Here is a 144,179-nt window from a genome sequence, read left to right as displayed (position 1 = left end):
TCTAAATTTGCCTGGGTCGTGCCATTGACTTCCAAATCGAGCAGTGAGTTAGTGCGAGCCCTCAAACTGGTGTTGAAACAAAGTGGTTGTCAACCTCTTCAATGGCAAACCGCAAAGGTACCGAATTTATGAACCAAGCTTTCCAAAAAGAAATAAAGAAAAGTGACATTCCTTTCATGGTGAAAAAGAAAGGTCAATTGGCCGGATTGGAATCATACAATGGTCGTCCGAGAGTTATGCGTTGGTACGTCACTGTCTTTTGAATGTGTATGTGTGGTTTTTCAGTCTTCTTGAGATTCTGAAGCGATAAAAGACGCGTGAGAAAAGTCGAATCTTGCGGACGGTTGTGGTCACCGTTGCACTCCTTGTGTTCATTTATATTACCGATAAGGTGATTTCGTGTTATCAGAGATTTCGCCTTTACTGATACAACGTCAGATTTGGTGACCGGGGATGTTTTCCTTCACGTCCGCATTTGACAAATATAAAGCGAAAGCATTCGTCAGTCTGTCTACCCAAGTTGACTTATCAAATTTGATAATATGAAAAGAAAAGCGAAATTGTTGGAACTCCAAATGCACATGGAGTATGCCAGGCGCATTTTAGATGAACTGGCTACGGAGGCCATAGCCGAAGCATCTAGGGTTGAAGAAGCGGAGGAGAACAGGAAAAAGAAAGAAGAGGAGGAAAAGAAGAGAGGGATTCTGCCTCACTTCATACTGAGACCTCTGTGTGAGGTCTAACCTAAGGTGAAGGCATCTCCACAACCAGTACCAGCACCACAGCCACTACCAGTACCACAGCCTCTACCAGAACCACAACCGCTACTAGCACTACGACCTCATCATCCACGGGTGTGGCATAGGAGAAGAAGGGAAGTATTCACAATCCCAGAAACGGAAGATTGGGGTCCTGCAGCCAATCAAGCAGCCTCTCAGGCCCCACGAACAGGAGCAGGACTGGATCCGGCGATGTGTCTATGGCGCAAGACCAGGGATGTGCCACCATTAAGAAAGGTGCATTTGGAGTTCGACAAAAAAAAACAGCCCTTCTCAGGGCTATTCAGATCTCTAGAACAGAGAATATTCAAGTTGCCAATTGGTGTGTATGTGGAGTAGTTTGATTATAAACACTCACTCCTTTCCTGATGTGTGTGTGTGTGTGTGTGTGTGTGTGTGTGTGTGTGTGTGTGTGTGTGTGTGTAGTTTGTATGCGTACGTGTACGTGTAAATATATGTGTGAATTTGTGTTTGTACGAGTCCATGTACGTTGTGTGGATAGTAGATTTTGGATTTGTTTTTTCCTCTTTCTGCGTGTGGATAGTAGATTTGGTGTTTGTTTTTTCCTCTTCCCGTGAGTGGATAGTATATTTTTTTTTCCTCTTCCCGTGTGTGGATAGTATATTTTGGGCTTGTTTTTTTCTCCCTCTCTTTTGTGTTGATAGTAGATATTGGTGTGGATATTATATAATGGTTTTTTTCTTCCATTTTGTGTGGATATTAGATAATATGTGAAGTGAGTGTAAGGGATGTCTTCGTTCACATCTGTACTTGACAAATATAAAGTAGAGTGTTCGTCATTCGCACCATTTAACATTGAATACAAAATGGCTTCGAACCACCTTTATAAAATGAAGAGGTTGCAGGATTTTATGGACAATTTAGGAATGATAGAGACAATACTAGTGAAACTAATGATGATTTTTATTACAGTTCTCATCGAGTGAAGATGGAGACAAACAATCCGAGAAAATCAAAGGATATGTTGAGGGAAATGATGAAAGAAGAAAAGGAGGATGAAGAGGTCAAACAGAGGAGGAGGGAATAGAATAAGAAAATAGAAAAGGAAGAAGAAAATTAAAAGAGGAAGAAAGAATAGAAGGAGGAAAATGAGAAACATGAGGAGGAAAAGAATGAGAAGAAGACAAAATGTGTAGGACAGAAAATAAGAAGCTGATGGAGAAAAATACGGAATTATAAGAAAAACAGAAGAAGAAAGTCATCGGCCGTTTTTAATGCCAATTGTTTTAGTCGGATGTTTTAGTCGATTTTATATTTTAGGTGTGATAGATTTATGTTCATCAATGTATGTATGTATGTATGTATGTATGTATGTATGTATGTATGTATGTATGTATGTATGTATGTATGACTCCTATTGTCCCTATATACAAAAAACAATCTATCTCCCACTTTCCCATGACGCTAAAGTGGCCCGAGGTCAATTTTGATGCCAAAGTACCGGACACTTTTTAAAAATCTTGACCGCAAAGTGCCGAGACACTTTTTTGCCTGGATTTTCCATTGACGCTAAACAGCCACCCTTCACTACCCTCGTGTGCCTTCTTCCCCCAATCGTCGTCGTCCTCCTCAGGGATTCAATCGTTATGTACCAGCTGTCAGAATTTTCCGGGATCGTCATCGAGTTTTCATTCAGCTATGGGACTTCTCTCGATCGATTGATCGATCGACTGTGCTTAGTTTTCCCAATTTGGAGTGTTCTGGCATTCTTCTTGTACACAAGTTAGACGTCGAATGGCACAACCATGAATCAATCAATCATAAATTATAGTTGTTAATTTCTGCACAGTTGACGTCTTAATTAACCGTCGAATGGGAAACAAGAGCCACCATTCGACGGATCTGCAATTTCTTGCATGCTGAGCATTCATTCAGTGATTGGAGGTGGGGGTGCACAGCACACACCTTTTTAATTTACTGTAACAAGAACATTCAGCGTAACGAGTTGGAAACAGGAACCACCATTCGATGTATTACTACATACACCGCGTGCATCTTAATTGTGAGGAAAGTGAAAAATCCGACCGGAGTCCCCAAAGATAAAAAGGAACCTCTCTGGAATGCCATGGATGTACTCAAATTCTGCACAGTTGTTTATTTTGGGCAATCCCCATACAATCAATTGCGAGTAAGCCAGATATTGCAATTGTATCACACCTACCAGTTGTTTAATTTTCCTATTCTATATGATTTTACAATTTCTGTACTTGGCGTACATAAATTGTCCCCCCCCCCAAAAAAAAAGCACAATGCAGAAAAAAACCGGGTCTGATTGACCCATTTGCTATTTCTATTCATAATGAGATAAGGAAACGAATTCTTTCTTTGAGCGGTGGATGAATTGATGCTATCAGTATATTAAATTGCGTTATTTCCGAAATGGTTTTTCAAGTCAACATGAAAACCCTTATAAGAGACAATTCAGATATGTAGCCATTAAAAGGGCTAAGGGTTGACCTCTGCAGGCGGGAACAGGAAGGGTTTCGGGTGTTCGGACAACATAAATGTCACTCTGATCTACCCTCTGAGAGTTGTTTGGATTGATCAGGTCAGCTATGACGAAGTTGTTCATCGATGGTCAAAACCGGATAGGTTGGGCAGGAATAGCGTGTACACGAATCAGCTCGTTCGTGATCAGTAACACTAGGGGTACTGGACTGCTGCTATACCCCCCCCCCCCATGGAACTTATACTCCCCTCTGCATGGAAGAAACTAGTCTTGGCTTTTTTATTTAAAGGCCCTCGCTTTTGAGTTTCTTGTACGCTGAGATCCTAATGTCCTCAGAGTGCTGTTGTGCTGCCATCCTATCCTCTAGTAACACTCCCATTTGCCATTTCTCAACCTGGTCACAGAAGTACTCTGCCACGGAATGATTTTATGTTAGTGGGTCTGCTGCTTCCGTTGGGTTTTCTTCGTCACTGCTCTCTTTTCCTTCTGTACTGACGGTGGTTCTTGCATTTATTACCAGGCTGTGATGGTCTTGTTACTGATGCTTATGTAGTCTGCGCCTTTAATGTCCGTTTTCTGCCTTCTGGCTGACTCTTGCACCTCTTTTTCCTTAGGTTGGGGTTTCCTCACATCCTATTCCCCGTGCCTAGCCCCTGTTGAGTTGTGATCAATGTCGTTGGCAATGGAGGTCATTACCCAGCTTCAGACGTCGAAGCTGGATGGTGAGTTGCTCTCGGAAATGGAGAGATTGATGACTGAGCTTCCGTTACAGGAGCACTAGATGACGACAGGGTCTGCGTATCTCACTCCCTTTGCCTTTCTCGGTCTTTTCTGGGTGCTGCGAATAGAGTTAACGTTGTTGGAATTTTCCTTCCAGATTAGTAACAGCGTCATTCTGTTTGCCCGATCCCTTAAGCTCCATCCTGAAGCAACACTAAGGCATAATCCGTTGATTACATTCAGGACCTGGTCGGGAACCATCATTTCCAGTTATTCTTATGCGTGCTACTTGCTGCTCTCTTGGTCGACGACTGAATGAAGCACGACTGGCGAACGTGCTGAATTATAGACTATAAGCACGGTCGTGAAGGAAAAACATCCGTATGTGTAATATATAATACAAACTGAACAGATATTGTGCGCACATAAAAGAAACTATATGTATTGACAAACTACATGCAGTAGGATATGCTTTAAGGGGATTTTATTATTTCACTCCAGACCAAGTCAGCCCTAAAACGTATTTCCACCCCTTAAAATCGTGCCAGCTTAAAGTAGAACTTCAGTTTGTGCTAGCTCTTGCAAGCACAGAGAACGTCATATTTTATGCAGAATTCAATACTACTCCTGAAATCAACAGTTTGAAACACGTAATCCTGTTGTTTGTTTTAATGGATATAGAGATATGACAACAACAGCAACACACCACAAGCGAGCAAAACAAAATGACACATTGGCCAGCAGAAGAATAGCACTTGCTTGTTTTCCTCGTTACGTGGCTGAAAGAGTCACAGTCGTAACCATAGAACATTGTCCTGGTTGTCAGATCGACCATCCTAGTCAGAAACAACACGACATATGCTTGAGGATAAGTCCAGGAGACAAGTTGGAAGGGTATCCTGAAGTAGTTTGAATACATAGTTTCAGAAAAGGAAAAAATCGTTAAAGAGTGGCGTCAAAAACCTAAGTTACCATTCCTTACCTCCACTGACTTCTTTGGTAACGAAACGCATCGAAGCTCTTCTCTTGCAACAAGACCCGAAGACTTTCCAATCATCGACTTATCTGACAAATATTTTCAAGGAAAAAGTCAGAAGTGAACTCGTGACTTAGAATGAATACCCGGTAACTTAATTACTATCTGACTTACGGTACTTATTCAGCTTCTCGGAAACCTGTGGTGAATGATGAACAGCCTCATCAAAACCCTAAAGACGTGATAGATTATATCATTAGCACAGACGACAGTCATCGACCAGGAACCCATTGGGTAGATTTCCCCGTGATTATAGTGTGGAATATTTCGATTCCTATGGATTACCTCCTCTATCATCGAATTAATAAGAAGAATGTCATATCTATTCAATTCAGTTATTTGAAATTGCAGTCATCATATTCAACTATGTGTGGAAAATACTGTCCTTATTTTCCTCAACAACGCAGTCTTGGAACATGTACTGACTAATTTGGCTGTTTCAAGTCTCAGCCATAGTCTGTGAAATTTTCTGAATTTCAAATGTACTTTATGTCTCGACCAAAAGTGTATATTTTGTTTCCGTATTCTTTTTCATTCTCCGCTAATGTCCGGGACAATGTTGGAATTTTAGTTTTACTATTACTCACGTAAATTATGTGTTAATTCCCTTGATTTTAACTATTCATAATATCAGTACAATATATAGAAATTAACTGAAACCGCCAAAATATAGAGTCATAGGTAATGCTCTATATAAATCTCGGATATATGCATATAGCCACTTGGGAGAAGGTCACGACACACGGCATGTTGATGGTATAGCGTGGGGTACTGGACAGAAGATGACTCAGTATTGTCAATACACAGCATATTAATAGAATAGTTAGGGCTGCTGAACAGTAACTTCGGTGTGTTTGTCACAAAACATTGTTTGTGGATGTTATAGTGTGTGTACTGCGTATTGGATGGTAATAGTGGCATACTGGTCACTACACTGGACTTGTTGATGGCATAGTGTGGGGTTTTGATTGTAGGAGATAACTCAGTGTTGAAACTTAGTGTAGGGTACTGATCACATCGCATGGTGTGTTAGATATAAAGTGTGAGGTAATGGTTATTGAACACGTTCTGTTCGATATTAAGTATGGGGTGATGGTCACCACTAACCCTGTATTGGTGGCATAGAGTGGGATGCTGTATAGTAGATGACTGAGTATTAGTCAATAACAATGGCGTGTTAATGGCATAATGTGGGATGCTGTACAGTAGATGACTGAGTAGTAGTCAATAACAATGGCGTGTTAATGGCATAATGTGGGATGCTGTACAGTAGATGACTGAGTAGTAGTCAATAACAATGGCGTGTTAATGGCATAATGTGGGATGCTGTATAGTAGATTACTGAGTAGTAGTTAATAACAATGGCGTATTAATGGCATAGTGTGGAGTGTTCGATAGCAGATGAGTAAGTCTTGGATACTAAAATCACAATTCGTTGAAAACAGGACCACACTGATAAACCCATGGACTAACGGTATCGTGTTAGTCCCCGCAGTGTCCACATATATAAAACAACCTACAGTCCTGTTTAGTGCTACATATTGCTACTATACAGTCTTTTTAAATTTTCATATCTGATGCAGAAATTATCGTTTTTGAATTATACGTCAATTTTAACGTCAGACTTTTATTAGAGCAATATTTATTCGCCTTCGACTTTACTGAGGCTGAATAACTCTTGGCAAATATAAATTCTACACTAGCCAAGGTTATCTGTCTCCGTATTATTTAGCTATGCTAGTCCGTTATCAAATTAAACAGGTTTAGTTCAACCTTTTCAGTGTTTGGACTAGTATAGTTCATTATGGTGTAAGTTAAGTTTGGTGACCAAATGCCCATTCTTAATTTCTTGAAATGTTTGACAGTAAAATTACTACATGTCAACGGCTGTGGAAAAATAGTCACATAAAGAAGTTTTTGTCTTAAGTTGACCAAATATCAAAACACCGGGACCAATAATCTGAATTACCCGAATCGGTTCTCTATAATTAATTTTAACATGTCAAATGAAAATTACATAGTAACAAGCAACTTCGATTTTCACGACTCAAGTTTGATTGGTTTAATTTTTTGTCACGATTCAATCGGCCGAAAGAAAAACACGTTAATAGACGACTTTTATGATCGTTTCAACTGCCATACAAAATAAGAACTTCTTTTTATGTGTCCTCTTGTCTTTGTGCTATTGCTGCACCCATGCAAATCAGGCGCAACGACGTGATTCCTATTCCATGCGACACACGTGAAGTAAATGTATTAAAGCACCAATACCGTCGTTTTTCATAAATTTCACCATTCCACCAATGTAATTAAAGTTTGAAAAGAAGAAAATTATTTATTAAAAACTATCTAACATTAACTGTTCTTTGAAACAATCGAGATATAAGGTTTAAACTACCTTCAAATATTCACTTTAGAATTGAGAGATGCCACGTCTTAATGCAGTCACAGAAGTCGCTCTTAATTCCGTTTGGTTTCGGGAGTGCTCCAAAAGTAGTGACGTTATGCATTCTAGAAATACCGCCAGTGATTAATCTAATAATAACATTTACACATGGTTTAAAAAAAAAAAAAATATTTGTGAGGGAAGGAACTGAGGTAGGCCTTCGTTTTTTAAGCGCATATGAGAAGTTTTAAATTATGTAAGTTTGTACACATATCATAAAGACCAGTTGTGAAGGGGCAAATTTCTGGCGATCTATGAAGTTCACGTTAACTTGGGCCAGAACACAATTAATTAGATTTATGGGGACAGGCGCGTATCAAATCGCCATACTGCCATGATCGGTAATGTCTTTTCGAGGGGAGAATTGTATTCTTAATTAAGCATTCGTTTATTTTGCCAACAGAAGACTGGTGGAGACAAAAGCTAACTTCGATTCCATAGTGTAAATGTCAGAATTGAAAGATTCCAGAACACTATTACTGAGACTACAAGATCAAGCTGACCACGACTTCGGTGCCTCGGGAAAAAGGCGTCAGATATATTTGATTCTGACTGGTTACGCTAAGTTAAGGGCGCTTCTTTCACACGAAACTCTTTGGGCATTAAATAGTGTCTTCATCGAAATTCACATCAGTCTAAGCTTTTCTGCAATATAAAACAAGTGTAAGAAGACTCCGTGAGTAAATTTGGGAGAAATTCTCTCGTAAAACTGTTGTCCAAAAGGATTGTTGTCGAGGAAAACCGACGAACAAATTTAGCGATAGAAGCGAGGAACGCTTGAAAGCTCAAAGGTATTTGTGACAATTCCATGTAATTTGTTGAATCCCATATATAACGATTTGCTGAATTTATTTACTTATATTTGCATGATTCTATTTGCTACATTCGTATATCAATTTGCTTTATGAAGTATAACTGTGTTGAGTTTATGCATAACAAGTCGTACATTAATCTTCTTTGGATAAGTTTGACGAATTGTTTTAATTCGTCGTCTTGTTTGCATAAGAATTAGGTTCTAATAATTTCATACATTACATTAGTTTATATGAGTTACGAGAATCCGTGTGAATTTAGAAGATTTCACGTATGATTAAGGTTGAGTGTGTATTGACTGAAATTAACGTTGTTAAGCCATGAAGCGTGATTTCATATATGTATAGACTTGAATGTGTGTATTCGCTGAACATGACGTAGTAATTTATTAATGTATTTCATTTATTCACTTGTGTAAATTGAGGCTGGCTCAGAACCACTATGTCTCGTGTAGTGTTAATGCATGATGAATTAACCATTAAACTAACTAGGGTCGTTATAGGACATGTGGGGCTGACTGATAACCTTGGCATCTGTTAAGCACCGATAGTAAGATCCGATAACGAGAGGGGATAATACAAACCCCTGTATCATAAACAACAGAAAATTTAGGTGTCTCTATTTATTTATTTTTAAAGGGAGAAAATAGCTCTTGTGGCTTATTATCTATTTGCATACCAGGGCCCAGCAACGTGGAATGAATTGCCCACTGAACTTAGACACAAAGACACTGATCACATTCAAGAAGGCTCTCAAAATTCACTTATTTCGACTGCAAGAACAAACTTGAAGACGTAATAATGTTTCCTACCTGAAAGATTCTCAGCATGTTTTTTTTTTTGTTGTTGTTTTTTTTGATGTTTTTCTAATTTGATGTTTGTTTTTGTAATAATATTATTATGTTTCTTATCTTATAGGTGTTGCCTAATGTTGTAAAGCGCTTAGAGCTTCTAAAGATTAGGCGCTATACAAAGTCCTCATTATTATTATTATTATTATTATTATTATTATCTCTAAGCCGTATTCTGAGACGTATCCTCTCTGAGACATATCCTGTGACGTATTATCTCTGAGACGTATTCTGAGACGTATCCTGTGACGTATTAACACTGAGACGTATCCTGAAACGTATATTGAGACGTATTATCCTGAGATCCAGGTATCTGTGAATCTACGTGCTACGCACATAGTTGAGGGCCGAAAGTGGCAAGATAGAGGGAAGTCGAAGGAACAGCTACAGGGGAAGTGGAATGAACCGCTCACACCATTCTTTACCTTTTTTCTTTATTTCGTATATAATTTTTGTATATTTGGAACATAGTAATCTATAATAATACCACCTAAGGATCACCTACCATATTCGACATTGCGTAGTGTTGCCTTCTTCTGTTTACAACGGTAACGTATCAAGTCGAATGTGCGCGGAGATATTCAATATTGGACTGATATCTAACATTGATTTTCTTCGCGTATCACAAGATACCTCACAAAGGAACTTGCACCGTTCGGGTTTTAATACGGATGGAAAATTTGTGGTCCTTTGCGGATTCTGCACGAACTATGTCGGGTGATGTCGCGGACGAGAAAGCTAAAACGAACTACAAATACATTGTCGATTTGCGTAAAAGACAATGAGCTCATGAAGTTGGATCATACGCATGCAAAATAATACAACCGTGAAACACAAGACAGGAGTTTAGACGTAGGTGATTGAGTGTTGGTGATTTTCCTAATAGTAGGAGCAATCTGTTGGTCTATATTAAACGGCGCTATGAACATTAAGCATACCAGGGGCGATATGGGCTATACATTAGAAATAGGAAGTAGGCTGAGAATTGTGTATGCAAATATATTAAAATTATATGCAGAGAGGCCTGATGGAACTGTAGAAACGGGCTGTTGAACGTAGTTTTACTGTGGTCATCGAAGAAGAGTCTTGTGGCAAACTAAAAGAAGACCTCAACACAGAAATTCCAGTAGAATGCCCTTAAGGGTAGGAAAAATAGCAGAGATGGTCCACGTATATCTGTTACCTGCGTGTCATCGTCGACAAATCGCGGAGAATTTAAATAGGTACCCATGAATGAAGGCGAGGGGTGGGGGTAGCACCATAACATTGTCAATGTTTATGGCCATAGAAGGTCTTAATCAGGCACTGGTTTGTGAGATATTTTGAAATCGGTCTTCGGTACTATAACACCCGTCTTGAAACCTGGTGACTCGAGGAATGCGTGGTTTAAAAGATGCCGTCCTGACATAAGGAAAACAATTTCAAAAGGCATTCACTGAAAAGCAAAGCACAAACGTTACTGAATACCTAAAAATGTGTCGATCCAGACAGGAAAAGAACTCTTGAGACCCAAAGACATGCCTTTAATAACTTCACCTCGCACTCCTGACGAAACCGTTCATTCATCCTCCATCACACAACAAGGATAATGCAGAAAGAAATTTCCAAAACTATTCAGACATCATGGACTCTAGTAGGCAAGGAATAAGTCAGACTTACTTAACAGATCTTTTGAACAAAAAATAAGGTGCAAAAATATTTATGACAATGGTCTTATGTACATTTCCAGGAAATCTACATCCGATTCATCCCCACACATTTGGTTATAACTGATAGACTAGAACCTCACCTTTCGACAGTATATACATATACCAGACATGTAAGAGATACTCTAACATCGATAAAACTGACATTTTTCCATAAGTTCCTTAGAAAAGGTCCAGCGTTTACCCGCTACACCACAGATTACACTTAACTGTCGTATTTATTCTTATAGTATCCCTCTAATGAGGACTTCGAAATTTTCATTCATAAGCAAGACATGAAAGTTACAATTCTTTGAGCAGTATGAAACACGTGTTTACATTAACTGCAAAGATATTCTTGCATTTTCTTCAGAGAAATTAATCTGTTTTAGGCGACTCTTACTTGAAGGGAACAAAAGCATGACAACCAAGTCACCAGCAGTAACAAGATGCAGACTATAAATTATTTGAAGATCAAGGAAGGCACCTTTTCCCCAGACAAAGATCTCAAATCCAGTCTTACAGAGTTGTGCATTTTAGATGCTTCTTTTTTCTTTCTTTTCTTTTATTAACGATTGCATTCAAAACTAATCTCGTCCTGCTGTATACTATACAATCTAAACAGGAGTGCAAATTCTATACATGAATTTATGGATCTTTTCTTTCATAGGCAAGATACGAAAGTTAAAATTCTTTGAGCAGCATGAAACACATAGCTACATAAACTGCAAAGATATCCTTGCATTTTCTTCAGAGAAATTAATCTGTTTTAGGTAAATCTTATTTGAAGAGAACTAAAACAAGACAACCCAGTCACCAGTCACGAGATGCAGACTATAAATTATTTGAAGATCAAAAACACTTTTTTTCCCAGACAAAGATCTCAGTTCTAGCCTTACACTTACAGAGGTGTGCATTTTAGATAATTTTTAATTATTTAAAATGCCGTATTCCTGGTAAAAGAAGAATCTTTTGATAAAAAATGAAGGCATTTCTGTATATATTGTTTCATCCCATCAATAGTAATCCCTAAATTGTGCATCTGAAGTGCTTAGCAAATAAGCATTGACTAAAACGAGATGTAAGTTTATGAAACATAAACTGACAGAGATGTATGATTAATAAATGGCCAAAACAAAAATCTAAAACGTTTCATATTTTTATTACATGTACTACATTAAATAATGACAGGTAATAATATGCACAACAAACAGAAAATGCAGATGGAGTTAGGGAAATATGGATAGACTGGAGACAATCAACATCTCTCTCTCTCTCTCTCTCTCTCTCTCTCTCTCTCAATGAAATAGAAGTCTTATACACAAGAAAATTTCGTCATGTTTTGTAGAAAAAAGAATATTATTAACAATGAAAGTTACATGTTGTCTATAAAAAAAATATTTAATGTCGGGGGCATGTTGCAGTTGGGTTGTCGTTTCGTATCCTCCAATTGCTTTTATTCGTGTTTGCAATATGGAATTAACAAGTTTTATATAGCAACCCTATCACCTATTCCTTGACCATCATGTCAGGGTAATAGACTCACAGTACAGTTTGACTTTCAATGATGCGTTATATGGGAAATGGTGTTTATCAATGCCTGTGTCTTGTCGTACTTCATTCGGTCATTTAAAAATGAATGTGTACTATGTTATATACGACATACAAATATCTGATGAATCACAAGCTGTCTTGTGTAACTAAACACTCCTTGTCAATGTCCTTGAACAGAAGAAAGAAATTTCAATATCCACGAATGAACACTGGTAGAATATATTTGTAAAATTTCTTGCCACTGAAATAAATTGACTATTATTTTCTTTTTCCCCCAAAGTGTTCTTGTAAATGTTCAGTTTTGCAAATGAACTACTTTCTTGATTGTTTATAACATTTGTGTTGTAATGATTTGCAATCACACTGAATGAAAAGATTACAGCTCATATTCTATCATCTGACTACTTGTTTTGTCTTCACACCCATAACACTGGCATACACAAATTATATATTATTTCCACAACCATAACACTGACATACACAAATCAGACATTCTTTCCGTGCCAATGTGCATATGTGAGAAAGCTTGCCAGTAGCTTCTCGAGGGTCGGTGGTTCTTTCCGGGGATTTTCCGGGTTCTTCCTCCACCATTAATACTGGCCGCCATGTATAGCCTATCGTGTGCTGAAAAATGGCGTTAAACCCTACAACAACAAACAACAACAACAACAACATTCTTTCCACGCCATAACACTGACATACACAAATCATATATTATTTCCACGACCATAACACTGACATACACAAATCTGACATTCTTTACGCGCCATAACACTGACATACACAAATCATATATTATTTCCACAACCATAACACTGACATACACAAATCATATATTATTTCCACAACCATAACACTGACATACACAAATCAGACATTCTTTCCACAACAATAACACTATACACAAATCAGACATTCTTTTCACAACCATAACACTGACATATACAAATCAGACATTCTTTCCACAACCATAACACTGATATACAAAAACTCAGACATTCATTCCACAACTATAACACTGACATATACAAATCAGACATTCTTTCCACAACCATAAAACTGACATACACAAATCAAACATTCTTTCCACAACCATAACACTGACATACACAACTCAGACATTTTTTACACAACCATAACACTGACATACACAAATCAAACATTCTTTCCACGCCATAACACTGACATACACAAATCAGACATTCTTTCCATGTCTTAACACTGACATACACAAATCAGACATTCTTTCCACAACCATAACACTGATATACAAAAACTCAGACATTCATTCCACAGCTATAACACTGACATACACAAATCAAACATTCTTTCCACAACAATAACACTATACACAAATCAGACATTCTTTCCACAACCATAACACTGACATATACAAATCAGACATTCTTTCCACGCCATAACACTGACATACACAAATCAGACATTCTTTCCATGTCTTAACACTGACATACACAAATCAGACATTCTTTCCACAACCATAACACTGATATACAAAAACTCAGACATTCATTCCACAACTATAACACTAACATACACAAATCAAACATTCTTTCCACAACCATAACACTGACATACACAACTCAGACATTCTTTACACAACCATAACACTGACATACACAAATCAGACATTCTCTCCGCGCCATAACACTGACATACACAAATCAGACATTCTTTCCATGTCTTAACACTGACATACACAAATCAGACATTCTTTCCACAACAATAACACTATACACAAATCAGACATTCTTTTCACAACCATAACACTGACATATACAAATCAGACATTCTTTCCACAACCATAACACTGATATACAAAAACTCAGACATTCATTCCACAACTATAACACTGACATACACAAATCAGACATTCTTTCCACAACCATAAAACTGACATACACAAATCAAACATTCTTTCCACAACCATAACACTGACATACACAAATCAGACACTTTTTACACAACCATAACACTGACATACACAAATCAAACATTCTTTCCACGCCATAACACTGACATACACAAATCAGACATTCTTTCCATGTCTTAACACTGACATACACAAATCAGACATTCTTTCCACAACCACAACACTGATATACAAAAACTCAGACATTCATTCCACAACTATAACACTAACATACACAAATCAAACATTCTTTCCACAACCATAACACTGACATACACAACTCAGACATTCTTTACACAACCATAACACTGACATACACAAATCAAACATTCTTTCCATGCCAGAACACTGACATACACAAATCAGACATTCTTTCCATGTCTTAACACTGACATACACAAATCAGACATTCTTTCCACAACAATAACACTATACACAAATCAGACATTCTTTCCACAACCATAACACTGACATATACAAATCAGACATTCTTTCCACGCCATAACACAGACATACACAAATCAGACATTCTTTCCATGTCTTAACACTGACATACACAAATCAGACATTCTTTCCACAACCATAACACTGATATACACAAATCAAACATTCTTTCCACAACCATAGCACTGACATACACAACTCAGACATTCTTTACACAACCATAACACTGACATACACAAATCAAACATTCTTTCCACGCCATAACACTGACATACACAAATCAGACATTCTTTCCATGTCTTAACACTGACATACACAAATCAGACATTCTTTCCACAACCATAACACTGATATACAAAAACTCAGACATTCATTCCACAACTATAACACTAACATACACAAATCAAACATTCTTTCCACAACCATAACACTGACATACACAACTCAGACATTCTTTACACAACCATAACACTGACATACACAAATCAGACATTCTTTCTGCGCCATAACACTGACATACACAAATCAGACATTCTTTCCATGTCTTAACACTGACATACACAAATCAGACATTCTTTCCACAACCATAACACTGATATACACAAATCAAACATTCTTTCCACAACCATAGCACTGACATACACAACTCAGACATTCTTTACACAACCATAACACTGACATACACAAATCAAACATTCTTTCCATGCCATAACACTGACATACACAAATCAGACATTCTTTCCATGTCTTAACACTGACATACGCAAATCAGACATTCTTTCCACAACCACAACACTGATATACAAAAACTCAGACATTCATTCCACAACTATAACACTAACATACACAAATCAAACATTCTTTCCACAACCATAACACTGACATACACAACTCAGACATTCTTTACACAACCATAACACTGACATACACAAATCTAACATTCTTTCCATGCCAGAACACTGACATACACAAATCAGACATTCTTTCCATGTCTTAACACTGACATACACAAATCAGACATTCTTTCCACAACAATAACACTATACACAAATCAGACATTCTTTCCACAACCATAACACTGACATACACAAATCAGACATTCTTTCCATGTCTTAACACTGACATACACAAATCAGACATTCTTTCCACAACAATAACACTATACACAAATCAGACATTCTTTCCACAACCATAACACTGACATATACAAATCAGACATTCTTTCCACGCCATAACACTGACATACACCAATCAGACATTCTTTCCACAACCATAACACTGACATACACAAATCAGACATTCTTTCCACTCCATAACACTGACATACACCAATCAGACATTCTTTCCACGCCATAACACTGACATACACAAATCAGACATTCTTTCCACAACCATAACACTGACATACACAAATCAGATATTCTTTCAACGCCATAACCATAACACTGACATACAAAATCTCAGACATTCTTACCACAACTATAACACTGACATACACAAATCAGACATTCGTTCCACGCCATAACACTGACATACTCAAATCAGATATTCTTTCCACAACTATAACACTGACATACACAAATCAGTCATTCTTTGCACGCCATAACACTGACATGCTCAAATCAGACATTCTTTCCACAACCATAACACTGACATACACAAATCAGACATTCTTTCCACAACATAACACTGACATACACAAATCAGACATTCTTTCCACAACCATAACACGGACATACACAAATCAGACATTCTTTCCACAATCATAACACTGACATACACAAATATGACATTCTTTCCACAACCATAACACGGACATACACAAATCAGACATTCTTTCCACAACCATAACACGGACGTACACAAATCAGACATTCTTTCCACAATCATAACACTGACATACACAAATATGACATTCTTTCCACAACCATAACACGGACATACACAAATCAGACATTCTTTCCACAACCATAACACGGACATACACAAATCAGACATTCTTTCCACAATCATAACACTGACATACACAAATATGACATTCTATCCACGCCATAACACTGACATACACAAATATGACAATCTATCCACGCCATAACACTGACATACATAGTACAGGTATTCTTTTCACAGACATAACACTGACATACACAGATCAGGTATTCTTTTCATAGACATAACACTAACGCATACAAAACTGTGTGAGCATTTTTATGCACAGACGTAAGTCGATTGAACTTCATAAGGCAAATTCTGTGGTGTTCTGGCATGGATTTTGCATTCCCAAAATGCGATAGAAGATTATAATAACCCTAATAAAATATTACATTTTACATTTGAACATTGACATGTTTCCACACTCTTTATATATGCAGCCCAAACACAAGTACAAAACCGATTATTAAAATTACTGATAATATGTAAAATAACTGGTAAGTAAAATGATTGATAATAAGAAAATGTTTTGAATGTCTTTCACGCGTATAATATACAAGCTAACAGTTACATTGTACATGATACAAATGCAAACTCAGTTAAAATTATTTGGTTATCTGTTCTATACGTTTTCTCTTTTGAAAAAAGGACATTGCTTCCTTTTACAATTGCTCTTTCTCTCTCTCTCTGATATCATATGCAGCTTGATGTGATGTGCAGTTATAAAAGACATTAACTTGAAATATTCTTACGTAGAGATATATTTTGCACAGCTCTGAGAAGACTGATGAAACAGGAATGTTTATGAAATTTCGTTGAATGGACCCTTGTTTTCTGGCTAAACATAAAGCCCAACTTAATTACCATTTTTGCCATTATTCATGGAATATAACTTTGTAGGAAGTGTCAGTGGAAAAGACAAAGTTTCCTTGGTAATGTCTGATATTATAAATCATCTTTCTATCGATTTCATGCAGGTATATCTAGATGTAGGGTTGTTTAAGCTTGCTAGTTCATCTAGCAAGCAGCTACCGTACGCAGCCATAGCTGCGTGTAAGAAAGGCTGACTATGGGGTTTTCCATTCAGTTTTGAAAACCCCGACCTGTTTAAAATCAGATCTCCATAGTCCTACAGAGAGATCTGACATATATCGATAAAGGTTCTTGTTTTTATGACCTTTGGAATTCCTAGTCTACTTTTTTTTTTAAAAAGTAGCCTAGCAGATAAAGCACTACAAATTCTTGTTAGCGAGAGTTATTGTTAGTAACGATATGTTCCAATTGACGTTTATCACTTTCAACACTTTGAAAGTTGTGATATGATTGGTGATGATCTGATTTTAATCAGGTTGTGAAAGCCTCTTTCGATCGCAACTCCATAAAATTACAAATTAGATCTTTTCGACCCACAGTCTAAAGACAGAACAATAATTTCGTCATTCAAGTGGGAAAATAAGAATGCTCACTAAATGAATGAAGGATTGCTCATGCCTCTTATTGACTGAAATTTTTGGGGAACATTATCTACACTCTGTACACAACACAATCAAAATTTTAACAAGAATAAGAGTGGTTTGGTGTCGGCATGGGGTAGCCGCTTACTAGCTATACTTGAGAAAATAAATCATATTCCTATCAATTTCATGCAGATATATCTCGATGAAAGGTCGTTCAAGTTTGCTGGTCCGGCTAGTAAGGGGCTACCACATGTCGACACCACATGGTGTCGGCGAATTCAAACGTTTCGATAGGAAATGGACTCTGACCCTACACCCCAACATAAATATCCAAGTATCAAAAGTGGGGTGGCAAGGGTCAGAGGAAACTCTGACTAATATGAAATGTGTGAAAAGGAAGGAATTCAGTTTGTTTGTTGCATATAATTTTCGGTTGCATGGTTTGTTTCTAATTGTATTTTAACACATTCTTTGCAATTGAAAAATGATGGCGCTGTTTGGTAAGATGCAGAAAAATCCTATATTTCTTGGCACATACGAGAAAGTTTTATCATCGCTAAAAATGAGTATGATAGAAGCAGAAGCAACACGAAAAGTAATTACAAAAGGGATAGGTAACTATTACGTTCGATGCCTTGCAAGTTTATACAAATTCCATAATTAATAAAGTCATGAAATATAAAGCTGAATGGAAACACTTAACATCTGTACATAACCATAAAAAACTGTTTGGCGAAGATGAAGTGTAAGTATGTCTAATTAGTATGAAGAACATAACTGGAGAGTAGGATATCAGCTGTCATAATGTTATCATAATTCAATACTAAATTAGTTAACTTTGTTAAAAGTTTAAAAGTCGTGATTCATCAACTAAACAAAATAGATCCAGGTGTTCTTTCGTTAATCAAAGACTTATTTCAGTAGCAGTAATATCAAAGAAACATTTTAGATGCGTTAAGATACCAACTGTACAACATCTAATGTTATTTATTTGATAACTTGCAAAAAGAAGTATTTTGGACAATTACGTCAGCAAGCATATAAGTAGTTAAGTGGGCCACCATAGGGACAATGGGAATTAGCATTGCAGACCCCCCTGGGCCACTATAGGGACAATGGAAATTTAACATGGAGAAAAACGCTGGGCCACTCTAGGGACAATGGGAATTTAACATAGAGTTTGGGCTTGTCTAGGGACAAGGGAAATTAACATGAGGAATAGAGTTTGGGCTTGTCTAGGGACAAGGGGAATGGAACAGGGGACTATAGTGTGGGTCTGTCTAGGGACAATGGGAATTTAACATGGGGAATAGATCGTGGGACTGTCTAGGGACAATGGGAAATTTAACATGGGGAATAGATCGTGGGACTGTCTAGGGACAATGGGAAATTTAACATTACGGAAACCCCTGGGGGATATAGCCTCAAGGGAATTTAACATATGGAAATTGAACATGGTGGATCTGTATAGCGTCAAGGGGAATTGAACATGGTGGGACTATCTAGGGACAATGATGGTAGAGGGTCAAACACAACAGAGACAGAAACATACATACACTAGTACAAGCGTGGGATTTATATATAAAGCATTACGAAGACCTGAAATCTTGCTGGGGTGTTCAAAAATTTGCATAATTGTAATGATGCTATAAATAGCTATAATCAAGGAAATGCTCAACGACAAAATGGATGTGACTAAAAGTAACGTTAAAATGACGAAATTGTCCCAGAATTTAAAGGAAAATAAACATATCCCCGAAAATTAAGTTACAATGGTTTAGACTAAAATGGATAAAATTAGTAACTACTTACAATATCAACTTCTGTGACGATCGTGAATAAATACCTATGTATCTATAATCAGCTGAAATTCCTATGAAATCCCACTATCTATTTATAGCTCCAACTTGTGGGTTTTTCCTTTGGAAAATCCCACTATCTTTTTATAGCCTCAGCTTGAGTGACGTTCCTGTTTATGAATTCTAGTATATATGTATAGCTACAAAATGTGGAAATCCCCAAGTCGATATTTATAGTCTCAAAATTTCCAGCGTGAGTGACGTCACTGTACTGAACACTAGGGGATAAATGTCAACAGTGTTGCAAGTGGCTGACCTGAATACACGCTACTGCAGGTAGGTAGGTAGAGTGTATCTGATAGCGATAAAGTGAGTTTTTATAGGGACAAACAGAGACCAATACACACACACACACACACACACACACACACACACACACACACACAGAGGGAAGAGGAAAAAACAAACCCCAAATATACTATCAACACAGAAGGGAGATAATACAAACCCCAAATAAACAATCCACACAAACGTACGCGAACGCATACAAACCACAAATATACTATCAACACAGAAGGGAGATAATACAAACCCCAAATAAACTATCCACACAAACGTACGCGAACGCATACAAACCCCAAATATGCTATCCACACTCGGGAGGAAGAAGAAAAAAACAACCAAATATACGATCTACACAACGTACGCGAACAAACACACACACACACACATACACACACACAGAGAGGGAAGAGTCAAAAACAAACCCCAAATATACTATCAACACAGAAGGGAGATAATACAAACCCCAAATAAACTATCCATACAAACGTACGCGAACGCATACAAACCCCAAATATACTATTCACACAACGTCGCTAACGCATACAAACCCCAAATATGCTATCCACACTCGGAAGGAAGAAGAAAAAAACAACCAAATATACGATCTACACAACGTACGCGAACAAACACAAACACACACACACACACACACACACACACACACACACGCACACACAGAGGGAAGAGGAAAAAACAAATCCCAAATATACTATCAACACAGAAGGGAGATAATACAAACCCCAAATAAACTATCCACGCAAACGTACGCGAACGCATACAAACCCCAAATATACTATCAACACAGAAGGGAGATAATACAAACCCCAAATAAACTATCCACACAAACGTACGCGAACACATACAAACCCCAAATATACTATCAACACAGAAGGGAGATAAAACAAACCCCAAATAAACTATCCACACAAACGTACGCGAACGCATACAAACCCCAAATATACTATTCACACAACGTCGCTAACGCATACAAACCCCAAATATGCTATCCACACTCGGGAGGAAGAAGAAAAAAACAACCAAATATACGATCTACACAACGTACGCGAACACACACACACACACACACACGCACACACACAGAGGGAAGAGGAAAAAACAAATCCCAAATATACTATCAACACAGAAGGGAGATAATACAAACCCCAAATAAACTATCCACGCAAACGTACGCGAACGCATACAAACCCCAAATATACTATCAACATTGAAGGGAGATAATACAAACCCCAAATAAACTATCCACACAAACGTACGCGAACGCATACAAACCCCAAATATGCTATCCACACTCGGGAGGAAGAAGAAAAAAACAACCAAATATACGATCTACACAACGTACGCGAACACACACACACACACACACACACACACACACACACACACACACATATACACACAGAGGGAAGAGGAAAAAACAAACCCCAAATATACTATCAACACAGAAGGGAGATAATACAAACCCCAAATAAACTATCCACACAAACGTACGCGAACGCATACAAACCCCAAATATACTATTCACACAACGTCGCTAACGCATACAAACCCCAAATATGCTATCCACACTCGGGAGGAAGAAGAAAAAAACAACCAAATATACGATCTACACAACGTACGCGAACAAACACAAACACACACATACACACACACAGAGGGAAGAGGCAAAAACAAACCCCAAATATACTATCAACACAGAAGGGAGATAATACAAACCCCAAATAAACTATCCACACAAACGTACGCGAACGCATACAAACCCGAAATATACTATCAACACAGAGTGAAGAAGAAAAAGTTTTTTGAAAGCACCTAAGCCCTCACCTGCAATGACCAACTCTGCCAAACACCTACACCCCACTCCCCACTCCCAACACTACAAAACCCATTTAACCCGTTATTTTATGGCATCAGTGTGTGATTTAGGAAACATCAAGACACAAAATGATGGATGAATAGACTGACTATTGTTTACCGACTTGCATGCCTAAAGAGCGTGCGTGAAGGAAAACATCCTTCCATTTCAATTCTAACTAAAACATGATCCAGAGGGATAGAGAGAGGTGAAAGAGCACAATTTCATAAAGTGTGAGTAAAAACAAAACACGCCATCCTTATTATACAATGTCAAGACCAAGAGACACCTACGTTTTCTTTCTGGTCTATTCTCTTTTAGAAGGTAGTATGAAATTTCACATCAGGGCCAACGCATCGGCTCACATTGTCAATTTTTCCATTTCCATGTCTTTACTGGCACAAGTTCTTCATCATCTTCAATTTCTTCTTCTTCTGAATCCCTCTTCTCTGTTTCGTCTTGTTTTTGTTTCTTCTCTTTTCTCGTAGGGCACTCTGAATTCCAGTGTCCTTTCTCCTGACAACGATATTAGGTATCTTGACTTTTGTCTCTCTTTCTTAGACGAAGCAGGTATTCTGGAGACAAATACCCATTTACCTTTGCAGATATAGCAAACTTCATTAGCACTTACACACTTTCGTATGACTCTCATCAAATCAACGATCAAAAGAGTAAGTTTTGTTGCCGCTTTCGCATGTGAATTATGCTTTCGTATGACTTTTAGCAAATATTTGACCAGCAGGTCGATCTGTGCTGACTCTTCCATCTTCTTGATCGTTTGAGAGCGGAATGAATACTCTGACGCTAAGACACTCTCCTTATATACAGGGACCTGCTGCGTATGAAACCTAGTCAAATGTAATTTTGCAATAAGATGAAACGATTTCATTGAGGAAGTAAAAAGCAATGATGTACCGTATCGCCTCACACAAAACCTGAAGTGTTAGTTCAAATCCGTGTCAGCGATTTCGAAGACGACATAACTGAACTTTAATCAATGCTCGCCAATTATGCCACAAAACCACGAGTCCTGATTCACGCCAAAAGAAATTTCGTTCGGTCCATAAAAAATAGTATCATATCTGAGAAACGCAAAAAGGAACTTCCAGAAAACTGAGAAAGACGGCTTACACCTACAACGTAAATGTATGAGTTCAAGTAGTGCGTAAAACTTAGTCAAATTAAATTTTTATAGTCAAGACGAAACGATCTCTTTTCAAACAAGAAAGCAGACACCAAGCGACAATGGCGATCCGTGTCACACAACACTTTTCAAAATGTATATTATCAGAGGTTTGTTCTAGCGATCTGCACGGTTAAATTAAATGTTGATGTATTTTGCAATAAGACGGACACAATTTCCATGGGATCGCCCATGGTACGAATGTTCGTGCATTAGTTTAATTTTTAAAAATATTTTTTTATATAAATCGCCTATAGGATAGACCCAGTAAAGCATGGCCATTCTCGTCACTGTCTGAATAGCTACTCAAGTCAATTCGAAGCGAACGCGGTAAGAAAATAAGTATAGCCAATGAAATGGCTTACAACGGGTGATGCATTGTTTTGTTCTAGGACTGTGTGGCATAATAATCCCTATGTTCTTGCGTTGTTACCATTACAGTGCAGACAGACTGAAATGTGAACTTACAAGCCCTCTTTGTGTGTGTTGTACCATTTCCTCTTACCACATCAAAATACTGAGCGTCACAGTATTGGTTCGCGTTTTCAAACTGACCATTTTTTTTATATCTCACTTAAACATTTCGACATAAACACTCACACTCACATCGGTAGAGTCAGAACAGACGTGTTACAGTATTGAGGGGCATGTTATCTTTTAGTTTTCAAACTAATAAATTTGGGGCTTGTATGAAGTAAAGAACCGAAAGTACAGTGAAACTCAAGGATGATGACCCAATCTGTCTGTCTATTGATGCGTGTATTTACTTAAGAAGAAATATGACCTCTAAAACACAAAGAGATACGGCAAGCATGATTAGATCAAACACAACGATGTTTTCCTTCACGCCCGTGTAATTTAGAGTTTCAATCGTCTTTGAAGACAAACTTGGTCTCCTTTTGTAGGGCTTGAAATAATAAAAGAAACTGAAAAATCTTAAGCACTTTGCTATAGATAATTTCATCAACAGACTAAACAACATAAATACCGTTACAACAATAGAAAGCCTTAAATCTTCTATCAAAAAGAAATGCATGAAAAAAATTAAAGATTAACGATAACTAACCAATGAAACCGAATTTAACAAAGGCAATGACATGTGAAGAAATGCCTCTCACTTTGGAAAGGTAGGCGAATGTACTCTGTCATGCACCATCAACTTGAAAAAAATTATAAACGGAGAGAAACCTGAATTCAAAATTCAGTTGTTTCTTTTTCTTCAAAATTGTTTCGTTTCTTTTTTCTTTTTTTTTGGAACAAATCTAAGCACTAATATAGAGTGGAAAAGGGAAAATGCACATACAAGCTTTGATATTTCTGAAAAAATGAGGGGATATTCCTAACGTTCATAACCACCTATATATGCTTGGACTTGTCTGTGACTTATCCACAAAACAAGATGTACATATTTCTGGTCAAGCTGCAAGTGTGTGCGTGTTTTTGAAAATGGTAAAAATGGGATATACAATTTTCTCGTGACACTTATAAAGAGAAGAGTCTGTGCAAGTGTCAAAAGCCAAAGTCATATAAGTTTTGTATTTTGTACGGCTTGTAAAGATTTCCACTTTAGAAAATGTGAAGTATCACAAGTTATTATCACAAACAGAAGTGGAACATAGGGGCTTGCAAGAAAGAAAATAACCCAGACAGTTGGTGTCATCAAGAGTGCTAGAGACGGTACCCGAACTTGCTTGCTTGCTTACTTGAATTAAAGTGATTTTCGCTCTAATGGAGCATGTATCACTGGTTTAATAACGCACCGCGTGATTTTTAGTTACTCCTGGGGAAGGAAAGAGAGCCTCATCCCCCCAGGCTTTTATGTACTCACAGACTACTTTTAAATTTAGCCAATCAGGTGTAGGACTAACTAGTCCTTAACAACCTGACTGAAAGGCTTTAAGCATGAGTGGGAATTGTCTCACCACACACTCATTTTTCTGTCCGAGCGTGGTAAAGGAGGAAAAAGGTGCTCAGCAAGACAGCCATGGATGTTAAGTACTCACCAAAATGCTAGCCCGTACTTATTTCAAATCAAGTCGTGTCACCAAAAAAGACGACGTGTACGACATCAAAGGCATTGTCAAACGCAGAATGCCTCAGTGCTAACTGGCTAGGTCTGCATTTCTTGCTCCCGCTGCTGTTGCGTATATTTCTTCCCTCCACACCGAGTTCTGGGCCTAATTCTTTAAATTTCGTTGTACCCGAACTTACATTATCCATATTATCACCAACAAAAAAAACAAAAAACGCACAGACCTAAAAGAAACACTCACTCACTTTTTACAGAACATTACTATTTTTAAAATTTTGATAAGCGACGGAAACGAACAACTTAGAGTCACACTTTCTAACCAAGATAAAGAAATCATGTGCTGATAGACTCACTTCTGTATTTTTTCTTCTAACTGACTAACATATCATAGGCAATGGAATGTTATTTCTTTTCGAGAGTATGGGGTAGCCCTGAAATTTTTTTTGGGAACTTGAAGCGATCGCCATATGCTATCGATTGATAAATCGAGGAAGCTGACCAATGTTACGACTGTATGTCTTAAACAATGCAACAGAAGGGAAGTGAATCCAATAATTTTAGTAAAATTCAACAAACAATGTATTTCCCTAAAATCTAGAAATAAAGTGTTAATCCAGTCAATGAACACTTTAGTAACTCCAGTGAAAGGTTTAAATACTTCTTCTAAAAGAATATCTGAACACAACTACAAAACTCTGGTCTTAGATTCCCAAAGACTAAAATGAAACAGGAATGAAGACTTTGTTTACAAAACGTCAATTATATACAAACTGTCACCTGACCTATGACGTAACATAATGTTTTTTAAACTGACCATTTCTAATGGTAAAATCAATGTCTGATCTTGAACTTAAATTCCAGTAAACAAATTTGTTACTTCTTAGAATCATGACAAAAGTCAGGTACACATTATAAATTAAGTACAAATAACACCAATGATATATTGTCTCTTGTTGTTGATTCCAATACCAATTTAAAGGTTCTCATTCATGTTTCTGTGCAGCTTTTATCTGTCCCTCGCTATAAATGAAAGCATTCACAGACAAAACATTGGCACTTTGAAGTTAATCATCATCATTATCATCATCATCATCATCATCATCATCACCAATGAGCGATCTGAAACTTCATTAACAAATTTTTTTAAAGCATACTTTTAAATTTTAATATTAATAAATGGATTGTAATAAATCTTCCCTTGAACACTTTTTATTAACTATCATGTAGGTTCCTGAAAATGATTATATTAACCGTCCAACAACTGTCATATGAATCTTGATGTGTGTGTGTGACTTTATTTAAACCTTCAGTGCGAAATGTTTATGTTGAGACATGTTACGCACAGTTCAGAAAATACCGACAAATAAAGGAATAATACTCATGAAATTTAATTTGTATGGGCCCTTGTTTTCTGGCGAAACTTAAAGCCCAACTTCATGGCTGTTTTGCGATTATTCGTGATATACAACCTTATAGAGAGTGTCATTGTAAAAGACATAGGTTTCCAAAGTACAAAAGTGTGATGGAAAAGTTGCTGTTATGATCGTAGGAAATATGTTTAACTCGTGGTGGTTTGCACGTACTTGTTGTTGCCATATTGCCAGTGAAGGGTAGCTATCATGTGGCCTAACAATTTGTCTAAACACTGAAAAAAAAAGAAGAAATTAATGGTTACAACAAGAAAATTTTATTTTCTGTATTAAAAAAAAAATCACCATTCTGCGCAAAGAGTGCTAGACTACCCATTAAGCACACTAAACCTATGCTTAGGGCACCAGCCCAACAGTGGCACCAGAACAAAAATTCGAATTAACTGTTGATCATAAAATTAAATGAATTATATATGACCATTTCGATCTACGTGTTTGAGTATTTTTTATTTGGAATGATGTTCACACTGGTATTTTCCCACCTTTTTTAGCTGTTAATATTTTTTTAAAGTTTCACATTTCGTAGAGGGGAGTGCATCTCAGCTAGTTGGTAACATTTGCATAGGGCTAGTGTTTTTTTTATCGACAATGGAGGGTACCCGGATGATGTTCAACAAGCAGAGAGTACGTGTAATTGAAGTCCAAATTAATTTGGGGACATCGGGGGAGGCATAAGGCCCGGGCCTCAGACTATAAACGGCTTCGATTTTTATATAATAATAATAATAATAATAATAATAATAATAATAATAAATATACTTTGTTGTGTACTTAGTTTCTTTTAAGTCTTTATATACTAAATTGCTTGTTTTGGCATTCGATTCATTTCCAAACTGCAATTTAACCAGGGCCTAAGCGCCTCAAATTCTCGAAGTAATCCGGTATTCCCTCAACCTCTGAAGAGGCCTGGTCAAAGATGCCATTGTTGGTATAGCATGCGCTCTCTGATCGATGAATTCTAGCTTTCTGACTGTTCACTGCGCATGATCAATACGTACATTGCAGGTAGTGCTTCCTCGCGTGCTGAATCCCAATACTAGAGTATCGTGATCTTACGCTACCTCGTACCAATCTGGGAAAACTGCAGGCAATCCTATCCCCTCCTCATCTAGAACGGCTCTGCTCCACGGTATTTTAATCTCAGACAGCTATTTGCAGACTGTGGGATGTGGGTAATGTGAGTTGGACGTGGGCCCACTGATAATTGATTGACTGAGTTCTTAATTAAAATCGTGTGGGGCAATTCGACTACGTACGACTATTGAACAAATGTGCACACACCGCACTATATAATTATTTGTTTGGTTTCAAAATATCCTCTGTTGCCCTCCTATGAATGAAGATATCTGACTTTACTGAAGACACCCTGATATTAAATTTCTCTGTCTTAAGCACATCTGGTAGCGGAATATGCGTCTCCTACGTTAGACTAAACCTTTCGTTTCTCGGTAATGATTTGTCCCGTAGTAGATTCATTAATCTGCAAGTGATTATTAGATTTCTAATCATAGTCACATTCAATCTCTGCAACAGGATGTAAATGTGAAATAAATTCAAAAAAGATATTGTTAATGTGTAAAGGGCTCGCAAATATTATCAAAGTTTAAGTCTGAAATATTTTTTCTTTATAAATCTATAAATAATTGATCTGAATTAAGCAAGTTAGTCACCTGCCTTTTCTGAAAGATCATCACTAGTTTATAAGGCATATGCTAAATACCGTAAATAGCTATTTCATTATTATATGAATAAACAGATATGCATGCTCTTGCTGTTTGCACTAACTACTAGACTAGAGCGCAGCCTGTATACAAAGGAGCCTTTATAGCAATATGTTAAGGGAGGCTGGGAGATGAGTGTACTATAAAAATTCTATAGGCATGTTTTAGATTGCATCACATTTCTTGAATTTGTTGATTTTTATCAAAGTGACTTGTACAACACTGGAAAAAATCAGAAAAAGTTAAATCACATATTGACCCCACAACAAACAACTCAAGATTGCGACCTATCAGTGGATAGCAAACAGACTACACGTTGGAAGCATAATACGCTGGTGAAACACGTGTTCATCATCTCCTACGATGTTTACGTGTTGACATGCGCGTTGATTAATTTATTATCGCAACTTGAATCTTGACCTCCGTTCCTACTGCCGAGAAAATGTTATTGCGGATAAAGAGGTATGTAGACTTATGGACGGACAATGATGACTTGATATATAACTGTTTTATCGGCTATTTTTATTTTTTGTTTCTTATGTCTTATGTATGTCTAATTTAACATTTAGATTACTAGTTTGAGAACAGAGTTGAAAAATAACACGCATGTCTATTGTCATTAATTAGCGACTTTTTGAAGACTTGAAGATGGCACTATCATGTATGTTTTTTACTTTCTCATACGTTTAATTTTCCAGTTCATTTCAGACCTCGTTAATGTTATCAACCAATACAAAGGTCATTATTATTATTATTAGTAGTAGTAGTAGTAGTAGTGGTTGCTGTTGTTGTTATAGCAGTGTTATTATTATTATTAGTTGCAGTAGTAGTAGCGGTGGTAGTAGTAGTAGTAGCAGCAGTTGCAGTTTATTGTTCTTCTTGTTGCTGTTTGTGATGGTCACATTATGATAATTACTACTAGTGCTGCTGCTACTACTACTACTACTACTACTTTTCCTAAGTGAATATTGCTGCTGATTCCCATTTCCCCAGTTCTCTTCCAATCTGGTTTTTCTTTCAAGAAAGATAGATCAAGTTGCATGTGCATGCACTGACAGTCTGATTTTCCTTCAGGATAGACAGTTAAGACTGCATGTGCTGACTATGGTTTTTCTGGGTTTTTCGTTCATAATAGATAGTTAAGACTGCATGTACAGACTATGGGGGTTTCCTTCAGAAAATATCGTAAAGACTGCACGTGCTGACCATGTTTTTGTGTGTTCAGAAAAGACAGAAATATATGCATATATCCATTATTTACTCGTTTCGAGCAAATATCCTCCATTTAACCGATGATTATCAGCTTCGATTTCGAACTTTAATATTTATACTGTTTTAACGTAACCTTATTTATTTGTTAAATTAGTCATTGTTGGTTTTTTTTACATATGCGAATAAATGAATATTTCTGAATTATTATTATTATTATTATTATTATTGCTCTTAAAGTAAATAACAGTAAAAAGTGAAAAGCAACAAGATTTGTAAAATTCAATAAATAATTTATTTCCTTAGAATACAACGTGAAAATGAAAAAAGAACTTACGGTATTGCGAATTAAATCCCAAAATAATCATAGAATTACAGACACAAGTCCTAATAATTTCAAGTTCTGAATAAACTTTAGTAGAAATCCAAATTAAGTCCAATGCTGAAGTGTTGATGTGGCTGTTATGACCTGTATAGTGATGATGTGTCAACAGTCTTTATTTGAAACATAGTAATATAATTCAAGGTTTGAATTCACTATAAATCCAAGTGAATGTCTCTTTCCAATAATATTATATTTTTTTATGAGTACTCTTTATTTCCAGAGAAAATTCACTTGAATCGAACAATTGGAAGAAACAAAGTCCAACCCAAATGAGTAGTGAACACAACAAGAATACAACTTGACTCTGCTAGATCTTAAGCAAGAATGAATAATCTTTCCAGTGACAAGATTATATAGTCCTACTTGACCTCAGGTCACAATAAACATTTTCTATAAAACAAATTACCTAATGGAAAATAACCTTCTAGAAAGTTCTTAATGTTTTCAAAATAAAATGTGAATTATTATTAGAAAGTATGTTACTTAAATTAAAATATATAACCTGGATAATGTCGGGTCCACGGGTGAATTGTAGGGGAATCCCAATAATCTAGACACATACCAAACAAAAAACATATTTACTTCTATTAATAATAATCCTGATATTAAACCCATACACATAGAGACTTTTTCAGCTATGTATTATTTGTTTACATAATAAAATAATTTTAAAAAAAAAAAAACAATAATTCAGGTCAAGTATGAAATAAACTTGATTTTGTACAAGGTTAAGTCCAACATACAATGTCACATTACAATAGCACATAATGAAATTTAAAAAAAAAACAACTAAAAATGCAAATTAAATATACCAAACAATTATTATTATTATTATTATTATTATTATTATTATTATTTTGTTGATGTTGTTGCTGCTGCTGCTGGTATCTGTACAGGTGAGGACTAAACGTAACACCCTTGCAAACTCCTTTATCACTGCAAAGTGCACAATATTGTACCGTGTAGTTTATACTGAAGTGCATTGCAGTTCACTGTTTAGTTTCATCTCTTAATTAGATCAATGCGTGTGCTTCTGTCTAGTTACGAACCGTTTTAGACTTGCACCAAATTCCATTCAAATGTATTTGCTTAAAGTGCAATTTCAATAAAATACATGTACCCGTATTGAACCTTGAATGCTTCGGCAATAATAAAATGATGTTGACATAATATATAATTACTGTCAAACTTTTGTGTGTGTGTGTGTGTGTGTGTGTGTGTGCTGAATTTTTAACGTAGCTTTAACATTTTTTGTTCATATCGCTACGATGCCTGCAGTTTATAGTGATGTCTAGCACCGGGGATCATGCCGCAGACACGCAACATCATGTCCAACCCAGTCACAGTATCCTGACACCAGGCCGACTAGTCCTAACACTAACCTATGGAACGCTAGAGCTGTCTTAAGATGAGAACATTTATTATATGTTGTGCTTTTGTACTTATATGATGTGCAAACTTCATTATATGCTGTACATTTGTACTAATATAATGTGCAAACTTCATTATATGCTGTGCATTTGTACTTATATGATGTGCAAACTCCATTATATGCTGTGCATTTGTACTTATATGATGTGCAAACTTCATTATATGCTGTGCATTTGTACTTATATGATGTGCAAACTTCATTATATGCTGTGCATTTGTACTTATATGATGTGCAAACTTCTTTATATGATGTGCTTTTGTACTTATATGATGTGCAAACTTCATTATATGCTGTGCATTTGTACTTATATGATGTGCAAACTTCATTATATGCTGTGCAAACTTCATTATATGCTGTGCTTTCTTCCTTATATGATGTGCAAACTTCTTTATATGAAACTTCATTATAATGAGATGGCCGATAGCTTCCGCCAGAATACGACATCAAAGTAACATGAATCTGTCATCAACTTGTTATTAGCAAGTGTGAATTTCATTCATGTCAAAATTAATTGCTTTTAGACTCTATATTGTATCGTGCATAATAGATTGTAGGTGATATTTTGTACCAAAAGAAGATTAGCTGACTGTTATTGTGATGTGTTTGATTGACAGGCACTCCAAATGCATTTTCTGAATAGTGTTGTGATTTTTTTTATATACAAGAATACTTAGCTTCATATTGAAGACACGGAGTATGTAATATAATCAAGAATTCCAAGAGGAAGAAATGATAAGAATTCTATATTATTTGTATTCAGTATTTTGTAATATCACATATTCAGTGTATCACATACCTACACATACTAATGTGAGCCTCAGTTTGATATATATATATATATATATATATATATATATATATATATATATATATATATTGTAGAGATTACATAGCTTTATACCACAGTAATTTTTTTTTCTGTTTATAGTATCAGTTAAGTTTAATAACAGTTCAATAGCAATAAGTTCAATAACAATGCTCTCTTCAAAATCAATTTTGACAATTTGTTTTATTTACATATCATCAATAGGAAAATGAATATCAAGTTCGTTAATTGGATGGGGAGGTAACATTTAATATCACCGTGGTATATTATGTTACACATTTGTATTAGGGACTATAGTTCATGAATCAGGCAGCCAGTCACATCATGGTTATTGGTTTGGACGTTTTTTGTGGATTTATCACAAGTTGTCAGCACACGACAGGCTATACATGGCAGCTAGTATGGCAATCGTTTTAGACCACTAGGTCTCTCTTGTTCCCTGGTTTCGATGTCCCAGCCTTAAAGGAGACCATAAACCAATGGAAATATAGAATAATAATAAAAGTACTATAGCAGAAAACCTTATTCTGAAGTATCATCTGCGACCGTAATGCCAATATTTAAATATTGGCATATCTTCTAGGAGCTGAATTTCCGTGAACTCGTATGCAAAATTTCCGCGCCTATTCGGTTACTTTCGGGATGTGACGTCATAGAAGTGACTCCAGCAGCCCAAGTGGGAGTTGCCAGGGTAAAAGACAATACCGTTTTGCGTTGCTTACGGGTGTAATAGAACATAAAGAAAAGCCTGTTGACATATATAAAAAATTCTTTTCCGAAAGATAAAGGCATAATGAAAGAATGGGTATATTATTACAAACGAGTCGATTTCAAAGCAACACCATACAGCACTATGTGCTCGTTACATTTCTCAAAGGATTGTTACGAGAGGGATCATAAAAGATAGCAGCTCAAAGATACGCAAATGCTAGGCCTAGACTAAAAGTTGGCGCTGTTCCAGACATACCTTTGGACATTTTAAATCCTGGGAAAAGTGTTAAATGTGTGAGTTACGAAAATAGGCAGAAGGACGAGTAAGTGACCACAAAATGCAACAATCAATCCACATATCTTTCATCTAAAAACAGCAGTGCTAAAAACAAATCTGATAGCCCGACACCCTGGGCCCCTTCTGGTTTTAGTTCCGGCCCATCCTGTATTCAAAGTGAGGTGCCCGTCAGGCTTGTCGAAACAAAAATTGTTTGTCCGAGGAAACTTTGATTGCGCTGGTGAAATGAGTAAATGTATTTTCAAGATGTTGACATACATGCCTCAACACGGCACAATCTAAATCAAATCACCACTGTCCTAGGTGAAATTTAGATTTGATTTTAATCAAATGGAAGCTTTGCTAAAAATATCATTCTAAACCTGTCGTGCTTCGAGAAAACACAGTTTTCAGTAATCTTATAAAAATTTAAAATTTAAAAAAAAAAATGCATTGTATACATGTAGTATGCATAAACGGTAATCTGTAATAATTGGAACTGATATAAAACTAATCCTTGGGTAGTTTAAAAAGCAGCGATTTAAAAAAAAAAGAGGTCAAAGTTTCACATTAACTGTCTGACAATAGAACGGGGGGGGGGGCTATTGACCCACCCTTTGCCCCAATGTGCGACCGCCCATTTGACGTGCCTTTTCTCCCTGTGATATGCCTTATTATTCCCTCATGACAAGCCCCTTTTGCACATTCGGTCAGTTCTGGCTAAATTGCAAAAGAGCTAAAGTTTTGATTTAAGTACGCAAACGATAAAGCCGGTGTGACTAATGAACATAATCCTTATCTTTGCATTGATCTTGTGAAAAGGACTGCACTTCGGACATATTTCAAAGAAACCATGTTCGACAGTGTGTTTATGCATAAGCACCAGCAATTGATTACCAAATAAACGATGCCTATTTTGTTTGTTACTTACGATGCCATGGACTTCATTTTAACAGTTCAAATCTGCAGTCACAAGTTACCCTACTTGTGGCAAGTGTTTTTCTCACGTTTTATGCCCCACCTTATTTCCTTAGGTTTAAGTCTTAATGCATGTAACACTGTTTGCTGAATAAAATATTTGTTCAGAATTAGTTCTTTAGGGCCACATATACTGCATGGTATATTTTGTTTTATTTCTTGTAATTTAATCATGATAATTAAACTTTTCATATACGGCAGAGGAATGTCGGGTGTTAACTGGCCGAGTTTCTTTGGCGGAAATGGAGATGCGATTTTGTTTGCAGAGAAAATTTCAAAGTGATCATTAATTTAAGCTAAATGGTGACAATTTTATTCTTTTAATTTTTTTTAAATACTATAGTACTGTTGTAGTTGTTTAAAAAATCTGAAATTTACTTGAATATTGTTTGATCTTCACGCTCTATTTACTGAAGAAGAAAAAAAGAAGAAGAAAAAACTTGTATGATATTAATTATTTCGTCCAGTGCCGGTTTAGACGTGTGTGCGTGTGATTTGAATTTTTAACGTAGCTTTAACAATTTTTCAGTCATATCGCTACGATGTCTGCAGGGTGGCAGTTTAGACTGTGGATTGCATACGTTATATTTAAAAATGGTTTGGGGTTGGGGTTTTTTCTTCTGACAAATGAACATTGACAGACATACTGTAATAATTGGGACTTCGCTGCGCAAAATTGAGAGATATTACGAGATCGGGAGGTAGATGAGGAAATACCCCAAAATCGGGAGGTTTTTCTCCCGGCTTGAGAGTTGACAGGTATGAACTGCCCGGGCTTGTGGAATTTCATTCAGGACTTTAGTTTATTTAAGTCACCAGCCCGGGGCCTGTGCCTAACAAATTTATTTTAGCACTTACCAGTACAGTACATAAAATATTATATCAGAGTGCAGATTCAACTTTTGAATGTGCAACCCAAATGTGGTCTCCTGTCTGCCTCGCTCGCCAATGTTTATGTTTGTATTCGAGGACTAGCTAGTATTGCGTCACGGTACCACGTGATCTGTCGTCTCATCAAAACTCGGAAAAACTCGGCAATTTACGGAATCGTGGTATCTTCCACGCAATATAATCACTACCCGCTTACGATATTTAATTTATAAACATTGCATTCGAATTAAAATCTGTAGAGAATTACATACGTAACAGGAAAATTTTGATTTCTAGTCTCCTTTAAGTACTGGATGTTTGTAAATTTGTAGTGGTATAATCATTTAAAGTTTCTTTATCGTCAACAATTAAGTACAATGTTTCTTGGTATTTCTGATATCCAGGGAGTGATATGAATAGGTAAGAATTTTAGAGTTTAGAATATAATTGTTTTGCCTTACTGAGTGAAGAGAGATGTGTTAAGATATAGGCAAGTCCACAAATGTAATATTTGTATAATCATAAATGGGGTAAGAGCGAGAGGGAATTCTATCAAATCAGAAATACTACTATTTTTATTTGCATTACAGAAGGAAATAATGTTTCAAACAAAATTTATTTTAACAGCATACTTTTTTTTTTACTTGTCATGCGTACACACAAATCATTATATATCATACACACACACACACACACACACACACACAGAGGACCGGATTATCCATATTGCAAAATGGGCAACATGGCCAGGGCCCCCGAGGCTCAAGCTCAAAGGGCCCCGTATATTATCTGATTTGACAGGCAGTACCCCTGTGGCTCAAGGGGCCATGTATAGCATCGTCTGATTTCACAGGCAGTATAGTTAATATACTGTAACCATATATATGGACAGGCAGGATAGCTATGTGCCCCTATGTTGGCTGTGCCCAGGGCCCCCAAAGGCCTTAATCCGGGCCGGTAGTAGTAAATGGGGCCACCCTAGGGACAATGGGACTTAGCATTAAAAACACCCCTGGGCCACTCTAGGGACAATGGAAATTTAACATGGAGAAAAATCGTGGGTCACTCTAGGGACAATGGGAATTTAACATAGAGTTTGGGCTTGTCTAGGGACAAGGGGAATTGAACATGGGAATAGAGTTTGGGTTTGTCTAGGGACAAGGGGAATTGAATATGGGATTTTGTTTGTTTTTTTTAAAAAGTTTTTTTAAATTTAAATTTAAATTTAAATTTAAAAAAGGGTAGGCAATGGAAAGGCTATCTCTTTTCGAGAAATATGGCTGGCCCTGAAAAGGGCCTTTGGGTTTATGTTAATGTATCCATTAACATAAAGGGTACCGCATTCGTCTTCTTCTTGTCCTTAGGCTACGTTTCACTGTAGGACCGTAAATCAGGACTCTTTTCAGGCATCCTTGTCTTTCTACGTAGATCCTACGCATCCACAGACTGGTGTTTGTCCTGTGGACAACGGTCCACTTGGATCGGACATACATGGGTATGTCCGTCCGGAACATCATGGAAGACACAAGCGTAGAAGATTGCACATCGGTCCACATCTTGAAGCGACGAGAACAGGTGAATCAATGCACTGAACTGCGCTTATTTATAGGTAGAGGTAGGATTGAAACGGATTGAGTTCATTCTCCAATCCAAACACGCGTTACAAAATTCAGTCAGCCCGCATCCAATCCGAAGAGATTAGTCTGTGACGTCAGTTGGTCTATATAGATTCGCTAGCGCTTGTGTGCAGTCAATCTATGCGACAGTGATTCAACATGACGGAAATTCAGAAAACGATCCATTGGGGTGCACCAGCAGGGGAGACCGCCCAAGAGAACCCGGACTTACTTTCAGAAGAGGTACATTGGGATTTTGTGGATTTTCTTACCTCGCAAGAATTTGTTCCGGAACCTTCGTCATTACCGCAAGTGGAGAATTTTAGACAGAGACAGAAAGAAGAATTGGAGAAATTTATGCAACGACAAAAGGAAGCGGAACAAGCTTTTCTCCTACAGCAACAGCAACAGCAACAAGAAGAGGTAAGAAAAAAACAACAGCAACAACAGCAAGAAGAAGTAGCAGCAAAGAAACAAGAGGGTGAAAATCAAACGGCTACGGTACTGTTGGACATTTTAGCGGAGTTAAGAAGTCTGAAACAAATGTATCAGACTTCTTTATCACGACCGAAGAGAATACGACCTTCCCGAGCTAAGCACGCCAACCCAATCATCAGAAGTAGGCCTTGGCCGTGGCAAAGGCTTAAGGCAGTTAAAGTTGATTGGTTAAACTCACTCCTACACCATAAAGAAAAAAGGCCCTTTTCAGGGCCACCCACATTTCTCGAAAAGAAATACAATTTCAATTTGCCAATAACTCAAAAAAAAAAACAAAAAAAAAAAAACAAACCCACCCATTTTACCCTTATAGTACGTGTCTGTGTATGAGTGCGTGAGTGTAGCTTCTTATTTTAAAATCAAAACTCAAAGACACTTACCTTATATCATTCATGTATTCTTTTATCCATTTTTTACAATCCAATTCACAATTCACCACAGAACACTTTAAAAAGTTCGTACACTTCTTCTTTCTCATTATTTAGTCTCTCTGTTTTTTGAATTTCTTCACCGTTTTTTCCTCATTTTCTTCCCTTCTTCTTTTCTTCTCCTGTTTCTTTGCCTCTTTTAAATAGAATTGTCTTCTTTCTTCCTCTTCTTCCTCTGAAGAATCCCTCTCTTCTTTCGAAGAATCCCTCTCTTCTTCCGAAGAATCCCTCTCTTCTTCTGAAGAATCCTTCTTTTCTTCTGACTCCTCTTGTTTCTTTTTTGGGCAATCTGGAAACCAATGTCCTTTTTCTTTACAATAATCACAGGTATCTTGACTTTTGTCTTTTTTAGCCCCTGTTTTTTTTTTCTTTTTTGACGGTCAGGACACTCTGAAGACCAATGCCCTTTCTTCTGACAGATATAGCAAGTATCCTGACTTTTATCTCGAAAGGAAGGAGAGTAGTCCATAGGCTGGTCTGAAGAGAATTTTCTAATGACCCCTCGCAAAGCTCTGACGAAACGTTCCATCTGGGTAGTCTCTTCCATCGTTGTGCTCGGTTTGAGAGTGAAATGAATAGTGAAAGTACAAGACACACACCCTTTTATATACGCTGGTTTGTCATGACTATAAATTAGTCTATGGTGTTTAAACTTGAGTCATTTGACGTTTTGCACTCAAGATGAAACGATCCTATTCATTCGAGAAGAAAGAAGAAGAAGAAGAAAATAAGAGGCAGAAACGTGATCTATCGCCTCGTACCAGGGCTGAAATCTTGGCACAAATTCATGCCAGTGATTTTGAAGAGGACATGAGTGAACCAGAATCCGAACCCTCTAAACCAAGTTCACCACCCTTAGTCAACCCTGAAAAGTACTATTCCATTCGAGAGACGGAAAAGCGCTCCTCTAGAAAATTTAGAACCACGGCTTACACCTACACGGTGAAGTTTAAAGATTTCAAGGCCGACGTACCCTTGGAGAAAGCAGAAGGGTTTATCACCGAGATGTGGGATTCTTTGCTCACCTCACTCAAGCGACAATGTCAAGCCAAAGAAGACGATCGCTTGACACTATCCATAGATCACGACGGTTTGAAATCCCCTGTTTGGATCGAGTTTAGCAGACCCGCAGAACTAACCCCTTCCAAAGTCATGGACAAGATTCAACACGTACAACAATCTAATGACCAGTTTGACATCACCGATGATAAAGCCACACTGAAAACGGCTCACGTCTCTCTTCCTCAAGGGACAGGACTCAAAAAGATGTTATTGGTGGACGACCTTCGCAACACCAAAACAAGTCTCGTCCGAATTAACAACCCTCAAGACCAGATGTGCTTAGCCCGTGCCATCGTGGTGGGACGAACCTATGCCAACAAGAACGATACGGTAGAATGGAAAAGAACCTGGGAGAACATTCGAAAATCGAACCGAACCAAACAACGAAACGAAGCAGAACTCCTGTTGCAACAAGCTGGCCTGTCCAAAGACAACCTGTGGCATTCCTGAGATGCAAAAATTGCAAGATGCCCTAGCTCCACGCTACACCTTGAAAGTGCACCCTCAAGAAATGCGCGGACCTCTGTTGTTTCGAGGCCAAGACTTTAAGGACGGAAAATACATTCATGTTTATCATCACGATGACCATTTCGATACCATTACCAGTATCACCGGATTCCTGGGATACAGATATTACTGTGAGAAATGTGATTATGGTTATAATAATCGAGAACAACACAAGCATTGTGGATGGAAATGCCCAGGATGTTTGGCCTCTCCACCCTGTCTGAGCGAAGAACCAGTGCCTTGTTCGACTTGTCTGCGCACGTTTGTCAGCCCTACCTGTTACCAACAACATTTGAAAACACAAGGTTCACAGAAGAAATGTGCTTGTCAACTCCTGAGATTGTGCCCTACGTGTAGACAAGGCATACGTACCAACAGTACCAAGGCACACGTATGTCGAGGAAAGAAAAAATGTCACATTTGTCACCACATCGTGGACTTGGAACACGAATGCTATGTGCAAAAATACCAACCCCCACCAGAGAAAGAGGACGGTCACAAGAAGAAAGGCAATTTCATCTTTTTCGATTTCGAATGCATGCAAGAGACCGGCATTCACATTCCTAATTTCTGCGTGGCTCATCGAGCGTGCGAGAAGTGCATTCAAGAACCTATCTTCAGTCATTGCCCTCAATGCAGCAAGATTCCTGGAGGGCGTGAAAAAATCTTTCGAGGACCGAACACATTAGCCGATTTTGCCCAATGGGTCTTAGATCCCATCGACAAGACGTGGAGCCAAGAGGACATCGAACGTTACGGAGATTGTCATCGTCATGCCACAGTGATGGCTCACAATTTCTCCGGATACGATGGACAGTTTCTTCTCAGATACTATACGGAACAAGGCACCGAGCGTCCTAAAGTGACTTTGAACGGAGCCAAAATCATTTTCATGCAAGTGGGACATGTGCAGTTTAAAGATTCGATGAGTTACTTGGCCATGCCTTTGAGTCGAATGCCTAAAACGTTTGGAATGACAGAAATGGCTAAAGGGTACTTTCCTCACTTTTTCAATACGGAAGCCAATCAACATGCCGTTCTACCCCATTTACCTGAGGCTCACTATTACGACCCCGACAACATGCGTACCGAACAACGAGAAGCTTTCTACGCTTGGTACCAAGCTCACGCCTCGGACCCTTTCGACTTTCAGGAAGAAATGCTAAAGTATTGTCGTTCCGACGTGGACATTTTACGGCGTTGCTGTGGAAAATTTCGAGAACTGTTCATGGAACACGGAGGGGTCGATCCTTTGAAAGAAGCCTGCACCATTGCCAAAGCGTGTTCCTTAGTGTATCGACAACGATTCATGCCTGAAAACACCGTAGCTGTCATCAGTCCTCAAACGACCCACTTTGTCAAACGTCAATACTCGGTCAAAGCCCTACGTTGGTTACATTACTTGTGCGACAAGGAAGACAAGTGGATTCAGCATGCCCGCAACGGAGGGGGCGAAAAGACCATCGGAACGTATTCGGTCGATGGCTGGGACTTAGAAAACCCCAAGATCGTGTACGAGTTTAACGGTTGCTTATTTCACGGATGTCCCGTCTGTTACCCTGACCGTAGCACTAAAAATCAGTTTTTACAACGAACCATGGAAGACTTGTACCAGGACACTTGTCAGCGGCGCCTAAAGTTAGAACAGCAAGGATGCCAAGTGGTGGAAATGTGGGAACACGAGTACGATCACCGTATGAAAACCGATCCCGAGTTTAAACGCCTCGTGGAAAGTTACCAGTTCATGGACCCGCTGAACCCGAGGGATAGTTTGTACGGAGGAAGGACCAATGCCACCTGTTTGCTGTACCAAGCCGACGAAGAGAAAGGAGAAGAAATCAAATACTTGGATGTGTGTTCGCTGTATCCCTACGTGTGCAAATATTGTTGCTTTCCTGTAGGGCACCCGCGATTGCTGACGGAACACATCGACCTGAAAAACATTCGACAATACGAAGGCTTGATCAAGTGTAAAGTTTTGCCTCCCATGAACCTATACCATCCCGTCTTACCTCACCATTGTCAAGGCAAACTGATGTTTCCCTTGTGCCGTACTTGTGCCGAAACGTGCAACCAGGACCAACCTTGCCATCACAGCCAGGAAGAACGTGCCTTGGCGGGAACCTGGGTCAGCGTGGAATTGTTCAAAGCTCTGGACATGGGATACTAACTGTTAGAAGTGTACGAAATTTGCCACTTTCCCAAGACACAACAGTACCACAAGGGTGACCCTACTCAGAAAGACATTTTCGCCGACTACGTGGATGCCTTTTTGAAACTGAAACAAGAAGCCAGCGGCTATCCTTCCTGGTGTCACACTCCCCAAGACCAAATACAATTCAAAGAGAAATACTACGAACAAGAAGGCATCTCTTTAGACCACATCGAAAAAAACGAAGGCAGGCGACCGTTTGCCAGAACCTTCCCGCTACTTCCAGATGATTCACGACAAAACCAAATACATGAAACACGTGGACGTCGTTCGAGAGGATTTGATCTTGGTCAATTACGAAGAAGATCTGGACTTTGTACAAGACGACCCTTTTGGAAATGTCATCATTGCGGCTTACGTGACAGCTCATGCTCGCTTAAAATTGTACGAAGCTTTAGAACTGTTAGGGGATCGCGTCCTGTACTTTGACACGGACAGTTGCATTTACATCCATCACCCGAGTCAACAGCACCCTGACATCGAAGGAGACCGTTTAGGAGCCTGGACAGACGAGCATCCCGACGACAAGATTCTAAGTTTCGTCAGTGGCGGCCCCAAAAATTACGGCTACGAATACCGGGACGAACAAGGAGAAGTGCACACGACGTGCAAAGTGAAAGGACTGACTCTGAATCATCGTACCAGTCGTGTGGTCAACTTTGGGGTATTGAAAGAAGCCTTGCAATCGGGAGAGGATGGAAACTTTAAAGTGACCACCTATCAACCGAACAAGATTGTACGTTTACCCACTCGCCACATCGTCAGTCGACCCTTGGAAAAAGTCTATCAAATTGTATACCAGAAGCGAGTGCGACTTCCCAATCACTTTACGTTGCCGTACGGTCACGTCGGTATTGGTCTGTATATAAAAAGGAACATTAGGCAAGATCGATAGTTCATTGTTCATTGAAGTAACTTACCATGTCGTTGACGAAGAAGAAACCAGACTGGTTAGGAGTCAAATGTTGGACATCACCGAGACCAGGGTTTTGAGGCTTGGACAAAAGAGGTGGCCCAGTATGCACGAGAGTTATTCAAGGAAAAAAGTTACTTTTCAACCCGTGTTAGTGACGGTGCCAGAAGAACCCGTCACCCAGGACAGGACTGTCGTGGACAGGCCTGAAAGACCGTTTCGGGAGGACACTTGTGTGACCTTACCCCTACTATAGAACTGGTTACAACTTTACCCAAAACATGTGGTTGTTGTACAGACACTTGTTTTTATTCCACGTTCATGGTTATCATGTGCCTTTTATTCTTGTACATAAGCCTATGGCTTTTATGTATTTTTGTCTTTCGTATTCATGTTTGAAAAAAAACATTCAATAAACGTGTTCTGAAAAAGTATATAAACTCTTGTCTTGTTTGTTTTTCGTGTCACAAGTGACATTTCTCACACCATGGCTACCTCTGCTGTCTCTGCTCTCTCTTCCTCTACTGTCAAAGTCATCGACGAACACTTAGATCGTGCCAGTTGGGAGGCTTTGTATCTTCGCCATCCCTTTAACATGCTCATTGCTGGACCTAGCGGTTCAGGCAAAACCGAATTCGTCAAACGTTTGATCGAACATAAACATCATTTGATCGATCGGCCACCTCAACGGATCGTGTGGTGTTACAAAGAGTGGCAATCGGCGTACAACCTCTTGCGAGAAAGTCAAGGCGATTCCATCGTGTTTGTGGAAGGCATTCCTAAAGAAGACGACGGCATCGTCTCTGACTCCCGTCAAACCCATTTGGTCATTTTCGACGACATGTTAGGAGAAGACGAAGAAGAAATTAAACTGTGGTTTACGCGCAAAGGGCATCACCGTAATGCCAGTGTCGTTTACATCACCCAAAATTTGTTTCAACAAAGTAAAGCCCATCGTACCATCAGTCTCAATGCGCATTACGTGGTCTTGTTTAAAAGCCCTCGAGATAAATCGCAAGTGCAAGTCTTAGCCAAACAGTTAGGAACGCCTTGGCTGACTCAGGCGTACGACGATGCCACTCAAACGCCACACGCCTATTTACTCGTCGATTTGAAACCTACGACTCCCGAGTATTTGCGATTTCGTACCCACTTGTTTCACCACTGGTGCCAAGACGGAGGGCCTGTCCTGTACACGTCTCCGTCCTCGACTTCATTTCACTCCCCATAAAAAAATCTATAAAAAACATCAGACCCTTTTCGTCTGTCTCACACAGTGTGAACATAACGTCCCTTCAGTCGCATCTTCCCGTCAAATTGATTCGTGCCTTGTATGGCATCAGTCGAGAAAAAGATCCACAAACACGAGCTCGTGTCTTAGAAGATAGTCTCAAAGAAGTCTTACGATGGTTCACGGTGACGGCACGTCAATTACTCCAAGGAATCATTCAGATTCCTCATCAAACCAAACGCTTTTTTGATCGAAACAAAGTCGCTTTGGTCCAACTGGCCGATCTCCGCATCGACACTCAAACCAAAAAACAAATCATTTTCAAACCTGGAGGGAGCGGTACTCTAGGAGGGGTCATCATTCGCTCACTCTTAAGATGGGATCCTAATGCCCCCAAAGTTATACCCAAGACAAAAGTCCAACGAAGCCCCAAGAAGAAAAAGACCAGGTCCCCAAGGAGAACTTCTCCAGTGGCAGGACCCTCCTCTGACCAGACACCACCACCCCGGAAAAAGAAAAGAAGCCCCCAGAAAAAGAAACAGAGAAAAAGTCCCCAGAAAAAGAAAAGTCCACAGAAGAAAACTAGTCGCAAGAGAGGCACTTCGGCCAGGACGCAACCTTACACTCGCAAACCACGATCTGCCACGGCAGTGACTGCGTCTCCGGCATCCTCACGTTTATCCACTTCTCCGTTGATGACACCAGGAACTGAAGAGTACTTGGAGACGTTGATCACACCAAGAACTTCTCCGTTAATGACCCCCAAAAAAACTTCCCCAGTGGCAGGACCTTCCAATTTAGTGGCAGTGGCTGCTGCTCACAAAGTACCTTCTCCCAAAATCAAAGTTCAAGAAAGATCGGGCATGTTACAAGGTTTACTGGATTTGTCCAAGCAAGAACTGGCTCGATTTAGTCCGTTACGTACCCCTGCACGACGTGTCATGCCTGTCCTCAAACTAATACGACGTCAAGACAATCAGTGGCGACGCGTTCCAGTATAAAAAAGGCCTGTGACCAAGTCGGGTATCAGGGTTTTTTGGTGCTCCTGAAGACTCAAAGATGTCACCCTCCAGAAAACCCCAAGGAAAGAAAAGGAAAGGACTGCCACCACGTTTAGCCAAACATGGGGACATGTTATCTGTCCTGTCCAAAGCTTCTCCACCCCTACGAAAAAAACTCATTCAAACGGCCTCCAAAGAGGTCATCGATACCGTGTGCGAATGTTGTTTGAACGTTTTGAAAGGCACGATCCCTTTGTCCAAACACCAGAAACAGTGCTTAGGCAAACATCGTCACGTTCTTCGCCAAATGGTTCAAAAGAAAATTCCCATTCGTCAAAAAAAGAAGATGTTAGTGCAACGTGGAGGTATTTTACCTCTCTTGTTAGGCCCCATACTGAAAGGAGTCTTGGGAACCATGTTGGGAGGACTGGTGGGAGCAAGATAAAAAGGCCTCGGAAGTTCCAAGATCTCAGAATCGACCCCTGACAACCCCATGGAAGGACGAAAACTAGCTTTAGTGCCTTACAAACGATGGATGGAATACCATCGGTGGCAAGAACAACACACCCCGCATTTACTTCCCAATCCCCATTTGAGCGAGATGTCCCAGTTACAACACGAATTGCAGTCCTTGATGGATCGCCAAGATTTGTCCTAAACAGAAAAATCGCAAAAGTACGGTCAACTCTTGCAACGACTGCAACTCTTTCACCAGAAAGCTTTAGACGAAACAGCTCTACCCACTCTGAAAGATTTTAAGACCTTGATGAAAAGTCCAGCACCATCACCAGTACCAGTACCAGTACCACCAGTACCAGTGACCAAGACAGAAAAAGGAAAAGAAGAAGAAGAAGAAGGATTTCAAACTCCACCAGAAAAAGTACGCAAGTTAACAACACCACCTACCTCCAGAATTGGATGGATTAAAAAGATGATGGTCACCCCTTCTTCATCACAAGAGAAAAAGAAAGTGAAGACAGAAGTGAAGACAGAAGTGAAACAAGAACCGATATCCCCCGCTCAGACATCCTCCTCCTCTTCAACACCTATTGCCGGTCGCACACGCAAAGCATTGCAATCCAAGAAAATACCCCAAGAGAAAAAGAGTAGCCTCCTCCAAGAGTGGGTGCCTTATGAACACACCAACCGACACAAAAAAATGGAAAAAGTCTTAGCCAGCATTTACTACGATCCCTCCCATCCTGCAGGTTACGCAGGAGTTCAAAAATTGTATCGTGCTGCCAAAACGCAACTGAAAAGTCTCCGTTTACCTCAAGTGCAACGATGGTTACAAGAACAAGCTACCTACACTTTACACAAACCCATTCGACGCAAGTTTGCCAGAAGTCGCACCCGAGTGGAAGGCATCGATCATCAATGGCAAGCCGATTTAGCCGATGTCTCTCATTTGGCCAGCTACAATCGTGGCTACAAATATTTGTTTTGTGTCATCGACGTCTTTTCCAAATTTGCTTGGGTCGTACCCTTGACTTCCAAATCGAGCAGCGAGTTAGTGCGAGCCCTGCAACGGGTGTTGAAACAAAGCGGTCGTCACCCTCTTCGATGGCAAACGGACAAAGGTACCGAATTTCTGAACCAAGCTTTCCAAAAAGAATTAAAGAAACGTGACATTCATTTTTTTACCACCGAGAATCCCGAAACCAAAGCCAGCATCGTGGAACGTTTTCAACGCACTTTGAAAGAACGCATGTGGAAATATTTTACGCATCACCACACTCTGAAGTACATCGACATCTTACCGCACCTGGTGCAAGCGTACAACCAATCTTACCATCGAAGCATCGGACGTGCCCCGCAAGACGTGACTCCCGACAACGAAGTGCTGGTGTTTGAGCGCCTGTTTGGTACGTCCCCGACGAGGGCTGTCCCCAAGAAAAGTGGAGAGTTGGCCGTAGGAGATTGGGTGCGCATTGGCAAAACCAAACGCACTTTTGACAAAGGTTACTTACCTAACTGGACGACCGAACTGTTTCGCGTCACTGGACGAGTGCATGGCCGTCATCCTGCCGTCTATAAATTGGAAGACATGAACGGAGAAGTGCTCAAAGGAACGTTTTATTTGCCCGAGTTACAACGTGTCACCAAAAAAGAAGACGACGTGTACGACATCGAAAGCATTCTCGAACGCAGAACCCGTAAAGTGGGCAAACGACGTGTCAAAGAAGTCAAAGTACGTTGGAAAGGATATCCGCCCAGTTTTGATTCTTGGATCGACGCTTCGCAAGTCATCGACTATAAAAAGAAGTGACCATCATGCCTTTTCACACAGACGCAGCTACGTCCACCACTCCTCCTTCACCCAGTTCTTCTGTGCAAGATTTACAAAAACAACCCTTGTGGGTGTGGTGTGGAGAACGTGTGCCTAAAACGCAAATCGTCTTTTTCTGCCAAATCTTCGTGGTGTATTGTGTCATCGGGGCAGCCATCGCCAATTTGAGTTTGCAACAAGGAGACAAACAATTGTGGACCATTTTATTGAGCAGTTGCATCGGTTACCTGCTTCCTAATCTCTCCCTGAAATTCACCTCGAACGGGAACCACGGGAACCTTGTGTCCAGTGCCAGTGCCAGTCACCACTCCAACCACAACCAGAACCCCATTTTGGGCGGAGACACGCCTCTGACGTCCACTAACCCCTCGGACAGCCACAGAACTCTGGAATTATGAGTCACCAGAACCAATTTTACTTAACCTTACCCAGTGACAGTTCCATGGAGGTGTTTCCCAAGAACACGTTGTGCTGTTACACGGCCAAATTACCTCAAGCCATCCCCTTAGATCACGAAGCCCATTGGGAAGTGGCTTTAGTAGAAATGATTCACCCGACCCAAGTCCTCAATGTCCTTCCCAATCAAAATTTTTTTGATGTGGAAGTTCATGACGAACAATTGCAACAGTGGATGGATAGCAATGTCAAATATGACAAGAAAACCCGTACTCAAAAGTACACCACCTATCACTTGTTCATTTCCCCAGGCTATTATTTTAGTGGTCAATATTTGGTCAGCACCATAGCCTCCAGGTTTAATGCCGTGTTTCTGAAAGCTTTGGAGCACGTTAACAAAAGTGTCACCATGGAGTACCACAAAACAGCTCGTCGCTTCTTGATGAAATTTGAACGGAGTAAAATCCTGTCCATTTTATTTTGTCCTGAATTGTATGACATGTTGGGCGGAGACATGAATCTGAGAATGAGCATGATGAAGAAAAGCGAATTACCCATCGTTTACGACAACGAGTCTTTTAGCAAGTTATTTCGTGCCCCGGTAGAACTGAACAAAGGACTGAATTTGATGTTTGTGTACTCCGATGTGGTGGAGTATAACGTGGTGGGACACACCTCCGTACCGTTACTGCGTGTCATTCCTTTCAAAGTGGATTCTGCCACGAACACTGACGAGGAAGGTGGAAACACTTACCACGTCCACCGCGAATTTGTACATCCTCACTATTTGCCTGTCAGTAAGTCGTATTTGGACACGGTCAACATTACTATAAAAGGAGATTTGGGACAAAATATTCCATTCACCAAAGGAAAAGTCACGGTGAAACTCCATTTTCGAAAACGGTTTTCTCACGATTCATAAGTCATGTATCCAGTGTACCGAGGGGTTGCTCGACAGCGAGGACACGGTTTAGGAGATATGTTAAAATCGGCCTTTCGTTCGGTGGCCCCGGTGTTGAAACCGATGGTGACACGCGGATTGCACGCCTTGAAAGATGCGACACTGACGCAAGGCAAAGAATTTCTCCAAAATGTCATCATCGACAAACAAAACCCTAAAGAAGCCTTCATGAGGGCAGGCAAAAATGTCTTGCTGCAAACGGGCAAAGACATTTTGGGTCACCGAGAAACACCTATAAATGCCCTGCACGCTACCGAGTCAGGCATTCAGCAAGGACAAGGCAGAAAGAGACGACGAAGAAAACACCCTTTCACCAGACTTCAAGCTAGAAAGGCCAAGAAAAGAAGAACCGTTCGAGACTTAGACGTTTTCGATTATTGAGAAAAGAGACAAAAAAATGATGCACCGAGAATCTTGCGCTTGTTCCAAGACGGAACTGGATCTGTTTGCCATGCCCCCCACGATGATGACGATGCAAGAATCCCAGTGGGTGGAATTTCACCCCGTCTCCTCACTGACCGATTCCGCTCCCATCGAGTTTGAAATCAAAGGACAGCCCGAAGATTACATCGATCTGAATAGCAGTTACTTGTACCTGAAAGTCAAAATTCTAGATAAGACTGGAGGTCCTATAGACGATGAAGCAGTAGCTCCCGTCAACAATTTCATGCATTCCTTGTTCAGTGGAGTGGACTTGTACTTGAATAACAAACTGGTCAGTAGCAGCATGGATACTTACCCTTATCGTGCCTACCTGGAAAATCTCTTGACGTACGGAATAGATGCCAAGAACACTCATCTCAATGCCTGTGTGGTATGGGAAGCTGACGAACCTACCAAGTTTGAAATATTGGAAACTGATGAAAAGAAAGACAACAATGATGGATTTCTAGAACGAAGAAAGAGAATCACGGGAGCCGACACAAGTTTAGAACTGATGGATCGTTTGCATTTGGACATGTGGTTGCAAGAAAAGTATTTGCTGAACGGGGTGGATGTCCGCCTGAGACTGAATTGTAGCAGTGCCGCTTTCCATTTGATGGCTGATAGTGACGGTTACAAAACCAAAATCCTAGAAGCCAGACTCTACGTACGCCGTGTGGAAGTGTTACCTAAAGTGGGAAACGACATCAGTCAGACGTTGAGCAGAACGACTGCCAAGTATCCCATACGACGCGTGGAAGTGAAAACCTTCACCATTCCCAAGGGACAGCGATCCATGATCGAAGATCATCTGTTCCAAGGACAGTTACCCAAACGTTTGATCGTTGGTATCGTCGAGAATACAGCCTTCAACGGAGCTGCCGAAAAAAATCCTTTCTACTTTCAACACTTTGGCGTGTCCAAAATCGAAGTCAGTCGCGATGGCAAGACCTTGTGTACCCGACCTTTCGAACCTGACTTTACCAAGAAGAATTACTTGAGATCGTACTTGTCCCTGTACGAAGCCACCGGACAGTTAGGAACCAATACCAGTCACGGTATTACGTACGAGGATTATGCAGGAGGCTACGCTTTGTGGGCTTTCGATTTCACTCCAGACCAAGGCAGCGACGAGGGACATTTCCACCCTATAAAATCCGGCCAGATTCGTGTGGAAATTCAGTTTAAAGACCGAGACCCTGATGAAACGGTGAACGTCATCCTGTATGCAGAATTCGATAATACCATAGAAATCAACAGTTTGAGAGAAGTCATCCTAGATTACTAGAAACCATGGAAAACTGTTATCCCTCTTTACCTAGTGGAGAAACTTTTAGTGTTGGATTATTGTTAAAAAATGTTAGAGTTGTTGTTGTTTAGTGTTAAGTGATTTTTGAATAAAAAATGTTGTGTTTTGAAAAAATTGTTTGATGTTATATTGTTGGATTATTGTTAAAAATGTTAGAGTTGTTGTTTAGTGTTAAGTGATTTTTGAATAAAAAATGTTGTGTTTTGAAAAAAATGCCTTTGTCTTTTGTTTAGCTATAAGAATGTTGGATTGATGCTCTTTCATTTCTTACTATCCCTCTCATGACACTCACTAAACGTTGTGACTCAAAAACCGTGTGGGGGATGTTTTCCTTCACGTCCGCGCTTTGACTTTAAGAACCGGGTTGTTTCCAGTCTAACCATCCATTGTCGACTCATCCTCCTACGAAGATGTGCTCCAAACTAGCTAAGCTCAACGAAGCCTACGTGAATTTGCATAGGGTCAGACACAGTCTGATACCGAAGCCAGAAGAGATAGAGAATGTGAGAATGTTAAAAGTCACTGAAGACCTGATAGAAGAGCTCTTCAGAGAAGAAATGAACAGGGAGAAAGAAGAATGGACAGAGAAGTACAGACTTCAGAAACAGCAGAGAGAGCAGCAACAGCAGCAACAGCAGCAGCAGCAGCAACCTGAACCTGACAGAGGCTTTGTCGACTGTCGTATCGACACCAAAGAGTTCTTCTTCTCTTTTCGAAGAAGCAGACCTATCGCCAGAAAGTCTATCCTCAGAGGACATCGCATTTTTAGAAACTAAAAAAGAATGCCATAGCAAACAAAAAAACAGCCCTTTTCAGGGCTACCCAATACTCTAGAAAAGAAATAACAATCCATTTGCCAATGTGTGTAGGTAGAGTAGTGTGAAAATAAACACTAACTCTTTTTTAAAAAAATGTGAGGGTATGTGTTTGTGTGTTTGTGTTTGTAAGTGGTTAAGTAAGTTGGTATGGATAGTAGATTAAAATGATGTCTTTTTTTTGGTGTTTGAGGTGTAAATTTGGGGTTAGATTGGATTGCTTTGTGTATGTGGATAGTCTATTGAAGTGATTTATAAAAAATTTTAAAATAGTGATGGGTAACATAAAAAAGTGAGTGAGTGTTTCTTTTAGGTCCGCGCGTTGTTGTTTTTTTGGTTATGATCCAGGTAAGATCAATTTTATGTTTTTAGGGGAATGTTTTCCATCAGGTCCGCGCTTTCACTATAAATTGAAACTCGCTGGGCAGTCTAGCTACCCTTGTTGATTGATGAACACAAGAATGAATAGCAGAATAAGCAAACTTCTTGAACTCCAGATACATCTGGAATATGTCAGGCGCCTGTTAAATGAACTGGCCGCGGAGGCTATAGTAGAAGAGGAAAGAATGAAGAACGAAGAGGAGGAGAGAAGACAGAGGGAAGAGGAGGAAAAGAAACTAGAAGAGAGGATGTCGTACAATATTCCCGAGACAGAGGATTGGGGTGTTGAAGCGAATCATCCTCCCTCTGCGCTCCCCAGAAGAAAGGTGAAAGGAGACTGGGGAAGAAGATGCGTGTGTGGCGCCAGGCCAGGAAGGTGCAACCATTAGATAGGTGCATCTGGAGTTCAAAAAAAAAACAGCCCTTTTAAGGGCTACCCAATACTCTAGAAAAGAAATAACTATCGATTTGCCAATGTGTGTGTGTGTGTGTGTGTGTGTGTGTGTGTGTGTGTGTGTGTGTGTGTGTGTGTGTAGGTAGAGTAGTGTGATTATAAACACTAACTCTTTTTTCATAGTGCGAGGGTATGTGTTTGTGCGTTTGTGTTTGTAACTGCTCACGTAAGTTTGTGTGAATAGTAGATTATGGGTTTCTTTATTGTTTCTTAGCGTATGTGAAGAGTATTGTTTGGGTTTTGTAAGCGCTCACGTACGATTGTGTGGATAGTAGATTATGGATTTTGTTTATTGTTTCTTAGCGTATGTGAAGAGTATAGTTTGGGTTTTGTAAGCGCTCACGTACGATTGTGTGGATAGTAGATTATGGATTTTGTTTATTGTTTCTTAGCGTATGTGGAGAGTATAGTTTGGGTTTTGTAAGCGCTCACGTACGATTGTGTGGATAGTAGATTATGGATTTTGTTTTAATGATTTGCGTGTGTAAATAGTAGATCTGGGGTTTGTTTATTGTTGCTTCACTTATGTGGATAGTATATTATATGAAATGAGAAAAGTAGGGATGTTTTCTTTCACGTCTGCACGATGTTAGGTCATGATCTAGGTAATATCAATTTTATGTTTTAAGGGGGATGTTTTCCATCACGTCCGCGCTTTCACTATAAGAACCCACAGTATTCGTCGTTCAAACCATTCTACAAAGAAGATGGCTTCGAACCAAATTGACAAGATGCAAACATTGCAAGACGTTTTAGACAATTTAGGAATGATGGAGCAGATGTTAATAAGACTCGTTGAAGACCACTATTCCTATAGTCCCCATCGTGTAAAGATGGAAATTAATAACTTGAGAAAGGTAAAGGACAAGATAAGTGGTGTCATGAAAGAGATAAAGGAGGAGAAGGAGGATGAAGAGGAAAGGATAAGGATGAGAGCATGGAATGAAAAAATTGAAAAAGAAGAAGAAAATGAAAAGAGGAAGAAAGAAGAGGAGGAAGAGAAGAAGAAAGAAGAGGAGGAGAAAAAAAAGAAAGAAAAGAAGAGAAAGAGTGTTGGAGATAAAATAAGAAGTTGGTGGAGAAAAAGAAGAAATTAGAAGCAGAAGAAGAAGAAAACCCAAAGGCCCTTTTCAGGGCCAGCCATATTTCTCGAAAAGAGATAGCCTTTCCATTGCCTACCCTTTTTTAAATTTAAATTTAAATTTAAATTTAAAAATGTTTTAAAAAAAAAAAATCCCATATTCAATTCCCCTTGTCCCTAGACAAACCCAAACTCTATTCCCATGTTCAATTCCCCTTGTCCCTAGACAAGCCCAAACTCTATGTTAAATTCCCATTGTCCCTAGAGTGACCCACGATTTTTCTCCATGTTAAATTTCCATTGTCCCTAGAGTGGCCCAGGGGTGTTTTTAATGCTAAGTCCCATTGTCCCTAGGGTGGCCCCATTTACTACTGCCGGTATATATAAATTACAATACAAAATAACAGATACTGATTATGCACCCACGTATACTGCAGTAGCATAAAATAGTTATTACATGGTTGGTAGAGTGCTATACTTTACATTTCAACCTGTTCTCATTTCTTAGGCATTTATGAGAACTTGGCTGAGAACACTGACAGGGGTCTCCTTTCTCTTCTATTCACCTACTGGCCATCATTATTTTAGCTTGTATTTTAAATAAAGCAATGATTGTTTACACATCTGAAACAGAATGCTACTTCTGCCCACTTGGAAATAAAAATCAGAAAATACATTTAAAAAAGTCTCATCATTTCAAATTATTTGATTCATGACGTTCATTTGAAATGAGCAACATACATGCTTAGAATTGGAAACAAATTTCTTTGTAGACATAAGGACTAGTAGAGTGAGACATTTACTTGTCCTGCTGATCTTTCATTATTTCACTAGTCCTTCACACAATATACTGTCAGACAGGTATCAAAAGAACTAGCCATTGAACTCTCTCTCTGTCTCTCTGTATATATATATATATATATATATATATATATATATATATATATATATATATATATATATATATATATATATATATATATATATATATAATATGTAATGTCATCTTGGTGCTGAACTGCAATCAAACTAGTAAATGAATACTACTTATGCATATTTTCAAAACCTTTAATTGAGAGCAATGATTTTTTTTTGTCTTCAAAAGGTTTATTTTATGTGCATAATTTCCTTTCTTATCTTAAGTTATTAAAGAAAAGATGAGCTTTTGGGATGGCATGTTGTCTGTCCATTAGTATATTTCTTATTACTACTTATCGTAATCTAATTTGGAGGATTATCATGACACTTTATGCACACATGTTCATTCTATGGTCTACTCGGTTGTAAACGAAAATGGTGTTACTCCGACATTTAATATGGCTACCGCAGCAGGCATCTTGAAATCTTGTTATTACTGCTAGTATTGGAATTGAATGAATGATAAAAAAAAATTAAAGTCGCCTATGCATCGGGTGCTTTTGCGACTGGTTAAGTCTCGAATGTCAAGATTCTGAACTGTATAAATGGTACCACTTCAGTTCCGTGTTTATGTTTGAGTGTCACACTTCTTAATTGGTCTGTCTGGACGAGGCAAAAGTGGAAAGAAATTTAGGATAGACCCTCAACACCAAACAAACAATTTCCAATCTGCCAACTAATAAGAGCGTTTTATTAAATTCAATTAGCATTTCCAATAATAGTTAACACCAAATATTCCAAGCTAAAAGAATTAAGTTATTGAGAATTCAGTCCTCAATTACATTTATTCAATCTTGCTTGCATGTTACAAGTTAAATTTCTACAAGAGTATTAAACTACCAATCAAATTTGAGTTAATATATCGAACCTTGCAAGTTGCAAATCCAGCCAAAGAAATCAACCTCCAATCAGATGCAGCCTTACATATTTAGTATGTTTGAGTTAGCTCAAGGTCTCACTGGATAGTTTCGTATTTTGACACCCCCTAATTTTTAAGGTAGAAAGCATGATCCTAATTATCACAAGCCTAGCATTTATAAATTCATACATAAGCTAAATCTATAATGTGGTTTAGATTTACTTTGAGTTAGACTTGAAAACAGGTTGGCATGTTGGTAACTGCCCGTCACAGTTAGATGGGCATTGGAGATCAAATGCGTAACTTGGGCTCCAAATGAGCTGCCGACTTGGCTTACGTATTTATGTTACCTGCCCATCCAATTAACGAACTTGATATTTATTTTCCTATTGATGATATGTAAATAAAACAAATTGTCAAAATTGAATTTGAAGAGAGCATTGTTATTGAACTTATTGCTATTGAACTGTTATTGAACTTAACTGATACTATAAACATATTTTTTTTTACTGTGGCATAAAGCTATGCAATTTCTACAATTTTATATATATATATATATATATATATATATATATATATATATATATATATATATATATATATATATATATATATATCAAACTGAGGCTCACATTAGTATGTGTAGGTATGTGATACACTGAATATGTGATATTACAAAATACTGAATACAAATAATATAGAATTCTTATCATTTCTTCCTCTTGGAATTCTTGATTATACTACATACATCAAGATAAAGCTAAGTATTCTTGTTATAAAAAAATGACAACACTATTCAGACAGTGTATTTGGAGTGCCTATCAATCAAACACATCACAATAACAGTCAGCTAATCTTATTTTGGTACAAAATATCACCTACAATCTATTATGCACGATACAATATAGAAATCCCATATTTAAAGCTAGCTTTCAAACATAGTGGCATTCTAGCTGGTCAGTCAGCTGGGAGTCTAAAAGCAATTAATTTTGACATGAATGAAATTCACACTTGCTAATAACAAGTTGATGACAGATTCATGTTACTTTGATGTTGTATTCTGGCGGCAGCTATCGGCCATCTCATTATAATGAAGTTTCATATAAAGAAGTTTGCACATCATATAAGGAAGAAAGCACAGCATATAATGAAGTTTGCACATCATATAAGTACAAAAGCACAGCATATAATGAAGTTTGCACATCATATAAGTACAAAAGCAGAGCATATAAAGAAGTTTGCACATCATATAAGTACAAATGCACAGCATATAATGAAGTTTGCACATCATGTAAGTACAAAAGCACAGCATATAATAAATATTCTCATCTTAAGACCGGTCTGGCGTTCCATACTAACCTCTTAATGCTGAATGCCACGCGAAGCAGCTTTTGGTGCCATTTTTTAACTCTCTGGTATGACCGGCTGGGTTTCAAACCCTCGATTTGCCGTATCCGAGGTGGACGCTCTAATCATTTATGCCACCAGAGCGGTCCGTGAAAAATACAGTCTTATTAGTAACACAAAGAAAACCAAAGTTATGAGTTTTGGTTAAATTTTAAACATAGACAAAATGTGAAGATAAAAGCTGTAGATTCAAAACTTGAAATTGTAATTCTCAGAAATTATAAATATTTAGAATTAATCTTTGCGAAGGATGATAAATATTTATTGGGAATTAAAAACCTAATTAGTCAGGCAGGGAAAGTTGTCTACCTTATTGAGAAAATAATGTTAAATCTAAATTAACCTGCTGACTGAATGAGAATAACACAAATTCTTACATAAGCAACTGAGATCTGGGTTTTTATAAAATTGGTGGAAAAGGCTCATTCAGACTTTCTAGGACACGTGATATAAGTTAAACAATCCACTCATATGTATATCATTTATGAATTTGTTAAAACTCCTCTACCTTTACAACTAAAAAGAAAGTGGTTGGCTGTTAGGTGAATTTATATAATGGCAACCAAACCAAAGTCAACGTACATCACGTACTTAAAGGAGACCAGAAACCAATGGAAATATAGCATAATAATAAAAGTACTGTAGCAGAAAACCTTATTCTGAAGTATCATCTGCGGCCGTAATGCCAATATTAAAATATTGGCCTATCTTCTAGGAGCTGAATGTCCGTGACCTCGTATGCAAAATTTCCGCACCTATTCGGTTACTTTCGGGATGTGACGTCATAGTAGCCACTCCAGCAGCCCAAATGGGAGTTGCCAGAGTAAAAGACAATACCCTTTAGCGTTGCTTACTGGTGTAATAGAACATTAAGAAAAGCCTGTGGACAATTTTTTTTTTTCTTTTCCGAAAGATAAAGGCATAATGAAAGAATGGATAAATTATTACAAACAAGTCGATTTCAAAGCAACACCATACAGCACTCTGTGCTCGTTACATTTCTCAAAGGACTGTTACGAGAGGGATTCTGAAAAAATGGCAGCTCAAGGATACCCAAATGCTAGGCCTAGACTAAAAGTTGGCGCTGTTCCAGACATAACGTTGAATATTTTAAATCCTGGAAAAAGTGTTAAACGTGCGAGTTACGAAAATAGGCAGAAGGCCGAGTAAGTGACCACAAAATACAACAATCAATTCACAGATCTTTTATCTACACCAGCAGTGCTAAAAATAAATCTGATAGCCCGACACCCTGGGCCCCTCTGGTTTAAATTCCGACCCATCCTGTATTCAAAGTGAGGTGTCCGTCAGGCTTGTCGAAACAAAAATTGTTTGCCTGAGGAAACTTTGATCGCCCGGGTGAAATGAGTAATTGTATTTTCAAGATGTTGACATACATGCCTTAACACGGCACAATCTAAATCAAATCATTACTGTCCAAGGTGAAATTTAGAACTGATTTTAATCAAATGGAGGCTTTGCCAAAAGTAAGATTCTAAACCTGTCGTGTTTCGAGAAAACACAATTTTCAGTAATCTTATAAAAATTACAAATTTTAAAAAAAATCATTTGATACATGAAGTATGTATAAACGGTAATCTGTAATGATTGGAACTGACATAAAACTATTCCTTGGGCAGTTTAAATAGCAGCGATTAAATGAAAAGAGGTCAAAGTTTCACATTAAATGGCTGACAATAAACACGGGGGGGGGGAGACTATTGACCCAACCCCCAACCCCTTGCCCCAATGTGCGAGCGCCCATGGGACGTACCTTTTCTCCATGTGATACGCCTTATTATTCCCCCAGGACAAGCCCATTTTGCATATTCTGGTCAGCTCTGGCTAAATTGCAAAATAGCTAAAGTTTTGATTTAAGTACGCAAACAATAAAGCCGGTGTGATTAATGAACATACTCCTTATCCTTGCATTGATTTTGTGAAAAGGACTGCCCTTGGGACATACTTCAAAGAAACCATGTTCGACAGTGTGTGTATGTGTAAGCACCAGCAATTGCTTGCCAAATAAACGATGCCTATTTTGTTGTTACTTACGATGCCATGGACTTTAGGTTTAAGTCTTAATGCATGTAACACTGTTTGCTGAACAAAATATTTATTCAGAATTAGTTCTTTAGGGCCACATATACTGCATGGTATATTTTGTTTTATTCCTTGTAATTTAATCATGGTTATTAAACTTTACATATACGGTAGAGGAATGTCAGGTGTTAACTGGCCGAGTTTCTTTGGCGGAAATGGAGACCCGATTTTGTTTGCAGAGAAAATTTCAAAGTGATCATTCATTTAAGCTAATTGGTGACTATTTTATTCTTTTAATTTTTGTATACTATAGTACTGTTGTAGTTGTTTAAAAACATCTGAAATTTACTTGAATAATGTTTAATTTTCACGTTCTATTTACTGAAGAAGAAAAAAAAAAGAAACAAAACTGTTGTGTGATATTAATTATTTCGTCCAGTGCCGGATTTAGACGTGTGTGTGTGTGATTTGAATTTTTAACTTAGCTTTAACAATTTTTCAGTCATATCACTACGATGTCTGCAGTGTGGCAGTTTAGACTGTGGATTGCATACGTTAAATCTATTTATAAATGTTTTGGGGTTGGGTTTTTTTCTTCTGACAAATGAAAATTGACAGACATAATGTAATAATCGGGACATCGCTGCGAAAAATTTAGAGATATTACGAGATCGGGATGTAGATGAGGAAATACCCCCAAAATCGGGAGGTTTTTCTCCCGGCTTGAGAGTTGACAGGTATGAACTGTCCGGGCTTGTGGAATTTCAGTCAGGGCTTGAGTTTATTTAAGTCACCAGCCCGGGGCCTGTCCCTAAAACATTTCTTTTAGCACTGACCAGTACAGTACATAAACTATTATATCAGACTGCAGATTCAAGTTTTGAATGTGCAACCCAAATGTGGTCTCCTTCCGTCTGCCTCGCTCGCCAATGTTTATGTTTGTATTCGAGGACTGGCTAGTATTGCGTCACGGTACCACGTGATCTGTCGTCTCATCAAAACTCGGAAAAACTGGGCAATTTACGGAATCTTGGTATCTTCCGTGCAATAAAATCACTACCCGCTTAAGATATTTAATTTACAAACATGACAGTCAAATTAAAATCTGTAAAGAATTACATACGTAAAAGGAAAATTTTGATTTCTAGTCTCCTTTAAGGATATTACAGAATTATAGTGATGGTGCAGGCAGAAGCAAATGGATCAAGATCAGTCATAATTTATCTGAAAATGGAGTTCAATTTTTATGCATCAATCAAAATATTCCAAATAAAACCTACTTAAAAACGAGCTTGAAGCAAGTACTACTTATAAGTCCATACAGACACGAGGATCGTCCATTTCTAACTCGGTTAAACCAAGAGGGCAGAGGAAGAGAATTATTAAATGGAATTAAAATTAGAAAACTAATTATTATTAAGCTTTTGCAACAACAAAAATGTAGGCAAATATCCAATTTCAAACATGCAGTAATTGTTTACCAGGAGAGAAGGGCCGATAAAAATTATATAGAAATTTTAACTTTTAAGCTTTCTCCACTACCTCTCGTCATTGTGAACTGCTCCACTCCCACTCCCCCACCCCCACTAGGTACCTGCAAGATTTTGGACTGGCCCAAGTTGCATTTATTATTCCTCAATTTTCACCACGTTTACTCTGTAGAGTTTTTGGAAATAATTACGTTATGCTAAGTTAATTTTGGGCTCTAAATATCATTAACATTATTACCGTTGAATGCAAAGTCACGAAAGTGGTCAGCATATAATGATCTGGTGGGTGAACATTCTGTTTACGTTCTATCTCTCTCCCTTAGAAGTTTTTGATGTAAAGAGTATGAATGTGCGTGCAATTTTCTTCTCGCTATCTCATCGTATATAATAGAGCTCATCTGTACTGGCACTCCCTTTCCTTCTTTCTACATTTGAAATTTGACTGTCTCTGTTTCTGCCTTAAATGTTTCTTTAATAACAGTTTCAAGGGCGATTGTCCTTACTACACATAAAAGCAACTTCAATAACATCTTCGCTAGCCATTGTTCCGCTATGATAACCCTATCTACAGATCGGAAGCTTGGTTAGCGAAATGCTTCAATAACAGCTTAGAAGGAGTGTTGCTTATATTGCTTGCTACTGACCTTCGGTTATTTTTAGTTCTGCCTTTGAAGCGTAAGTTATTCTTGGCTGCACCCTCGGGAAGCCTGCTCCTCCGAGTTAATCGATTTTATATGGGTCATTTGCTCAGCTCCCGATGCTAATTTAAAACAAATACCACAAAGTACATATACAAAGAAAGGTCGGTAAACACAGTCGTTTGTATCAAAAGCCTTGAAAAAATGTAGAAAATAAGACCAAGCCAAATAGCCCGAAATGATATATTGTTGTTTTCACAAAATGGCAATTGAAAATCATTGATGTTTGAAGTGGCTCCATCTGCACTTCAGTACATGTCACTTACTGTTTCACTCTGCGTAGCCATTGCAGTTTCTGCCTTAAATTTCCATTTGACTTTGCAAGTACAAAATTTGCAGATTAAAAGAGTAAATGTGGTTTATTTGGGGGATTCCAATATCTTTCTGAGCCTTATGATGAGAGTTTAGAAAAAGCCGGCAGAAGGTTTAAAAATAACAGATTTGTGAATTTCTTATGATAATTATGCCACAAAAATGATTTCCAAAATTATAAAAGACTCCAATAATTATTCTTCGTTAAATGGTCAATAATCACATAGTGTCCCTCGTTATCAGCCATTGGTTTTGTTCATATATTCAAAATAGATAAATATCTCATAGTTTCAAAAACAATTAAAACTTATTTTAGAAAATGAAACTCAATTCAATTGTTGAAGTTAAATTTGTTTTCATATATATTTGTGTATTCTTGTGTATTTCTCCCCCCCCCCCCCGTCTCTCTCTCTCTCTCTCTCTCTCTCTCTCTCTCTCTCTCAATATTTTACGATATCATATTGCGCGAGTGTTTTATTATTCCCATAATAGAATCCCAAACTATGTTACACGGTGTGTATCACTCAGTATCAAGACTTCCGTACTGACAGCACGTAACCCTTAGGGTCCTCATTGACTTCAGCTCAGGACAAGTGTTTGACAATATCAGATTTTATAAAAGGTTATTAAGCTTTATAACTCTCACGCCCTAAGGCATTAGAAAATATACAACCACGACATAATTATCTTTGAACCGTAATGGAGACTTTGATTCGATGGAAATGAATCGGAACTCGATTTGTTAATGTGTATATCGAGTTATCCACTGCAAAATGAGAATGTGTTAGTGTAAACTGACACACGTGGAACTAGTTGTGTCTTGAACCTTTCACCTAATGTACATTCCAAAGATATAAAAGGGTGTTTATTATATCGGGATAAACTACAAGTCAAGTGTTCTATGTGTTGTGGCTGCACCCCGTGAGGTCGGATAATGGAGTCAGACGGGCGTGCATACAAACCCTGATACCTTTCGGGGAAAATGTATATTTTTATCATTTTTCAAAAATGAACGAAAGAAAACTTGGCCATGCAAAAATAATTAAATTTTTGCAAATATCAGGAAGATTAATAAAGGGAAGAGAGGTTGTTAAAAATGTGAAACCAGGTAATGGAGAGAGAATTAAATGGAGGCAGAATTAATTGGGTTGATGATGTCTGATTATCCAAGTGGATGTTTCCTTCATCACCACAATTATAAATACAACGTGTGTGTGTGTGTGTGTGTGTGTGTGTGTATGTTGGAGAGACGATTTGAAGGCGGTGAGAAGAGGGGATAAATGGATGAATGGTTTTCAGTTTTTCCACATATACATTTAAAACTGTATCTGCCGATCATTTCTTAATGACGTTTGCATTTGTTGTGATTATTGTGTGTTCGAATTCGATAATTAGTACACTCTATGTAATAAATTCAAGGATTAAGCATTATTATACTTCTCTATTTATTATGTGTCCAGTCTTCTTTTTTTTCAGATTCCCACTTGCTTATATAGACAAATGAATAAATGAATGCATGATTCATGATAAAAAATATATGTGATGACAAAATGACAGAAACAAATGATCGAATCAGATCATAATGTGCTTTAAAGTGATCCAATAAATGTTAGTGAATGGATAGAAATATAAACTTATAAACGAATGAATAAACATGAAATATAAATCAAAATGAAACTGAATTGATAATTTAAATGTCATTATCGATTAAGTTAACAATTAAAATATTTAAAAAATGAATCGGTGATCTAAGGATCGAGATTAGTTATTTCCCCTGAATCTGAAGAGCAAAAGCACTAAAGGACTCACGGTACTGATTCAGTTCCGATAGTAAACCTATGCAAACCCCATGCTATTAAAAATTCAATTACTTAAAATTTTTGAGTGCTCATGATCAAACCTATATTTATCAGTATAGATGAAATCTGGATGTCAGCTTCTATGTAGAGGAAAGGATATGAGCCGCGGCATTTTCTGGACCTGCATGTGTTTGAAACACGTGCTTTCAATTCCGCACCAAATAGGTGCTAATTTTAGTAATGAGTGTTCCAAACTCAAGACTGTTAAAAAACTGAAACTCCGTCAGTAAAACAATGTCTCTATTTTTTTTCACTTACGACTAGGATAAGCTCTCAAAAGGTTCTTTTTCCTACAATATAACTTACATTATTAACCAATCCTGGTCAGCCAAACACATATATACTCTATTTTAGGTTCACCCATTTCCAGGCTGGTTCCCATTTTTCCTTACCATTAGTGCCGTGTGTCCTATATTCACCCTTGATTTTCTTGACAGCCCTATGAATAGTAGTTCAATATATAAGTAAGCAATGTGCATAGTCCTGCTTGTCAAAGATTACATTTGTGAATATTACATTATATTGCAAGTTCATCTTCAACTCAAGACCAATGGTGCATTTTAGGCAACATTTAAATATTTGAGCTTTATTTATGGAAAAAAGAAAAAAGATTAAAATAAAGCTGTCATATAAGAATCATCTTTTTTACTATCACCATGTATCGCTCTTCAATTTAATGCTGAAATATATTACCAGCCTTGCCATATTATGTAATTAATTAGTAAAAGGTAAAGGTAATCATCTATATGTACATGTATTATTGAGAAAAAAAAGAGATTTAAATCACAAATATTATATAACCCCCCCCCCAGAAGACATATAATTAAAAACTAAAGTAAAGTAGACATAAGTCCATTAAAATGCAAAATATGAACTTTCAAAACATTCACTGAAAGAAATTAGAGGAATGCAATTTTATGAGAGGTCTTCACCATTAAGCATGGTGGAAAAGAGCTCAGTGATCATATCTGAATCATTATGTTTCAAAACACAACTCGGAAAAATCATATTGCTTACTGTAATTACTCTATAAATGGTAAATTGTATAAATTTTATATGTGCATCACTTAGATATAAACCAAAGTGCTAAACACTCCACCTAACATAGTAAAATCTACACACTGTCCCCCCCCCCATTCTTGGCAGCAGTTGATATATCGGAATAGGCATTTAATATCCTACCTAAATTTACTCTGTGGTTTACAAAATGTATCAATTTTGCGTGTTATCTACAAATAGAACCATGTGTTTGCATTTATAGTAAAGTAAATTGCACTTGCATATGTGGAGACACTGTGTATTGCTGTGGCTGTCTATAGGAATCACGGTACTAATTCAGTTCCCATAGTAAACCTATGCAAACCCCATGCTATTAAAAATTCAATAACTTTAAATTTTTGAGTGCTCATGATCAAACCTATATTTATCAGTATAGATGAAACCTGGATGTCAGCTTCTGTGTAGAGGCAAGAATATGAGCCGCGGCATTTTCTGGACCTGCATGTATTTGAAACATGTGCTTTCAATTCCGCACCAAAGAGTCAGGTGCTTCTTTTAGTAATGAGTGTTCCAAACTCAAGACTGTTAAAGGTCTGAAATTCCATTAATAAAACAATGTCTCTATTTTTTCCACTTACAACTAGGATAAGCTCTCAAAAAGTTATTTTTCCTACAACATAACTTACATTATTAACCAATCCTGGTCAGCCAAACACACACACACACACACACACACACACACACACACACACACAGTTTTACAGTAATTATATACTATGTCAACAAAATTTTATTATTACCGAAGCATTTAAGATTCAATACGGATACATGTTGTATTTTGATAGAAATTGCACGTGAAGAAAATTCATTGGAAATGGAACTTGGTACAAGTCTAAAACAGTTAGTGACTAGACAGAAACACACGCATTGTTAGAATTAAGAGATGAAACTAATCCGTGAACTGCAATGCACTTCAATATAAGCTACACGGTACAATACTGTACACTTTGCTGCGAACTATCCACAATAAGTTTAAACTTAGTGAAAAAGGAGTTCGCAAGTGTCTCAAGTTTAGTCGTAACATGTGCAGATACCACCTGTTATGTATATTTGATTTACTTGTATCTGATTTAACAAATATTTATTTCAATTTAATTGTTTGTCAGTTTTAAATATTTTTATTTTTTATTACATGCTATTGTAACGTAAATTTATTCTCTAGAGATGATACTTTTTTTTCCCGAAAATAGTTTATTACTGACTGTTTATTTTATTAACACTAGGTGTTGATCTAGATCCTGACCTTGATTTAAAATTTGTAGCAACCACGTAAACAAGTCCTATTTTATTTTAATCTGATTGGTTGTTGTCAAGGTCATGATGGGACTTCGTTTTTAATATGTAAACAATTTTTATATTTTTTTTATTTCTTAGAGTAAAATAATTGGTTTTCGTCAGGGTCACACTGGGTGAACGTGACTTTTGACAAGTACTTTATTTCTATGAGCTTCCAGAACATGATCACGTGACCCCCTTCTTTACGTTTTAGAAGACCATTTAACCTCTGTTTTGGAATATTATTCTCAGTAGGAGCTGGATTGTTAAACTGGAAGTTGTATGTTGTGCTGTTTGGAGTTATTTCAAACTACTTGGATTGGAGTTATTTCAAATTACTTGGACTCAAAAGGATTAATTCTGTTATTTTTTCTGGAAAATACGTGCTCATGTAAAATTATTGAACAAGGACAGTTTAATTTTTTTTTTTATTCAGCTATCCAAATCCGGAGTGATAATTCTTGCTACTACAAGGAACTGTAGACTTCAACACTACAGATTGCAGCATACGTCATCGTCTTCCATCTTGGATTCTTCGTCGGGATTCGAACTTGAAATTATTAGAACATTTTGTTATTAGGACTACTAAAATTGTCTTCTTGGATTATTTTTGGATTTGATTCTATAAAATTGTAAGTTCATATTTTTTCATTTGTACAGAATATTTTCCAGGGAAATAAATTATTGTATTTTTTTCAGAGCTTTTTGTTTTCACTCTTTCTTGTGTTACTGTTTATTCGAGCCTAAACACGTGACATAAGACACCAGCAGCAGTAGGAGCAGCAGCATAAACAACAAAGATAAAACTGCCACTACTACTACTACTACTACTACTACTACTAATAATAATAATAATAATAATAATTGTTTTATATATTTAATTTGCATTGCTTGTTAGTCATTTTTTAAATTTCATTATATGCTATTGTAATTTACCATCTTATGTTGGGCCTAACCTTGTCAAAATTCAAGTTTAGTTTCTACCTGACCTGAATTATTGATTGTTTCATTATTTTATTTTGTAAACAACTAATTCATAGCCGAAATATTCTCTATGTGTGTCAGGTTGTGTAAAAAACTTTTTTAACAATTCCTGCTCATGTTTATAAATGTCTTCTGATAGAATTCGTAATTCAAAGTACTTTGGGTAATGTCAATACGTGTTATATAATATTACAACTTTAGACCGATTCTGAAGCAAAGAAAATACCTGCCCGTGAATTAGACATTTCGTTAACTTCAGTTCGAGGTTACTTCCTTTGAAGATCTTCCCGCGGGGCAAGAAAATCTGCAATTACAGTGATGTCACCGGTCGGCTTAGGCTTAGAGGACCGAAACCCGACAATGTAACACCTCAGTGATGCCACTGACGGTTTTCAAAGAGACCACCAGTATCCAATCAGAACTAAGGTAATCGAATTTTGGGTGGGTTTCTCACGCAGCCAGACATTATTCTGTTTAGTCCATTGTGGAGGAGTCAGTGCACGTCTGTACATTGGCGAGAGCAGATCATAGGGAAATTGGAGAGACTTGAAAGCGCTCCGAGTGCCGAAGTTTTGCGCTCGTTAAAAAGGGCGGGAAGTTAGTTCTTTGGAACTTCGGACGATATTGAAAAAAAGTCCGCTGAGGAAGCTTTCCGGGTGAGAACAGACGCCGCCAGAATATCAGAGACAGGAGACAATTTGGAGAGCACGTATAAATAGGCGGTTGTGCGAGGAAGGAGGGCCGAAGACGGAAACGAGGTTACTGGAAGTGCCGACAACGAGGGTCGGGAGAACGGAAACGAGGTTACCGGAAGTACCAACAAGAAGGCCGAAAGAACGGAAACGATGTTACCGGAAGTACTGACAAGGACAGCCAGGAAAGGAATACAAAGCGGATGTTACAGATTAGTAACATAGAAGGGACACGGGAATTAAATCCTCTCACCTTTAATTTCGCGTGATGAAATAATTGGCAGTTTGGATAGGTCGTGGATTGATTGGAATTAATTGCATTGAAAAATTGTCCTGTAACTGTGAAATACCGTGATATAGCTTATTATTTTATATTTTAACACCTAGACCGTCGTCTTTGCTGACTGGGGGCTCGGAGCTATTTAAATTTTAAATTATCCGTTCTTCCCCAGGATAAGTAATAATTCCGTAGGTGGCACGTGACAATCTGTATGGGTTTAATATCAAGATAATTATTAATTGAAGTAAATATGTTTATTTGGGTCTGGGTATAGGTCATTGGGATTCCCCTACAATTCATCAGTGGACCTGATATTGTCCAGGTTATATATTATAATTTTAGTAACAGACTTTCTAATAATAATAATGTAGCGGTTGCAAGTGGTGGGGTGGTATTATGAGGTTGTACCTTTTTACAAGGTGTTCGCTTTATTTGGCTATCGTTATCTATAGGGTGATTGTCATCGGTATTGGTGTTGCCCGGATCGAGTAAATATTAAAATAAAGTGCGAAACTTACAGATGGAATAAATAGAGATCTGAGCAGATATATAGAACAGAATGACACGAGCCCCCGTACATGGAAAAACAAGAAAATTTAATCAATTACATAACAACTGTGATAATACATAACATTAGGAAGGTACACTTCTTTTTGAAATAAATCTTTCACATTATTTCAAAGACAAATATAGTTATATAAATAGTCGATCTCTTTTAAATGATAGAATTAGTTCATCATATAAGCAACTGAACGATCGAAGTCAACTAGTGCAACTTCATAACTTGCTTTTTCCAGTTCTCTCCGACTTCACTGTGGTTGTTCCTCTTGGTCCTTTCACTTTTCCCCTTTTCCGACCTCCCTACTGTCTCGCCTCCTTTCGGCCCTCAAACCTTGTGTGGGTAGGTGGATACGTAAGTACGTAGATACGTAAATACTTGGATAAGTAGGTACTTGGATACGTCAGTGGATGCTTCATTGGATACGTCTGTGGATACGTCCGTGGAGCTATTTCCCCTTACAAATAAATAGAGACAACCTAAATCTCAGTTGTCCTACTAGGAACAGATCATTACTCCGCTCTCGTTATGTCAGATATCGTTCTATCGGAATTCAAGCAGACCAAAGGCTATCTGATCAAGCTAAACATGGTAGACCATAAGCAAACCTAGTGTCACAAGATTAATATACTTCCTAATGGCTATTTCATTTCTGATTCCCATTAACATTACACGAGACATAACGGTTCCGTTCTCCTCTCAATTACACAAATGAATGAATGACATTCATTACATGCCTTAGCTACGTTATTTTCAGCGAATACACACATTCAAGTCTTTATCATGCGTGAAATCATCTAAGATAGGTAAATTCAAACGGGTTCTCGTAACTCCTATCAACTAAAGTAATGCATTAAATTCTTAGATTCCTATGACAATCAAGACGACACATTCAAACAATTCGTCAGACTTACATAAAGAAGATCATTGTACGGATTCAGATAGGTGAACTCACAGTTATACTCATATCGAGAATATTGGTCTTCGGATTTAAACAAATAAATTCATGTAGATATAAACAATTAAATTCAAGCAAATCGTTACATTGGTATCAACGAACTACATGAAATTGACGAAAAATACCTTGTGATTTCAAGCTTTGTTCGATTCTACCGCTAAAATTGTATCCTTTGACTTTCCAGACATCCGTTCCCTTTGACCAATGTTTTACGAGAGGATTTCTTCCAAATTCAGTCTCGGAGTCCCTTATATTTTCACTCTTGCAGGAAACTTGCAGACCGACTAGATTTCTTTCGATGAGAGCAATTAAACCCCAAGAAATTTTCGTGTGGGAAGCACGCCCCTTATTTAGCGTAACCAAACAGGATTAAATATATTTACCGCCTTTTATAACCAGTTGCGGGCAGTATGACTTATAGAATTCCAACAACAGATCTGGAAAATTCAAATCTGACAGTTCCGATATAAAATCGAAGGTACCCTTCCCGTTTCAAGTCGTCTAACGGTTAAATAAACGAAGGCTTAAATAAGAATCACTTCCTCTCCCGACACAGACATTATAAATCATTGAAGTATAGCGATTTAACAAGCACATGTCCCCGTAAATCTCATTAATTGTTCTCTGATCCAAATTAATATGCTCTTTATAGATTGACAGAAATTTGCATTTTATATTGTAATCATAAAGAACTTTGTAGAAGGTTATTTTGCATTAGGTAATTTTTATAGAAAATGTTAATCGTTACATGAGGTCACTGGAAAAATTATTCATTCTTGCTTAAGATCTAGCAGAATCAAGTTGTATTTTTGCTGTGTTCAGTATTTATTTGGGTTGGAATTTATTTATTCAAATTGTTCAATTCAAGTGAATTTTCTCTGGAAATACAGAGTGCTGGTTATAAAAATAATATTCTTTAACAGAGACATTCACTGGGATTTATAGTGAATTCAAACCTGGAATTATAACTGCGTTTCAAAAATGCCTGTTTTCACATCAACATTATACATGTCATCACAGACATGTCAACACTTCAGCATTGGATTTAATTTGGATTTCTTCTAATGTTCGTTCATAATTTTAAATTATTAGGATTTGTGTCTGTAATTCTAGGATTATGTTGGGATTTGATTCGCAATACCGTAAGTTCTTTTTTCATTTTCACGTTGTATTCTAAGGAAATCAATTTCACTTTATTTTATTAGGAAATAAACTATTTCTTGAATTTTACAAATCTTGTTACTTTTCACTCTTTTCTGTTACTTATTTTAAGAGCGTAGACTCATTTTAACATTAGTAACATCAATCACATGTGCACCGAATATACAATCATATTTTAGTTTATGGTTGTTATAAATCAATTTAGGTCTTTTATGCTTTTATAGTTTTAAAATAGTTTTTTTCATCCAGCAGATGTATGAGGGTGAGTAGACACAAATATGCCAACATTATCGTCCAAAGCTGTTTAGAATGATCTCCAAATGATTTTGTTTCAATTTTTCATTCAAGTAATCTCGAGTCGTAGGTCTGTTTACATTGAGCTCTGCAGTTTATCTTCTCTACTTCTCCATAGTTTTATCTTTAATAATTAAATTCTTCAGCTTCATCTGGGATAAAATACCTTGAGCATATTATTCATTCCTGTAAATGTTAGACCGCCCAACGATTCGTTCGTTCTTTGGATCATAGCAGTATATCGCTCGTTGGGCATTCACGAATCGTTATTTGCGCGCATTTGCGTGCTATTTAATTTATGTGATTATACTGTTACCATGGCATCAGAGCAAGCCGCAGAAGGTAGATGCGTCAGAATGCCTCCGTCCGTCTTCTTTCCACCAGGCCTTTATTTTTGTATCGAATATGTCCAGCTTCCTATTTTGTGCGTAACGGTCCCCAACCTAACGCCAAACGCGTTATAGGCGCAGCCGAATCCAATATTCCTACGTTGTGAATTTTCCTACTTATTTGTAGTTTTATTATTTTTGGTGCACTACACGTACTAAAATTTTCAGAAAGGTTTGCAAAATAATTGGGCTTACAGTAGCCGTTGATTTGCCATCTTAATTTGTGTGTCTGGACGTTCTGAGTTTGTGAACCGGAACCAATCAGTATCCTTTTACGGCCAGGAAGATTTTGTCTAAACAGGGCTTTCTTGGGTCATAATGAAAGCCATACATGATAATGGTAGGGGTGTGTGGGTGGGTGTCTTGATGTGTGTGCGTTGGGGGGGTGTGTGTGTTGATGTGTGGGTGCTATAGCATGCAAGTTATAGATGTACATGTTCTGTATGTGTTATACTGGGTGAGTGCTTTGGGTTTTTGTATTTCTTTTATAGTGTTATCTATTGAAGATGGCAATATATTTTCTGTAGGTTCGGATTTCGGCCGTTTATTTTATTTGTTTGAGGTGGCAATTTCTTTTCTGGTTTCATTCTTTTCTCCCAGAATCTCTTTCATTTTCGGTTCTTCTTTAGACCTGCCTCAGCAGTCGTTGTTATCATTTTCTGTTCCACGATCTTTATTGCTGATACTCTTGCCTTGGTTCCTTTGTCCTTCTGTAAAGTTGTTTTCTTTTCCTGGTCTTCTTTATTTCCGCTATTTGTTTCCCGTATTTACCCTTGTCCTGCGGTTTTCTTGTCTAGTGCTGGTGTTCTGATCTTCCGTATTACTGCTCTTACTTGCCCTGTTGGTTCCTTGTTTGCTGAGTTTTTATTGTCAATTCACCTATCACCTGATTGGCCATTTGATTACTCTGTGGACTGATTTCGCTTTTATTGTGCTCATTTTGTGTTTTTGTCGTTTTCTTACCCGAGAGATTATGTTGTAATTTGTCTTTCATGGCCTTAATGTTAGTTCTACTTGCATTCTGAACTTGATTGTGTATTTATGGTGCTACTATTAGTATTATTTTAATTTTCATCTGTTCACTTAATGTTGTTTTTCCCAGCGACTGTTTTTATTTTAGCCGTTTACATATCGATTTGTCTTTCGAACACTCTGACTAGTTGTTTTCTTGTAGCCAGGGAGGTGGATTTACCTTTTTTATTTTAAGTAGCAAAGTGTATCTTTCGGCTTAATGTTGTCTTCCCCAGCCACTGTCTTTGTTTTTAGTTGTTGCTATAGTGTTGTGTCTATCGACCACTCCCACTATTGGTTTGTTGTAGCCGGGGGCTTGTGGGGTTGGGTTGGGTATACGAATTACTGTTCGCTTTGGGTTGTTACTTTAATTTATATTTGTCCTCATTTCCTTATATAATTTATAAATTCTAGGATGTTATTGTATGTCCTCCTCAAGTTTTTATTTTTGGCCTCTAGTAACTCCGGGTATATACTACGTTTCCTTATGTTTTCCTGTTAGGTGTTTATCACGGACCTTTCCTTATCGTAATAAAGGCAGTTCTTTATCACATGTTCGAGTTTTTCCGGAGTCGGGCAGTGGGGGCACTGTGTATTTGTGGCCATTTTAATATGTCTTCCTGCACATCCTGCCAATAGGGTTCTGCCAGTCCTTGACCTATTTATTAATGTTGCATTGTATGGATTTTCGAAGGTCGAGTGCTTTATGTTTCTAATTACTTTCTTTTATCGTTGGTGCAGTTGTCTACTTGTGGTTGACTTGTCCCACTGTTCTTTCCCTATTTCATTTATTTTCTTATGGATGATGTAGGCGATGTTTTTAACATTGGGTTCACTGAAATTGCTTCTCGCCTCTGGGTTTTGTTTTCGATTCCCAGCATCTGTATGTGGGAGGAGATCTATGGGAATTCTACTTTTTATTGGTTAGCATTATTTGTTTAAGTAGAGATCTTGGGTGATTTATTATGTTTGGCCTACTCTTGCGTGGTTGGAAGCTAAGGATTGGAGGACACCGTGCGAGTCGTTCAGTAGTATTGGCTTGGTTATGATGTAGTTTTGCGCTGCTGTTATCGCCATTAATTCTACAGTACATATTGCGCACTCGTCCGGTGGTCTTTTTCCAAACGAGATACCTAATTATGTGATAACTACTCCTGTTGCTGTTTTATTTGGAGTTTTTATTTTCAACCTTTTTTATTTTTTGTAGATTTTCCATTATTTTCCTACAGAATGTTTTATCGTACTTTGCGAGAGCTTTGGTCGTGAGATGGTTAGGGTCGTGTATTGATACTCGACTGAGGTACCGGAGCATTATTTCATTACATCTTAGCTTAAGTGTAAGTTTTCCTGTCAGTATTTGGATTTCTTGTGCTAGTGTGTTGCTTAACACTCCGTGCACGCACGTAGCGCCTTTGATTGGACTATATCCCGTATCTGGAATAGTGTGGCGCTCGCTGATCAATAGGCTTGACAACCGTTGCCATTCAGTTAGTCCTGCTATTCTTGGCGTGCAGAAAAACAAGTTGATAGCCAACGTTTGTCCCGTTATGTTTTCTAATCGGGTATAGGATCCGTTGTTTATGAATACCAAATTGCGTATCTTGGCCCATTTAGCTATGATTTTACCTTTCACATCAGTTTTATGGCTTCCTCACATTTCGTTTTGGGCATTTATAAGTCCCCCCAAAATTAATACACGTTCCCCAAGTTCCGTTATTATTTTGTGAGTGTAATCTAATGTGAAGTTTTTATGTTTTAATGTTTCAAATAGGCTAACAACTATAATAATAATAATAATAATAATAATGAGGACATTGTATAACGCCTAATCTTTAGAAGCTCTATGCGCTTTACAGCATTAGACAACACCTAAAATGTAAATAAACATATATAATGATATGATTACAAAACACAAACACCATGAAATTAGAAAACATAAAACATGCTGAAAATATTTAAGGTAGGAAACATTATTAGGTTTTTAAGTTTGTTCTTGCAGTCGAAATAGGTGAGTTTTAAGCGCACTATTCAATGAGATAACTGTGTCTTTGTGTCTAAGTTCAGTGGGCAATTCGTTCCACGTTGCTGGGCCATGGTATGCAAAGAACGCTGTCCATATGACTTAGTTTTCATAGTGGAAATAATGAGTATACGATTGCCAGAAGAGGATCGTAAGTATCTTGCTGGTGTGTACACATGGGTGAAGTCGGATATGTATGTTGGACTGGAGTCCATCAGTGAAACGTAGCACAGTACACATTTTGTGTTTGATTCTGGATCGAATGGATAGCCAGTGTAAGGTACAGAGCAGCGGGGAGGTGTGCTCTGATCGTGGTACTCTAAGAATGATCCAAACAGCTGTGTTTTGAACTTTTTGAAGTTTCTGGAGTATATATTGAGACGAACCAGACATAATTGAGTTACAATAGTCCAGTCTTGAAATTACTAATGAACAAACACGTGCTTTAGTGGCATCAACTGGAAAATATTTGCGAATGGAGCTGATGCGTCTCGGCTCAAGATATGCAGCCTTGCATATGTTCATGACACGTTGCTGCAATGTTAGAGTACTGTCGAGAGTAACACCTAAGTTTCGTACTGACTGTGAATTTAATGCTGGTGTTGCTGATATTTATTGTTTGAAGTAAAGGATGTAAATGAGAAAGTCTTTGTGAAGTGATCGGAATGGCTTCAGTTTTATCATCATTCATCTGCAGCTTGTTACCTGTCATCCACGATTTCTCTACACCATGGATGGTAGCATCAACTTCAGTTGAGTGGCTAGATTTGTATATTTGGCTGTCATTAGCGTACAATTGGTGAATCACTGGATGATGATCTATGACACTTGAGAGTGGCTGAGTGTACAGAATGAAGAGAACAGGTCCAAGAATAGACCCCTGTGGACTACCACAACATAGATCATCTGGGCTGGACTGTATTCCATTTGCGGACACAGTTTGTGTCCTGTTGACCAAGTAGGACTCGAACAACAGAGGTTTTATAATGAGTGCCAAATACATGATGGATACGGTGAAGTAATATATCGTGGTCTATTGCGTCAAATGCTGCAGACAGATCAAGAAGGGCGAGGACTGTAATCTTTCCGCTATCCAAAGCAAAGAGAAGGTCATTAACTACTTTTAGAAGAGTAGTTTCAGTACTGTGGCCAGGGCGATTATGCAGACTGTACATTGCTAAAAAGACTGTTTGAATTCAGATGAGATACAAGTTGGGATAGAACAACTTTTTATAAGGTTTTTGATATAAATGGGAGATTAGAAACTGGTCGGTAGTTCTTTGAATCGTTATGGTCTAGTGTTGGTTTCTTTAGCAAAGGCTTAACAATGGCAGTTTTGAAAAATGAAGGAAATTCCCTTGATGAGAGAGAGGTATTAATAACATCAGTTAGTGAAGGCAATACTGGATCTAAGCACTCAAGCCGCAGTGATGTTAGAATTGGATCAAGTTCACGTGACTTTGGTGCACTCTTCATCACAATTATACGTACAAAATCCATAGAGACAGGTTCAAATGCTGCTAACGGTTGCCGCTCAAATTCTGTATCGCAACTGTGTGGTAACGATGAGTCAAATGAAATTGTGTTGTGAATCTTATCTCTAATGGTTTGTACTTTGTCACAGAAGAAATTTGCAAACATGTCCGGAAGGTCGACTGGAGAGAAGGTAGTTGGAAGTGGTGTACATTTGTTCCTTGACATTAGCTTGTTAGCAATCTCGAAGAGCTCTTTGCAGCTGGAACTTTCCGTGATCTTAGTACTGTAGTGGGCTGATTTTGCTGCATGGAATATGACAGTGACGTTCGTCTTAGCGGCTTCATAGATTTGCTTATAAATAGTGAGTCTGGTGGAAAGCCAAAGCCTCTCAGCTTTTCGTCGGTCTCTTGTTGCAGTGCGAAGGTGGTCCCTAATACTGCTATACCACGGAGAACACATTTGAATGGATAGTCTGTGCTTGTTTGCTGGGGCATGTTTGTCAAGCAATGAATGCAGGCAGTTATCGAGTTGTTCTGCTGTAGCAGGTAAGCAAGTTGTTAGGTTTGCCTGTATGTCATGCATTAGTTTGGTTCTATTTATCATACGGAGGTTTCTCTTTGTAGCAAATAAAGGTGGAGGGTTAGGGGCTGATACGTCAAGATGGCATATAATGCAGAGTTTTGACATGCATGGGTTTCGAGGAGAGTCAAAGCGAAAGTTGAAATCTCCAAGAATGATCAGGTTGCCACCTATCGAATTTCCATACTCCAGGAGATTCGGAAACTGCTCCAAAAAGAGAGATTCACTCAGCTTGTTTTTTCTACTAGGAGGAGGGTGGTTAAGGCAGTAAAAATGGCCTGACCTTTGTTCTAGTGTGAGTGTGGTTTGGACTAGTTCAAACGATGTGTGGTAGAAATTAAAGGTTGTGGTGGGGTTAAGACGTTTGATCATGGAGTTCTTTGGGATGACGTTAATTCCACCTCCGCTAGAGTGGCGGGGAAACGACTTGATGGAGTAACCGTTGGGTGTTAGATCTGCGCACTTGGGCTCATCGCCTGATGTTTTATCCATGTTTCTGCCAGGAAAACGACGTCGATATTCTGATCGTTGAAAAATTAACTATTTCTGTGCGCTTTTCTGGTGGTCCTACTGATTGGGCATTGAATAATGCGATACTCAGTGATATCTCTTGGATAGTTGAAACAAAGTTTCACGATTTGGGCTGTTATGGCGTTCGTTCAATTTTATGGCTTGGATTTCGAATTCACATGGTTGTCTTATCTATTGGAATGTCTTGGTTTCCTGTTATGATCCCATCTTTAACAAATATGATGACCGATGTCTCTGGTATTTAGTGTTGTATCTTATAATACTGGGAATGTGTGTGGTGTCGTTCAAGTGAGTCTCCTGCTAAATAACACATTCGGTTTTTGGTCGATTCTGTTATTTTATTATTTTTAACCTGTCGGCATGGGCTCTTAGGCTGTGCGGGTTCCATTGCCAAAAAACTTTGTCTTACTGGGTTTCCGTTTTTATATTAAAATAATGTTGTGGTTTGTTTAATTATTGTCTAATGACTACATTACTGTTTCAGCTTATGAGTACTCTGTGTATTATGTATAGTTAAGCTTGTTATTTGTTCGACTTGTGATTACTGGTCTGTGCCCTGGCTTGTCTATATGTCAGCCCCGTCATGATCATATGTTCTATTGTTAGGGCTTATCAAATGGTCCTCGGGCGAAAGTTTGTTTAGCTTGTGGTTGCCATTGCAGTTGGCACACCGCTCCTTGGTGGTGCCGCAGGATTTCCTGTTTGGGTTCCCGAACAGGTTACCGCAGTTTTTGAAAAAATGTTCCCAGTTTTACAGCGTTTGCAGATCTAGGTTTGTTCTTGAATGGGTACACCTTACTGGGTTCTACAATTTCAACAGTTTATGCAACGCTGGGGGTTTCGCCCTTGAAAAATAATCCCGATTTTGTTTTCAAGCGGACGGCGTTCTCAGTTTCCTGTCCGTTGCTCTTTACATATCTCATTATATCGTCAACATCGTTGGAATGGTTTGTGTAGATACTCCTTTGTGGAGTGGGTTGTGGTCTGAGGTGTCTGTTTTATTATGTTTGGTAACTTTAACTTTAAATGGCCCTGTCGCTTCAATTTCAATGAATTTGGCCATCTGTCTGTCCGTCTTTTATTATTTTTCTGGGCTAATATTTTGGTTTGATTTCTGTTTGGCTTGGCCTGGTTTTGTTATCTGGGTCGTTTGCTGGTGGGATGTTAATCTGATTGCCCTCGTCAGTGGTATCATAGCAATTTTGGGGGTGGGTTTTGCTAACCAAGGGTTCATCAGTTTGAGTCCCTTGGGTTTTTTATTTTGGTAGGCGCGTGGAGGGTGCTGGGTGACAGCAATAGTTTTCAGTCGTCCGACCAATTGGTGGTGGGGTTCAGGATTGGTGTTAAAAGTATAATTTCTGATTGGTTCTTTAAGCGATCTGACTGCTTCCGGTAAGATTACCGTAGTTTTTTCGAGTTAGTGGTCCAATTAATTTTCACGAGAAAATTCATTCTTAATTAATTGTTTTTTTCTTTCTTTGATTTTGTTTTTGTTTGCATTTTGATAGTTTCTTTGTTTCTAGTGTATGAAGTATAATATATCAACCATTATGGAGTGATAATTTGCTAATTCCAACTTATTCAAAGAAGAAATTGTGAAAGATTACGTAGACTTTGTGTATAAGGACAATCATTCACATTTTCCAGGACCACTAGACCATCTGTAAAAACATAAAGAATAGCTAGTTTTATTGTAGAGATTAGTTTTAATGCTTTAAATATTCAGAATAAATCAAATTTGTGCATGGTCAGATTTATTATTGTGACTTTTAATTTTTAATTTGGATCCCAATAGCTTTTGTTTCCTTTTTAAATTTTAGTTATTTTATGATGAGATAAAATTTAAAATAACTTGATACAAAAACAATTTCATAAAGATTTAAGATAAGAAGAAAAGATAAAGCTTCACATCTAATGATCTGGAAACAGGGAAACAAAAGTAGCCCGCAGAATTTATCGATGTGTAAAAAATTTCAGATCAGTATCACGTGACCGTTTACATCCAATCAAAACATAGAAAACGCAATCAATTCATAAAAATTGGAATTATGCAGAATTTGTACTTATTTATTATTGAGTTTTTAAATTACGACAGGAGGCATAATTTTGGGTTAAGACAATTAAGCGTTCTTATCCTTATTATCAAGACTATGTCTTCTTATTCAAAATAGGACTATTCATTTGATATTAAGCCTATACATGTGTGCTCTTCTTGAATTTTATTTTGATTTGGTCTAATAGTTCCTACTGAATTTTATGTTGCTTGGTCTAATAACACTGGTCTACAATTTTTTAGAAGTCGTCTGCTTCGGAGATACAATGTGCTATTTATTATGGATTTTATGGATTTTGATGTGCTGAATGGAAATATGACAGTTAAAACAACGGTGTGTATGTGATTTTGATTTTTAATGCAGCTTTAACAATTTTTCAGTCATATCGCTACGATGTCTGCGGTGTGGCATTATATTTATAGTGATGCCTAGCACTGGGGCATCATGTCGCAGACATGTAGCATGATGTCCCACCCACTCACATTATCCTGACACCAGGCCGACCAGTCATAACACTAGCCTCTTAATGCGGAGCGCCAAGCGTAGCAGCTGTTAGTACCATTTTTGTAAGTCTTCGGTATGACTCGGCCGGGGATCGAACAACTAATTGGCTACTGTTTCCAAGATATTTGAGTAGATAGTAGAGTTTTAATCATAAATTGTAATCCTATGTCTTTTCATATTGCAATAAATATGGAGTATGCGCATTTGGTTACAGCGCACCGTTTTAAGGAATTCTTAGATTTGTGTGATTACTTGTGTGATTATTGGAATTCGGCGCAATGGAAATATTCCTAGCCCGAAATAATCAGCCAATTATTAGGAGCAAACGTTACGGAGTGAAGTGTTAGTGAGTTTCCATGATGCCAAGGTTCACTAGTAGTGAATTCCGGCCAAAACCGAATGTATGTCCCTGTCGTAAGATAGTCCATATTAAAATCTAGTGGTGCACATTGGTGTTGTGACTGCAATGGCAGTATTTACGGTAGGAAACCGGTAAATTACACAAAGGAATAAATAAGAAGGGACTTGGCAGATACCGTTTATGTCGCCATGTGGGCAAATATGGTGCAGTTATATTGGCGAAATGTGCCTGGAAAGCAAACATTGACTGGCCTAAGGTGGCGGAGTTAAAATAGTTCCCAGTGTTAGGGGATACTCGTATATTTTCTAAGGCGTGAACGGTTGGCGGTACGGAAACATGATGAAGATAAAACATGCAGATGTGCGGTTGATAGATATTTGTTTTATCTGTGGTCTTGCATTAATCAGAGGAAAATTTAGGTATAGAATGGACACGTCGGGCTTTCTAATTTATTACTGAAGTTGTATAAAAGTCTTTGGAAAGTCGGGGTAAACTTATGACTTCTAGCGAGAATCGCGCCAGGGTTTGACAACCGTTCGGTCAAGTAAATACCCGTGTGCGTGTAACAATATGTTTATGGTTGCTTTACATGATAATATTTCACCTGTCTTGTTTATTTAACACTTTAAAGAACAGCAAAAGGGTTATATAACTAAAATTTATTATGAAACAAAAGGCAAAACATTATGTATATGTAAGTACATAGTTCAGTCCTTATTCAGTGTCTACTCGGCGCTTCTTGGCTTGTCTCTTGTATTCATTAAATGGAACATCTCTTGCCACTGTCCAGCAATAGTCTGAAAGCATTGATGGGCTCCTTTTGCCCTGATAGCGTTTCTCCATTGTTGCAATGTCCTGGTGAAATCGCTCTCCGTGCTCGTCGCTCACTGCTCCGCCGTTTGGTGGAAAACAATCTAGATGAGGGTACAAAAAATGTATCTTCAGTGACATGTTGCTACCAAGGCTTTTGTATGCCTTTAGGAGGTTTTCCACCAACTCTCAGTAGTTGTCTGCCTTGTTGTGAAAATTTGTTGCCACTATCCTGAAGGCTCTCCATGCCGCTCTTTCCTTGCCACGCAGTGCACGGTCACATGCATCATCTCGAAGAAGTTCACGAATCTGAGGACCAACAAAGACACCTTCCTTTATCTTAGCTTCACTTAATCGTGAACATTTTCCACGGAGGTCATCAAGGCGTATGTTTAGCTTTTAGTCGATTTTTTGTTGTATTTATTCACTATTACATTCATTGCATGACTCTTTATGCACACATTCCTGGCCAGATCAGTTTTGAATGTCTCCACGCTCTCGTTTATTCGGTTTTAAGATTATCACTGCTCCACTTAATGCAAAGGGCTTTTAATTTATATTACGTCTGAATGTCTTTCACTCTGTTCTAAACGTTTGCTTGGGCCCAGAGTGGCCGAGTGGTCTAAAGCGCTCATCGTTACGGATCACTGCCATCTAATCTCTGTCTGCGTGGGTTCGAATCTCGGGTTTAGCCAATGTGGGTATGTGAGAAAGCCTGCCAGTAGTTTCTCGCGGGTCGGTGGTTCTTTCCGGGGTTTTCCCGGGTTCTTCCTCCACTGTTAATGTGCTGAAAAATGGCATTAAACCACATAACAACAACTAAACGTTTGTTAAGAATCCTGTCAGTCTCTTGGCATTCAGTTCATCCTTTTTAATTCGCCAAGACTACCATAACAACACCGATGCTATTAAGAACTTCTCGACCAACATATTATTTCGCATCTGTTTTTGAATTTAGGTAATCAGGTAGATTTCTACTAACAACCTCTATAAACAGCATAAGTACCCAATGAATTACAGATGTCAACAATAAACACGCACGAGCCATTTCAGCAGGTAAGGAAAGCAGAAACGTTAATATATGAATTCCACCTGCAGTGAAAGATCGTTTACTACACATGAGGAGAGTGAATTTAGGAGTTACATGGTTGATTTTGAAATTGTCAAATCGAAAATAGAATTTATAAAATTTGATGTTGAATTGCATGAAGAAAAAAAAGATAGAAGAGTTATAAAATGAGAGTAGTATAGAAACAGACCTTTGGGAAGAAGGGTGCGTTATTTTTATGTAAATTATGAAAGGAATAAAACAAATTTTTGGGGGAAAACAGAAAAATTTAATTTTAATATATTATTATTATTATTATTAAGGTAAATACAGTAAAATTTGTCATTAAAAGTCAACCAAAGGACTAACAGAAAGTGAACTGTATGAGTAGGTAACCTCCTTTGTATATGAGTATATAGGTAGCAAGTCTTGTTGAAAGGAAATTCGTATTCTTGACATTTGCATAAAGGTGGCTGCAGCACAGAGGTATCCGCTTTAGAATCGATGACTACTGAGAAGCAGAATTCACTGCTTTGTTGCTGTTATTTTTTTAATATATTTCCTGTTTATCTTATTATTAATATGCTTTTACCTGATAACGGTTTCATTAACAATTTCACTTTATCAACAACTGCATGAATACAGACATGTCATCGAAATTTTTTGTAAAAATAAACACAAACGTCATGTGGAAAGCTTTCGAAGATTAGCCAACAACTATTTATTACCAGGAAACGATACAAATTTACCACAACACTCTGTAAGGTTTCAATGAACACGAGAAAGTTGTCTATCAATAAAATTGGAGTTTATCACTGTATGCAGGGAACTAGATAACACCGAGTTATGATGTTCCCTGTCAAATGTCAAATAATATTTAGAGTCTTGCGTACAATAACCTTGAGACTGTAGAAAATGTGTGTGCATAGTCTGAACCATAATCATAGCCTCTGACTTTATTTAAGATGAACTGTAAATTTTGTTCCAATGTTACAGTTTTATCTTTAAAGGAGAAGCATGTCCTGATGACGATGCAGACGACTTTCAAACCTGTTGTAGCAGCGACATTTAATTCCTTTAAACAAAAATGTGTTTTTCTGTTTGTTGGCAATGTCAGCCGAGTGATAAGACAAAATTATATATATATATATATATATATATATATATATATATATATATATATATATATATATATATATATATATATATATATATATATATATATATATATATAATGTCATCCAAACGCATGAGGATTAATTCATGCCAGTCAACAAGGACACCCTTATAACCATCTTGTTGGTTTTTATATTTGTGTTTAAGCTAAAACGTTGAGAGGGAATCAAATACTAGAAAAGAGAATTATCACAAAATAACCTTTAGGTCATAAAGGAAAATTTTAAATTTGAGTATGACAGCCAATAACCTATATCAATCATAGTAAGAATTATCTTCAGACCCTTTATCAATGCAATCGCCTTTGTCTGAAAAAGGGTACCACAATATTTAACTTCCAAATATAATTGTTTGAAAATACCACAATAGCAGGAAGACTTATGGGGAAGTGTATAAAACAAAATGGAGATAGCATTAAGAACTATAGTTATCAAATTTATGCAATGATATGAACTATAACATATCAAAACAATATATAATATATAATGTCTTCTAAAAGAGTTAGTCGAGACTAGATTTGTTTTCGAAAACAACATATGCTCCAACTGATGACAAAAAATTGAAGTCCATAAAAAACCTGTTAAATGTTTCAAATATCAAATAATATGAAAAACAATTGGATTATATTTGTATATTCACATTATCATACAAAGCAACCACTTTTTCCTAGGTCGTGCTGTCTAAGTGTAATAGTACTAAACCGATTTTTAACAAGTCCAACATTACAAAATAAAATTAAAACCAGGTGTTTTTTTTTAAATCACAAAGTGATACAAATAGTGTAAAACTCTACAGTGTTTCTCTATTGGTGCTGACAATATTTTAGCAAATAATCTTATTCCAAGAAGTTTATAAAACTTTCACAACAAGGCGGTATTATTTGGTCATGTACATACACATACAAAATTTTATAATGTTGAATCAATTGTATCTTGTGAAACTGTGCCAACAACATGTCTTGAGAAACTGAAGAACAGACAGCTATGACCAAATTAAAATGTCCCACCACTACCACCACTTGGAGTGACTGGAGTTAAACATATATTATAGGAATTTGGGAAATTCAGAAGCACATTCCAGAAATAATTAAATTTAAGATTGAAAGACGCTTTGAAACATAAATATCATCACGATGTCATTGAATCAACGAAAAGATTAGTTTTACAATTTCAAAATACGCGTAGAAAGTTATATTGAAATTAATATACAAATAGACACATCCATCATGGCTACATGAGTAATGGTATGGACATTTTTCTATCAGAAAGTGTCATAAGCAATTTTGAGTGGACCGATAAACTGCAAAAGATTTTAACGGAGAATTAAGACATATGAACGAATACAATCTTACTCTGAAATATGAAGTTTGTGAGTGTTACGTGGTGGCGGTTATCGTTATCTAGGGGATGATCGACCTCGGTGTTATTGCCCGGATCGAGTGGAATAAAACTATAAAACTATGAGATTGATGGATGGAATGAATGGAGATCTGATAAGAGCTATATAATAGAACAACAGGAGCTACCGTATAAAAAATATAACAATTAGATAAACAAAATGAAATCGCACAAGACATTTGAAGGATAAAATTTTACTAGAAATTAATTACCAACAATTGTTTAGAAAATGCAATTACCAGTTCCGTTTACACAGAGATAACAAATTTCGTCATAAAATCGAGTGAGAGTTTTCGAACTAAATTGTCCATCAAAATTGTATATCCCGATGTTTTGGTTGCGGGGCACTCCATGGTCAACACCGGTAGTAAGCTGGGGTTGATTTATCCATCTGACTCCCTTGTACTGCACCTACAAAGACTTATCACTTTCCGTCAGCCTCTTTAATGGCATATGGATCGTCTTACTTCTACTTTTCCCGCTGCGGTGTTGTGTATGGAGCTGTGTGGTGCTATCTCCTTGTTAAATAAGATAAATTGATAAGCATGCAATGTAAATATTATGCTATGTCCTAACTACATGGACAGAATATTATCTCCTCTCTCGTTACTTCAGATATCGTTATATTGTGATTCAAAATGACTCTAACATCTAATACGGTTCTCAGGTCGCACCCTGGCATTTCATACCAAATAAATTCTAGCTCAGTTCTTTCTACAGTACAGGAAGCTTAATGTATTTGTCTAACGGGACTATTTAGGGACACAAATCTATCTATAGCATAGTCTAGTGACGTAATAAGCCATTACGCCCCTGCCGTGTGGACTATTAATCACTATCCGGACTAAGTTTCGGCTCGATAGCGCTCTAATGATAATACAATCGATTCTCGGTTTTAAAAATTTTTAAAAAATTCACATCTTAGTTATACAAATGAATTAACAAAATTCAGTTCATGTCTTAACTACAATATTTGCTAACTAACAATTCATTGGCATAACATCCTATCAGCTTAAGGATACTATCAATTCCTTGCAATATCATTCGCATTACATTTAACTGAATACATTTAAACGATTATCTCAAGACTTCTATCAAGAAAATGATGTTTTAAATTATTAGAATACACGAGTCATATGACATTCAAGACAAATGAATTCAAGCAGTTATCTTCAGACTGCCACCAAAAAAATAATTTATGAAATTCTACGGTAAATAAAAATTAAAACAATGATCTTCCCACTCATATCAAAGAAAATTTTTATGAAATTAAGGTACGATAACTTACTCTATTTTTCCCTTGTACAAAATCGCCTCTTTGCTCTTTTAAAAATCGTCTCTCAAGACTTCCAATTACACGTCCCTTGGACATTTTATTTTACAATATAAAATACTTCCTTCTTACCTCGGAGTCACGATTTCAGCTAGACTGACTGATTTTGCGATATGGAACATTTATAAAACACGAAACTTCGCCTGAAAAACACACCTCAAGCCGTTACTTATACAATCATGATCTAGGTTTATTTAACCGCCAAAAAAGTAACACACGCCAATCTTAGTTTGGAATATTCCACATATTGCTCACTTCCCTTAATAAACACATCTCTGAAAAGTTTAAATTTACAAATTTTTCATCAAGTACTAGCACGGTTTTTCTGCTACATTTAAATTCTTGGCATTTTTGACCATCAACATAAATTTCCGTTCTTAACCAGATATAGTAATCGGACGGACCTCATTAAGAATCAATTACGCCCCAATCAGCCCGATTAAAAACCGTATCCATAACATTGTCGTGGATTTAACACGGTCCATAATCACACCAATCAATTTAAATGGTTGTATCGCTTTGACAACTGAACTTTCACCCAGTTATGTGTTGCGATAACATCTACAAAATTCATACTATTACAAAGAGTGACAACGTTCACCTTAAAGACAGCAATGATAATGGGGAAGACAACTATGGATATTTTTAGAATACATTTCAGACTTGTGTTTATCAGAATCCATTTTACTTTTTGTTGTATACATTTCATGAAGTGAATTTTAACTCTGAAGTGACTACATTTTAAAATCGTGCCAACGGCGAACACATTTTTTTCTTCGTATGGATACAAAAGTCCTAAAGGACAATGAGACATAAGTATCCGTATAAAATATTTAAAAATAGCCATTAGTAATATTTCACTACACATACCAAGACGTAAGACATTCACTGTCAGGCTTATATTAGAAATGGATTTTTTTGAATGGTTCTGCTAATATTTAAACAAAAGAAAATATAAGACATTGTCCTGGCTCCCCTTAATATACAATCAACTCTGACAGAATCTCCATCTTTCCAGAGTTTGACTTGCGAATATACTGGTTATGAAACACCTGTAATCCGCAATCTTACACAACCAAGGCCAGCTTAATATGTACAGGGGGACTCGGTTCTTAGGGGCTGAATACCAGGCAAACTTTCTAGGACAAGAATAGAATTCCTTTCATCGATTTAATTGTGGAGAAGTCACTCTAAGACCTGCACTGAAGGATATTTTTTTTTTGGGGGGGGGTAAATACAAACATTATGTCCGAATCCACACGAAAGCAACTGACTCAGTTATTATTATTTATTAGTTCTGTACTCAAGATATAGGACATAACAGAACGCACAATATCTTGAGTACAGAGAAGAATAATCTACATATAATTTCTTTGATAATTTCCTTGTTCTTTTCATCTTATTATTTTTATCTGGAAACAGAAAAGTGGAAAATAAATCAATACTTTTGTAACATAAAATACTGTTCATCTACTCGGTAACGTTTATATCAGTGTTCATAATTTTGCAATTATAACTATATCGCTTTATGACAATGTTAAAACATTTAAAAGTTTGCGCAGTCCTTAAATCCCATTAAGAAAGTATCGAATTTTAATGGTAGTGAATATTTTTTTGGGACACAGCTAAATCCAAGATATCAGTTTCTAATATACAGACATTTTTAAATAATAACTGAAGAAAGAGTCAATTTAAAAACTGACTTAATTGATTAGTCTGTGAAGAACAATCAACTCAAAGTATCATTACCTCCCTGCTACCACAGGGGCTTGTATCGTTACTTACGAGTTACCTGTCATACATGTACTATATAATAACTACTTACTGTATAGTACTTGTGTGACAGGTAAATTGTAAGCAACGATACGAGCCCCTGTGCCTGCTGCAAGATTATATTCCGATGATTTATGCATTTTGTATACTTTTGCCTATGGAATCTATTGTTTTATGAATGGAATTTTTATAGCCGCTAGCCGCTAGCAAATCACGAAATGAAAATCTTTCAATATTTTGCTCAAGGAAACAAACATTTCTTCATATATCTCTACATGTACAGCAGAATAACAGCATTCATTCATACAGAAAAGAACTCCATGTGAGAGGAACAAGAGCTAGTGCAAACCAGTTGTTTTCTGTTTTACTAGCTGAAGCTGTTAGTGGTTATCAACAGGAACTTAGTTACCTCAGACCTATAGAGTATCCCGGACTGTATGTAGTAACGAGTTTAACTCTCATGACCTCGGTCTGGTCTGTACGCATAGTAGTAAACAGTGCATCAGCCACAGCACTTGAATACTGCAGGCCGCGTAAGTAATAACGTCATGCAACCATAGACGGGCTTCTTGCCAATTATCACTAGAAACAATGGGGGCTTTTGGGGGTGGCTTAGATTATTAAAAACAGCTCTACTGATATTTTATACGCGAGAATCTGAACATCACCAAGAAAAACAAGAAAATAGACGTCACACAAGAGATTCTGAAATTCACTTTCTTCTAAACAGTCATAGTTTGAACAGTTCCTTTTGATTCCTTTTAATTATTACATAGGCAGTCTTGGCTGTTATAGCTCACAGCATAGTGCCATATTAATGATTACTGCAGAGTTCTCTTTACCCGATATCCTTTCAGTTTTATCTCAGATGTATTAAGGATGGTCGTCTATGAAATTTGTGATTATTTCACATTTCACTTATTGAAAAATTTATATTTTGACATAGTGCATGGTTCAGGCGATTCAGAATCACTTAAAATATTTAGGTTGTTGCTTATTTTATGCGCTAGTCTCATTTGAATATCTATCAGTTTTATCTCAGACATGTTAAGGATGATCGTCTGTGAAATGTGTGATTATTTCACTTGTATATCCACCAGTAACGGCCATTAAAGAGAAACGATAGAGGAAATATTACCCAGTTAACAAATGTACATGGAATAATGTCAAAATGAATATTTCAATATCATTAAATCTGAACAGTTTGAAAACCATACATTCCTTTTATTGGGTATCAAAACAGTGTATGCTAATGATTGGTCATTTAGTCGCCTCAGCCCCAGACCATACAAACAAATGTCTGCCGATGTCCATGATTACGGCTCAATATTATTAAGATCACATCGAAACTCTGACACAGAAGAGGACGTAAGGCCAATTAACGGCAAGTCGTAAATTGCTAATATTTTGCCAGGATGTCATGCACTTTCGTTAACACATTCATTTTCTTTACAAGACTGTTCTTACATTATTAAAGTTGTATAAAATGTGTTGTTTTAGTATTCAACAAGAAACAGAATTGCAATCACGATATCGTAACAGTGTTTACAGTGCTGTGGCGAGACATTTTTAAAAATAGTATTTAATATAGTGTACAAAAGAGCGGAATTAATTACTGAGCTTTCGTTGTTTCTCTGACATCTCCCACATGCGCCCCTCTTTGGCCTATAAAGCATTGGTAAACATCGAAGTCTTCTCAGTTAGTGTGCAGAGCACCAATATAAAAATCTGAATGTAAGATTATACCTGAAATTGGACGTAACCACAAATATTCCGTGTGAGCGTCTACACGGTTCTGAGGAAATTCAAAGAAACAGTCTTGTGGTCTGTGGAGTTCTTGATGAAATGTGGAATGTTGGATTCGTTTAAGATCACGTTTCACGAACCTTTCATTTAGTTACCGAAATGTGCAAGACAACGCAGCTGGTTCAAACAGAATGTGCAAATGTTGAATGTAATGGGAGTTTTCATCGATGATCAAGTATGTCGATATAAATTAAGGTAAGATAATTGAATGTTTTTCTTTTTATGTAACTATTTGATAAGTGTACGAATGCGAGAAATAAAAAACGAAAACTATTTTTGACATTTGATAAACTATTTCAAACAACATTCAGTTTCAACTTAAAAACAGTTTAGCATACACTATTCTCTTTCGTTGTAATTATATATATATATATATATATATATATATATATATATATATATATATATATATATATATATATATATATGTATGTATGAATGCGTGTGTGTGCGTGCGTGTGTGTGTGTGTGTGTGTGTGTGTTGATGGAGATTAATTAGGTTAAAAAAAACTGGCATATGGATTGATGGATGAATAGTTACATTAAGAGACAGACATAAAGACAGATTAATAGATGGATAATTAGATAGAAAAACATTATGACCAGATCCATGGATGCATACGTTCATACTTTGTAGGAATATCTATTTCTCGATCACAGTACTGGACATAAGAAGTATAGGTATGTATATATATATATATATATATATATATATATATATATATATATATATATATATATATATATATATATATATATAAATGCAATAAACTGACAACGAACAGTGCGAAACTAGTATCTAACAGGCCTGAGCGCTTTCGACTCTTTAATGAGTCTTTTTCAAGGCAAATACAAAAAATAGACAAGACAAACAAATAAAACAGAAAAACGGTTATGTTTGCGAAACTTTACATGGCTGTTTCTACAGCAATTAAACCTTTTAACTTTATTATGTTTCAACTAGTTTATTTCAGATTGTTGCTGATACTGGAAAATATTTGTATTGACCTAGAAATTAACGAGCCATAACAACATCTGTTATTTTATGTAAATTTACTCTAAATTAAATAAGGATAAAAAACGACTCTCTGCAAAACTATACAAAGTCAGAGAAAGAAAGCTTGGAAGTCATGATCTACAACTAAATCACTGTTGTAAAGAAACTTTAGTTGATGAAATTTCTTCTAAAAACAAGGTAAGAAGAAAAATCGCCGTAAAAGGAAGAATAGTGGTCAGTATCTCAAAGGTAGAACTTATGGAGGCAGAAATAAAACTTTTATCGAAGGGTTTGAGTTTCTGTCCCCGTCCGAAGATATATGACAGAGGGAAGCTGATAAAGGACACCGAAGAGATTTGCCGCCGATTAAGACTCAATGCCCATTTTGCCTTGCAGCCAATAAATAAATCAGAGGAAAATACAAGCTGCGACCAACCCATATTCAAAAAGAAAAGTAATTGGACTCCACCAAAAAGTTCAATTCCAAGCCTAGAAACCTTTATCAACTCAGTTGAAAACGACACTTATCGACACATCAACCATGCTAACAGATACTCTAATTTGACAAAAGAAGAAATAGATGCCCTACACTCACTGGAAAGCAGAACAGACATCATAATTACGTCTGCAGATGAGAGTTCCGCTGTGTTCGTTATGAATAGGGAAGACTACATCAGTGAAGCAAGTAGACAACTAAGTGACGGTAGGTTCTATCAAAAACTAGACCATCATCCAACACTGGAATATGCAAAAACCATCACTAATATTATTGACGAGGCGTACCAAATCGGGCACATATACCAGCAAACGAGAAACTAGTTAAGTCCAGAAAACCAAAGGGCATGTAGATTTTATCTTCTACCTAAAATCCACAAACAAGGAAACCCAGGCAGACCTATAATCACCGGTAACAGGCATCCCACAGAAAGGATATCAGAATATTTGGATCATTTTATGAGACCACACGTTCACAAATTACCATCATATCTTCAGGACACGACCGATTACCTCATGAAAAGCAAAGCAAGCGAATCATTACTTCCAGATATATTGCTTGTTTCCTTAAACGTCACATCTTTGTATACTAACATACCGCACAACGAAGGGATACAGGCGTGTAGAGAAGCATGGAAAAGTAGAGCTGTAGACAATCCACCCACACACTTCCTAGTCCAATTCCTGAAGCTTGTCCTAAAACTCAATAACTTTGAATTTAATGAAGAAAACTATCTCCAAATTAATGGAACCGCAGTGGGTACAAAATGGCCCCTTTGTATGCTAATATTTTTATTGGAAGACTGGAGGGTCAACTTTTAGCATTGGTTGAACTTACACCATACCAGTAGGTATGCTCTATCGATGATATAGAAATGACGTGGCAACATGGAAGGGAAAGTCCGGATGATTTTGTATCAAAGCCAAACAACTTCCATCCCTCAATAAAATTCACGGCAGAAGTCTCCAAATCAAACCACGTCTTCCTGGACACAACAACCAGACTGACTGAGAACAAACTCCATTTAGACATCTACTCGAAACCATCCTACAAACACCAGTATCTCCTCCCAAGCAGCTGTCATTCAGAACACTGCATTAAGAACATCACATATAGCCAGGCACTGAAGATACGCAGAATTTGCTCCGACGATGAAACATTCCTGAAAAGGTCTGAGGAGCTATCTAAACATTTAATTTTCTGAGGCTACGACAAAGACCTGATTACGGAGGCAACCCAAATGGCTAAACAAATTTACCGCTATGACCTACTAAAATAAGGAGAAAAAAAAAGATAAGGCTGATAGGATACCATTTATCCTGGCCTACCATCCAGACAACCCCAAAGTAGGTAAAATCATCGGGAAATACTGGCCCATCGTGGAATCTTCGGACGCACTAAAGTTAATCCTCCCTAACTAACCTGTAATAGCCTACCGGAGACCAAAAAAACTCAAGGACATCCTAGTCAGGGCGAAGCTAACGCCAATCACTAATCAAGACCACCCTAGTCAATCTGGCCCCTGTGGCGATAAAAGGTGCAAAACCTGTCAACATATGATAGAGACCAGGACATTTTCTAGCACAGTGACATGAGAAAAACTGAACATACAAAAGGTGCAAAACAGAGAATGTCATTTATCTCATCACATGTAAGATCTGTAGCCTTCAGTATGTCGGATAAACTGAAAGTTACACAAAAGTATCAACCTTCATATATCTGATTTGATGATAAAAAAGCTGTACAGAAGCCCAGTCTCAGAACACTTCTCCCCTGGCCACACTTTCAGTGATATAACACTTATTGCAATTGCTCACAGCCCCAACTGAAGTTCACAAACCAGGAAAGAAAAGGAATCTTACTGGATACGCCGCCTTAGAACATTGAAACCAAGCGGTTTAAACCAAGAAGACTAGAAAAAGACAACCATGCATAAATAAAATTATCTTTTGCAGCCGATACATTTTCTTTTAAATAATTCTCTAAATTTGCTTAATAGCATATGACTAATATTAAAATGAAATATCCGGGATATAATTTGCGCTTACATAAATTTACATAAAATAACAGATGTCGTTATGGCTCATCTATTTTTAGGTCAATACAAATATTTTCCAGTATCAGCAACAAGCTGAAATAAATTAGTTGAAACATAATAAAGTTAAAAGGTTTAATTCCTGTAGAAACAGCAATGTAAAGTTTCGCAAACATAACCGTTTTTCTATTATATTTGTATGTCTTGTCTATGTTTTGTATTTGCCTTTGTAAAAGACTCATTAAAGAGTCAATAGCGCTCATGCTAGTTAGATACTAGTTTCGTACTGTTCGTTGTCAGTTTATTTCATTTATCTTAATTAATCCCTGACACACATGTTCCTTTGCTGGATCCAGTATATATATATATATATATATATATATATATATATATATATATATATATATATATATATATATATATATGAATATGAATGAAGAATCATGTACATAAGTTCCCACAACTTCAGGGGATACGAAAATGGGATCACACAATATACTACGTTATTTAAAGCATGAACATATACACACACGCAAGCACGCACGTACGTACACATACACACACATCAGATCTGATCCAAACAGAACAGAAACCACTGTTTCTGACTGCAACAGCTGTGATCTGATAGTTGTTTTTGCCCAGGTTCAGTTCGTATTTCGCTGCCAGATGTAAAGATAAGTTCAAAATCTTTGATTATAAAATATGTGACTAAACTAGAAATTAGAAACACACTCTCTCGCTCGCTCTCTCTCTCTCTCTCTCTCTCTCTCTCTCAACGAGGTATCTTATAATTTATGAATTTATGGCACCTGAGATCTTAGGCTATGCTAGATTCCTACGCAGGAGTACCGGTTTCGATTTCTGGATCAGGCCGGTCGTCTGCCGTGCTGTGTCCTTAGGTAAGGCGCCTTTACTCTCATCGCGCAACAAAAACTAACTTAAGCAAAAGACCTTCAAAGGTATGACTGCAGCAATTGATACACATTTAATCAGTTGTAAGTGCACCCTATAGTAGTCTTTAAGAAAATAAAAGCATTATTATTTTTTTTTCTGAATTTTCCAAGAAATTTGCTATTAAGTTCAAAAGAATCATATTAATTTGATTACCCTAGACATATACGTTCACAAGGTTAGGGAGCCTCGGATGAGCGTTTACAGAAACCGGATATTGAAATATGCTTCTATTATTAGTTTGTCCGTTGTAAAAAAAAATCATTTCATCAATTTTACATCCATTGTTGTCTGAGGTCTAAAAGAGACCACAATAAAGGGAAAAAAAGGATATGAAGGTAGTTAGACACGAAGAAAAATATTATACAAACATTGATTCATTTGTTTTGGCCTCTATAGGAAAGTGAGACTTTTCATTTTGCTTCAGAACTTCATTTAATACAAAACTTGTTAGCAATATTGAATCTAATTCTTCTCCCTTTTTATACTTCTTTCCACTTCTCATTTGATTTACATATCAATGTCATGGATGTTTTGATTAAAAGCTAAATTAATTTTGTGATCAAATATAATTATGGCACAAAGTGATTAAAATAAAACATTTGTCAAGCATGAATATTTCTGTGATAACCGAGATATTATTATACTTAGATACGCTACATCGATTGGACAGACAGGTGTATATTTTAATTACGTTAATTAAGTTTCAAGAGCTCGCTAATAAGATATTCTCCGCTCACAAACAATAAGTACGTGTTTTGTTTGCTATTAGATTAACACGGAAGGCGAAAGACTGGGCAGTTGAGGATCCAGAGGTCGTTCAGAGGTTCAGTAGATCCTCTCATTCTCAATTAGATTAATAAACTTGTCTGCGGAAACAGTCAGCAATTTTGGCCATTTTTCGAGAACAAAAGAAAGATCTTCCCTTCTTAAAATGGAACAAACGCGAGGGAGGAGGTCGTGAATCTGCCTCTGCTTCCATACACACGAGGAATATCTGTTTCATGATCAAGATAGATTATCAAAAAATCGAATTACTCTGAAAGAGTTATTTAGCCTATTAATATTTTTTTCTGAAGCACGTACTAATCACAGATTGTTTGTAATACCTCAGTAGTGTTTAGTCGATGCCTTAATCCTCGTTGAACATGCATTGTTCTATTCTACAAGGAGAATCCAAATATTTTAAAATTTTCATCCCGTACGCTGCTCTTTCCTTGTTTTTAGGGGTGTGGGGGTGAGGGTTTGGCCTATATCCCGATAAACAAAATATCATCATCTGCATCTGATAGTAAGCTTCAGATTCTGCAAACGGTTCAGTAAGTATATAAGTTGATAAGACCACACATGTCTGGCAGTTATCAAAGACCGTCGGTCGTTGTGCCTACTGAAGTTTAAACCGTGCGTAATACTACTTCAAACAGCATATTTTTTGTTTTATTTGCTCATCTGGGACAGGCTTTCAGTTGTGTGGGTGGGGTGGAATGCAAACAGGTCGGGTGTGGGTGTGTTGGCTTTGGAGAATGGAACGTGCGATATACTGAAGATGCGCAGCATTTTCACAAAAGAGCTTGAAAATTACTTTCGAATTATCTTTACTGAATGTCAGAGGTCAGAATTTAATGTGCCTTTAAATCTCGCAAAGTTTATTATTCATTCGGACAAAACTTAAGAAGATGTTCATAAAACAGGTCAAACATCTCATTCTTTTGCTTCAAGTTAGACTACGGACCTCGAGAACAAACCTAATCTGGCTTGCAATATTAACTCGGTGGAAGAAAAAAAGCACAGACCCCTTTCCTGAAAATAAGTAAATGTTCATCCAGAAGGCTGTATATCCACTTTAGTCGGGAAATCATTCTTTATAACTACAAAAAAAGACTCGATTTTACTTTGCTTTTTTAAAAGGCAAAATCCTTCGATTTGCAAGAATTTGTTTATTTTCTCCCATTGGTTTGGTGCTATTAGCAGCTGCATTGCTACATCGTTAAAAGGAAGTTCATACAACTTTACAATAATTTGAGGACAGCGGCACTTACAAGTTTAGATTGTTCACATAATGCTTAAAATGTTATATTTTGCCAAATTGATGAATTTTTATGCGAAAATGAAGAGATTCTGTTTTCGTTAACACAGTTCTTGCACGGATGGATACAGTGAACATTGCGAAGTGTTAATGGAGTGGGGTTACTATATCAACAGGATAGAAAACTCCAACAATATTCAGAGCGTAACATCATTAAACAACATATCTGAATGATTGTGAGCTTAACTGTAAAGCTTTTAGATGCTTGTTTTCATTATTTCTGCATTCAGATGTGGATTTTTTGTCTGTTGGCACGCAGACTCTGTACCCTAATTTCGATTGTCCCTTCATTTCAGTTTACATCCGATATTAACCAATGTATGATATCTCCATCGTTTTCAGACATTATTATAATTGTGACGACACTCAAAATTACAATTTAAACAATGTTATTGCTATATGTAACAAATCGTTCTTCTTCAAAATGTGTACCATTTTTCCTTGATTGTAACAGGTATGATACGGTATGGGTAACAGAATGTCAAGTAAAAGGTCATGTAAGTTCAGTCACTAATAATTTACATGATTCTTTTGGAAAATAACTTATACAAAAGAAAGTTATACTTCATGCAGGCTTGTTGCTTTTTGAGGTTCATTTTTAAACATTAATGACGGCGTCTTTTCAATGATTATATACCAATGTATAGTAGAAGGTCAACAGTGTTGACGCATTAAAAGACCTATTGGTTATGATGAGAGAGAGAGAGAGACAGAGAAAGCGGGGAAGAGAGATAGGGGGAGGGAGGAATGGCAGAGGAAGAGAGAGACAGAGAGGAAGTGAGGAAAACGAGAGAGAGAAAGTAAGAGAGAGAGAGGGGGGGGATGGGTGGGTGAGAGAGAGTATGAAAAGCAGAAACAATAAAATAGGCTTATATATGGAAATACGTGTCTGAAAAACATGTATTAGGCATACATATATCCTTTCTAAGTGGAAACATAAATTAGTTCCAAATGTGGCTATAAAAGTTAGTACTGTATACAATTGCTCAAAAGTTGAAAATACAGCTGTACTTTTAATTTGAAAAAATTGTTCACTGATACTGAATTTGACACAACCCTGTTTTTATAAAAGAGATATGGCTATTTTCCGTTTCAAATTTTAATTAATTTAAATTTACAATTTACTCATTTAGTATGCAATATTAATAATTCTAAGATTATTATAATGTCCAATAAAATCAGATGGAATTCAAAATAAAATTCTGAAAATGTCAGCTTTGTCAATCTCTGATTCAGTGAAAAATGTAACAGTAATACGTCTTCGGGTAAACTAGAGCCATTGAAATCAGCGAATGGGGTTTGAAATTCATTAGGGAAATTAAAAGAATTGCTCAACAAACTATGGACCCATATCTGTTTTGTTTGCACTTTCCAGAAGGACCGGAAAAAAATTCAGAAAACATTCGTTCGGATATCTTAGCAAGTACAAACTCCTCCATAAATCACGATCAGATTTCAGACAAATACATTAATGTCAAACTGCCTTGACAAAACTTACAGAATAGAGGCTATTAGCGATTGAATCCGGAGAAGTTACTGGAGTAATCTTCATAGATTTTAAAGAGGCATTCGATTTGGCTAACCATACTTTGCTCATTACAAATCTATCAGCATTCAGGTTTTCTACGACTCTGTTCCTTGCATCGCATCGTATCTTACTAACCGATTACAGGTTGTTTGTGTTTTCTACGACTCTGTTCCTTGCATCGCATCCATCGTATCTTACTAACCGATTACAGGTTGTTTGTGCACGTAAATATATTTCATTTTAGAGTCATAATCTAAGTGGTGTTCTTCAAGGTTTTATATTAAAATGGCGCCTATTTTATCGTTTATTACTGACTTAGTTTTGTATCCAGTGCAAGACTGATCTTCGCTGACGATCTCCACACATCTGGTAAATCTTTAAATTCCATCGACAACAAAATTCAAACCGGCCTTCTATAGTTGAAAACGATAGTCAAATTTTCCATTTTAAATATTGGTTGAATGTACTTTAATAGGATTCAAATACTTGTAAATATTAATAACCGTATCCAATCCATTATCTTTTCTGTGTTTGTTTTTTTTTGTGTTGTTTTTTGTTTTGTTTTTTGGCTCGGCATTTAACAACCCCACCCACTCCCAGCCAAGTCTCAATAGAAACAGTTAAATTCAGGAATGATTCCAAAAATTTCTTTGGGAACTGATTTGCTCACAATTAAAATGACATAGACATATGGCCAATTTAATTTAGTATTGTTGGATACTTTGATTGCACGTTTCCATGATTTGGATTTCAACATGGCAACATCTTCATTTCATAGGACAAATCAGACATCATTAAAAATGTATTGGTGAAAAACCATGCATCCCGGTTGATTGATACGTACGTCTTTGTTGACTGACATGACTCCTATTCCGTAACATATTCTTCATCGACTTGCCTTATTTAAACATTATCTGGAGAGAAAATGGTGATGTAGTGAGCAATGTAATTATTCAGAATGTTGTCACTATAATTACATGGTGGGTGGGAGTTTCAATTTCAGTTGATTTAGCAGGCTTAAAGTTGCCCCCCTGTAAACTAATTAATTAAATGTTACATAGTTTACATTTCGACTTGCTTGTTTATTTTACAAAACGCTGCCAAACCCGATGGGAGAATATGAATACCAATTTTCAATTCGAATATTGTTTAAAAATATTTTAATGATTGATCGAATGTTAGTTTCAACTCCAAGGACTACATCTTGCTGTGATAATAATGTACTACCGTATATACCTGAGTATTGCACACAACCGAACCTCCAACAGCGTAAACTCGAATCTGCCTTTCGCATGCCCTTACAGAGTAGAGTCTATACTGCCAGCAGGAAATCAGAACTTCAGTTTAAACATAATGTATTGCCATAACTAAGGAAGTTATTGGGGTTGTGGAACCAGTACTCCAGCTTAGATACATCATTCCGCACGCTAAACGAGCTCTCAAGAGAGAAACAGAGAGTTAGGTTTAGGCTGTTGAAGCTGAATAAATCCCTTCTTTTTAAAATTTAACACGCACATAAATAACATTACAAAGTAGATATTTCATTGATTGCTGAAACGTCGGTATTTTCAACGCCTGTCTTCCATCATGATGATCTTTTCTTCTTGTGTCAAGCCGGATATTCGTTCGCCAAACACTTACACCAGTTTTAGAAGTTTCAATTCGATTACATGTACATATATTTGGGAGGCTCTGTCAGGGATTTGAGATACTACTACAAGTACTACTACGACTACTACTACTACCAGTATTGCTATCGCTGCTGCTGCTGCTACTATGTATGTGAGATGATTTTATTGCGATAATTAACACCGATTACATATCATATAAATCGTATGACTTCATACTACTCTGAGTTGTTTTATAGTTAAAACAGATTGCACATCATCTCAGTTCTATAACTTCTTAGAAGCTTAATTGTTTTATATTAAATCGACATTGTTAAAACAGATTACACAACATCTCAGTTGTATACCTTCTTAGAAGCTTAATTGTTTTATATTAGATCGACATTGTTAAAACAGATTCCACATCATCTCAATTGTATACCTTCTTAGAAGCTTAATTGTTTTATATTAGATCGACATTGTTAAAACAGATTACACAACATCTCAATTGTATACCTTCTTAGAAGCTTAATTGTTTTATATTAGATCGACATTGTTAAAACAGATTCCACATCATCTCAATTGTATATCTTCTTAGAAGCTTAATTGTTTTATATTAGATCGACATTGTTAAAACAGATTCCACATCATCTCAATTGTATACCTTCTTAGAAGCTTAATTGTTTTATATTAGATCGACATTGTTAAAACAGATTACACATCATCTAAATCTTACAGATTCATGTAAACTGAATTATTTAATATTAATTTACAGATGCTGAAAATAGTTGTTGCTGAACCATTCTGATGAAAGGCAAGATCCATCCCATAAATTCACAAATTATCGTACACTGCCCTATTTGTGTACATTACTGTGTTTTCTGTACTAGGTACTTACTATCGCATACAAATAGGTTTGTGGTGTTACGACTTTACAATTCTATGTTTAATCGCAGTGGGGAAGGGGGCAAAGGGGCTTAGTGGTTATATCATTAGACTTCTGACCAGAAGAGCGCGGGTTAAATATCCACCATCGAATCTACCTCGGTCGGCTGCTGTAAGGTGTCCTATGGTAAGGCATTTTACTCTACTTTAATTGGCACGATATAACCTTCAGTGTTGTTGTGTAGTAATATAGACCAAACTAAACAAAACTCAAATCAGTAACAGATTTTCTTTCTAATCTCACTATCACCACAGTTGGTCGTACTTTATTATCCAGATATAAAACAGACTTCTGCAAAGGCATGTGACCTACTTCCTTGCCACTACTTCCGTACGTTTCCTTCGATACTTGGAACTTTTTTTTTGGCTGTATCGTACGTTGTACCGTATTAACATAGTTCTAACAAGAAACCAGCTACGAACGGTATAAACAATGATCTGCCAGTACTGCATGGTTTACCAAGATCTGACGGGAACACTACTCGTCCCCTTTAGTCAACTCAGCAGATAATCTGATGGTGTTCATCATAATGATTTACATCAAATCGATTTAAAATGTTGCCGGAATTAAAAGGCGCCCTCCATAACAGAACGTGGCACTTTTGTTACCACATCAGCAGGTACAAACTTCTCTCCACTGACAGATAAACGCCACTGCCTGCATAGACTGTGTGACCTCGAGGTCGTCCTCGTTTTGAACTCTCGTTTCAGTAACTTTCATCCTCAAGTTTGACAAAAATAGAGAGACAACAAGTTAACATTTATTGTGCTAGAGTTGCAGTTTTAAGACTTACAGTTGCAAATCCAATGGAAAAGGAAGTAAAAACAAAAGCATGTGCGTTTTTGCCACTAATGTGCAGCTATCAATGATTATGTCCAAGCGTTTTGAGAGAAGCAAGAGCGCCATCAGAAGAACACTTTTCAGCAAGTTTGCTAGAATTAATTTTCCTGTAAATAATACTGAATCGAGAACCATGCAGAACATCCTGGTCTCTTTCCGAAATGAATCGAACAATCTCGACTAACTCGAAAAATCGTTTTGTTGGAGTCGAGTTTGTAACTTTTCTGTGCGTAGCAGCCTATTAGAGGCATGATGATCACCAATGTTAAGTACATTGGTTCAGCCGTTTGGTAAGGTATCATCGCAGCTTATTTAGATGAAACAGAGAACAACACATCTTGTAGTTACACATGTGTAATGGCGCAACATTTTTAAGAATAGTTATTCAGTGAACTTCAACTCTAGTACGTTTTACAGTACATTCTTTAGCAGTGCATTTTGTTGAGGTCAGCGCATCGTGACACGTACACATTAAGATTGATGTTTTGGCTAGGATCGCTATAGCTTGGCAACTTGTAATAATTAGTATGTTCTGGTTGGGGGGAATAAACTGAGTTTTAATTAGCGGCCCGGTTTTTTAACGGTTCGAACCGGAGAGTTGTGTATGTTAATGTGAGTTCATAGCAGTAAACTGTCCAGATTTGATTTAAACCAGAGAATATTTTAGGACTTTGCAGTCCATTTGAAACAGGTGTCATAAAATGATATTTTCCAGAATAGTTATGAATAAAGGTGGACTATATGAAGAATTTTCTGACTTATATGGGATTGATAAGAATTTGATAAGAATTTGGGCGGGTAAAACTAGTATTCCTGATTGGCTACGCCAAACGAGGATGTGTGTTTCCAGACAGAAATCAATGGTTTTAAAATAGTCCATCCAGCCCTCCTCGTAGAAGTGATCGGTTCAAGTTTTTCTGCCAGAGAGGAAAGTCTGAAGGAATCCGAGAAAAAATTAATAAGTACTTTCTCTCGTTAAAAAAAATTGTTGAAAGAACAAGGGGATCTTGAAATTTGTGAGACCCATATCCAGAGAAAGGACGGAGGGAATTTTCTGATGATAGCGAGCGAGAGGCTCGGAAAGCACATAGGAAATAATTCTGCACACACCTGACCTAACATTGGGGAAAAGAGAGGAGTCCGCAACTAAGATCTGATCACCCGAAAAGGCTAGTAGAAAAGACAGAAAGAAAGTGATGGAAACGCTGACCGACCACCAGCAGCGATTTAGAAAGGACCGGAAGCACTAGTTGATCCTGTCACGCCGGCAATCTGAGTTCGATCGGTCACTCAATCATATGATGAAATTTGTTCTATCAGTAAAAGAACGGCTACATGAAATTCGCATCATTTTGTAAGTTTGTTTCTGAGAGAAAGCGTATTATTCACATGTCATTGTTTTGTTATGTAATTTATTAAATTGTATTTTACATACGGGGGTCTTGTGTTATTATATTCTATATCTCTTAATTTCACGTTGTTTTGTTTTATTGTTTACTCGAGCCGGGTAATAACACCGTGGTCGATCGTCTCCTAAATAACGATAACCAAAACTGAATAGACCATGCTATCACCTCAAACGCATCCATTCAATAATTCTGTGATATTGGAGATTTAAAAAAAACAAAAAAGAGCAGATTTTTTATTTGAACTCACATTCTTATTTCAGCTACTGAAACATATAAATGTTGTTGTGGGTTTCCATGCCATTTTCAGCACAATAGTATACATGGCGGCCAGTAAAACTGGTGGAGAAAGAACCCGGGAAAACCCCAGTAAGAACCCTCGACCCGCGGGAAGCTACTGACAAGCATTTTCATATACCCACAATGGCCTAGCCAAACCCACGCGGACAGAGGTGAGATGTCAGCGATCGGTTAGGCGAGAGTTTAGACCACTCACTCACCCGGGGCCGCGAAGAATAAAAATAACATCTCTATGACCTTGACAAGTTGATATTTCATGGTGTTTGGGCCAACATACAACTGATTTCACTTACTTAATGACATATTTTGGGGAAGTGTGATAAGGCCAGCTGCGCTCTAGTACTAGTATTAGTACCCTTACTCATACCTCGTGGACAGGGTACGAACATGAGCATATACGTGTCAATGGAGCAAGCCGGGTGTGATTCACACCCGGTGCACTTTTAGCCTACTATCAACACTTTGAACATATTCCTTGCATATAATGCAATAAATTGAGCAGTCCTCTTATTTAATACCGGAAGTATCGAAAATCATTGTAAAAACAGTTGTAAAATCTCGTTTACCTTTTTTCCCGATATTTTCGTTTACATCGTCCGCAATATTAGTTCAAATAATGATTACTTCCGTTCTCAGCCTCGTTTGTTTGTGTGCCACATAAGGACATTGAGGCCTTATTTGGAAACGTAAACAAATCGTAGTAAAAATATGGCGCGGTTTGAGTCAGAAATTCTGCGCATTAAATGTAAATACGGTTTATCGGCAACTTTGAAATTTCGCCAAGAAGCCATTATTCGCCACTTGATTCATAATAACATAGAGTAGAATATCCAAATATGGTGTGGCAAGCCGTACGTAGAAAAGGGGTCACGGCGAGAGTCTCGCGTTATCTGTCATGGCGGATACGATGAGGTTAGTGTAACCATGCCAGTTTATTTTATCGTGTAAGGGCTTAATAAATTCAAAATAAGCCAAACTTTCACGGCATGATTATACTTATGTAGTAGATTTCTACACTGTCTGTTTTCCTGACTTTAGCGATGATTTTTTTTTGGTTCCATTACATGATATGGGATCAGCCACAACAAATCAAGTTGAGGCTACGACATCGTAGCTAGCTGCGCTCCAGAGTCATGAAGAAGTGATTGGGTCACATGAGAGAGAGAGAGAGAGAGAGAGAGAGAGAGAGAGAGAGAGAGAGTAAATATTCAAAAAGGTGAAGAAAGTGCACCATTAGTAGTCGTGAAAATGCCAAATTGGTCATTAATCAATTGACCCAATAGAGAAGGAGAGAATGAACCGTCTACACCTTTTTAATTAAGTTTGTTTAAATCCGGCTTTTTTGTTTTGAAAAAGTATCTCAGTAATTGAAACAGGATTCCATAGTATATTGTTAAATTTCATTAAAATATGATTTAAAATGTCGATGTTATAAAGACCTGAATTTGTATATGTCATATAATGAATTCTCTATTTGTTCTCTTCGGCAGGCATGTTTTTATTATGCCTCGCGTTACGGCAGGTAACCAATTCACCTTGTTGCTATAAATAAAATTTTATATAAATTACCCACAAGACCTGGAGTGTACTGTGATATTTGCTTTCAAACAGAGCGTATACTCTGCACCATCGCCGATAAGAAAGCGCCTGTTACCTATGAGCCGACGTAGCGGACAAAAGCATTCAGAAAGTAGCCGTTGAAATTTTAATGTCATATGTTCAGAATTCCAATTTCACGCGTTATATTAAAAATGCTTGTCCTTAAAGTTCCATTTTCCAGGTCAAGATTTTAGATTATATCTGTTGAATTAAACAGTAGTGGTTGAAAGTTATATTTTCTATGCCGAGGTTTTATATTGTGTCGTTTGAATTACACAGCGGTGGTTGAAATTTCAATGTCATACGTCGAGAATTCCTAATCTACGTATTGGTTCAAAGAGTTTATGATGAAAGTTCCATTTCATATGTTGAGTATTTAGATTTCATCCGTTGAATTACACACAGCTGGTTGAAATTCGATGTCCAATGTCGAGTGTTTAGATTGTATCTTCTGAATTACACAGCGGTTGTTGAAATTGTATTGTCATATGTCGAGGATTTCAATTTAACATGTTGAATTACATTGATTCTGCTGAAATTTCCATTACGTGTGTTTAGTTTTTAGATTGCATCTGTTGAATTACACAGCGCTGGTTTGACTTTTTATTGTGCTTGTCAGAATTTTTATTTTTAAATGGTGAAATGATGTGTTGCTGTTAAAAGTAACATTACACAATCTCCACTTTAACAGTTAAAAATAATATCGAGTATTAAGATACATCATTCGTGTATCCAGTTATGAGGCGCCAATGCATTTCATGCACTTTCAGTTTGAAAGTTAACATTCACAGGTCGAGAATTACTCTGAATTTCTTCGCTAGAGGTCACTCTCGTGAGCGGACCGCGTTATGTTTTAAAAAGGAGGCTGCTTCTCGTTGCTGTGGAATTCAACGGATGAAATCTAAATACTTGTCATATGAAATGGAACTTTCATCACAGTTACATACAATGTGTGAATTAGGGCTTCTCGACATATGATATGACATTTTAACCACCGCTGTGTAATTCAAAATATACACTGCAAAAACGTCGACATAAGAAATTGAACCTTGTACCACCACTGTATAATTCAACATATAAAATCTAAAATCTCAATCTAGAAAATGGAACATTAAGGACATGCAGTTTGATCCAACACCTGATATTGGATTTCTCGACATACGACATCTAAATTTCTAATGCAACTTTCTCATTGGACCGGATTTTGTCCGCTACGGCGCCTCATAGTTATCTGACAATTTAAAATCCAATTTAGGATAGTATCTCCCACTAACTGTGAGGTCACGTTTGTTTGTTAAGAGTAACAAATTAGTTCCAAACGTTTGCTCCCAATTACTTTATTTTCATGACTGCTACGGTCGTCAAAAATATCTCTTGTTTGTAATTTAAGTTAAGCACAATTCTTCGAAAAAGGAATGTGCTAACGTGTGTTTGTGCAAAGCTTAAAATTATCCATGCTTGTTGTAGCACAACCGTTCTCAAATCTTTATTTTCGGAGGTGCATAGTTTTGGCGTTCTAAAGCTTGGAAGTATGTAAGGATTGTTATGGTTGGGGTGGGGTGCTCCCAATATTTTATTTAAACTATTATAGAAGTTCCACCCAGACTCGATTTTGGTTGGAAGTTAAATTAGTGAAAGATAAATGTAAAGCTCCGAGTCCCCAGTCAGCAATGCCGACGGTTAGATGGTTAAATATACAAAAAGGGTGAGGTTCAATGAATAACAATTTAATAACAATTCAATAATCAAACGATTCAAACTCCCAATTACACTCTTTCCGCTCGATCCTTTAATAGCCTATTGCATCACTTGATAGCAGTGTGAGATCGCTTTCAACCTGTCCTTGTATATTACTCATCTGTAATATTCTTCTCTCTCCTATTTCTCCCAATTCCTTCTCCTCTTCCTCCCCTTACTTTCTCCAAATTCCTTCTCCTCCTACTCGACTTGTCTATACCCCGTCTCCTCCTCCACTTTCTCCTCCGGAGTCCTTTTCCTCCTTCTCCACCTTCTCTCCACCGACAAGACTTCCGTCGACTTCGACTGTTTCGGCTAGTCTCACTTCCTCTCCAACTCTTGAAGACTCGGGACTCAATCGAACCCGACGTTCTGTGTCCCCTAAAAAGCTTCCTTTTCGAAACTTTTTCTTTCCTTAGAATCTACTTCTAGCTTTTGCCGCCAAATTACTTTCTTTTTTTCTCTTTTTTGGGGGGCACCAGACAGATGTCCCCCCCCAGTTTCAAAACAATAAAAGTGTTTTCATGTTTCTGTGTTTCCCCCCAAGGTGCGTGTGTGTGTTTTTCATTTTAAAATAGGATTTTGATCAAAATATTTATAATTTTCGATAGGGTCTTACTTTTCCCTAGTATATTCTAAAGGTTTATTCATCCGGCAATGGCTTCTATTGCCCAGCCGAATTCCCTTCTCTTGTTAATTTCAAGTGACCTTTGTCAAAGGTCTCCTGTGTCCTATGTATGATATATGTGTAGTGCTATTTTGTTTGTATGTTATAGATTTATGTGTATTATTGTTTTTAGATAGAGAGAGAAAAAAATAATTAAATGCTTCTCCCTCCTCTCGTATCTATATTAATATTTTCAGTCCTAATTTTAATCTCTTAAATTTGTATTTATAATTTCAGAATTTTACATTTAATTTAGATTTCAGATTGAAAGGGAAACGGTTGCATTTCTACGGTAGTGGAAAATAAATCAATCCTATTGTTTTTAAAGTGTGGTAATAGTGAGACGTTTCCCGTATTTATATTTGTGGTAGACAACCATGCCCTGCTTTAAGAAACCGCATTTATTGTATTTTTGTATACCTCTCTTAGATTGGGGCATATCCACCATTGTTATTAAATTGGACAAAAGATCACCTAAATATTGTTATTTAGAGGGGAAAAAACACTTTGGATTGGTTATTTTTCTGTAGGATCTTAGGGTAACCATGCTCACTATGTTTTTCCCCGTCTTTGTGTCCTGCTTGTCCATTTCCTACGCATTAGTTTTTCTTAAGACTCTTTCACAGGCTTGTCCACTTCGCGTAGCAGCCATATGACTTAGCTCTGTGACGTATGTGCCTCATACTTCCCCCATGCGTAGGTTCCCTGTCCCTCTATATAACAAAAGAAAGTTAAAGGAGCATTTTTAGCTCCCTAGTGTTTATTGGTTCCCAAATAGATTTTTTAAAATTATATTAAAGGATGATAATTCTTGTTTTTTTGTTTGAGTAATTTCTGGGGTTGAGGGATGAACTGAAGTCTCCTGCCCGTGTACTGACGGAACATACCCCTATTTGGTCAGTAAACCGAAGCCCCCACTCTCATTTATTGATTTGTTATTAATATTGGGTATCTTCTAAGTGTTGGTTATCCTTGTTAGCCTTTATTTTTCTTTTCAAGGTACATGTATTCTTAAGGCACCGAAGGAACTAATTATTTTATAAAAATGTTATAATTTCTAAAGTGTGTATTTTTCCCTGAGGTGAGAGATGAAGACAGGCCTCCATCCCGCGCACTGGCTGGGCTGGAACATACCCCTATTGGACAGTAAACCGGGGCCATTCCCCCATCTCCCACCCCTGGTTGTGATGCCCTATGTTCAGTTATTTTTTGTGTAGTGATCACCTGACCATAGGCCATTGTTGTTTTTGTTATGTAGTCAGTAATTTTGATTATTAGTTTTTTGTCAAAGTCTCCATCGAGAAAAAATATGTTGCTCCTTCGGTACCGCTCTCTATTACATATTTCCATTATTAGTTTAACCCTGTCCGGCTTTTCTATTTCACACTGGGCTATTGCGCGGTATTTGGTGAAGTTTGCCTGCTTGCACATAGGGCATTTCGTTATTAGCCTTATCATTCGCCTTCTCAGAGCCACTTCCATCCGTTAACCACGCATTGTGCATATACTTGAATATTAAACTTTGTATCTTAAAGGAATTGATGTTGCCCCAATGCCCCCCCCCCCATGCTCTATCCCAGCTTATTCCATAGTTATCTTCTTCTACTTTACTTCTTAAATTTTCAGTGGCATCTAATCTAATCCATTCATCCGTTTTATTTTCATCTATTTTCTATAAATCCTTCCTATCTCTATATTTTACTAACAGTTCTTTAATATACCTAAAATTTCTAGAGACTTCTAGGTTTTTTTTCGATAACATGTTGTTTTTTGTGTAAATATCATCCCTATTTCTAATAGTGAAACCGTAACAATAAATATAAAGTGCCTCCCATGGTGTCTGTGTCTCTGAATTTAGCCTTATTATTCTGTTAATTATGTTTGTACATTTGAGGACTAGTGAAATAGGCACGGCTAGCCCTCCTCTCGTTTTTGCCCTATGTAGCGTAGATTTTTTTTATATAACATGAGTTTTATAACTCCAGTTGGAATTTATTATATCATTGTCTACTTTATCTAGCGTTTTATTTCCTAATGTCTATTGATTTTAAGGTGTAGTTAATGTTTGAATACATATAAGTTTTGACCACTTGATTCTGCTCCATTATGCATAGTGGCGTGAGTGCCCAGATATTAATATTTTCTTTTATTTTATTTTACATGTTTTTTTGTGTTGTTTTCTTGCTCCTCTCCCTTTCCAAAAAAGACTCCAGGGCTTTTACCCGATCCTTTATTAAGGAGGATGGGGTAGTCCATGGAGATTCCCCCGACAGTTTCCTATTTTAGGATTTCAGTTTTTTCATGTTTTATTTTTGACCCTGAAGCTTTCCCAAAGGATTCGATTTCCTTTTCTAGGTATTTGAAGGAATTTGTAAAGTTCGTGCAATCGTCTGCATGTTGGACCATCTTAAACTCTTCCTTTACGAGTGGCTCTTGCAGAGTAACCGTATTGCTTAGCAATCTTCCCAGGTGAATACTAAATTTTCTCTTAAGATTTATGAAAGTAATCATTCGGCCTGCATTGTAATCACACCCACTATCTCGATTCCGATTGGATATCGCTGTGAACCGATCCAATCAAACTAAGCGGACGATGTCCATCTCGCTGTCTGTCAACGTGGGTCCAGATAAGTTCACCCCGCGGGCTTCCCTCTGATCTTTGAACAAACTTTTAACATATAGGTGTGATGCGGCAAGTCTTTGTTCAGTGTCGCGATCGGTCGCCTTTTCCGGTCTCTGGCGGGTCAGAGTTTATCACTAGCCTGCAGTAATCTTTGGACATCAAACACAAGGCCGCAGTAATATTTTCAAGACAGCAGGCTATAGCTTAGCAAACGTGACAAAGTAATTAAATATTGCATGTAGTCCTTGATCCCATAATGCCTCAACAGAAGTGTTCGGTTTTGAAAAGCACCGGAACTTATGAAGGTTAACAAAGTGTATACAATGTGATGCCTGATCATATTAATGTTTACAAAATAACACTCAAATATAAAATGTTAACCATATTTAATAGATAAGATAAATAAAGACTTGTTTTATAGTCTGGAAGTTCTCTGATTTGGAGACTAATTATTTGTGGGCTAAGATGCTCGTTTTATTGCTCGGTCTCATAAAAACAGTAAATAAAAAACCTCATTCAACAGTAACCCTCGTTCATTATCGTAATTTGCATTTTGAATTTTCATTCCTGGTTTTACTACAAATTATAATGTCCGCTTTGCGAAATGTTCTGGTGTAATATTTTCCTCTTGTTATTCTCATTCATATGTAAATTTATTTATTTCGCTATTCTCCTTTTTGTCAATATTTTCTCAGATTCATTCGTAGATCTTTCGTTCGATTGCTCATTCTTACATTGATTTTATTTTTACGTCTTCTCTTTTACTTACCAACTTATATGCTCCCATCCTGTACTGAAACTTAGTGGCCGTGTTACAAAGTTTGTCCGTAGGTTTTAAGACGCTGGACACGAGGGCTATTTTCACTCTCGGTCGAGGAGTTAATTTTTCCCAAATTCAACGTCAACAATCTGCCGTTATTGCCTGAATCGTCATTGTGATTGTCTTTGTTAACTGTTTTCCTATCTGACCAAGTACGTCAGGCGCACGTTGGATCACTTCGGAATTTTCTGCTTTAGGTTTAAATTTCAGTCAACTGAAACAATTAGTCGAATGTCTGAAAAACTCCGAGTCGCTCAGACAAGAAAATCAAAGACAATGAAGTAGCATCTTCGTTAGCCAAGGTTTCGATGTGTTGACTCTATCTACATAGATACGGTTAACATATCGGAACCTCAAATAGCGAAGATGATGAAGTAGTAGCAATTATCTAGGCTGGCTTTTGTCAAACGCTTCGACGAACTGTTGTGATTATCTAACAGATAAAGCCAGTGCCAAAAAGCCCGAAATATTCTGCATACTCGTGGCGCAGGATGGTCAGTTTGAGAATTGCAAACAAGCCATGATTAATTTCATGAATATACTGTGTTTTTCAGGTGTATGGTACTGGATACTGTCGATATGAGTAGCTCCAAAGTTCACGTGGACGAGAGCGATCCAACTGGATGTAAGCTTTTACTTTACATGTGTTTTTATACGCCTGCCATTAGGTGGAGCGTATTATTTTATGTTGTCCGTCCGTCTGTCTGTTACCAATTTCATTTCTGTACACTTACTATGGAAATACACCAACTACTGTTACCAAACTTTATGGCTGACTTGCAATGGGGCAAGGAAGAACCCTATCGATTGGGAGGCTGGGACTATAGTTCAAAGGTCAATGTCGCTGATTTAAAAAAATTGGTTTCCGCACAAAAACTCAAGCTTTCCTCCTATTCAGTTATCAAACGTTTATGGCTTGCATTAGGACTAAGGAATCACTCGATGTTGATGTCAAAGTCAATCTCATTAATAACAGATCTCATCTGTTATACTTGAAGATCTGACAGCGAACGCTTAGGGGTCATGTTCTGGTAACCTATGTTATTACCATACTCGCTAATTTTATCAACCAGTTAGATGAAGTCTAATATTTTCGCGTTTGGAGACTGAGCAGTATGGATGAAGAGCATGAATGTGTACCGAACAATTTGATTCACTTTCATATTTTTTTAAAACTGCATTTCCATTGCAAAGGTCACCAGCTTTCTTCGTCAGATCTTCTCGTAGGACAGCGGAGATCTGATTTTGATCAGATTGATGTCAAAATGTAATATGTCAAGGTCATTGTAAGTGAAATAAGAAGAATGGTTTCCCCTCACCAAAATTAGTCCTGCATCATAGGAATAGACTAAATTTTGAAGATGGTTTAAACTGGAGGCATGGAAGAAGCCTATTGATTTGGTTTCAATAGAAGACGTTGTGACTGAAATAATTAAATTGGTTTCAGCTGACAAAATTCAGTTATCAACCATGTACTTTCACTAACGTTCGTAGATAATTTAAACCATGGGCAATACATTAATCTATAGATTTTAAGATGGCTTATACATAGGGTAATAAAGAAATCTGTTGGCTCTGGGACCTAAATGTGAGAGATCATGGTAAGCTTAATAAGAAAATAATAGTTTCTGCACATCAAGTCTAGTTGTAGAGTGCATGCTTTGAAGCAAAGGTCTTGGTCACTGATACCGGTTCGTCAATAATCTCAGGATTCGACTATATCCTACAAAGAAGGGGATTATTAAACACAGAGCATGCGCGTAATGTGGCGTTCATGATTTTCTTCTCTGCAAGTACAAGGTGAAATATTTATTTAAAGAATATTGTTTACCTAGAAATAAACATGCACACACAAAAAACACGTTAAAACCCACCCCGACAACTCCGAATTATTGGAAAATCCAAACAAACATTAAAGTTTATCCAGAGTAGGATTAAGAAAACCGGATTCTTACAAATCTCGTCTTATTTACAATAACAGAAATGTACTTTTCCTTTTTGTTTTGGGTATAATGAAAATGCGGACTAATTGTAAATATGTCAAAATCGGGTTGGTTTCACGATTTTATCATTTTTTGATTCAGAGAACTGTTTCGAATAGATTTCCGGCTCTCAAACATGCTCCACACAACTGTTTCGAACATATTTCCGCTCCCAATGATACTCGAAGTGGACACGTTTGACTGTATGTCGAAATCGGAGAAACAAATCATTCAGAGAGACAACCTGTAATTAGAAAACAGTCTAAGGTTACTATGGTCAAGTTTAAAAATTACTGAAGACTTGACATACGACTGGCAAAACGTAATTAAAAAACAACATAAACTCACACACACACACACACACACACAACTTGGATTCAAAATGGCAATTCATCAGAGGAAAAGAAAGCAGCATACATATTTCATAGGATACAAGTACGGATGGTCCCTCATCAAGGGGTAAGGTTCAAAATTATATGTGTGTATACAAAATTGGGATGAGGTGTTTTTCTTTTCGTTATGAGGAACGAGGTATCAACTACCGAAGTGAAAGATAAAAAACGTTGGGAAAATTCAATTTTGGGGCGAAAGAACATGATAAATGCTGTGTGATGATGACATAAATCAATAAGAATAATTTAATTTTATAGCCATGTTCCTTCTTATCGAATGTTTGATTTTTTTTTTCTTCTGCAAGGGGCGGTTTAGTTGTTTGTGATGCGTTAATAAAGTTTGAATCAATAGCCTCCAACGAAATCCATGACGATTTAACAAATTAATATCCACCATCGCAACCACAACCACCATCAACATCACCACCCTTGGGAAACACATTGCTGATGAAACCTCTAGAAACAGTCGGAAAAAAACACGTAATGATGGTTGCCAAGAAAATGTTGTGCTAATATTGGCCCTGACGGCATATTTTGGAAAACATGCCAAGAATTAATTCCTTTTTCCCATCGGATTCAGTACTTGTTGTAACGCTGTTAATATGTATTCTACATTAATTTCAACAAACTACGAGCGTATGGCAACAACAGTGTTGTGTAAAGTAGAAAGTTCTCTACATCTGTGGGTCAGGTGACTTTAACTCCACTCACTATAATAAGAGGCAATATGCATGAAACATTCAATAATATACTTTATAGTTCAGGCTGCAATGCATAAAGTGTACAACAAGAATTTGCTTTGGTGTATTTGGAGTCCAGGCTGCAATGCATGAAGTGTACAACAAGAATTTACTTTACTGCCTTTGGACTCCAGGCTCCAATAAACATGAAGTATGCAAGAAGAATTCGCTTTTGGTGTCTTTGGAGTCCAGACTGCGATGCACGTAGTATACAACAAAATGGATTTGCTTTGCAGTCTTTGTAGTTCAGAATGCAAATGTAAATACGGTCTCCTAAAGTAATCATTACCTAATAGATGGCGTTTGTTAGAATAATTTATTGTCTAGAAAGGCACGCTGATATTACAACTGTTTTACATTGTGTGTGTAAACAAATTCTAAGCAGAGTCAGGTTTCTTAGTTATTTATTTTTCTCATGATGCAGCTGTTTTGGTCAATATGAACAGCTGTGTCCAACACTAAGGTGTTCTAACATGCCGTTAAAAATTCAACAATCTTGCAACTTTTCTAAATACATATAATTTGGCGGTCAAATCATACTCGATTCCGTTGATTCCGACAAATCCAACGTTATTCGAAACAGGTAGAAGACTCTGTTGTTATCCTGGAGATGTTACCAAGCACGAGACGTTAAATCTGATCACAGAGCGGTTTACGACATCAACTTGAACCTTATGACAGCGTGATTTACAGCGTCAACTTGAATCTGATCACAGAGCGGTTTTTATGTCATCAACTGGAACCTTATAACAGAATGATATTTAGCATCAAACTGAACCTGATCAGAGGGAGCGCTTTACAGATTATTATGAACTTCTGAGAAAGTGACAGGTGTAAGGTGAAGTTGTTTGCATTGCAACATGCACATTGGAGATAATATTGGCATACCTGTATGTTACTTTCATGTACTGTAGCGGAAATGTCTCTGGATATCGTACTTGTAGGAATTGTACATGATCTAAGCACACAGCTAACCAAAATGTCTGCACCTATGTGCTTCAAAGTCAGCCTGAATTAGTGTAAAGTACACACTATCTTTACCAATTATCAAAAACGCGAAAAAGAATTTTTTCCAGACTTGACAATACCAGTTTCGTAAAGTGCATAGAATGAATATACAAATACATTAAATGTAACAAAAACTTATCAGCTTTTTTTTTGTTGCCGTAACAGTGTTTTAACAATTTACCTCTGAAGTTCTGGAAGTGAAAATGACCAAGCGGAACTAGCAGTTTTTTTTTATAGGTACACATCTGAAGTTGGACTAAGTTGATACTTTATAACTCATACCACACAAATTAATCATTCGCCAAAATAAAGGGAATGAAAAGTTCTTTTAAAAATAACTCAGATATGCAAGTTCTTTATTTTAAATAGTCTGTATAACCAGTGAGGAAAACCGGAGAAATTCTTCTTCTTTAAAAATCTAGCCCTCCCTTTGCAAAATAGCAATCATAGTGGTTTATAGCATCAGTTTAAATCTGGTAACTGAGTGGTTTATATTATCAATAAGTCTATACCAATGTTGCTGAAATATTATATTTGAATTTTACTATAGGTATTTGGAAGAGTTTTCAAACCAGCTAACAGATCTTTGCTTGTTTAAAGTCCCGTACAGAAGTATGAAGAAGGCCGAGTCTTCACTAATCAGTCATTTTTCGGAAAACTGCTCTCCATTTTTCGCACTAAGTACTCTCGAAATGATGTTGTCACCAAGCATCTTGCATACTCGCTTAATCTTGGGGGGAAGTTGTCCGTCATTTTCCAAATAATAAAAAGGAAGACAAAGTGACGGAAAATGTAAGCATGTTAACTCTTTATAGTTCATATATGGCAATGTAAATGTTAAATAATCAACTTTTATCGTCATAAGTCAACACAAAAGTAGCTGTAATGACAACTCAAAATGAGGATGACCTCGGTCTATGCACGCAGTGACGTTGTTAACCGGCGTGAACTGGATGTAGTTTGCCATTCTCTCTCTCTCTCTCTCTCTCGAGCACGTATGAAGTCACAGCATACACGAGAACAAAATCGAATATATTAGATTAAACCGTGCAAGTGAGTCAGAACCCGGGCGGCCATTACAACTAAGCGATTTTCTTGAAGATACTTATTTAAATAACATATTTGTGAAAAGTTTCTGTTGACGAAAAGCGCCTTTTTCGTGACGAAAGCTGCATACTTTAAAAAAAAAAGTCAGGAAAAAGCCAACAAAAGCATCATATTTCGTGCTTATATTACATCTACATGGAATGTCTCTTTATCGTGAAGAACGTGTCACTCTTAATGAAGTCTTGACATGAAAATTTGCTTGGAAGTATAGCTTTGATAATTTACATGAAGACTGCAATGTTTTTGTGAAGAATCGGCCGTCATGAAGACTGTAGCAATGGCCGCTCATTTTATTAGAGATGTCAACATACTGAAGGAAACCCTCGCTGGCTAATACGATAAGAGGACAATAAAAGATCGATTACTTAACCAATAATTAGGTTAGATAAAAAGAAGCCGCCTGGGCAATATTACCAATAATGTATCCGACATGCCCCAAGCCTCTTTGATACCATGGATTGCCAACGTACATAAATAGTGATATTCATTTATTGACTGTGTGAAAATACTGCACTTGAGCCCACATGCAAGCCACCAATATATGTAAACTGTATTTGTTAGGTACAAAAAGATTCGATATTTCATATGCAGAGAGGTGTGGGATACATAGCAGCCGTGTAAGCTGGAGTCAGTTCAGAAAAATTGCAAAATCTTAATGGAAAAGCTTTTTCCCCGTGAAAAGTCTCTAATGATCACGAAGAATCACTTTTCTTCACTACAAAGCACCTTACGCATCCATGCAAATGATTTACGAAAACATTAAATGTAATTTTCATGAAAAAGTGTCATTTTCACGAAGACCATATCTTTCTTCGCGAAATAATGTTGTTTTTTTACACGTTCATGCAGACTTTTCATACGAGAATTATATTTTTTCGTGCATAAAGTAGCATTCATCTTGAAAATATGAGATTGTTGTTCGCGAAGAAAGAGAACTCATCAGATAAAGTTTCTTCATAGAAATAATGCTACATTTTTTTGCATGTTCTGTAAGATTACAAATTATTTACATGAAAATAATTATCACCATTTGGTGAAGATTTTGACAGCATGAGCCAAACAAATCTCCTTGAATACATTGCTTTCTTCTAAAAAACTTTTTAGAACTTTTCGTGATCAGTGTGCTTTTCTACAGTACAAAGGCGAAACAACTGCGTTAATGAAACGATCGACGATTTATCCTCCTTCTCACTTCAGATCATGCCCCCACTAGCTTCATAATTGGCTTGGGTGTGGGGCACTGTAACCATCAATTGTTTCATGGTTAGCTTGGATGTGCAGCACCGTAACCACCATTAGTTTCATGATTACTTGGGTGTGGGGCACCGTAACCACCATCATTTTCATTATTAGTTTGGGTGTGGTGTACCATAAACACGAGTGGTGTCATGATTGGCTTTGATATGGGGCACCGTGACAACAATGTTCGCTAGAATGATTGTTTAAAATATACAGTCGAAAATGACGTATGTTAAAAAATATTAGATAATACATTGTGAATGTCATTATTTTCTGTATATTTATCCTTGCATATTAAATAATGATGTACATGTACATATCTTAAATATTTTAAACAATGTAAACATTTTCCCAGATGAAGAACCTCCCTTTGAACCAAGAGATGTACAGTTACGCAAGGGGAAATTGATAACCGATGAGTACGACATTATTGACGGACTCCTCGGAAAGTAAGTATTGTTTCACCCTCTAGATTTGTCATTCAGACTGAAAACGAGACATACTTGAGGACTGATTAGAGGACTTTATATTTTTATCACGAGAATAAGATATACATGGGTAGAGAGTAGATAAGTAGATCGCAGCAAAAATATTTTGTTTGCAGCAAAGGACAGAACGTAATAAACCACCATCTCCCTCAGCACGATCAAATCATCAATCCATCAAAGCCACATACCTTTAAAACCGTCAAAAAAGGCAGTGAGTTGGGTTGAGTCATTTTGCAGTTCTTGGTCGACAATGTTGCAGTTATTTAGTTTACAAATACCCATTTATTAGTATATGCTCATTTGTTTCGTCGTTAACTATACATTGTCAGAGTCCTTCAATATTACCCGATACTGAACTCTCGCGACAGTACACATATAGCATTCACGTACATAAAGGAACTACTTTCTATTGTAAACAAACAATGGACGCAGACGCCAGCACTTTTGATTTGTACACAACTCATATACACTCGCGTAAGAGGCTCCTTACGTTGTGGTTGTTTAAATTTGTTTCTGAATGAACTAAAAGATGTTTCGTGGACTGCAAAAAAACCCCAGCTGTTTTGGCACATTCCGCGTTGATACAATGTTACGGATTTAGGCTAGCTACATTATATAACAGACGGAAGATAAGGTCCTTACAAATAACATACAAGTGACAAGTCATATACTCTCTTCTTTAGCTGGTGATAAGAATGGCAAAATAAAATATACTTACAGTTTTACATCCTGAATTTCCTCAAAATGTATTTTCTTAATTCTTCAAACCCGAATTACATGAGCCATGTCATAGGTTTTCAATCTGGATTACACATTTCGAAATTCTGCTGTAATTTCGATGATAAGTGCAATTGCGTCCTCCTTACTGCACTCAAAATGAAATAAGCATTAAATTCCATAGCGTCTTTTTGATAATTGCAATTGAATGACTTCATATTTTTCCCACATTATAATTTCAAACATTCAATGACAGAAACAGAAATACATTTGCAGATGTAAACACGCTTCTCCCGCGCCACTTCAATCCGATGTATTTCATGTATAATTTGCACAGATGAATCCAGTCCAAATCACAAACTTTCGTCGAATCCAAACAAAATACCAAAATATATTCATTCCAGATCAAATGGAAAAGTTGTTGCAAAGTGCATTAATTCACAATATAACTGCAAATTTCAATTTTAACTAGACACGCCATTTTCTTTCGAAAGTTATGTCGAGCGCGCGACTAAGTTCAAATTTATATGGGCGGAGTTATGTGCGCATTAATAATGATGTCGTTGTGTAATGACAAATCTGCGCTTGTGTATTTAGTTTGGATTACGGCATTCATTCATTTACTTTTTTTCTTGTAGTGTATTTTGTTTGAATAATTAAACCTTAGGTAGAATTTAAAGAAAATGAGCATATAATAAAAGGGTTACTGCATTTGTATGGGAAAATATGAACTCGTTTTGTCGGAAGGATATACTTCACTCCCAAGGTCGTGCAGTATTCCATCCCAAAACTCGTTCATATTTTTCCATACAAATGCAGTAACCTATAATTACTAGGATGATCAACCTTTTGGTAAACAAAATACATCCGATTTGACGTTAATATTTAATTTAGTCTTAGAAAACGAGAAAAAGTAAAAGTCAGTGCATTTCCATTTCACGTTTTTTACGAACACAAATGAACTTTTAGATTTATGTATTCGTCAATTATCATCAATATTTTGACATAGTACTTAGATATATAAACGCCAACCGAGCATGAATTGTGGTTTATAATTATATTTACTTTGCAGGGGAAAGTTTGGAAAAGTTCAGAAATGCAAGGAGCATAAAACAGGGAGGATACTTGCTGTAAAGTTTATTAAGATTCACGACTCCCAGATGAAAAAAGACGTGATAAATGAAATCGAGATCATGAAATGTCTGCAGCATCCGCGGTTACTTCAGCTGTACGATGCCTTTGAAGGGAAGGACAATGTATGCCTTGTATTAGAATTGTGAGTTTATACCTTATGGAATGAAATAATTTCAGCAGCAGTACAGCTTTAACGTAGGATCCGTTCCGTAAAGAAGCATAGGCCCTCTTTTGTTTGTTATATATGTAAATGATGTACTTATTTCTTTTAAAGAAATTGAAGTGAACGCGTAGTCGAACGCTATTACTTTTTTCCATTGCTCATAAAAATGTTGACAAAAATATTAATTCTGCAGTGTTAGCTTACCAGTGTGTCTGAATTGTTGAATGGCAACAAACTAAATAGACACATTGACAAGACAAACTCTATATTCCTATTCTGTATACAAAGAAGGGAAACTTGATGACTCTAACATACCTCAAACACTCAACGATTAAACAGTTTCACGAGTCGATAACTCTGACTACGTAGCTACTACTTTGATCAAGAACTTGTCTTAAAAACAACAATTAAAGAAAACACTTGGCAGAGTAGTATATCTTTGGGATTATAAATATGTTTCTTCTTTGATTCAAATTTATACTTTAGCAATGTAACACTCTCATTCTTTCCATCTCAATTATTATTCTAACACCTGTTGTAGTCTGCCTAAACCTCGTACTGATTGGATTCAGAAAATACAAAATCCCAACATGCACACAATTCTAAACTGACATTACTGCACTCACACACTTAATATACTAGACAAGCTCAGTTTTTTATCTCGGTATGTCAGAACAAATTATTTACTTTAGATGTTGCTTAATGTGGAATATCGTTGATGGCTTGCTCCCAAATACCCAATAGATGTACAATCCACTGCGAAATTTCAAACTTTCACTTAAACAAACTGTGTACAGTGCTTTAGATCTGTACGAGGTTCATTTCAATATGTATCCTTGTGATAACGGTGTATCATGTTTTTACTTGCTCTTACCCTTTAATGTGTCTTTTGTTTAATTGTTTTAAGTGATATGTTTGATATCTAATAATGTATTATTATCGTCTTGTCTACGCGTTTATGTTGTATGATACATATGTTATATGTATGCAGTATCTTTCTGTTTCACCTTGCTTTTATTTTCGTATTGTGTTGAACATAATTTCGCACCATAATTTTTACTGTTTGCCTCCATATTTTACGTCCTTGGTGTTGTTATTTTTTGTAATATAATGTTGTTATGTGTATGTTTCAATATTGTATGAACTTGTTTTTATGGAACTTAAAAAGAATTATTGCATAAATTTACTGGGAATAGAAAACAATATTAAATCTCAAATTCCTGCAAACTTAATTGCTAAAATTGTTCACAAGGAAATGTAAACCAGCGATGGAGGAGCTGTTCTTTTTATATCCAAAGTCATTGCCATCTTTACACGCCCGCCATCAGACGGAACGTATGATTTTATGATGTCCGTCTGTCCGTCAGTATGTTACCAATTTCTTTTACGCACAATAACTAATGTTTACCGTGATCTACAGTAAACAAACTGTGGATGGCATAGACTTGGGTAAGGAAAAATTGTATCGATTTGGAGTCAAAATGTTAAAGATCGTGGTCATATGTCTGAAAGATGAGAAATAGTTTCAGTACAACAACGTCAGTTCTCCATTATCTACCACTATCAAAACCTAATGTATAGCCTGTGCTTCTGGTAAGAAAGAAACCTATTAAGTTTTGGATCAAAAGATCAGAGATCAATGTCACTATAACTGAAAGAAGAAAACTGGTTTCCTCACAACTGCATTCGTTTTGCATTGCAGACCTGGACCAATCTCTGCAAATAGCTTGCACCTGATTTAAGACAGAAGTCTATTAATTTTGAGGTCGAAAGGACAAATGTTCAAGGTCTCTGTGACAAAATAGAAACAGGATTGTTTGCATAACTGCTATAGTCTTAGACCAAGTACTTTGACTTAAGTTTTTTCGTGGGCTTGCTCTTAAGGTATGGAAGAAGCTTAATGAATTGAGGCTGAAAAGGTCAAAAGTCAAAGTCGCAGAGGCTACAAATAATATCTGCATTGCTGAAAAACATTTCTTATCGATTTAGTTCCTTGACCAAACTCTGTGAAAGATTTTCACTTGGTATAATGAAGAAACATGTATATTCTGGGGGCTAGGGTTGGACGTGACGATAGTAATAAGTTGAATAAGAAGAAAAAAATGGTTTCTGCGCATTAAGTTTAGTTCAAGGTCACATACCTTGGCCAAAGGTCGATGTCATTTTGATCCGCTGTTCAATAATCTCCAGAGTCAACCATATTCTAGCAGTGCCTACAGTGGGGTCAATTAAACACGGGGGGAGGGGCGTATAATGTGCCGTTGAAATGAACAGAGTAGAATTTTAAAATTATTAGAACAGTATACTTCTAAACAATGACTATTTACGCTAAAGCAAACTAAAACAAAAGTTAATTAAATTTAAGCTAAATTCGAGGGCATTTTTCAGTGATTTTAATTTCCATTAGTATGCTTTCAAGCCGCTTTAACAGCGCAATAAAACATGTACGTTATTACTAAATAAAACTTGAAGTACAAGTATAAATATTGTCCATTGCTGTATATTTTATGCGACTTGGTGTTTTACAGTTTTTAAGAATAACAATAACTCTTTTCTTTTAATAAACCTAGAACTGATAATGAAACATCTCTTAACCAATATTGACTGCTTATTTGAGGTAAACAGGTTGACATGTCACGTGATTTAGTAGGCGGGGCGGTCTATTATCTTGCGTTTGGCCAGTCCCCCTACGCTTAATAATAGCGCAGGGGCCCTGAGTGATCGATTCACACTCCATTGTTAGCATTTTACAGTGAACAATTTTGGTATTCTGGGTGTGAATAGTTATATGACCAGGCAAATTTATCCGATGTTCCATGTTATAGTGGTTTGGGGTGTTTCTGTCTTAATTAAACCAATATATGTATATTGTCTTTAGTCAAATCGAAAATAAGCCTCCAATCATTACATACACTGCCAAATAGTTACTTACCTTTTCAATGGCCCTAGTGAGCGATGAACTTTATGGCAAGCCCATACCAAATTTTTAACGAGCACTATTTTAAAAAATAGCTCAATTGTTTCTTGAAATTTTAAATTAGTTTATTTTCTTTTTCCCCCAAACGGAGTTATATTAAATACATATTGTAGACCATGCTTATTTAAACACTTCGACCACACTTTTTTAAATAACGACTGTGGTTGTTTTGAAAACAAATATGCTAAGGGGAGAAGAAAATACTGACGGACTAAAGGCGCATGCACAGGTGAAAGATGGACCGAAAGACTTCTGGGTCGATACCATAGCTCTTGTTCCCGTCAATCAGGTGACCTAAAACAGCAACAACAATTTAAATTTTACAAAAACTGTTAGCATTTAAAATCGTTCCTGTATAAAGATCTCTTCGTTTTAACTTTTGAATGATAATAATATCACTTTTTGTAGTTTGTCATGCTTGAACGAACAGGAACGTGACGGACAGACGCAACGAATGGGGTGTGCTTTTGGGACTTGAACCAGACAATTTATTAATTTCCATACAGCTATTTGACTATGTTGATTATTCTAATTGCAATGAAATGCATTCACATTTCGATTGCCGAAGGAAGAAGTCAAGATGTGTAGGTATTTTTGCCGAAGCCAATTTTTGGTCATTTGCGACAAAGCACAACCTGATCAACTTATACATTTGTAAAATACTTCAAACATCCTGGGGCAGATTAAATTAGGATCCTCGCGGTTTTTCTCCACCCCACCTCCACCCCAATTGAAATAAATATAGTGCTGTTGTTTGTTTTATTAATCGTGAAAATATAAATATTTATCCACTTTTTGTATAACAAAAAGCATTCTTTTCACGTCCAGCCCCGCTTTCTTTGAAAGATAAAACAAATTACATCTGTACGCAATTAAACTTGTCCAAAATATATGTATATAATAATTTGTAAAATCTTGAATTCCTGCTTGTATTGAATTCACAACAGGAAGTATACATGCATGTGGAATTAAGAGGATCAACGTTTAGTGTTACCCATTCGAGGGGTTACACTTGTGCTTGCGACTGCGGTTCCTAGTGTACAGGAGTGACACTAAGCTTTGCACTTGCAATCGCCAATGTGTAATCACTTAACGGCGGGGTGACCCTAAGCGCCGCTTCCATGCATATTATGTTCACATACAGAATTACGGGCGGTGAACTGTTCGAGAGAGTAATCAATGATGACTTCATCCTCACCGAGAGAGCCAGCGTCATGTTCCTCAGACAGATCTGCGAGGGCATGGAGTTCATGCATTCCAGGAACATCCTTCATCTAGATCTCAAGGTTAATTTTAATCACATAGCACTTAACAATATATATATTCCTTCGATTTATCTGTTTATTCGTCTCTTCTTTGTTTAATATAATTCTCAAGGCTTTTCTATTTCTTGTCTAGACTGGTAATTACATGCTAGTTTTGCTCTTTATTGGTTATGTTGTACAAATGAAGTAAGGAGAGTTTAGGCTATGATCACAGCGTTGTAGACTTCGGCGTCGACGCGAGCGTCAGTAGGTATACAGAGCAAGTTAAAGTGTGTGTTTAAGGTTTTTGGCTATTGTTCGTATGAAGGAACCACGCTCATTTCACCGCTGCGTGTTTCAGTTTGTGGTCAGTGTTCATAAGAATGTTTAAAAGTATTTTGTTATACAAAATTACAATTACCTTAGGAATTAGAATTATTTAGTCGTTTGCAGCTGTTATCGGTTAGTACCGGTATATAAGAAGCTCTACCATTTTCAGACAGTTCTTGGTTACTTATTCTTCCAACCGGTGAAAATCAAGTTAGTTTGACCAGTCACATGTTTTAAGTCTGGATTAAAACTGTAACACATGTGAAATAACTCCGATCCCGGTCTCAACAGAAGACAGGTGTATTTTGCGATCTTTTCTAATTTTTGTATCTGATTATCTAAACCTTTGCACAACACCAGAGTCCTTACTATCGCATTCTTTTCTTTTAGCCTGAAAACATTCTATGTCTCACCAGACAAGGTAACAGAATAAAGATCATTGATTTCGGCCTAGCTCGGAAGTACGACCCGAAAGGAGATTTGAGAGTTTTGTTTGGAACACCGGAGTTCATGGCACCGGAAGTAGTAAATTTTGATACCGTTTCCCCAGCAACAGATATGTGGAGTATTGGAATAATTTGCTACCTACTGTGAGTAAAATTATATAGTACAGTTGAACCTTCCTTAAACGACACATTTATTAACGAACTGCCTGTCGTAAACAACGATCATTCCAAAATCCCAGCAACGAAGATGTCTTAGAAATTAAACTTTAATAAGCAATCGCCTTTTCGCGTTGGCCACTTCTCTAAATTCCCCGATGTAACTGCACAGGACAGGTTTGACTGCAAAATGATATTGCTGGTATCAAACGAAAGTAACGCTAAGTCTGATGCCAAATTGGCTTCAATTATTCTTTTTACCACACTGTTTCGTCCAGTTTACTTATTATGTTAGTCACACACACACACAAACACACACACACGCATGTACGTGCATGCTTATATATATATGGAGTTTATTGTATTAGACGTACATTATAATATTTATCTCGTACATAACTAATAATTTTTAGCTATAAGTATGAAGATTTATTCTTTAATAATTACAATATTTCCTTAATTTTTTTTGTTTTTATTTTCTCACCAGCTTGTCGGGTCTGTCGCCATTTATGGGACAAAACCAGGACGATACTTTGGTCAATGTCACGTGTGCTGTTTGGGACTTCAATGCAGAAGAGTTCGAAAGCGTCTCCAGCGAAGCCAAAGATTTCATATCATGCCTACTCATAAAAAACCCAGAGTTAGTTTGCATTAATCGAATGAATGTTCAATGTTTACACAAGTATGATAGGACTATTTCGAAACAGTGACGAACCTTGAAAAATAGATCCCAGTACTTTTTGTGCTATAATTAAAATCATTTGCATCAACAGTTTCAAGCTGTTGAGACAAGTACCTAGAACCGCTTCACACATAAGTATTTCGAGACTTCTCATAAGATTTCTATTTCAATATATTAAGTCTACCTTTTCTCAAGGCTACAGATCAGTTCTTTAAACGTTGTGTAAGATATGACTGATAACCTCGATTATTATTTTCTAAGCGACCGAAGTACACTGGATTTGCAAACCGTCGTACGTTGGTCTCGCCCATAGTATCCGACATCTACAGACACTATAAATATAGATGGAAATAATAAATATTCTTTTTCTAATTTATGTATGCATAGTATAAAATGATGTACTTTTCGGTCATGATAGATGACGTTATATTATATAGCATCACGTTTATAGGATCCTTTGTGCACAGAACAATACCCGATAAGTGCCTTTACACTTCTGTCTAGTCCACAATATTCAGTAGTGAAAACAATGTAATCTATTAACATGGGACTCTTACGAAATGAAAAAATGACGAATTTACTACATTAAATCATGTTAAATTATTTCATGCAAAATTATATTTCTTTTTACAGTAAAAGGGGACTTAACTAATGTATACCCCTGCACTGTATATAATTTCAGAATGCGCATCTCGGCAAGGGAGTGCCTTGAGCACAAATGGTTACGAGTGAGTACAAATTTTAGAACTATTTGTGTCACGCAATATGTACGTCTATTTTAAATTGTCATAGTTCCTTCTTGACCCCATCCATTCTAAAATTAATCGTATGATGCTTCGTTCAAATACTTAACAATGTGTCCCGTAACAGTGTACATTTGTCTGAAAGTGTATTTTCTTTAGTTGATGAGTATCCTTATGATAAAAGATGTTTTACAACATTGCTATAGCAATCCACATTCTATAAAGCAATCAACAATCTTGCTAGTTAATGCACAATCTTGCTTGAGCAGTGTTCAGTCTTGCTAGAGCAATCGAAAATCTTGCTAGAGTAATCGACAATCTTGTTTACAGCATGAACTAAATCACCTTTTCTTCACTTCAGAAATCAAAAAAACGTGAAGGCAATCTACTTGATAGATCCTTATCAAAGAAGAGGCTAAGAAAATTCGTTTATAGGAGAAAGTGGCAGGTATATATTACCGCCCCAGCCCCATCCCCCCCCCCCCATGTGAGCTTTCTGGTGATTTCGATATTTGAGTATCTACTATATTTAAGGGTGAATTGCACTTAAGCTGAATTGGGTGACCTATAGATGTTGTTCTTTCATTTAAGACATGATTAGACGACATGATATGATTATCCCTACTCTTGTTTTAAAGACGACATGATATAGTCATTACTCTTTTTTGAAAGACGACATGACATGATTATGATCCATACTCTTGTTTTAATGACGACATATGATAATGATCCCTACTGTTGGTTTAAAGACATGATATGATCATATAACTCTTGTTTTAAAGACAATATGATATGATCACTGCTCTTTTTTAAAGATAAAACGATATGATGATGATCCCTACTCTTGTTTTAAAGACGACATGATCATTATTCCTTTATAAGGACGACATAATGTGATTTAATCATTACTCATTTATTAAAGACGACATGATATTATCATTACTCTTTCTTGAAAGACGACATGATATAATCCTTATTCTTTTTTGTCCTGTCTCAGGAATCATTATAGACATGTAAGTATTAATATACTGTCTAGCCTTAAACGATTTCATATAATTGCATGTATTTACCTAGTGATTGCAACTTACAAAGAAAACCGTGATTGCTAATTTGTTTTATTGGTTGTTGTTTAAATTTCAGAAAGCTGTAAATGCCATGCTGGCTCTGAAGAGAATGGGTGTCCAATTAAGCTGATTGTAGTAAGTATAATCTACATCAATATTGTTCTGGTACGTTAGGTTATACGTGTTTGAAAGCATTTTAGTGTTATCAATATGATTTCACTCTAAGTGCCTGTATCATATTCTAGCTGTTAGTAGTGACAGTTGACCAGATCATTAATCACAGCATCCTGGATATTTGATACCAGAGACTGTCAACAGGTTCCATTCTGTTGTTTATCTTCCCACGGCTAACTGAGCCTGGATCAATTCATGCCATTGGATAAGGCACAACTGTTAAATTAATTAAAATCCCTTATCTCTAACCCCTACAAATACAAGAACAGAGTGTGAGAGCAGGCAGTTATGTAGTTGGGCTTGGTACTGTAAGCAACACTGGTTTTTAGTTTTTGTGAAGATTTTAGCTTTATTTTACATAACGTTATAGGACCATTACTTGATGCTTTTGTGTCCTTTGAACCCGAATGTAACAGTTAGCAAGTAAGCAATCAACAGTTATCGAACCAATATCCTTGTTCAAGGGAAGATTCCTTATAAACACTATTATCGGTACTGTATCTCACTACCAATAGGTATTCCCAGTACTGCGCGTGTTAAAGTTTGTATGAACAAGCAACAGAGGACATTGGAAAGTTTGGGGATTCTACGGTGTGTCAGGAAATGCATTTTCGTAAGAGACTGGTAAAATCATGGAACGAATAGTTCATTTGTATAACCTATGCAATATTTTCGTGAGGAATGAGGAATGAATCGTTAGCTATTTCTCTAGTCTACAACCTGCTAACGATGTTGTTCAGTGACAAAAAAGTAAGAATGGTTGTCGTTATGACATCATACTGGACTATGCTACAGTTGCATTATAGTTGAACATTATAACGTACAATTCAAACCAATTACACCTACTGTCTCGCATGCCAGTAAATATTGTTTCCAGCATAATATTTCCGAAATTTGAAATGTTATGGTCTTAATTCTGGATAAACTTAAGTTAAGATGCATTTGATAAAATTGATCTACTTACGTATCTCTTAGAAGAAACTATCTCATTTCATACAAATCTTAGTAGACATCGTCTTCTGTTTGGCCAAGTCGTTGATCCTGTCTGTGACGTTTTTTCTAAACAACATAAGCACAGGTTCGATTGTTGATATAATCATTTCTCTGCGATCGCGATTAAATGGATACTACTTTAAGTGTAGAAAATCAATTCACAGATGTGGAAATCATCGCGTATCACCGTCGATTTTACAAATCAAATAGTTGCATGTTTACAGTAGGTAGTATACCAGAACTACCCAGTGGCTAATAGATGTCGCCATCTAGCGGCAGCGAGAATTCAATATAGACAGCTGTTGAACTAGGTCAATTGACTTATTTCTGAAAAAGCATGAATCAACATACATCAAGTCATCTAGAGATATCATATTCCACACTCTTCCACTCTTGTAAAGATTCATACAAAAGTATCCTTTCGTCCAAGTAATCTCGATTTTTATTCCACTTTATTTTTCTTTTCCTACGTATTCTAGTACCCTATGGCCCTACACTCCAACTTGTTATATAACTTCTTCTAGTACTCTAAGAGGCAGTAATCTCCATTTGTACCCTACTTCTTCGAGTACCCTGTGGCCCTATACTCTCACATTTAATCCTACTTCTTCTAGTACACTATGGCCTTACACTCTCAACTGTTTATACAACTTTTCCTAGAACACCATGGTCCTACACTCACTCTTTATACAACTTCTAGCACACCAAGGTCCCACACTCATTTTTTTATACTACTTATTCTAGTACACCCTGGTCCTACACTCATTTTTTATGCTACTTCTCTAGCACACCCTGGTCCTACACTCATTTTTATACTACTTTTTCTAGCACACCATGGTCCTACACTCATTTTTTATGCTACTTCTTCTAGTTGAAGCTACGTTAAAAATCCAAATCACGCACGCACACACTCACTTCTTCTAGTACCCTATGGTCCAGTAATCTCGACTTTTATCCTACTTCATACACCCTCATTTTTCATCCTACTTCTAGAACCCCATGGTCATACACCCTCATTTTTTATACTTCTTCTAGTACCCTATGGTACAGTAATCTCAATATTCGTCCTACTTCTAGTACCTTATTTCCCCACACTCTCACTTGTTATACTTCATCTTCTAGTACCCTTGCAAATCTGAAACATCTTCACTTACCAAGGGACGTCGATCCACTTCGTTCTACATCGACCTTTGGCATAAAGTTTTACAAATGCATGCAAGAAAAAAACTGACTCCAACCATGACTCGGTATGAAAGCGGGAAAACATTACCACTTGCACAGGAAAGCTCAGGAAATTTGAAAAATTGGCGAGAGTAAGCTAATATGCTAACATAAAACCCTTGCAAGTCATTGCCCTCTCAATGAAAAATCATTGCCAAGGAAAATACGCACTTCTAAATCAAAAGATCCAAAGAGATACTTGAATAGGGTCAGTCATGTCGGCAAGAAAAGATGTGTTCAAAATATATTGCATTGCAAGACTGTTTTGAATATTTTTAAAGAAATAAAATCAGCGGACCCAGATAGTGACGACTGAGTAATCCCATAAACGTTGCAAGTGGCGGATATTGTTGATAACTCTTGCCTGAATGCCCCAGTTACAGCTGAAGAAATATTAAAAGTTGATAACAATCTAAAAAATATAGTAAAGCAGGTTCAATTAATAATACATTAAATGAATATATAAAAAAGCTAAATTACTGATATGTTAAATGTGTATGTAAAAACATTTTAACATAATCTTGGATACTGGCTTCGTACCAAATGATTTGAGTAAAAGTGTTATTGTGCCAATTTATAACACTGCTTGGCTGAAATTATGGGTACCTCTGATACTGATTCACTTTAGAGTGAAAAGATTACGATAAAAGTTTATCTTTGAGCAGTCAGATGTAGATATATAAATGCGGTAATAATTAAAATACCTCCAACATGCACAATCAGCTATCATAATTTTTGCGTGCGTTGATAAAAGCAAAATAGTTCGAAAATTTGGGCTATTTTTATGCAGCCATTTTTTACATCATCATCACTTTCCTTGAAGCAGCTTTGTGTAATTTAGCAAAGTTAGGTGCAACAACACACATCATTACGAATATGAACGTATTAAAGACAAAATATCATATAATCAAAGTCCAGAAAAACGTACCTTTAAAATTTTGCAAACTTTAGGACCCGGAAATATTGGTGACGCATATTAACTCGTGATGTCCACCAAACCGTGTAATATTGTTTGTCCTGTATAATTACAACAAAGACACCCGGAAGAAAATAAACAATAAAACATGCTGAAACTTTTTATTACACAGATGCAGCCCGTAAAAAAAAGATTCACATTTTGAAACTACGAGTCATAGCTTCAATGTACTGAATTTCGTGTCCGCGACGTTATATACGGAATCCATTGGTTCACATGGGGACCTTTTTATTGTGGGGATCAAATAGTTATCTACACATCTGTTTTGGAACACATGAAGCTACCTTACATCATTAAAGTGCACACAGATATTGCCATTTGACTACAAGCATTTGCACATTGTTCGTGTTCGCGGAGTTCCAAAGTCGTTATATGCGGAGCCAAATGTGAGTTACAATCAGAGGAGTTTTCATCTGACTCAAAGGTAACAGTTAAATCAGACTATTTGCTATAGTAATTTTAATGTTAGAACTGGTGTTTTTGAAGAAGGGGTCTTCATTCACTGTAGATTTATGTGTGCTTGGTTGAATCATTACAAATGTCGGATACATGTCCGCCGAGTTTCTTGACCAACATACCATATTACTATTTTTGCATTATAAGAACTGCACGTAACTTAGGATTTAGTAATGGTTTTGTACTTGTACTTAATGCAGCAAAATTCGTGCACATGTAGCAAGTTCTATACTGCTTTGACTATATCTTCTAGATTATCGTTTTGGCTACACTAATAACTAAGACACGAACATTCTTTATCTCTATTATGTTTTCTCGTGTTATATGCGGAACCGTTTCACATCAATACGTATTTTCTCTCCACCCATTTACTTTTATTTTGCTTCTATTTGCATCTTTTTTACGAAGTTATGGATTTTCCAAAATTCCAACATCACATGTAATGTTTTATTTTACTTTATTTTAATATTTATTGATTATTTGCCATATTATTTGGGATTTGATGTCCATGTTATACGAGTAATAGCTGTAGTTTTTAAACAAAATTTGGTTAATTAACACATATTATTGTGGGTTTTTTTTCACATGTATATACCTGACCACTAAATACTGGCAAATAGCAAGGATCAAATTAATTGATAAAATGTTTCAGAATTTTTCAGTAGAAAAAGTTGATATTGTGTACGTTCGGCAGATAACAGTGTACAATTATATGTATATATGTTCGTTATATGTCAAGTTACTCTTTTGTGTCAAGTTTCACAGAAAAGTTTAGTTGAAAATGCTGTGAAAAGAAATATTCTGTATTATTATGTTTGTCAGTGCCTATATCCACTTCCAATTTGTGCAAAAAGAGGACACCAAATTCATTCATTTCATTTTTATTTCCTCCTTTCGGAGATCAGTAACATAGGGAATTGATACAGACACCAGAATGACAAGGACAATACGTACTACTGCATATCTAAATCACAAACTCGTACATATAATCATACAATCACACATAGAAATTACCTATTCAATCATATATAAATAGGAATACAGTTTGTATGTGGAATTCTGATAGCTTTTCTGCCAGTAAAATAGATCATTCCTATATTCTCTGACTCAGCATAATACGTGATTTACACAATACAATAATAAATATGAGAACTAGCAGAGATATTGAATACAAATTTATGAGCAGTTATATACCTACGTAATGCAACCAGTGCATAAAAATGTTGTTTACATGTATTCAGTTTTTTGCGTATATGTAACACTTTTTGGACCCATGATCTCGGCCAAGCACAACAATAAAAGCGACAGAACCGATATATCAAATTATAGACATATTCCTTTTTGCTAGCCATTTTGGTAAATGATTTACAGCTATACTAAATTTAATATTATCTAAATTCCTTGATGATAATAAATTACTGAGACTCAAGCTGGAATCAGGAACGGCCATTCCACAGCCGACAATATCTTTCTTTTATACAGCCTTACTGGATTTATTAGACGTTGCAAAAGAAACTTGTTTGTACTTTTTTGCTGATTTTAAAAGTGCCATTGATACTGTATGGAGCGTTGGATTAGGGCATAAATTGTATTCGGTTGGCATCAGGGGAAATTGTTTTAATGTTTAACTGAGTGTTTATAATAATATCAAATCATGTGTTGTGTAAATAAAGAAATTTTCGATTTTTTTTCTCTTGTGAAAACTGTATAGAACAAGAGGAAAATTCATCTGCATTATTGTAATTATTCCTAATGTAAATGAGTATAGAGGCTGCGTTGTATCTACGAATGTACCTGATTTTGTATATATGTTAAATGTTGTGTTGCTTTTCTCTGCTAATTTCACAATACTAATTAAAGATAATCATATTGAAATGCAACATACCATTGATACATTTTGCATACATTGCAAAAACTGGAAACTTACAATCAATACAGAGAAATTTGTATTTGGTTCAGAAAAAAGATCACAGATAGAAATGTAAGACAAAAATGCCGATGCTGCTGCTTTAGATGAATGTAAATACTTAGGATATATACTTCACATGAATGGGAAATTCACCAATGGCATGAAAAATCCATAGCTAATAAAAGGTATGCATGTACTTTAAAAGCGTATACACAATTTAGATTTACCTATTGATTGTCAGCTGAAACCATCATACCGATTTTAACATACACTTGTTAATATTGGGAATTTGCAAGATCTGATATAATTTTTAAAAAAATCATTTTCTTTCCTTATAAGTATACTGAATCTCAAAAAATGTACCCTTTTATACATGGTATAGAGTGGACGTGGTCGGTTCCCCCTACTTATTAACATTAAAAGTTGCATGATAAATTACTGGGATAGATTAATTAGTGGTTTTGAAGAGAAGAGAAAGAAAATGTAGTATCATATGTATTCTCTATTGTACAAACTTTTTTAATATACAATTTCTCTGACAATAAATAGATACTAGAAGTAAAATATAATGTAGGTGATGCAAGGTTTAGCTACGTATGGAGATATCAGAATTATGTGTCAGTTGAATGGTTAACAAAATCTGTAGAACAACGACTGAATACAGGCAAGTTTGGGCAGCTAAAATCAATACCTTACCTAAAGGTCTAAATGACAAGGTGTTTGTCTTGTCATGTTTTGTTTTGACATATTGAGGGTGACAGAATTACTGTCCGTAGAAAGCTAAATGTATTAACCAATCTGGATGTATCAGTTTCTTTTAGTTGTATCCAATCAGACAGCGAAGCAATATATACTATTTCGGGTAGCCACAGATGACAAGGTAGAGCTAAGTGCATTGACCCTTGGCTAGCGAAGATGATGGAAATCTGAAACGTGTGCCTTGGTCTAGAAGAAATCTAGAACTGTTTTAATTTTTATTTTTTCCCTAAAATTTAACAATTTTGCAATGGGCAACAGTGAATTTTATTTTTTGATATCTTAGTAAAACAGATTTACCTAGGGAAAGAACTAGTTGTTGATAGGTTTAAACGTTCAATCCGTCTTCAGTAATTTATAAACAATCGGACAGACTGTTAGAATAGGAACGTTTATTCACTTGAGAAACGAAATGTAAATACAAGCTCTACTGTTGTTTACTTTTAACAGGAATCTATTCTTTTAGCTTTCTCTCAATATTTATTTAAATCTGCATCACTCAGATGAAGCCATCTTTGTTTGAGAATAGCTGTAGGAAAAAGCAGTAGAGTTTGAATTACAAATAATGCGGCTTATCTCCATCTCCATGTGGAGGAGTGCTTGTCGAGCGAGACAAACGGATTTAGATTAAAAGCAGCAGAAGAATTAAACGACGTATATTTAGAATGACCAAATGTTTGAGGAATTTTCGGTTTACTGATGTTCTCTGTTTTTAATCATCAAAAACAATGTATGATCAGATACGCTCTGACACATTAGTCAATTTTAATTAGTTAAAAATAAAACTCAAAGGAAGTTAGCTTTAAAAAATATTTATTTGAAAATTAGGGTTCCATAGCATCTGTTTTGCTACTGATCAGAAACTAGAAGATCTTACCAGATGGACTGTTGTCCATCTTCCGATGTCCGTCCGTCCGTTAATTAAAAGAAGTCTGCTATCGGTACTCATCCTTAACTAATTCCACCACGGCGGCAATCTTGAAAATATTATCATCGCCATCCTTTCTGAACGGGAAGTCATATCATCATAGGCTTTTCACCCACCCCAACCCCCAAACTTCGCATGATTTCCAGTTGGTCCTAATGAATATGGACGGTATGGCCAGCACAGCTGATGTGCTGAAAATCTTATTATTGCTACTCCTAAATGCGTGGTCATATTGACATGGTGTATTCATTTAAAGACTTTTAATATATATAATTGGTTCTAAATGAAAAAGGTGCCAAGCTGACCTCCAATATGGCTGCCACGGCCGCCATCTTGAAAATACTACTCTCTCTACTGCTTCTGAACGGAATGATACATTGGCATGAGGCTGTCACCAGAAGACTTCTTATGATGTCTGATTGGTTCTAAATGAAAATGGTTCCGATCTGAAATTCAATATGACCACCATTGCAACCTTCTCTAAAATCTTGGTATTCCTACTTCTCATGAATGGAAAGTTATACCAGAATGGTTTTTTCTCTGGAAGACTTCTTATAGTGTCTTGAGCTTAAAAAACGATTGTGCTGATGTGATACCCAAAATGGCTACCATAGGGGCCATCTTGTTTATTTAGCTGTATTTATTTATTATACGTGGTAAACCTCTTTGCAGAATTAATTAAACCACTATCTTTATTCAGCATGTTATAACAGCCGTACTACATTATATTTAAATAGTGCTGCGTATAATTAGAGTTCTACCTCAGTATCTAAGGTATTCCAAGTATAAACCGGATCACAATATACACTTCAGGTCTAAAAATTACTCGAACAGGATTTAAAACTATAAACAAACTAAAGAAAAAAATATAATTAATTGTGTGGCTAACATGCTTGAACTTAAAATCTGAAGTTACTACAGAATAAATGCGCCTCTAACACACCAGAAGCGGGACGCACACATTAGTCACATTATAATAGGTGTAAATGCAGTTACACAAAACGAATCGTTTGGCTAAATAGTGAAAATGCAATTGAATTGATTTTTTATATCGATATAAATAACTCTGAAATAAATATATAAATGCTATTTAAACAAATCAACGATGAAGATTTCAACTCTTGATTGACCGATTTGAAAGAAAATCATTAAGAAACATTGCCAGAACCATTGTAACGACTAAAACGTTAAAAGAATTGAGGCATATAAATATGTAGAATTTAAACAAAATTATTATTATTAAAAGCTGACAGATCAATGCAGAGAAATTTAGATGAGAGCAGATTTCACGCTGATAACAATCAAGTTTTGTATGCATTTTTTAAATGACACTGAAGCATAATTCTCATTCGAAATATTATACAGATTGGTACATTAAGAAATAGAATGAACGATCGGACCTATGAAGAGACCAATTCAAAAATGAGATCAAGTTCAGAGAATTTTACCACAGAAAATGACTAATCAACATAATGTTCAGAGGTGAAATAGTGTGTATTTTGGATTTTTAACGTAACTTTAACAATTTTGCAGTCATATCGCTACAATGTATGCAGTGTGATAGTTTAAAGTGATGTCTAGCACTGGGCTTCTTGTCACAGACATGTGCTATGGTGTCCCACTCAGTCACATTATTCTGACTCCAGGACGACAAATCCTGACACTAACCTGTTAATGTTGAGCATCAAGCGAGTCAGCTGTTTGTACCATTTTTATAAGTCTTTGGTATGACTCGGCGGGGGTTCGAACCAGTGACCTCCCGCATATGAGGTGGACGCTCTAATCACTAGGCCACCGAAGCAGTCAGAGATAAAATATACCATGTCATTAAATTGGATTTTGTTACATTTTACATATTAAATTTAGACAGAAAATAAGCGAAAATACAAAATGGATGTTTGAAATGATTGAATAATTGACATTGCACATAGATAATTTACCAACCGCTCTGAGGAAACGCATAAATTTGCCAAAGAACAAAGAAAAGCTTCTGTCATTGTAGAAAACAAAACCAAATTTTCTTTTATGCTAGGAATCTGTGTTAAATACATTGCTAGGTGGTGAAAAGGACTTTAAAAAACAAAACAACTTTAATCACATGTATTTTTGCACACTAAGTTCAATTTAGCATTTCGTGTATTGCAGCTTCAGCGAGCTGTCACTGTTGTGCTTGCTAAATAACCTTAGTTGATGGGCTGAACAAGGCTTTGTTGCTCTTGTACACCAATGTAGACAAAAGTGGTATTGTCTCAGCAGATACTATTGTAACATCCAACACAATCTGGACTGCTACAGAACTTAATTCTTACCTGGCAAAATGCAACATTAATCAATATATTCTGAGAGGGATTTTTAGGACATTTAATAAAATAAGTATTTTATTAAAATCTCCGAAATAGAATCACTAAAAAGAAAATAAAGACTTTGCTCTTTACAGTTGTAGAACGTTACAGCATCAGTTGTAATTCTTGGAAGTTTCCCAGAACTGTTACTATACAGGGATACGATTTTTTTTTCTTCCTTTTTTTTAAGTTGGTCTAGAACTGTCTGGATCGTACTACTGATAATGACCGCATTTTCCGGTGGAGCCATATAACCGGGAGACGAGTTAGGAAACTGACTAATGAAACCATTGCTGCAGACTAATGCATAAAATGCCATTTGACGTAGATTTTTATCGTTCAGTTAATAACCATTTTATCTCTTCAGAAGAAGAGTTTATTAAGCATGGCGCAACAGACGCAAAACAATGTGACTGAAGAAGCGTACTTGTTTTCTAAAGTGACTTATTGTTTAAATTTTTTATGTGCCGAGTTTTTCCTTCGACCATCAGTCTTGGCCGGACTATGGTTATGAGGGGCTATGGGTATGGAGGGAAGGGTCTAAGTTTGTATTATATTTTGGAATGGAGGGCCTTGAAGAGGACGTACAAAATGTGAGTACATAAGGCTAAGCCTTATTAGCTTATAGGTTAGTACGGCCCTGACATCAGCACTTGTAAATACCGTATACAAATATCTACTAGGTGTGTTCTGGTATTTTAGCGTGGTTACGGGCAGGTTGCTTTCTCCTCCTCTCGTTCGAACAGCCTAAGGTCTTAACTTTCCTGAATGAGCAACAGACGGGGCGTCACAGAAGTTTCCATCCCTTTTTGCCTATCAAGTCTGAAAGTGGACATCTTTCCCTTGTCTGCAACTAACTTTCAGTCGATTCCATACGACCCACACTGTCCATCAGTTCAATCTGTGCTTAGTGACAGAATTTGCGATGTATGCCAGTGTACTTCACCTCTTTGTCATGCTGTACGGACACTCTGTCCAGAACAAACAGATATCAGTTCCGTTGAAACGTTTCAGACAAGTGAGTGGGCTGCTCGAAGTAACGTGAGATGAGGGTCATAATCGCGAATGAAGGGAATGCTGTAAAGCGTGCGGACTAGCTTGATGAGGAGAAGCTCGTTTTTAGATGGAATATCCCTTCCAAAGGACTACGATTTCAGTGGGCAATGTTTTCCATTGTGTTCCATCAAGGATCATTTATTTCGTCATGAGAGGAAGAGAACACTGAGAAATAAATTCATGAGATGAGATGTTTGTAACTTTATTCTTTGGATTTAAGTCCTTCTCCTGTTAGTCCTAACCATGTTTTCTCTTTGGTATGGTTTCTTGGGGACTAAACCCGGATCTATCCAGATATTTTGTTAATTCAGAACGCAGTATTGTATTGTTGTGTTTTTCTAATACAACGTAATTTCAAACCAATTTTATTTTTGACATTTTGTATGGGGGGATGGATCAAAGCTTTGGTATGCCTTGTGTGAAAAGGGTCTGAGTTTGTGTGACGAAATATGACGACTGGAGGTCGGGTAAAAAATCCGCCAAAATGGCGTGCAGTCATATCTGGATGGCCTCTAATATCAATCCGTTATCTGAAAGTCTGAATTATCTAAAAAGTCTTAATTACAGGTTATTTACAGAAAGTTTTGATTTAGAAACGATTCAATTCTCATTATATATATTTGTTGTTGTTGTTGGGTTTAACGCCATTTTTCAGCACACGATAGGCTATACATGGCGGCCAGTATTAATGGTGGAGGAAGAACCCGGGAAAACCCCGGAAAGAACCACCGACCCTCGAGAAGCTACTGGCAAGCTTTCTCACATATCCACATGGGCCGAATCCGAGACTCGAACCTACGCAGACAGAGGTGAGATGGCAGTGATCCGTAACGGAGAGCGCATTAGACCACTCGGCCACACTCGGGGCCCCCATTATATATATATATATATATATATATATATATATATATATATATATATATATATATATATATATATATATGCGCGCACACATTTAGTGTCTTCTCATTTTTATATTTCTTTAACATTTGTCGGATATATCTATGAAAAGAAATAAGTGTATATTGTAAACTAATGGCTGATATTATTTGCACACCAACCAGTATCACCTGAAAGTTTAACACATATAGCTCCACCGTTCAGTCACTTTCTACAGAACTTGTTCGCGTTAAGAATATAATTCACATACAGATTCTGTTTTTGTTTACTCTTTGCGGTATGCGACTGCACAGTTTAATTTGATACTTAATTAGAACAGCAGTCGCCAAATAAAGCCGTCGCGGTTTTAAGGATTTCGGCAGGCTACAGGGAAATAAGTGCCAATGAGTTTAGAAAAAGCAGCGCACAAAAGTGATTAAATATAAATGTATGAATATGCAGCTTAAAGCGAGTTATCAGATAATAAATAACAGTGTGGATCAGGGAATACAATTTTCATCACCAAATATGTTGTTTATGTTCAAAGGGAAAATGGCATTCTGTTTGTTCTGGTATAAGAATGGTTAGTTATTATTTTGCGCTTTGAGCTCAGCATTCGAGTTGTTGAGAAATGAAAACCAGTCTTGTTTTGTAGCATTCCTAATAACAAAAGATAGAACTAACACCAGTTATATATATAAGGAAATGTAAGGAATTTGGAATGAGACGTTTCATCAAAACAACTATTTTTACTAAATGGCATTAAGGGGAATTAGCTGTTACCAGTTAATTTATCATTTTTACCGAAACATGGTCACATGACTGGTATAATCTATGCATTTCGTGGGAAATAAAAACTTTACTGATCTTATATTGCTCTTATGTTAGAACATACCTAAGTTTATTGGGGAAGGGGTTGCATAATTTTTAACTATCGAAATACCATTATTTATATAGTTTCAGTACCTCTATTCAGAATAATTTAAAAAGATAATTCAACGTAGAAATTCTACAACAAATTGACAGTTATTAATTGGACTACATTTCTATATTGACTCTGAATACGAACTATTTTTTTACAATTAAGTAGCATTGTTTTCACTAATTTCTAACTGTTGACATAACACAAATATACATATTTTCCATAGAAAAGTCCCATCTAGTAGTCATATACTAACGGCAAATTTTGCATTGAGGTATCACATTATCATTATTTGAACGAGTGTTATGTATTTGTTTAATATAAAGTGCGAAATATCTTTAAAAGTGAAAACAGCAAAGTTTACGTAATATGCATAGTTGTGAGACATTATGAGCGCACATTTTGAATAATCGGCGGATATCCTATGGAGTTATATATTGTACACGTCGCTTAAACATGATCAAACTACCTCTTGCGCATAGTTCATCAACAAGGAAAAAGAGATAAATAAACTTGCCGCCCACCCCCATTTAGTAATGTAAACTTGTGTACCTGCTACGTACTGTGTAACATTTCATACGTTCAGTCCCCCCCCCCCACCTCTCTCTCTCCTGTAGTCGAATCATTTGGAGACATTGTATGGAAAATTCTTCGAAACAATCGCATATTTAAATTATTTAAATTCTTTCAAGGAACTGAAAGAACAAAATGTATATTTCATTTTCATTTTTGATTTTCAGATCGACCGACATAGGTTTATTATTGTGGACCACTGAAGAATATACATTCAAAAGACAGAGAGTTCTATCTCGTACCTAATAAACAGTCATCATATTTGGCATGCGAACAATCCTTCCATTCATTGTTGGGCCGGAAGTTATGCCAGCCTTCGTTTATCCGGAAGTGACATCACACTTGGTAAAACTTTGAAGTCACATTCCTTTGCACTGTTGAATGGAGGATCTCCTTGGCATAAGAGATGAGGAAATACCAATAAATCCCAGTATCCAAATAGGATAATTTGTCTAGATCTAGCGATTACTTTGAGAGTAACAAAACGAAGTTTAATCCGCTTGTTTGGATTTTAATAATGGAACTGCACAAGTTTGTGAAAACAGTTCCCTTTATTTAACTTTCAAGATTTTTCTTTCTCAAATGATACTTTAATACTTTGCTGATTAAGATCATTCCTGACCATGAAGTTTGTAGATTGGAAACGATAATGTTGCATTCGGAAAGTTGCTTGCTCCATTACAATTTAACTTGTTCTCAAAACAAACACTTATGACATATTTTTTATTTTTGTTTTCAAATTTGAAAAATGAATAAAAATTTGATCCGCATATTGGAACTTTTCTTCGCATGGAAAATTAACTTATATATATATATATATATATATATATATATATATATATATATATATATATATATATATATATACAATTTGTACATGATAGCACATTCGTCCAGTGATTTACACAAATAAATTGAACATTGACTGAACTGGAAGACAGCTACTAATCCCGAAGAATTTGATTGTGAGGATGACGATTGCAAAGAACGAGTCCGCAAGACAAGCCTATGCTTCAAATGTGCAGGAGAACTGGGTTCGAACTTTAAACCCCCTTCTCCCTCCCCGCCCCCATTTTCTCTGTGGCTGGACTCGAGATGATCTCAGTCAATGCGAAAAACAATATCACGTGATCGGTGCTCAGTCGTCACCTTGGCATTTCACATCCAAGTTCATAAATAATAAATACACATAAATGACAGCTTACTTCATAATAATGAAGAAAAAAATAGTACACGCCTGTGAAATTTTGCCCGGCCAAACATTGTTAAAGCAGAGACAAATTTGTATCTAAACGATAATTTTTTGATGCTACAACGTCCAAACAAGCACGTGTTTTTCAATCATAATTTTCCTTCATTAAATCCAAACTGATGAATTTCTTTATGTGATCCAAAATCTGAATTTTTTAAGAAATTATTTGGAATTTTCAATTTTTCTTATATTTATAAGTCTATGCATTTTCATTGTCAGTATATTACTTCATAAATGATATAACGTCACCGTGTGTTTGTGTGTGTGTATGTGTGTGTGATGTGTGCTTTCATAAATATTTATCTTAAAGCTACAGCAGCCACTTCCCCCCGATTGATCAGTAATTTACGTTCTCTTTTTAGTTGTCAGCAGTAAATGTTGGAGGAAAATTACGTTCATAGCTGTGCTTGCTGCACATATTCACGTGGAATTGAACTGTTTTCATACAGTTCAAGCTCTAATCTTTAAGACTGACATAAACATCGCTTATCAAATGTTGTAGTCATTGACTTCAACTTTAATACTGACATAAACATCGCTTATCAGATGTTGTAGTTATTGACTTCAACTTTAAGACCGACATAAACATCACTTAACAGATGTAGTTATTGACTTCAACTTTAAGACCGACATAAACATCACTTATCAAATGTAGTTATTGACTTCAACTTTAAGACAGACATAAACATCACTTAACAGACGTAGTTATTGACTTCAACTTTAAGACCGACATAAACATCACTTATCAAATGTAGTTATTGACTTCAACTTTAAGACAGACATAAACATCACTTAGCAGATGTTGTAGTCATTGACTTCAACTTTAATACTGACATAAACATCACTTATCAAATGTTGTAGTCATTGACTTCAACTTTAATACTGACATAAACATCGCTTATCAGATGTTGTAGTTATTGACTTCAACTTTAAGACCGACATAAACATTACTTATCAAATGTAGTTATTGACTTCAACTTTAAGACCGACATAAACATCACTTAGCAGATGTTGTAGTTATTGACTTCAACTTTAAGACTGACATAAACATCACTTAGCAGATGTAGTTATTGACTTCAACTTTAAGACTGACATAAACATCACTTAGCAGATGTAGTTATTGACTTCAACTTTAAGACTGACATAAACATCACTTATCAAATGTAGTTATTGACTTCAACTTTAAGACCGACATAAACATCACTTAGCAGATGTAGTTATTGACTTCAACTTTGAGACCGACATAAACATCACTTATCAAATGTAGTTATTGACTTCAACTTTAAGACTGACATAAACATCACTTAGCAGGTGTTGTAGTTATTGACTTCAACTTTAAGACAGACATAAACATCACTTAGCAGGTGTTGTAGTTATTACCTTATATCGGAGGTCAAAGTCATGAAATCTGTGCAAGGGTTTTCTTGATCACGGATTCTGATTCGTGTTGTTGGATGCACATATTAGGGAAATAAATACAGGGATGAACATCATGCCCCTATATATTATATATAATTATATTTTTTCTGGTATGTTATCTTGTCGAAATATAAAGTTTCAGATCACTATATTTTGTCAAATTAATTTTAATTTATTCTTGTTTGTAATATATTGTATGATCTTGTCCTCATTTTCAAGTTTTCATCTAGTACGAAATGCAATTTGTGAATTAGTACTAATTTGTGAACATTGTTTATGTTCGAGTATGTATGTTTGTATTTATTTAGGTACGTTCTTACTTGTGTGTCTGTGTGTGTGTGAACAAAAATCTTGCACCGAGATTCAGGATATACAGTTCGTCCATATCCCGCACTTATTTTACATTGTTGGTAATGCCATGCATCTGAAATATTCTGACAATTCAGTATTTTGTATTTTCTACAATTAACCAATTTTTGCCCTTTTATACCTTTTTGTATTCCAGATAATAAATAATGTAAACTTGTTTGCGTTTCGCCTTTGATCACCATTATCACCACCATCGTCATCGTCGTTAGCATTATTCCACAAGCTATCTAATTAGTTTTAAAGATAGTTAGGACGTTCTGCTAAATCCGTTTTTCGTTTATGACTGTATATGTCCAACACGATACCTTTGGCCGACTAATAATCGTTCCAATATGATACGCTAGACCGAATAACTGTTTGTCTAATTTAATACCTTAGACTGAATAACAACCCGTCCAATATTATACCATAGACTGAATAACAGTCTGTCCAATATTATTCTATAGACCGAATAATTGTCCAGTATGATATTCTATACTGAATAACAATCTATCGAATATGATACTTTATGCTGACTAACGGTCAGTCCAATATGATACCTTATCCAAATCGTGCCACATAAAATGTTTTGAAACATCTCCAACCGTAAACGTTAGCAGCAGAGGAGATGAACATAACTTTTGCTAGAACGTCATTTTTGAAAAATGAGACCTCAAAAGAAAAATGAAAATAAAATCAATTTGTTTTTCTTTTTCTTTGTCGTCTGTGTTTTTCTTAATTTGCATGCGCGTTTCGTTTACCCGCCGGACGTTTCATTGAGGTCGCACCTCCTCTGCTGCTTTAAGTAATTAAATCAGTCTTTCAACCAAATATTTTATCAAGACCTATACGACATCGCGCTCGAGAATCATGTAAATTTATTGTTATAAATCCGTGCGGATTGTGCTTTTGAAAAGAAATTTTTGAACTTAATCATGTCCATGTCTCCACTACACCAAGTTTGATGAATATTTCTTAGAGTATGTGTGTCAACTCCGTTAAACACAACTAAAATATTACAATTATCTCTGATCACTTTTGGTATTTGTGTGTATCGCTGGGTATCATATATAACATTAGTGTTTTTATGCCTACCTCGAGAAAATATCCGAGCTGGATTTGTTTGTTTGTCCAGCATTGCATCGTCGTATACTACGAGATTATTAATAAATCCATCAAGGTCGTCTGCGGATGGTGCTTCATCAATGTCAGTTATAAATTTAACAATTTTGCATTTTCATTAAAATCATTAAGTACATCATAACACCGCTGATCATCATATGACAGTGCTACTAAATATAGTTTATCCCACTTTAAAAATCTTATTATCAAATTAAGTAATAACTGTGTTTTACCCGATCCAGATGGAATTATTATCATTCTGATGGAATTCGGTAATGCTGAAATATGTTTTACTGGCTCTTGTTTTCGTGTCGCTGAGAAATCAGTGACATCCATGTTGTACAAATATAATAAATAGTATGGATTTATATTGCGTTCGATGTAGAGCATCCATACCCACAAGTGGATTAACAGCAATAATAACAAAAAATAAAAAGCGTGCACTTACAGGTAAATGTGTAAAATGTGGTACAAGTAAATATAAATTTATTTCTAATAATATAATTGGTGGCGATATCGCTGATTCACTGGGAAAGTTACCACGAGCTCCATGGGCTAAATAACCAGGATAAAAACACAATCCGGGATATAATTATTGCGGTCCTGGCACCCGACTTGATATCCGACTTGAGAAGCGAGATCAACCAAGACGCGGAGAGTATCCAGTCAATGATATTGATCGAACATGTCACGCTCATGATGTAGCTTATTAAAGCAAAGATCTGCAACAACGACATATTGCAGATGTGAAGTTGATTCACTCGTTAAATTCCATATAAAAAAAGTCTATTAGAGAATCATTAGCTAATCGGTTGGTAAAATCTGCAATGAAAAGTAAATTATTATTCGGAGCCGGTAATTAATCAACTTGTTTTCTATCTGATCTTTACGTAATTTCGCAAGTCCACTAAATAATTTCTCTATTGCTGAGTGTAACGTCACCCTTTTAGTAAGAGGGGTGATTAATTGGATTTGGCTAGCGTTATCTAGAAGATGACCTCACTCGAGTGTATAGGCCGGTGGGAGTGGATAGATATAATATCAACAGAGAACTGAGCAAGACTGTTGGAAAGAAATAATGCAATACGAGCCCCCTTAGACAAGAAAAATCACAAGATTTAATAAATAACAATTAATAGCGGCAACTCCAATTTAATCTAAGTTATATCAACAGAATTTAATAGCAGTGTCTAATTTGGATTTATTTCATCATAATAACGAGTGGTGAAAAAAGCGCAGTGTCCACGACTGATTGCATCACCTTCCTCTTGTGACCAGTGTATCACGTCTTCCTATTTTCAAGCATTCCTATTCTGAATGCTTCGTCTGTTCCTGGACCTCCTAGTCCTTTATTCTGAACACGTCATCTACTTCCAGACTTCCGACTTCGGACTGTCCTGTCTCTCCCAGAAAGTTGTTTCCATAAAGGACAAAATTACCCCTAATTCTCTATACGTATCACTTTTAATACGTACATAAAACTCCCTCACTTACCTTACTCAGAAGCATAAATAACTATCCGAACACTGCCTAAATTCCGAACTAATTTGATAGATCATCACTCTCGCTTCACAGCGACCGACCATAAATTAACACGTGAGCTGTGAATCTAACATTACCGTATCTCTTTACCTACACAACACATGCTCGATTACTATTGCATAAAATTCATAAAATTCTAGCTCACAGCAATCCCTAACTTACAAGATTATTTAAACATTA

The 144,179-nt window shown here is 36.8% G+C and overlaps 1 protein-coding gene across 3 annotated transcripts; it reads left to right on the top strand.

Annotated features, from left to right (window-relative positions):
• The first annotated feature begins 28,652 nt into the window (after positions 1–28,652).
• Positions 28,653–141,513, top strand: LOC149785092 (myosin light chain kinase, smooth muscle-like). 3 transcript variants are annotated; one of them, XR_016425362.1, is made up of 12 exons: positions 87,754–88,076; positions 109,074–109,144; positions 115,343–115,436; positions 117,265–117,468; positions 121,611–121,752; positions 122,431–122,630; positions 123,130–123,282; positions 124,007–124,052; positions 124,429–124,515; positions 125,208–125,266; positions 138,484–140,879; positions 140,933–141,513. XR_016425362.1 is itself a non-coding variant. In XM_089978838.1 (11 exons), exons 1-10 carry the CDS (start codon positions 28,942–28,944, stop codon positions 125,259–125,261), a joined length of 1,071 nt encoding a protein of 356 aa, XP_089834964.1. In that variant the 5' UTR covers positions 28,653–28,941; the 3' UTR covers positions 125,262–125,266; positions 138,484–141,513. The 3 variants fall into 3 exon arrangements, 2 of the variants coding, with proteins under 2 accessions (XP_089834964.1, XP_089834963.1); XM_089978838.1 differs by lacking the exon at positions 87,754–88,076 and adding an exon at positions 28,653–28,961 and having other exon boundaries at positions 138,484–141,513; XM_089978837.1 differs by having other exon boundaries at positions 138,484–141,513.
• The last annotated feature ends 2,666 nt before the right edge of the window (positions 141,514–144,179 follow it).

The sequence above is a fragment of the Sinohyriopsis cumingii genome, chromosome 13 (assembly GCF_028554795.1).
Source record: "Sinohyriopsis cumingii isolate HCF-2022 chromosome 13, ASM2855479v2, whole genome shotgun sequence".
Classification (NCBI taxonomy): Eukaryota; Metazoa; Mollusca; class Bivalvia; order Unionida; family Unionidae; genus Sinohyriopsis; species Sinohyriopsis cumingii.
The sequence above is the reverse complement of the archived record's forward strand: the minus strand, read 5'-3'. Positions and strand labels throughout refer to the sequence as shown.

Excerpts from the sequence above, each read along its gene's own strand:
- LOC149785092 (XM_089978837.1), top strand. The coding sequence starts at position 88,021 with ATGTTGAATGTAATGGGAGTTTTCATCGATGATCAAGTATGTCGATAT. Across the intron at positions 117,469-121,610 it reads GTATGCCTTGTATTAGAATT|AATTACGGGCGGTGAACTGT; the intron begins GTGAGTTTATAC and ends GTTCACATACAG. Across the intron at positions 122,631-123,129 it reads GGAATAATTTGCTACCTACT|CTTGTCGGGTCTGTCGCCAT; the intron begins GTGAGTAAAATT and ends TTTTCTCACCAG.